At 50.0% G+C, this 141,032-nt stretch overlaps 6 protein-coding genes across 19 annotated transcripts; all 6 read right to left on the bottom strand.

Annotated features, from left to right (window-relative positions):
• Positions 1 to 68,258: 68,258 nt before the first annotated feature.
• Positions 68,259 to 81,815, bottom strand: EPN1 (epsin 1). Of its 4 annotated transcripts, none has more exons than XM_058280863.2 (11): positions 81,563 to 81,815; positions 78,331 to 78,650; positions 74,693 to 74,942; positions 72,874 to 72,998; positions 72,601 to 72,675; positions 72,004 to 72,087; positions 71,212 to 71,515; positions 70,651 to 70,761; positions 70,486 to 70,569; positions 69,109 to 69,360; positions 68,259 to 68,855 (listed from the first exon to the last, which is right to left on the bottom strand). In XM_058280863.2, the coding sequence occupies exons 2-11, from the start codon at positions 78,556 to 78,558 to the stop codon at positions 68,650 to 68,652; spliced, it is 1,719 nt and encodes a 572-aa protein (XP_058136846.1). In that variant the 5' UTR covers positions 78,559 to 78,650; positions 81,563 to 81,815; the 3' UTR covers positions 68,259 to 68,649. The 4 variants fall into 4 exon arrangements, with proteins under 4 accessions (XP_058136846.1, XP_058136847.1, XP_058136848.1 ...); XM_058280862.2 differs by having other exon boundaries at positions 68,509 to 68,855; positions 70,486 to 70,572; positions 81,563 to 81,693; XM_058280864.2 differs by lacking the exon at positions 72,601 to 72,675 and having other exon boundaries at positions 70,486 to 70,572; positions 81,563 to 81,809.
• A 423-nt stretch (positions 81,816 to 82,238) lies between these two features.
• U2AF2 (U2 small nuclear RNA auxiliary factor 2) lies at positions 82,239 to 100,923 on the bottom strand. 2 transcript variants are annotated; one of them, XM_058280866.2, is made up of 12 exons: positions 100,751 to 100,923; positions 96,742 to 96,877; positions 96,014 to 96,058; positions 95,589 to 95,692; positions 95,094 to 95,245; positions 93,588 to 93,704; positions 92,857 to 92,995; positions 88,418 to 88,497; positions 88,208 to 88,330; positions 87,814 to 87,912; positions 87,325 to 87,573; positions 82,239 to 82,984 (listed from the first exon to the last, which is right to left on the bottom strand). In XM_058280866.2, the coding sequence occupies exons 1-12, from the start codon at positions 100,797 to 100,799 to the stop codon at positions 82,850 to 82,852; spliced, it is 1,428 nt and encodes a 475-aa protein (XP_058136849.1). In that variant the 5' UTR covers positions 100,800 to 100,923; the 3' UTR covers positions 82,239 to 82,849. The 2 variants fall into 2 exon arrangements, with proteins under 2 accessions (XP_058136849.1, XP_058136850.1); XM_058280867.2 differs by having other exon boundaries at positions 87,826 to 87,912; positions 100,751 to 100,922.
• Positions 100,924 to 102,418: 1,495 nt separating this feature from the next.
• Positions 102,419 to 107,198, bottom strand: CCDC106 (coiled-coil domain containing 106). Of its 9 annotated transcripts, none has more exons than XM_071209463.1 (6): positions 107,121 to 107,198; positions 105,834 to 105,909; positions 105,613 to 105,715; positions 105,356 to 105,532; positions 104,024 to 104,212; positions 102,419 to 103,358 (listed from the first exon to the last, which is right to left on the bottom strand). In XM_071209463.1, the coding sequence occupies exons 2-6, from the start codon at positions 105,858 to 105,860 to the stop codon at positions 103,042 to 103,044; spliced, it is 813 nt and encodes a 270-aa protein (XP_071065564.1). In that variant the 5' UTR covers positions 105,861 to 105,909; positions 107,121 to 107,198; the 3' UTR covers positions 102,419 to 103,041. The 9 variants fall into 9 exon arrangements, with proteins under 9 accessions (XP_071065564.1, XP_071065560.1, XP_071065559.1 ...); XM_071209459.1 differs by having other exon boundaries at positions 105,613 to 105,720; positions 107,121 to 107,196; XM_071209458.1 differs by lacking the exon at positions 107,121 to 107,198 and adding an exon at positions 106,469 to 106,749 and having other exon boundaries at positions 105,613 to 105,720.
• Positions 107,199 to 108,247: 1,049 nt separating this feature from the next.
• ZNF581 (zinc finger protein 581) lies at positions 108,248 to 109,664 on the bottom strand. The gene is made up of 2 exons (XM_004456639.5): positions 109,543 to 109,664; positions 108,248 to 109,008 (listed from the first exon to the last, which is right to left on the bottom strand). The coding sequence occupies exon 2, from the start codon at positions 108,980 to 108,982 to the stop codon at positions 108,395 to 108,397; it is 588 nt and encodes a 195-aa protein (XP_004456696.1). The 5' UTR covers positions 108,983 to 109,008; positions 109,543 to 109,664; the 3' UTR covers positions 108,248 to 108,394.
• Positions 109,665 to 109,846: 182 nt separating this feature from the next.
• On the bottom strand, positions 109,847 to 111,939 carry LOC101430036 (zinc finger protein 580). 2 transcript variants are annotated; one of them, XM_023588284.3, is made up of 2 exons: positions 111,763 to 111,939; positions 109,847 to 110,827 (listed from the first exon to the last, which is right to left on the bottom strand). In XM_023588284.3, the coding sequence occupies exon 2, from the start codon at positions 110,813 to 110,815 to the stop codon at positions 110,297 to 110,299; it is 519 nt and encodes a 172-aa protein (XP_023444052.1). In that variant the 5' UTR covers positions 110,816 to 110,827; positions 111,763 to 111,939; the 3' UTR covers positions 109,847 to 110,296. The 2 variants fall into 2 exon arrangements, with proteins under 2 accessions (XP_023444052.1, XP_004456695.1); XM_004456638.5 differs by lacking the exon at positions 111,763 to 111,939 and adding an exon at positions 111,108 to 111,195 and having other exon boundaries at positions 110,160 to 110,827.
• Positions 111,940 to 116,094: 4,155 nt separating this feature from the next.
• LOC101429586 (zinc finger protein 580-like) lies at positions 116,095 to 117,783 on the bottom strand. The gene is made up of 2 exons (XM_004456637.4): positions 117,635 to 117,783; positions 116,095 to 117,365 (listed from the first exon to the last, which is right to left on the bottom strand). The coding sequence occupies exon 2, from the start codon at positions 117,315 to 117,317 to the stop codon at positions 116,970 to 116,972; it is 348 nt and encodes a 115-aa protein (XP_004456694.1). The 5' UTR covers positions 117,318 to 117,365; positions 117,635 to 117,783; the 3' UTR covers positions 116,095 to 116,969.
• Positions 117,784 to 141,032: the final 23,249 nt, after the last annotated feature.

Genomic DNA, 141,032 nt, shown 5'->3' with positions numbered 1-141,032 from the left:
TGGTTAGGGCGTCCGTCTACCACATGGGAGGCCCGCGGTTCAAGCCCCGGGCCTCCTTGACCTGTGTGGAGCTGGCCCATGCGCAGTGCTGATGCGCGCAAGGAGTGCCGCGCCACGCAGGGTGTCCCCCGCGTAGGGGAGCCCCACGCGCAAGGAGTGCGCCCTGTAAGGAGAGCCGCCCAGCGTGAAGGAGGGAGCAGCCTGCCCAGGAATGGCGCCGCCCACACTTCCCGTGCCGCTGACGACAACAGAAGCGGACAAAGAAACAAGAAACAAGACGCAGCAAAAAGACACAGAAAACAGACAACCGGGGGAGGGGAGGGGAATTAAATAAATAAAAATAAATCTTTAAAAAAAAAAAAAAAAAAAAAAAAAAAAAAAAAAAAAAAAAAAGATGACACAACAAAAAGAGACACAGATTCCTGGTGCCACTGAGAATGCAAGCGAACACAGAAGAACACACAGCGAATGGACACAAGAGAGCAGATGGAGGAGGGGGGAAAGGGGAGAGGAATAATTAAAAAATAAATCTTTTAAAAAATGACTACAGTTGTCATACAGGAAAAAAAAATGGTGTCGCATCTTTATATTGGAATAATAAAGGCCAAAAATGTTTAATGACAACAAAAATCTCAACTTTCATTGAGGACTCAGTAATGCAGATATTTAAAATATGTACATCTGTTGAAAGATCATTTTGATACTCTCATCTTTTAAATTTTAAAAAACGGAAAATGAATACCATGATCAGGGCCTTAATTTCAATTTTACATTTAAATGAACAATGAAACAAGATGACATTAAGGTTCCTTCTTTCAACTTATTGATTGGTTGTAAAATCAAAGTGAGCAACCTATCTCCTAGGAAGGGAATATGGATGACCAAATACCATTCCTGTACCTTAGTACAACATGTTTATGTAGCAAACACGCCGTGTCTCTATCATAGTGAAACATAATTCTAAATACAGAAAAAGGAAAAAAATACCACGTATTAATGTAAGGGGAATTATTAACAAGGCTAAAAGTTTTAGGTCTTAGAAACGTAAGACAAAAGCAAATGTATCACTCTAACTTTCCCTGCAAGTCATGGAGAAAATTGTGAATACCTGGCAGCAATAATCCTCGTGAGGTTTATAAACACTGAAATATGAAATTTCTGAAAATGCAATGCATTTTGAAATTGAATTGCGACGTAGAGTAAAAACCCTTTATGGATTTCCCTAGTCATTGGTAAAAATCCAATTTCTATCACAATTAAATCAAAACATGATTGAGTTAAAGAGGTGTGGTCTGACACAGGAAGAAGAGGGGAAGAACCTCGCTATAAAAGCCAGTTGTGGGTTGATTTCACTCAAGAACCTTGGGAAGGAGCTGGAGGCCAGAAGAGAATCTCATGGAGAAGAGGTGAGTCCAATTTGATGAAATTTCTTTTTCCTTCTCACATTTCCATGAAGGCACAGGTGAGAAAGCAAGGTCTAGGAACTGAGTACTTCAATAACTGAGCAAGTGTGATCTGAAGTCCACTCAGTGTCACACACAGTGTGTGAACTTAGGGACACTTGGATCCCCGACTCCAAAAGTAGTAGGCAGAGCCTAGATTTTCAATATTGAGGCCAAAGAAAATGTATATTCATTTTCCTTAATCGAATGATAGCTTTGGCGGCTTTCCCAGAGGTGAATTGAGCTTCTGCCACAGACTTCTTCACTCGCTGAGGTCTGTTATGGGATTTGCTGGTCAGGTCAACCAGCTGGAGGAACTGCAGGGTCTCAGAGTCTAGCCCTCCGTGGCCCAGTAGAAAATAATGAGGCCCACATATGTCATTTTAAACCTCCTTATACCCTTATGAAACAAAGTAGGAAGAAACAAGTAAAATTAATTTTAATAGCCTAGATATTATTTTATCAATATGAATCAGTTTTAAATATGTGTCAACCAAGAAATAACAAATGAAGTTGCAAGGCAATAAAGGCATTTATTTGGGGTCTTAGATTGCAATTTGGGGAGTCCAGATTCAAGTAGGAACTCAAATCGTGTCCTTTTTACAAGTGAGGGGGGTTTTTTTGTTTTTGGGTTGTTTGTTTTTGTTTTTTTTTTTAAGATTTATTTATTTATTTATTTAATTTCCCCCCCTCCCCTGGTTGTCTGTTCTTGGTGTCTATTTGCTGCATCTTGTTTCTTTGTCCGCTTCCGTTGTCGTCAGCGGCGCGGGAAGTGTGGGAGGCGCCATTCCTCGGCAGGCTGCTCTTTCTTTTCACGCTGGGTGGCTCTCCTCACGGGCGCACTCCTTGCGCGTGGGGCTCCCCCACGCGGGGGACACCCTTGCATGGCACGGCACTCCTTGCGCGCATCAGCACTGCGCATGGCCAGCTCCACACGGGTCAAGGAGGCCCGGGGTTTGAACCGCGGACCTCCCATATGGTAGACGGACGCCCTAACCACTGGGCCAAAGTCCGTTTCCCTGGGGTTTTTTTACTTATTCTTTTTTTTCAAAGATTTATTTATTTTATTTATTTCTCTCCCCTCCCCCCCCCCAGTTTTCTGCTCTCTCTGTCCATTCGCTGTGTGTTCTTCTGTGACCGCTTCTATCCTTATCAGCGGCACCAGGAATCTGTGTTTCTTTTTGTTGTGTCATCTTGTTGTGTCAGCTCTCTGTGTGTGCGCATCATTCCTGGGCAAGCTGCACTTTCTTTCGCGCTGGGCGGCTCTCCTTACAGGGCGCACTCCTTGCGTGTGGGGTTTCCCTATGCAGGGGACACCCCTGCATGGCAGGGCCCTCCTTGCGCGCATCAGCACTGCGCATGGGCCAGCTCCACACGGGTCAAGGAGGTCCGGGGTTTGAACCATGGACCTCCCATGTGGTAGGCAGACGCCCTATCCATTGGGCCAAGTCTGCTTCCTAGGTTTTTTTAAAAGAAAAGAAAATTGGACAAATTGTTTATAGTTGGTGATTATTTGGGGTACACCATTTGTCCTTCAGGTCAGATAGTTAACTCACAAGATAAAGTTATTATGTAATTTGTTTCACAGTCCTGATGTCCTTCGGGTTTTGAGAACATTGTTGCTTAAAGCTTTGCACACTTTGACAGTTTGTGATATCTGGCTAAAACCTCCCAACTCCATTTTAAATATCTTTGCCATTCTTTCATGCTGTTACCACCATTATCATTGAGATAGTTTACCTTCTTTTTCTCCTTAGGTCTTAGCACTGCATGTGAAAATTAAACACACAGTACATCTCAATTCAGACAAATTCCATTGCAGGTGATCAGTAGCTGCCTGTGGCTGGTGACTGCCATACTGGACAGTTCAACTCTAGACCCTTTCATCACTTCAGCTCAAACTTGAGTGATAAATTGTGTTCTTCATTCAACCTAGCTTTACAGAGTCAGAAGATCAGAACCATGAGTCTCTACATTCACACCCATCTTGCTTAGAATGAAGGACATACATAGTATATGCATAATAGGTCTGGGCAGATGTAGAAGAAATTGCCCCAATTCATTTGTTTTGAAGAATTTTATAAATTATCACATTTATATGATAAATGAAAGAATTATACACATTCTTTCTCCAGCAGGAGACATGGCAAAACATTTTCGAGAAGCAAGCAAATGTCCTGTCTGTCAGGCCTATTTTGAGAAACCCATGTACTTAAAATGTGGATACGTCCGCTGTCACCACTGCATCAATTCCCTGCAGAAGGACCCCCAGTGGGAGAGTTTTTTGTGTCCGTTCTGCTTGTTAGACTCTCAGAAGGATGACATTAGGACGAACTGTCAGCTGGGGAAGCTGGTTTCCAAAATCAAGGAACTGGAGCCCCACCTGAGGTCTACTCTACAGATGAACCCGAGGATGCTGAAATTCCAAGGTAAGGGATCTGCACAACGTGCTCCCTTACCCACAACGCGTCCTGGAATAAGCAAATTGGCAAATGTTCTCCATAAATATTAGCAGAATATTGGCCCCTAAAATTGTCTGTGCTCTCTGAGCACATCTGTGTATAGATTCGAATCACCTGGAGAATCTGAAGGAAATATTATATCTAAGACGTCCCATAGACCTGTGCTGTTCAATCCCATAGCCACAGATGTCCATTCAGGACTGGAAATGGGAATAGTGCCACATGGGGAAATGGTAGTATAGTGGTAGTGTTAGGTTAAATTAAAAAATAGCATTAAAATTAATTTTCCGTTTCTTATAGAAAATTGGCAATTAAACATGTGAACCGCATTGTATTTTTCTTGTGTAGCACCCGTATTCTGGCTTCTTAAATTTAAATATGCACTAAATGATCTGGAAGTCTACCTAAAGTACAGATTCACATTCTTTTTTTTTTTTCTTTTTCTTTTTTTTACGATTTATGTTTTATTTATTTCTCTCCCCTTTCCGCCCCCCACCCCAGTTATCGATTTGCTGCATGTTCTTCTTTTGTCCACTTTTGTTGTCGTCAGTGGCATGGGAATCTGTGTCTCTTTTTGTTGCGTCATCTTGTTGTGTCAGCTCTTCGTGTGTGCGGCGCCATTCCTGGGCAGGCTGCACTTTCTTTCGCGCTGGGCGGCTCTCCTTACGGGGTGCACCCCTTGCACGTGGGGCTCCCCTACACAGGGGACACCCCTGCGTGGCAGGGCACTCCTTGCGCGCATCAGCACTGCGCATGGGCCAGCTCCACATGGGTCAAGGAGGCCCGGAGTTCGAACCGCAGACCTCCCATGTGGTAGACGGACGCCCTAACCACTGGGCCAAGTCTGCTTCCCCAGATTCACATTCTTTAACTAAGCTGGCCTGAGAGTCTGGATGCAGACAGAAGCCCAGGTGCTGCTGCGGCTGCCAGTCCGTGAACCGCCCTTGAGCGGCAAGGCCCTGCCCCACATGAATTTGACCTCCTCTTTGGCTGGTCCTCCAGGAACCCGCCATGTTAAAAAGTACCCAGGTGGTTCTATCCACAGTCAGTGCAGACGCCCCCAGGGCAGGGATTCTTAACCAGGGGTCCAGGAACCCTCTGGAGGTCCATGGAAATATTTCAGGGGGTCCACGAGCTTGAATGAATTTTGAATAATCTGAAATTTTAATTTAAAGACTTGCCGAGGTTGAATGTCATTAGACTAGCTGCTGCTACATTTTGAGAAGGAGTTCATGGTTTTCACCTGATTGTCAAGGGATCCATGGGACAAAAAAGTGTAAGAGCCCCTGCCCTAGGGTGAGTGCATTTTTCGCAATGCTCAGAGCTCCCGGCGAAGGCTGGTGGAAGTGCAGGCGTGGTGGTTCCCGTGGCTTTAGGTCCATTTGCAGGCCCTGGTCCTGAGTCCCGCAGCAGCCCCCACTGACTGACCTAACGGTGGGAAATAGCTTGATTCAGTTCCAGAGCTTAACTCTGGCATATTTTTGTGATCCATGTAGAGAAAGGTACATGGTAAAGTGAGTTCCCTGAACTCATCTGCAAGGATAGCAGTGTGAACTAGGATGCCAGCGCTCACGTGCCAGGCCTGGAACTCCAGCTCGTTCCTCCTCTCTCCCTTCTGTGTTCCCATGTGGCGTATAATCCATGGTGGAATATGAGTGGGATTTGGAATGTATCTCAGTGCACGATTCCAACTATGAGAAGAAGGCATTTCTTTATTTTCTAATTGTTTGGGTTTTTTTAGTCCATACAAGCTGATATTTGGGGTGGTGAAGAAGCCCCCAGATGTTTTTGTTTGGCCTGGAAAGTTTTGATTTTGGGGGGGGAATCAAAATTAATCATGCAGGTGACTCACTTAGACCTTTGCAGTAGGAGAGAACGGTGGGTATGGCCTGTCTTGGGCTGAGCCGCTGTTTTCTTCCGCAGTGGACATGACCTTGGATCTTGACACAGCCCACCACCACCTCATCGTTTCTGACGACCGGAGGCACGTTCACTGTGGACATAGCAGCCAGCCTCCGGGAGAGCGCCCTGAGAGATTCAGCTACAGGCTTTCTGTCCTGGGCTCCTCCAGGTTCACCTCCGGCCGCCATTACTGGGAGGTGGACGTGGGAACCAGCAGAGAATGGTCCCTGGGCGTCTGCAAGGAATCCCTGCCACGAGAAGGGACTGTCTTCATGTTGTCAGAACTCGGATTCTGGACCCTGAACTTGAGGAAAGGAAAACACTTCTCTGCCAGCACTAAACCAAAGACTCGTCTTTGGGTGACCCCGAGGTTACACCGAGTGGGGGTTTTCCTGGATTTAGACATTGGAAACATTTCCTTTTGTGACATTAGTGATGGAGCCCATATCTTTACGTTCACCAAGATCTCCGCTTCTGAGCCAATGAGGCCGTTCTTTGCTCTTGCGAATCCAGGAAACGATGATCAAAGCGCTTTGAGTATCTGTTCTCCAGCGATTCCAAGTATTCCCCAGCACAACCCAAAATAGAACAATAAATACAACAAACCACATTTATCGAAGTTTAAATTGTGCTTATATCTACGCCATTTCTACATTTTCTACTTTACTCCACACATTGAACAGAGAACCAGAAAAAATGTCAAACATTTTACGAATCACAAACACCAAAATTTAAGTAGACTATAATTTGTATTCTAAACATTGTATTTTGTCATGGTCAAATACATTGGATTTTATACTTATATTTCTGTTTATATAGGATATCCTGAACTCACATAAATTTGAAATGTTTTCCTTTTTCTGTATGATTGGCCTCATGTCCCCGTCTCCTTCCCGCCCAGTATTGGCCGCCGGCGCTGCCCCTCCTTCTCCCCTTCTCCGTCTTCTGCCTAGCCGTTATCTAGACAGCCCACACTTTCCCCTTCCCCTCCCTTGCTCCTAACCCCTTAGCCAGCTTACTGTCCAGTAACCGCCTACTGTCCAGTAACCGCCTACTGTCCAGTAACCGTCTATGCAAGCAACAGCACCCGCCGGCACCAATCAAGTCCCTTTACGTATCCCTAGACCCTATAAAACCATGTCCCCTTCAACAATAAAGCAGACTTGTGCCCAGACCTTGTCTCCGTGGTGTTCTTGCTTGCACCGCGCGTCCCCCGTGCCTGAGCGGAGAGAGCGAGGGCCCAACGGCTTCCTTCGACCGCGAGGCAGCCCCCGTCCGGAGAGCCCGCCCGGCCAACCACGCCGACCCTCCCGGAGGCCCGCCGCTGCCCGCAGCCTCACAAGTTTTGTAAGTTGTAAAATAAACACTTGGATGTGACCAAGTAGATGATGTGATTTTCTAAATGAAAGGAAATAATAATGCTATTTATTCACAGTAATCACAGAGAACTGGCTTAATGCCTGGAATATATCCAGAAGAGACAAGTTTATCTAACATTTTCTTGTATTGATACATGTGTTCTTCTGTGTCAGAAGTGATGGTTCATTATGTATTTTTATTCAAACTTTATTTCAAAATCAAAAAATAACATAACAAACCAAAGGCAGCCCAACAGATTATGGAAGCATTGCTCCAAATACGTTCTGCCCAGGCACTTTTATGTTATCTAATCTCCAAAACAAACTCAACTGTTCATGCATTTTAGAGACTGAACTGTTTGGTCTCAAGTATACTTTAGTAACATCCATCATGTTACTTCTCCCATGTGAGATCCCCAGTGCTGCCTTAACATCCTTCTCCTGAAACACACCAGGTCATTTTGAAGACTGAATGCTGTATGCCAAGTATTGATGTTATCACAATGAGTTTATTCTCCTCACGGCTATATTTAATCAATGATTAGTGGGGGTTTTGTTTTTTTTAATATCTCTTTTAATTTTGTTTTTTTTAACTATTAGTTTTTGTTTTTGTTTTTTATTGATTTTGTAAAAATATTACATTAAAAAAAATATGAGGTCCCATTCGACCCCACCACCCCCACCGCACCCCTCCCCCCGCCCCCAGCAATACTCACTCCCATCATCATGACACATCCATTGCATTTGGTAAGTACATCTCTGGGTATCTCTGCACCTCATGGTCATTGGTTCACATCCTGGCCCACACTCTCCCCCATTTCATCCAGTGGGCCCTGGGAGGATTTACAGTGTCCAGTGATTGCCCCTGAAGCACCATCCAGGGCAACTCCAAGTCCCAAAGGCGCCTCCACATCTCATCTCTTCCTGCCATTCCCCATACCCATCAGCCACCATGTCCACTTTTCCCACTCCATTGCCACCTTTTCTCTGAGGTCCTTGGATTGGTTGTGTCCGTTGCACCTCTATGTCAAGAGGAGGCTCAGATTCCACATGGTTACTGGATGCAATCCTCCTGCTTTCAGTTGTAGGCACTCTAGGCTCCATGGTGTGGTGGTTGTCCTTCTTCAACTCCATCTTAGCTGAGTGAGGTGAGTCCAATAATTCAGATTGTAGGAGCTGGAGTCTGTTGAGGCTCAGGGCCTGGCTATCATATTGTCAGTAAAAAGATTCAATCCCCTAAATATATCTTAAACCCCAATACCAACTACAATTCCAGTAAAGTAGCATGATAGTCTTATGAAAAGAGATTCCCTCTGGGTCCAGTTTCATCACGCAGAAACACCAGCTCCAAAGAAGGGCCATCTGACATGGCAGTGAACCCTATCTGCCATGACCATAGAACCCGTGGGTCCCTTTAGCCCTCAAAGGAACCAATACCTGGGGATTGTATCTACTTTATCTGTCTCTTAGACTCTGCTCAGTTGTGCATAAAGGAAATCCTTCTGACAGCCTCCAGACTCTTTTTTTTTTTAGAGACTCATAGCCATATAAACTCATTTCTCCTTTCTATTTCCCCCTTACATTAGATCAAACAGCATTTTAAAGTCATATTATTCTATGTAGACAGGGATATTCTACTGATCCGCATCGAACCTTCAATTCAAGGTCATTTTCCAGTTGCATTATCAGTTGTTAGTTGATAGTGATCCCTCGGTGCCAGGGAGGCTCATCCCCGGGTGTCATGTCCCACGCTGGGGGGAAGGCATTGCATTTAGATGCTGAGTTAGGCTTCGAGACTGGTCACATTTGAGTAACATGAAGGCTGGAAATTCCCAGGCACAGTGCTGCTCTAGGCCTTGTTCTTATTTCAGGCATATAGGCTCACAAGCATAGTCATTAGTATCAGGGGCTCACTGTTGGACCTTCATTCCTTCTCGGTCCTTGCCGCTGCACTTGGGGGACTGCCGCTGCTCCCCTAGGGACCACGGCACAGCACCCCCGGCCAGGGACCCAGTACCCCCCAGCTTTAGTTTTTAATTGTTGCCACTATGAGTATATCCAAACATTACCATGCACCCTGGACATATGCCCTGTATAGCTCCCTGTCAGCCATATATCCCCTGTCAATAGTATCCTATACCAGTATTCCTCTGCTGCCATTGTTGGACCACTCTGGGATCCAGAACTTCCTGAATATTGAAGCCCCAATATCATGTCAGGATCTCTTACTAGCAAAATAGGATATAGCGATGGGTTTAAAGGTTAGATATAGAATACGTGTTGACTTGGAAAAATTCTACATCCTATCTTTTTCTTTTCCTTTTTTTTTTCCCCTAATTATTGAACTTCTCTTCACAAGAGCCCTAGACCACAGCAATTCATGTATGCAATATACAGCACTCCCACACATCCACCACAAAACCTTTTCCCTTCCACATCGATACTCTTACAACCATTCACAACATTTTTACTTAAAGTGATGTACAGAGTCTGAGACAATAGCTTTCAAACCAGGTGACATCTGTGCTTACATTGTGGTGCATACTTTAGGACACGCAGTTTTCTAACATTTTTAGTTATCCTATGTTTTACATTATGGTTTACATTATCATTCTGTCGTCCTCTATATGTTTATGATGTAATATTACATATTTTATATCCATCCTTGTGTACTCTCACAAAACTCCTCTCTTACCCCACATTTACCTTGGTTTCACACATTTAACATCCATTTTCCCATCCCCTTGGTGCCCACAGTGACAGCCAACCTCCGTTTCCTGAGGAGCCACGTCCAGAGATACTTGCAACAGTGTTCAGGTCCTAAATTGCTCAGCTGCCCCAATGCCCTGGGAGCCACCCTTTCTCTCGAGAGATACAGTTCCCTCTATTTGATGGCATTAGTCCTCCCCAGGATGTGGGTCCACCCCCACTCTCACTACTTGGTCTCTACCCAATGGTATCACCCACTCTGGCAAAATGAGCATTCAGACATTCCCCAGGAGCCCGTCCCGCATCGGACCATCCCTTCCGAGCATCCTAAACAGGTAACCCTCTTAATTATATTTTGATACGATTTTTTCAGCATTTTACTCTCAACCAACACCTGACACTCTCCTGTTTTCGTATGTTACCCCTCCCTCCCCCCACTTTTGGGCAATATTACCCATCCGCCCATCCCCAGCTCCCCTCAAACCTGCAAAGCCCCACCCAAAGGTAACCCTATGCCCCCATTTTATCCCTTCCTTGTACAAATACTTACCTCCAGCTTATCATAGATTTCACCCATGTAGGTGTCAGCTTACATCCTTCCTCTACTCCCCGATTTCCTGTAAGCCTATCATCCAGTCTCTAGCTCTCTGAGGCAGCTTGGTTTACTTATTTCATATCATTGAGGTCATGTAGTATTTATCCTTCAATGCCTGGGTTGCTTCACTCAACATAAGGTTTTCAAGATTCATCCATGTTATCACATATGTTTGTAGTGTATTTGTTCTTAAAGCTGAGTAGTATTCCATTGTATGTATATACCACATTTTATTTAGCCATTCATCTGTTGATGGTCATTTGGGTTGATTCCAACTTTTGGCAATAGTGAACAATGCTGCTATGAACACTGGTATGCATATATCGGTTTGTGTCCTTGTTTTCAGTTCTACTGGGTATATACCCAGCAGTGGAATTGCTCGGTCATATGGCAAATCTATGGTTAGTTTTTTGAGAAACCACCAAACTGTCCTCCAGAATGGTTGGATCCTCTTGTATTCCCACCTGCAGTGGATGAGTGTTCCCATTCCTCCACATCCTCTCCAGCATTTGTATTCTTCTGTTTTTTTCCATAGCTGCCAATCTTATGGGAGTAAGATGGTATCTCATTGTAGTTTTGATTTGCATTTCCCTGGTAGCTAGAGATTTGGAGCATTTTTTCATGTGCTTTTTAGCCATTTGTATTTCTTCTTTGGAGAAGTGTCTGTTTAAATCTTTTTCCCATTTTTTAAAATGGGTTGTTTATCTTTTTATTTTCAAGATATAGGAGTTCTTTATATATGCAGGTTATAAGTCTCCTATCAAATATATGATTACCAAATATTTTCTCCCATGGTGTAGGCTCTCTTTTCACTTTCTTGACAAACTCCTTTGAGGTGCAGAAGGCTTTAATTTTGAGGAGGTCCCATTTATCTATTTGTTCTTTTGCTGCTTGTGCTTTTGGTGTGAAGTTCATGAAGGCATTTCCTATTACAAGGTCCTGTAGATGCTTCCCTACACTGCTTTCCAAAGTCTTTGTGGTCTTGGCTCTTATATTTAGGTCTTTGATCCACCTTGAGTTGATCTCTGTATAAGGTGTGAGATGGTAATCCTCTTTCATTCTTCTACATATGGCTATCCAGTTCTCCAGGCACCATTTGTTGAGTAGGCCATTCTCTCCCAGTTGAGAGTGTTTGGTGGCTTTATCAAATATTATATGACTATATATATGAGGATCTATATCAGAACTCTCAATTTGGTTCCGTTGGTCTGTGTGTTTCTCCTTGTGCCAATACCATGCTGTTTTCACTACTGTAACTTTTTAGTATTTTTTGAAGTCAGGTAGTGTGATTCCTCCAATTTCATTTTTCTTTTTCAATATGTCTTTGGCTATTCAGGGCCTCTTTCCTTTCCAAATAAATTTCGTAGTTAGTGTTTCTAGTTCCTTAAAGAATGCTGTGTTGATTTTTATTGGGATTGCTTTGAATGTGTAGATCAGTTTGGAAGGATAGACATCTTAATAATATTTAGTCTTCCTATCCATGAACAGGGAATATTCTTCCATTTATTTAAGTCTTCTTTGATTTCCTTGAACAGTCTTGTGTAGTTCTCTGTGTATAAGTTTTTTACATTTTTAGTTAAATTTATTCCTAGGTATTTCATTTTTTTATTGACTATTGTAAATGGTATTTGTTTCCTTTTTCTATTTTTTTTTGTGTGTTTTTTTTAAGATTTATTTATTTATTTTATTTCTCTCCCCTTACCCCCCACCCCACCCCAGTTGTCTGTTCTCTGTGTCTATTTCCTGTGTCTTCTTCGTCCGCTTCTGTTGTTATCAGTGGCACAGGAATCTGTGTCTCTTTTCGTTGCATCATCTTGTTGTGTCAGCTATCCATGTGTGCGGCACCATTCCTGGGCAGGCTGCACTTTCTTTTGCACTGGGCGGCTCTCCTTATGGGGCGCACTCCTTGCACATGGGGCTCCCCTACACGGGGGACACCCCTGCATGGCAGGGCACTCCTTGTGTGCATCAGCACTGCGCGTGGGCCAGCTCCACACTGGTCAAGGAGGCCCAGGGTTTGAACCACAGATCTCCCACATGGTAGACGGATGCCCTAACCACTGGGCCAAGTCCGCCACCCAGGTATTTGTTTCTTGATTTCCTCCTGATCTTGCTCATTATTGGTGTACAGAAATGCTACTGATTTTTGCGCATTGATCTTATAACCTGTGACTTTACTAAACTCATTTATGAGTTCTAGAAGCTTTGTTGTAGACCTCTCAGGGTTTTCTATGTATAGGATCATGTCATCTGCAAATAATGAAATTTTTACTTCTTCCTTTCCAATTTGAATGACTTTCATGTCTGGTTCCTGCCTCAGTGCTTAAGCAAGTACTTCTAAGACAATGTTAAATAGAAGTGGAGAGAGTGGGCACCCTTGTCTTGTTCCTGGTCTTAGAGGGAAGGATTTTAGGATTTCTCTATTGTAAATGATGTTGACTGTGGGTTTTTCATATATACTCTTTATCATGTTCAAAAAATTTCCTTGTATTCCAATCTTTTGCAGTGTTTTTTATCAAGAAAGGGTGCTGTATTTTGTCAAATGCTTTTTCTGCATCTATAGATATAATCATGTGATTTTTTTCCCTTTAATCTGTTTATATGGTGTATTACATTGATTGATTTTCTTATGTTGAACCATCCTTGCATGCCCGGAATGAATCCCACTTGGTCATGGTGTATAATTCGTTTAATGTTGAATACACTTAGCAAGTATTTTGTTGAGGATTTTTGCGTCTAGGTTCATTAGAGAAATTGGTCTGTAATTTTCCTTTCTTGTGGTGTCTTTGTTTGGCTTTGGTACTAAGGTAATGTTGGCATCATAGAATGAGTTAGGTAATGTTCCCTCTGTTTTGATTTTTTGGAAGAGTTTCAGCAGGATTGGTGTTAGTTCTTTCCGGAATGTTTTTAGAATTCACCTGTGAAGCCATCTGGCCCTGGGCTCTTCTTAGTTGGGAGGTTTTTAATGACTGATTCTGTCTCTTTACTTGTGATTGGTTTGTTGAGATCATCAATTTCTTCTTTCATCAATATAGGCAGCTTATGTGTTTCTCAGAATGTGTCCATTTCCTCTGAATTGTCATTTTTGTTGGAATATAGTTTTTCAAAGTATCCTCTGATGATAGTCTTTATTTCTGTGGGGTCAATGGTGATATATCCTTTCTCATTTCTTATTTTGTGTATTTTTTCCTTTGTTAGTCTCACTAAGGGTTTGTCAATTTTATTGATCTTCTCAAAGAACCAGCTCTTGGTCTTGTTTACCTTTTCAAGTGCTTTCTTATTTTCTATTTCATTTAGTTTTGCTCTTATCTTTGTTATTTCTTTCTTTCTTCTTCCTGTGGGGTTACTTTGTTGTTTTTTTACTAGTTCCTCCAAATGTGCAGTTAGTTCTTCAATTTTTGCTCTTTCTTCTTTTTGGATGTATGAATATTATATCTATAAATTTCCCTCTCAGTACTGCTTTTGCTACATCCCATAAGTTTTGGTATGTTGTCTTATCATTTTCTTTAGTTTCAAGGTAGTTATTAATTTCTTTCGAGATTTCCTCTTTGAACCACTGTTTTCTAAGAGTGTGCTGTTTAATTTCCATATCTTGGTGTGAAATCTGGGCCTCTGGCCCTTGCAGATTTCCAACTTCACTCCACTGTGGTCAGAGATATTATTTTGTATGATTTCGATCTTTCTGAATTCATTAAGCCTTTCTTTGTGGCCTAGCATATGGTCTATCTTGGAGAATGATCCATGTGCACTTGAGAAAAATGTATATCCTGCTGTATTCAGGTGTAATGATCTGTATATGTCTATTAGATCCAGCTCCTCTAATACACTGTTCAATGATTTTGATTCTTTAGTGATTCTCTTTTGAGATGTTCTGTCCAAAGTTGATAGGGTGTATTAAAATCTCCCACTATAATTGTAGAGGCATCTATTCTTTCACTTAGTTTTCCCAGTGTTTGCCTCACGTATTTGGAGGCGCCCTTGTTAGGAGCATAAATACTTATGATTGTTCGTTTTTCTTGAGAGATTGTCCCTTTCACTAATATGTAGTATCCTTCTTTGTCTCTCACAATTGTTTCACATTTAAAGTCTATTTTGTCTGATATTAATATAGCTACTCTTGCCTTTTTTTGGTTATTGTTTGCTTGTAAGACTGTTTTCCAACCATTCACTTACAACCTCCATGAATCCCTGAGTCTAAGATGTGTTTCTTGTAGACAGCATATAGATGGTTCCTATTTCCTTATCCAATCTTCCGGTCTGAATCTTTTGATAGGTGAGTTCAATCCATTGACATTCAGTGTATTACTTTCAAGGAATTATTTATGTTAGCCATATTTTGATTGGACTTGTGTTTCTCATATTTTGTTTGTTTGTTTTCCTTCTCTTTTTGTCTTTTTTGTTGCTCTTACACTCTCCTCCAACTCTGCCTCTCCTGTTTTTTCCTTTCTTCCTGCAGAACTCCCTTTAGTATTTCCTGAAGGGCAGGGTTCTTGTTGGCATACTCTTTCAATTTCTGTTTATCCGTGAATATTTTGAACTCTCCATCATTTTTGAATGCTAGTTTAGCTGGGTAGAATATTCTTGGTTGGAAATTTTTTCTTTTAGTACCTTGACTATATCATACCACTGCCTTCTTGCCTCCATGGTTTCAGATGAGAAATCAGTACTTAATCTTATGGAGCCTCCCTTGTATGTGATGGTTTTCTTTTCTCTTGCTGCTTTTAGAATTTTCTCTTTGTCTTGAGCATTGGATAATTTGACAAGTGTATGTCTTGTCACTTGGTGGGGTGGGCCTGTTGGGGTTTATGATGTTTGCGGTGCGTTGTGTTTCCTGGACATGTACATCCGTCTCTCTCTGCAGATTTGGGAAGTTTTCAGCCATTATTTCCTGCAACACCCCTTCTGTCCCCTTTCCCTTCTCTTCTCCTTCTAGGATGCCTAGAATATGTATATTTGTGCGTTTTGCATTGTCATTCAGGTCCCTAAGTCCTAGCTAGATTTTTTTCTATCTTCTTATCGATCAGTTCTACTATCTGTTTGAATTCAGATGTACTGTCTTCCTCGTCACTAATTCTCTCCTCTGCCTCTTCTAATCTGCTGCTATTTGCTGAGAGTGTATTTTTGATTTCTTGAACTGTGGTGTTCATCCCCATCATATCTGTTATCTTTTTGTGTATGTCTGCAATTTCGTCTCCAAGTGTTTTCTTCATATTGTTAATCTCTTCCTTTACTTCATTAAGTTGGTCTCTAATATATGTTTTGAGATCTTTAATTACTTGTCCAATGTTCTGCTCCCCTTCCTGGTTTTTAGTTTGTTCATTGGATTCAGCCATGTTTTCCTGATTATTGGTTTGGTTTGTAGTTTTTTGTTGCTGTCTGGTCATCATTTTATCTTGATGGGTTATTCAGTTCCTTAGCTTCTTTGTCTAGTCTTAGGGATTAATTAGTTGTTGTTCATGCATAAGTGTTATATTTTCTCTTTGTCACTTTGTTCTTCTTACTCTAATTTCTTGTTGCTGGATAAGTTCACTTTGAAGGAAAATATTAGGGCCAGGGAAAGCAAAATGAGTAAGAAAAGAAAATGTGTAAAGTAGTATTGGTAATAAATGTTAACAAAGCAACAATGTGAGATCTGGGAGAATGGATATTAGGCTCATGTAAGTTGTGTAGAGTTATAGCAGTAGGCAGAGTACCTATAATGAGACAGTCAACTGAATATGGGGAGGAATATAGTATGAATTAAAAAGCCAGTGTTTTCATGAGAGAGGGAAAGAGAAAAGAAAGACAATAATATCAAGAGAGGATAAAAAACAGAAAACAAATCAAAGGTATTAGAAATTAAAAGTTAGACAATTTGAGGGCCAAAGAAGGGAGATGGAATGTAAGAAAGACAGTAGATAATGGAGGTAGCAAGATGTGGGGGAAAGGGGATAGTGTACGTGGCCAAAATCAATTCTCACAGAAAAGAGGAAATGGAGGATAAGGAAACACAGCAAATGTGAAGCACTCCCTGCAGCACCTATTATATAAATAAGATAAAATAAGAAGAAAAAGAAAGAAAAGAATAAAAAAGAGAGAAGAAAAAAAGGACTTCAGCTCCTACACTCTGATTTATTGGACTTACTCCACTCAGCTAATATGGAGTTGAAGAATGTCAACCACCACACCATGGAGCCTAGAGTGCCTACAACTGAAAGCAGGAGGATTGCATCCAGTACCCATGTGGAATCTAAACCCCCTCTTGACATAGATGTGGAATGGACTCAACCAAGCCAAAGTCCACAGGAAGGAGGAATACAGTAAGGATCAGAGTGGACTTAATGATTCTATTCATGAACTATTGTGGTTAATAATCGAGAAAATGTGGCATTGATTTGGAAAAAGTGACCATGGTGGCTTCTGGGTACGGGGAAGGGGAGGAAGAGAAGAGATGTGGAGGCATTCTCAGGACTTGGAGTTGTCCTGGATGGTGCCCCAGGGACAATTGCCGGATGTTGTATGTCCTCCCATGGCCCACTGGATGGAACATGGGAAAGTGTGGGCTATGGTGTGGAACACGGGACATAGGGTGCAGCGATGCCCAGAGATGTACTCACCAGACGCAATGGATGTGACATGATGATGGGGGAGAGTGTTACTGTGGGGAGAGTGGTGGGTGGGCATGGTGGGGGCAAATGGGGGACTCATATTTTTTTTAATGTAATATCTTTTTAAAAAATGAATAAATTGTGTGGCGGACTTGGCCCATTGGGTAGGGCATCCGTCTACCACATGGGAGGTCTGCGGTTCAAACCCCAGGCCTCCTTGACCCGTGGGGAGCTGGCCCATGTGCAGTGCTGATCCGTGCAAGGAGTACCCTGCCATGCAGGGGTGTCCCCCGCGTAGGAGAGCCCCATGCACAAGGAGTGCACCCCATAAGGAGAGCCGCCCAGCGTGAAAGACAGTGCTGCCCAGGAATGGTGCCACACACACAGAGAGCTGACACCACAAGATAACACAACAAAAAGAAACACAGATTCCCATGCCACTGACAACAATAGAAGCGGACAAAGATGACACAGCACATAGACACAGAGAACAGACAACTGGGGGGGGGGGAAGAAGGGGAGAGAAATAAAAAAATGAATAAATCTTTAAAAAAAGAATAAATTGAGTAGAATTTGGAAAAAAAAGAAAAAAGAAAAAAGGGGGTGGGCAAAGAAAAGGGAGGGAAACAAGCAAGAAAAAGAAAAGAAGAAAAAAAATCTAAATAAATGAAAAAGGACCTTGGGGGATAAAATGGGAGAAAAGACCAGGAAATAATGCAATATTAGCAACCAAGACAATAGAAAAAAGAAAAAAGGGGAAAAAAACAGATATGCCAAGGGCTAGGGTAATCAAGGACCTCAGATGGACTTCAGGACGTGGTGGATTCAGGGATGGGAAGTCTGTGATATTGCAAACTCAGGGTGTGTGTGTCTCTGGGGTGTGGGCCACCAGGGTTTAGGGGACACAGACCTGGGAACCACGCATCCAGTTAACAGGGAGCCTGGGAGCACCACAGCACAGCACAGCCTTCAGGGATCCCCGCAGCTGGGCGCCAGCCCTAGGGGGAGGGGTCCCGTCCACAACCTCTGACCTCCGTGTCAGAAACCCAAAATTCCACCTCTCACAAGAATCTCTTCTGTCACTGTCTCACCAACTCAACATCCAGACACCTCCCGCCCTGCGAGCCCCCAAAACAGCCTGCTGGGGGCGCTGCTGCACTACAAGCAGTTCAGGGACTGCCGTAGATGGGCCGCCAGCCCTAGGGGAAGGGGCTCCAGCCAGAATCTCTGACTTCTGTGTCAGAAACCCAAAATTCCACCTCTCACAAGAATCTCCATCACTGTCATACCAAAACGACTTCCAGACACCTCCCACCCTGCAAGCCCCCAAAGCAGCCTGCTCAGGGCTTGGGAACTCCCCAACACAGAAAGCCTCCAGGAATCACTGCCACCGGGCCACCAGCCCCAGGAAAAAGGGTCCCATGCACAGCCCTGCACGGCCCTGACCTCCATGAAAGAGACCCAAAATTCTACCACTTACAAGAATCTCCTCTGTCACCATCCCACTAAATCGGTGTCCAGACACCTACTGCCCTGCAAACACCCAAAACAGCCCGGTCCAGCAGGACTCCGACCCTACTCAGCCGCTTCTTTGCAGGAGAGATCATGAGGTGCACTCACTCAGACGCCATCTTGCCCCGCCACCTCCTCAACTGGTTTTACTGAGTCACTGGAATTCAGTCAAGGTTAGAAGACCCTGGAGACATGATAGGCTAGGGAAAGATTATAGGAGAATTCAGGATTAACTTTTTGGTTTCTTTCCTATAAATAGTTTCTTTATTCATATTTTATGTGACTTTTTATTCTGTTTGGCTTCTCCAATGTGGGCTTCAGGAGCACTCATTTACAAATATAAGAATCCATTTAATTTTTAGCAACTTGAATAGAACTCTTAAGAATTTTTCATTTATTAATTTTAATATTACCATCTGGAGGTATGAAAATATACACTGGGAGGAGGCAAGATGGTCGCTGAGTGAACTTGCCTTTACGGTCTGTCCCAGGAGGAGACGGCTGGGCACGACTGCAGGTTCTCCAGGGCGGGGCTTTTTTGGGATTTTTGCAGGGCAGAGGTGCCTGGACATCGATTGGGTGGAGGGGCGACGGAGAGGATTGGTCTGGTGGATATAATTTGGGTTCTATTGCCGCAGGTGAGACCCGCGCACGGGCTCCTCCCTGTTGGGGGTGGGGGGAACTGCGGTCCTGCCTGGCAGCTCCGCTTTTGGGTGGGTCTGAGGTGCTGAGGAGTTCGCGAGTTCTGGGCGAGCTGTTGGCGGGTTGATGCAGCGGGTCGCCTTTGCCGATCAATTTGGGAAGATAGATGGTGTTTTGTTGTGAAGCAGGAGAAACTTTGGATTGCGAATACAAACAATAGCGCTTCCGCCTGAAGCCCCGCCCCCAAAAGCCTGGCAGCCGAACTCCAACCCAAATAGGCTGTAGGCAATAAAGAGACGTAAATGGAAAATTGTTTTATGCTGCGGTAAGGGAGGGGGACACGTCTGGAAGCCGATTAGGGAATATTCTGCGAAGCTTGGGAATTCCGGTTTTGGAATCTGTTTTCGGTGTCACAGGCCAGGCTTCAGATCTGTACTAGTAAAGTGGCTGTGGTGTAGAGGCTCCCTCTAGTGGCAGTGGTTTGGAATCACAGGACAGGAGCTGTCCAAAAGCTGAAGTGAGATATACCAATACTAATGAGCCCAGCTAAGTAAGTGAATTGCAGGGTTCAGTCATAATATAGAGTTTGCGGATCTGACTTCCCCCATAGGGCTGGCACCCAGCTGTGGGGATCCCTGAGGGCTGTGTTACACTGCGGGGCTCCCAGGCTTCCTGTTGACCAGATTGGAGGTTGCCAGGTCTGAATTCCCTAAACTCTGGTGGCCCACACCACAGAGACTCACACCTCTTGAGTCCTCAATATCTCAGACTTTCCATCCCCAAATCCATCATGCACTGAGGTCCATCTGAGGTCCTTAAATGCCCTAACCTTCAACGTTGGCGTTTTTTCTTTATCGTTTCATTTTGTTTTGTTTTTATTTTCATTTTGACTTATTCTTTACTTTTTTCAATTCCCTGATTGCTAACACCACATTATCCCCTAGTCTTCTCTCACAGCGTGTCCCCCAAAGTCTTTTTTTACTCAGTTATTTAAGGTTTTTTTTTTGTGGTAGGTGCTGTGTAGTGGGTGTTTTAATTTTGGTTCGTGTATATCTGTTTTTTTTTTTCTTTCCCCTACCTGTTCCCCACCCTTTGCCCACCCTCTTTTCCTTTCTTCCTCTCGTCCCTTCCCCCCCCTTTTCCCCCCCTTTTTTTCTGTTGTCTCTCTCCCTCTTGTCCCTCATATTCTACTTAGTTTATTTTAACTCAATTATACAATAGGTGCGGCAGGAAACATGTCACATTCGCTGGGTTTTCTCATCCTCCACTGCCTCATTTCTGTGTGAACTGATTTAGGCTACCTACATTATCCTCTTTCCCCTACATCTTGATATCCGCCCCCATCTACTGTCTCTCCTATATTCCACCTCCCACCTCCCTTTCTTCGATCCACGAAGGGTCTAAGTCTTAATTCCTAATATCTTTGTTTTGTTTTCTGTCTGTTATCCACTCTTGAAACTATTACCTTTCTTTGCTCTTTCCCTCTCTCACGAAAACAATAGCTTTTTAGCTCATACCATATTCCTCCCATATTCAATCATCTACCTCATAATAAGTACTCTACCTACTGCTATAACTCTACACAATTTACATGAATCTAACCTCCATCCTCCCAGATCTCATATTCTTGCTTTGTTAACGTATATCACCAATACTACTTTACACTTTTCCCTTGCTTACACAATTGCCTTTCCCCAACACTAATACTTTGCTTTAAAGTGAACTTAACCAACAACAAGAAATTAGAATAAGAAGAAAAAAGTGACAAAGAGAAGATATAACACCTATGCAAAAATAACAGCTAATTAACCTCCAAGAGTAGACAAAGAAGCTAAGGAACTGATTAAATCTGTCAAGATAAAGAGATGACCAGAAAGCAACAAAAATCTACAAACCAAACCAGTAATCAGGAAAATGTGGCTGAATCCATTCAACAAACCAAAAATCACGAAGGGGAGCAAAACTTTGCACAAGCAATGAAAGATCTCAGAACATTTATCACCGACAAATTTGACGAAGTAATGAAAGAGGTTAACAACATGAAGACATCACTTGGAGGGGAAATTGCAGACATACGCAAAAACATAACAGATATGATGGGAATGAACACCACAGTTCAAGAAATCAAAAATACACTTGCAGCAAATATCAGCAGACTAGAAGAGACAGAGCAGAGAATTAGTGATGTGGAAGACAGTACATCAGAAATCAAACAGATAGTAGAAGGGGTCAATAAGAAGATAGAAAAAATCCAGATAGGACTTAGGGACCTGAATGACAATGCAAAACGCTCAAACATACGTATTATAGGCATTCCAGAAGGTGAAGAGAAGGGAAAGGGGTCAGAAGGAGTGTTGCAGGAAATAATGGCTGAAAACTTCCCAAATCTACTGAAAGAGACAGATGTGCATATCCAAGAAGCACAGCGCACTCCACTAGTCATAAACCCCAACAGGCCCACCCCAAGACATACTCGTCAAATTATCCAATGCTCAAGACAAAGAGAAAATCCTAAAAGCAGCAAGAGAAAAGAAAACCATCACATACAAGGGAAGCTCAATTAGATTAAGTGCTGATTTCTCATCTGAAACCATGGAGGCAAGAAGGCAGTGGTATGATATAGTCAAGGTACTAAAGGAAAAAAATTCCCAACCAAGAATACTCTATCCAGCTAAACTAGCACTCAAACATGATGGAGAGTTCAAAATATTCGCAGACAAACAGAAACTGAAAGAGTATACCAACAAGAAACCTCCCCTTCAAAAATGCTAAAGGGAGTTCTGCAGGAAGAAAGGAAAAAACAGGAAAGGCAGAGTTGGAGGAGAGTATAAGAACAACAACAAAAAAAAAAAAAAACAAAAAAAAAAAAAAACAAAATATGACAAACACAAATCCAATCAAAATATGGCTAACACAAATAATTCCTTGAAAGTAATAACACTGAATGTCAACGGATTAAACTCACCTATCAAAAGATTCAGACTGGGACATTGGATAAGGAAATATGACCCATCCGTATGCTGTCTACAAGAGACACATCTTAGACCCAGAGACGCATGGAGATTGAAAGTGAATGGCTGGAAAACAATCATACAAGCTAACAATAACCAAAAAAAGGCAGGAGTAGCTATATTAATATCAGACAAAATAGACTTTAAATGTGAAACAATTGTGAGAGACAAAGAAGGATACTACATTTTAGTGAAAGGCAAAATCTGTCAAGAAAATCAAACAATCATAAATATTTATGCCTCTAACAGGGGTGCCTCTAAATACGTGAGGCAAACTCTGGAAAAACTAAGTGAAACAATAGATACATCTACAATTATAGTGGGGGATTTTAATACACCACTATCAACTCTGGACAGAACATCTCAAAAGAGGATCACCAAAGAAACAAAACATCTGAACAGTATATTAGAGGAGCTGGATCTAATAGACATATATAGATCGCTACACCCAAACACAGCAGGATATACATTCTTCTCAAGCGCACATGGATCATTCTCCAAGATAGATCATATGCTGGGCCACAAAGAAAGGCTCAATGAATTTAGAAAGATTGAAATCATACAAAACAATATCTCTGACCACAGTGGAGTCAAGCTGGAAATTTGCAAGGGACAGAAGCCCAGATTTCACACCACGATTTGGAAATTAAACAGCACACTCTTAGAAAAACAGTGGGTCAAAGAGGAAATCTCAAAAGAAATCAATGACTACCTTGAATCAAATGATAATGATAACACAACATACCAAAATTTATGGGATGCAGCAAAAGCAGTACTGAGAGGAAAATTTATAGCCATAAATTCATATATCAAAAAAGAAGAAAGAGCAAAAATTGAAGAACTAACTGCACATTTGAAGGAATTAGAAAAACAACAACAAAGTAAACCAACAGGAAGAAGAAGGAAGGAAATAACAAAGATAAGAGCAGAACTAAATGAAATAGAAAATAAGAAAGCACTTGAAAAGATAAACAAGACCAAGAGCTGGTTTTTTGAGAAGATCAACAAAATTGACAAACCTTTAGCGAGACTAACAAAGAATAAAAGAGAGAGGATGCAAATACACAAAATAAGAAATGAGAAAGGCAATATCACCACTGACCCCACAGAAATAAAGACTATCATAAGAGGATACTTTGAAAAACTATATTCCAACAAAAATGACAATCTAGAGGAAATGGACAAATTCCTAGAAATACATAAGCAGCCCATATTGACAAAAGAAGAAATTGATGATCTTAACAAACCAATCACAAGCAGAGAGATAGAATCAGTTATTAAAAATCTCCCAACTAAGAAGAGCCCAGGGCCAGATGGCTTCACAGGTGAATTCTACAAAACATTCCAGAAAGAACTGACACCAATACTGCTGAAAGTATTCCAAAAAATCGAAACAGAAAGAACATTACCCAACTCCTTCTATGATACCAACATTACCCTAGTACCAAAGCCAAACAAAGACATCACAAGAAAGGAAAATTACAGACCAATTTCTCTAATGAACCTAGACACAAAAATACTTAACAAAATACTTGCTAATTGTATTCAACAACACATTAAATGAATTATACACCACGACCAAGTGGGATTCATCCCAGGTATGCAAGGATGGTTCAACATAAGAAAATCAATCAACGTAATACACCATATAAACAGATTGAAGGAAAAAAATCACATGATTATATCTATTGATGCAGAAAAAGCATTTGACAAAATACAGCACCCTTTCTTGATAAAAACACTCCAAATGATTGGAATACAAGGAAATTTTTTGAACATGATAAAGAGTATATATGAAAAACCTAAAGCCAGTATTGTTTACAATGGAGAAATCCTAGACTCCTTCCCTCTAAACTCAGGAACAAGACAAGGATGCCCACTGTCTCCACTCCTATTTAACATTGTCTTAGAAGTACTTGCTCGAGCACTGAGGCAAGAACCAGAAATAAAAGGCATTCAAATTGGAAAGGAAGAAGTCAAAATTTCATTATTTGCAGATGACATGATCCTATACATAGAAAACCCTGAGAGATCTACAACAAAGATTCTAGAACTCATAAATGAGTTTAGTAAAGTCGTAGGTTATAAGATCAATGCACAAAAATCAGTAGCATTTCTGTACACCAATAATGAGCAAGATCAGGAGGAAATCAAGAAACAAATACCATTCACAATAGTAAATAAAAAAATCAAATACTTGGGAATAAATTTAACTAAAGAGGTAAAGAACTTATACACCGAGAACTATACAAGATTGTTCAAGGAAATCAAAGAAGACCTAAATAAATGGAAGACTATTCCTTGTTCATGGATAGGAAGACTGAACATTATTAAGATGTCTATCCTACCAAAACTGATCTACACATTCAATGCAATCCCAATAAAAATCAACACAGCCTTCTTTAAGGAACTAGAAAAACTAACTATGAAATTTATTTGGAAAGGAAAGAGACCCCGAATAGCCAAAGACATACTGAAAAAGAAAAACGAAATCAGGGGAATCACACTACCTGACTTCAAAACATACTACAAAGCTACGGTGGTGAAAACAGCATGGTATTGGCATAAGGAGAGACACATAGACCAATGGAATCGAACTGAAAGCTCTGATATAGAACCTCACATATACAGCCACATAATATTTGATAAAGCCACCAAACCCTCTCAACTGGGAGAGAGTGGCCTATTCAACAAATGGTGTCTGGAGAACTGGATAGCCATATGTAGAAGAATGAAAGAGGATTACCATCTCACACCTTATACAAAGATCAACTCAAGATGGATCAAAGACCTAAATATAAGAGCCAAGACCATAAAAACCTTAGAAAGCAGTGTAGGGAAACATCTACAGGACCTTGTAATAGGAAATGGATTTATGAATATCTCACCAAAAGCACGAGCAGCAAAAGAACTAATAGATATGGGAAACGGACTTTGGCCCAGTGGTTAGGGCGTCCGTCTACCATATGGGAGGTCCGCGGTTCAAACCACGGGCCTCCTCGACCCGTGTGCAGCTGGCCATGCGCAGTGCTGATGCGCGCAAGGAGTGCCGTGCCACACAAGGGTGTCCCCCGCGTGGGGGAGCCCCCACGCGCAAGGAGTGCGCCCCTGAGGAAAGCCGCCCAGCGTGAAAAGAAAGTGCAGACTGCCCAGGAATGGCGCCGCCCACACTTCCTGTGCCGCTGACGACAACAGAAGCGGACAAAGAAACAAGACGCAACAAATAGACACCAAGAACAGACAACCAGGGGAGGGGGGGGAATTAAATAAATAAATAAATCTTTAAAAAAAAAAAAAAAAAGAACTAATAGATAAATGGGACTTCCTCAAAATTAAAGCCTTCTGTACCTCAAAGGAGTTTGTCAAGAAAGTAAAAAGGGAGCCCACACAGTAGGAGAAAATATTTGGCAACCATATATCTGATAAGAAACTTATAACTTGCATATATAAAGAACTCCTATATCTTGAAAATAAAAAGATAAACAACCCATTTAAAAAATGGGAAAAAGACTTAAACAGACACTTCTCCAAAGAAGAAATACAAATGGCTAAAAAGCACATGAAAAAATGTTCCAAATCTCTAGCTATCAGGGAAATGCAAATCAAAACCACAATGAGGGGAAACGGACTTTGGCCCAGTGGTTAGGGCGTCCGTCTACCACATGGGAGGCCCGCGGTTCAAGCCCCGGGCCTCCCTGACCCGTGTGGAGCTGGCCCATGAGCAGTGCTGATACGCGCAAGGAGTGCCGTGCCACACAGGGGTGTCCCCCGCGTGGGGGAGCCCCACGCGCAAGGAGTGCACCCATAAGGAGAGCCGCCCAGCGTGAAAAGAGGGAGCAGCCTGCCGAGGAATGGCGCCACCCACACTTCCCGTGCCGCTGACGACAACAGAAGCGGACAAAGAAACAAGACACAGCAAAAAAACACAGAAAACAGACAACCGGGGGAGGGGAGGGGAATTAAATAAATAAACAAAATAAATCTTAAAAAAAAAAAAAAAACCACAATGAGATACCATCTTACACCCATAAGATTGGCAGCTATGAAAAAAACAGAAGAATACAAGTGCTGGAGAGGATGTGAAGAAAGGGGAACACTCATCCACTGCTGGTGGGAATGCAGAAGGATCCAACCATTCTGAAGGACAGTATGGCGGTTTCTCAAAAAACTAGCCATAGATTTGCCATATGACCCAGCAATACCACTGCTGGGTATATACCCAGCAGAACTGAAAACAAGGACACAAACCGATATATGTACACCAATGTTCATAGCAGCATTGTTCACTATCGCCAAAAGTTGGAATCAACCCAAAAGCCCATCAACAGATGAGTGGATCAATAAAATGTGGTATATACACACAATGGAATACTACTCGGCTGTAAGAACAAACACACTACAAACACATGTGATAACATGGATGAATCTTGAGAACCTTATGTTGAGTGAAGCAACCCAGACATTGAAGGACAAATACTACATGACCTCGATGATATGAAATAACCAAGCTGCCCTAGATAGCAAGAGACTGAACGATAGGCTTACAGGAAATCGGAGGGTGGGGGAAGGATGTGAGCCGATGTCTGCAGGGGTGGAATTTAAGACAAGATGGTGGTAAGTATGAACACAAAGAGATAAAAGGGGGGCAAGGGGTTGCCTTTGGTTGGGGCTTTGCGGGTTTGAGGGTGGCTGGGGAGGGGCGGATGGGTAACATTGCCCAAAAGTGGGGTGAGGGAGGGGTAGCATACGAACACAGGAGAGGGTCAGGTGTTGGTGGAGAGTAAAAGGCCGAGAAAATCATATCAAAATATAATAAAGAGGGTTACCTGTTTAGAATGCTCGGAGGGGAGGGTCTGATGCAGGACGGGCTCCTGGGGAATGTCTAAATGCTCATTCTGCCAGAGTGGGTGACACCATGGGGTAGAAACCCAACTAGTGAGAGTGGGGGTGGACCCACATCCTGGGGAGGACTAATGCCATCAAATAGAGGGAACTGTATCCCTCGAGAGAAAGGGTGGCTCCCAGGGCATTGGGGCAGTTGAGCAAGTTAGGCCCTGAACACTATTCCATCTATCTCTGGAAGTGGCTCCTCGGGAAACAGAGGTTGGCTGTCACTGTGGGCACCAAGGTGGAAGGGGAAATGGACATTAAATGTGTGGAACCAAGGTAAATGGGGGGTAAGAGAGGAGTTTTGTGAGAGTACACAAGGATGGATATAAAACATGTAATATTACACCATAACATATAGGAGATGACAGACTGATAATGTAAACCATAATGTAAAACATAGGTTAACTAAGAATGTAAAAAACTGTGTATCCTAAAGTATGCACCACAATGTAAGCACAGATGTCACCTTGTTAGAAAGCTATTGTCTCAGACTCTGTACATCATGTTAAGTAAATATGATGTGAATAGGGTGTAAGAGTATCGATGTGGAAGGGAAAAGGTTTTGTGGTGGATGTATGGGAGTGCTGTATATTATATATATGCATTGCTGTGGTCTAGGACTCCTGTGAAGAGAAGCTCAATAATTAGGGGAAAAAAAAGAAAAGAAAAAGATAGGATGTAGAATTTTTTACAAGTCAACACGTATTCTTTATCTAACCTTTAAACCCATCGCTATATGCCATTTCCTAGTAAGGGACCCTGACATTATATTGGGCTTCAAATTTCGGGGAGTTCTGGATCACAGAGTGGTTCAACAATGGCAATGGAGGGATATCGGTATGGGATACCATTGACAGGTGATATATGGCTGACAGGGAGCTATACAGAACATATGTCCAGGGTGCATGGTAATGTTTGGATATACTCATAGTGGCAACAATTAAAAACCACAGCAGGGGGGGTACTGGGTTCCTGGCCAGTGGTGCTCTGTCGTGGTCCCTAGGGGAGCAGCGACAGTCTCCCAGGTGCAGCAGCGGGGACCAGGAGGGAGTGAGGGTTCAACAGTGAGCCCCTGATGCTAATGACTATGCTTGTGAGCTGATGGGCCTGAAATAAGAACAAGGCCTAGAGCAGTATTGTGCCTGGGAATTTCCTCCTGTCAGCCTTCATGTTACTCAAATGTGGCCAGTCTCGAAGCCAAACTCGGCATGTAAATGCAATGCCTTCCCCCCAGCATGGGACATGACACCTGGGGATGAGCCTCCCTGGCACCAAGGGATCACTATCAACTACCAACTGATGATGCAACTGGAAAATGACCTTATATGGAAGGTTCAATGCAGATCAGCAGAATATCCCTGTCTACATAAAATAACATGACTTTAAATTGCTGTTTGACCTAATGTAAGGGGGAAATGGAAAGGAGAAATGAGTTTATATGGCTACAAGTCTCTAAAAAAGAGTCTGAGAGGCTGTCAGAAGGATTGCCCTTGTGCACAACTGAGCGGGGTATGAGAGACAGATAGAGCAGATACAACCCCCAGGTATTGGTTCCTTTGAGGGCTAAAGAGACCCGTGGGAGTTATGGTCAGGGCCGATGGGGTTAACTACCAGCTCAGATGGCCCCTCTTTGGAAATGGTGTTTATGTGTGATGAATCTGGACTCAGATGGGATCTCTCTTCATGGGACTTTCATGCTAATGTGCTGGAGGTGCAGTTGGTGTTGGGGTTTGGGATATATTTGGGGGATTTGAATCTCTGGACTGACAGTGTGATAGCCAGGTCCTGAGCCTCAGCAGACTCCAGCACCTACAGTCTGATTCATTGGACTCACCACACTCAGCTAAGATGGAGTTGAAGAGGGACAACCACCACATCATGGAGCCTAGAGTGATTACAACTGAAAGTGGGAGGATTACATCCAGCATCCATGTGGAATCTGAGCCTCCTCTTGACATAGAGGTGCAATGGACACAACCAATCCAGTGTCCACATAGAAAAGGTGGCATTGGATTGGGAAAAGTGGACATGGTGGCTGATGGGTATGGGGAAAGGCGGGAGGAGATGAGAAGTGGAGGCGTCTTTGGGACATGGAGCTGCCCTGGATGGTGCTTCAGGGGCAGTCACCGGACATTGTAAATCCTCACAGGGCCCACTGGATGGAATGGGGGAGAGTATGGGCCATGATGTGGACCATTGACCATGAGGTGCAGAGGTGCCCAAAGATGTACTTACCAAATGCAATGGATGTGTCATGATGATGGGAATGAGTGTTGCTGGGGGGGGAGAGGTGGGGTGGGGGTGGTGGGGTTGAATGGGACTTCATATATATATATTTTTTTAATGTAATATTATTACAAAGTCAATAAAAAAATAAAAAAATTAAATTAAATTTTTTAAAAAAAGATGACCAGTGCTAACCATGTTGAAATGATAATATTTTGAATATATTGGGTTAAATAAAATATATTATTAAAATTAAAAAAAAAAAAGAAAATATACACTGAACAAACAGACAAACACAAAGAGACTTAAGACACGCAAACAGAATCATTAAAACTCACTAATTTGACTCATAATTCTCACTCCTTTGTTAGGTCTGTGTCCAAGCTCTCCATCAGAGTGAACCCAACTAATAGATAGGGAATCCACAGATGGGTCAGCAACCTGGCAAAGAGTCCATGTGGACATCAATAACCCCCAAGATAGATGCTGGAAGACCCCACACACACACAAGATCCTGCATCCAGAACAGAGACTTCCTCCAGAAGCCAGGAGAAGCCCCGGGCATTCCCCAAGGGCTCTACCATTGGCCCTCCTGGGGGATCGATGGGTGGGTCATCAATCCAAACAGCAAACAGGGAAGCAGATTTGCTCAACTGATAGGGCGTCCGCCCACCACATGGGAGCTCCAGGGTTCAAACCCCAGGCCTCCTTGACCCGTGTGGAGCTGGCCCACACGCAGTGCTGATGCATGCAAGGAGTGCCCTGCCACACAGGGGTGTCCCCCACGCAGGGGAGCCCCACGCACAAGGAGTGCACCCCGTAAGGAGAGCCGCCCCATGCAAAAAGAAGCACAGCCTGCCCAGGAATGGCACCGCACACACAGAGAGCTGATGCTGCAAGATGACGCAACAAAAAGAGACACAGATTCTGGGTACTGCTGACAAGAATAAAAGCAGACACAGAAGAACACACAGCGAATGGACACAGAGAGCAAACAACTGGGGTAGGGGGAAGAGAAATAAATTTTAAAAAATAAGTTTTAAAAAAAAAACAGCAAACAGCTGGAACTCCTCCCCTGCCATTAGCAAAGGGGTGGAATAGTTAACAGTTCAAAAAGCAGGCAGGAGGCCTGAACGAGCTTTCACGCTCTCTTGCCTGTGGACCTCTCTTCCTGCCCTCTGCACACCACTCCTGTGATTTTTCCTCTGCCACGTGGCCATGCAAGTAAAACCCGGGCATTTATAACCTATAATGGGGAATTGTAGTCTGTAAATCTGCCCGCTTTATCATTTTCCATCCCCTTCCTCTCTACCTGGAATCCCTGATGTGTTATTTTCTCCCATCTCTCTTCCCTCCCTGCCTGAATAAATTATTGGCCTAACTCACCTGACATGCTCTTGAAATTCATTTCTGCAGCATGGGCGGGAACCTAGACAAAATCTGGTAACAATAGCACAGCTCTGATTGTTCCTGTTTTTAAGATCTCCTCTGGAGACAGAGTTGCCTGTCATATTCAAGTTCGTTCTTGGAAACATTCTGTATTTTAGTAACCAGCAACCAGTTGGGAATACTTGAGTGGTAGAAAGGCAGCTAAGCACTAATTCAGTGGTTTAGACACACAGACATTCAACACTTACATATTCTGGATCACTCTTCAGGAGCACACTAAGAAATTCCTGAGGTTCCGGAGTAAGCTATTGATTGAAATCGGAAAGCCCTTTTTCCTAAACACATTGATAAAAATTCTGATCAAGATAAAATGTGAATAAAACTTAAAACATTGTCAGAATAACACTCCATTACACTCTTCCAGTTCACACACTTTTACGACATCATCAGCTCGGCACAGGCTGTGGGTTAAGGAATCTTTCGTCCCTGCCTGTTTTCGGTGCACATCCCGTTCTCAGGCCAGCTTTCCTTCTAAGGGCGCACAGAGGCCTTTGCCTCTTGCTCAGCCCCAGCAGCCACCCACAAGGCTGCTACCGGGCCAGGCTACAGCCACCACCCTCGGGCAGTCTCCCGTCTACTTAGCTGAGTGCGACTGCTCTGCTCCCTGCTGTAGCACAGCCAGCATCCCTGCCAGAGTTTTTAGGGCGTCCCCACACTCTCTCAGCCACCCCTGCTCGTCCAGGAGGGAGCCAGCCCTCCCCACATGTGCATATGGGCCCACCCTGCATTTCCCCAGGGACTCCCCTTTCCCTGCCATGCCCCCTGCTGCCGGTGGTCCTTCGTCCCCTGGCTGTGGCTCGCCAAGGTTCCAGCCCAGCTCCTGAAGGGCATGAGCTGGTGCGGCCACAAGACCAAGGAATGCACCTGGTACTTAGTGGGGCATAAGCCTTCTTGGGACTTAGGGACAGGAGTGGCTCTCAGACGGCAGCGGTTCCGAGAAGGAGGCAGGCGCTGCACGAGGAGACAGGGACACGAGGGGCGATAAGAGGGGCTTCAGAGCAAGGCCCTTCCACAGGGGTGAGCGCAGTTTCTGCTGGGGTCAGGCGAACCAGTCCCGTGGATTCTCAGGTCTTCACGGGGCTCGTGGGAGGACGCCACCAACGGCGTTCCCTGCTCTGAGAAGATGCCCGTTTGGGACGCTTCTGCGCAGGCTTTCCCTTGGGGGGGCTGTTAGCCCTCGGCTTAGGTCTCGGTCACACGGGCCGCCACGTGCTGAGGACTCAGGCTCACAGCCTGCTGCACCTAGAATCACCGGCCGACTTTTTTCTTCCCCTCCCTGCTGTTTTTGCTGTCTGTGTCCACCCACTGTGTGATCTTCTGTATCCGTCTCTCTTTTTGTCTTCCCTTCTCGTCTTTCTCCTCTAGGATTCACCGGGATTCGATCCTGGGGACCTCTGATGGAGAGACGTTCCTTGTCACCTGCGCCACCTCACTGGTCTCTGCTGTGCTCCGTCTTGACTCTCCCCTTTGTCTCTTTTGTTGCGTCATCACCTTTCTGCATGACTCACTTGCACCGGCACTAGCTCACCACACAGGCACACGGCTCACCGCACGGGCAATGAGTTGCCGTGCAGGCACGCTTTCTCCTCTTCTTTTTCACCAGGAGCCCCAGCGATCAAACCGGGTCCTCCCATATGGTAGGCAGAGGCCCTATGACCTAAGCCACTTCTGCTTCCCACCTGCTGATTTTTAATAAAAATACTAATGTAGCTGTGGTGGCCTAGACGAAGGACTCTCAAACTTAAAGTATGGTGGGAATCCCCAGGGACCTTGGTGCAATGCAAGTTCTGAACTGGGAGATTTCAGAGGAATCTTCCAGTTTAGAATTTGACCGTGCTCCCAGACCGTGGAACTACGTTGCGTTGCAACTACATACAGCCGTTGAGTCTGTCTCTTTCTCTGCGTGAGAGACAAGCAAACATGATATTAAAAACTGCCCAGGTAAAATTCTTCTGTAATCCTGTATTATGCTAATAATATTAATTGAATAAATAATTTTTTATCACTGAGGTAAATCTAATATACAGTGTGTTATCACCCTTTACCTTAAGTGATTTTACCCCAGTGCTGTAAGAGGCTGATATAAAGCACATGTGGCGGTTGCTCCTCTGGGTGTTTGACCATGAATATGTCTCTTTTTAATTCCAGAAACTATTCTTTAATCATCCATCTAAACTTTGACTTGAAGATATTATATTCTGAGATAATTTTTTTTATCTTTTTCTGAATGACCCAGATATAATTTTCTCTATGCCAGATCACTGTACTTGCTTACCAAAATTCCTCCTTTAAAATAGTGACTCAACTTTCCAGGAAAATATCTAACACCTTAAAATGCTCATTTAGTTTAAATATGCTGCCCTCATTCCCTACACTGAACTGATTATGAAAATGCCACTCGTCAGTGCACAAATTTCAGAGCAGCTCTGTCCAATAGAGATATGATGTGAGTCCCTTAAATAATCCTCAATTTTGCAGAACATACATTAAAACAAGGAAAATGCATAAGGTGAAATAAAATATGCACATACATACGTTATGTAACCCATCTATCCAACATGTTATCATTTCCACAGGTGCCACCAGCCACATTGCTGTGCTCACAGGCCACGTGTGACTAGCGGCCACCGTATGGAACAGCAGAGATATGGATCATTTGTGCCCCAGAAGTTTCTACTGGACGGTGCTGTTCAGGATGCCCCTGGCTAGATTGGATTTATGGAAATAACAAAATAACCCATGTCTTCAGCCTTGGTATTAGAAGTCAAAGCTCAGCCTACAACTCCTAAAGGACAGTATGGTACACTGAGAAAATATCTTCTAGTTCGCTAGAACGCATTTCATTCTGTTGCAGTGGTTCTAGGGCGATTTGACACACGGGGGACATGTGGTTTTGTGGCACACATTTTTATGAGCCACCTTAGGGGAGGGTGTGCTACTGGCATCTGGTGGGCATGGAGCTGCTAAAATCCCGCAAAACACAAGCCAGCCCCCACGATAAAGAACCATCTACCCCAAGACGTAAATGTCAGTAGAGCCAAGGCTGAGAAACCCAGGCTTAGGCCACGCCAGGCAGGTGGATTTGCGAGACTGGGGATGCCTCCTCCTCTCTTTAACCACATACTAGGGGGTCGACATCTCTCCCGACGGCGTGTTGTATCCCCTGGCTGAAAAAGGAATGCAAATCTTCTATTTACATCAAGAAATGTAATAAGCCTACCAGAAGTGTTCCCTAAAAATCCACACTGGAATGCAATCATCTCTTCTAAATATGTTTCCCCGTGATTGCAAATGGGTATTTCCTGAAGGTTATTTTTAAAAAGAGAGAAAAACTCTCTTAGGACCACATAAAGCTGGAAAATCACCTTCCTTTTTAAAAAAATTTTGCTAGAAATTTTAATAGCAATAGAGGACATCTTATGTTCAAATAAAACATGTCCTCTCTAATTTATCCAAGCTCTGCCACATATCCACATAAGAATTATGACTCATCACCTTACTTCAAACATTCTTTATCCCTCATCAATCCTAATAGATTGTATTTCTGCATTTTCATGCTGTTGAACGCTTCCCAAAACTATGAAGCCCAAGCATTTGCAGTCTAATGGAATTATGTACATCAAATCAATCCCATTCTCTTTATTGATCTACTATGTTTCATATTTCTTAAATTTGCTTTTCTCAAGTTTGAAGACATTTGAAAATGCAGGAAATACAATCTATATAATGACATTTGTGACTTTTGTTCTCAGAGGGACAGTCTTGAAGAATTTGTAAACAATCATATTTCCCCCTCTCCATGTGGAATCACAACTCAGGTGGCTCTCTTTTGTTTTCTTCTTTATATTATGTGATCCATTTTACTCATTTCAATCTTGGTATATTATTGTTTTAGATGACTCAAGAGTATAAGGAATTCTGAAGAGAGGGTGAAAAAATCAGAAGACACGAATGAACCCAGATTGACTTCAACTTTTGAAATTAAGGGTTTTGTTTTTGTTCTTGTTTTTTGTTTTTTGTTTTTGCTTGATACACACTGTACTCATCTCCAAAATCAACCCATAGTCTCAGTTCTCAGCACAGTTGTCTCATTGCCACAAAGAAAACACACAAAGCCAAGTAAAAACAGTACCTGGTCCTATCAGAAGAATTTACACATTGTCTTGGGAGAACAAGATGGAGAAATGATTTGTGTTGGGACATCAGGAAAGGTTTCTGTAGGGATAAACAATTGAGGAGGACCTTGAATTTAGTGGTGCTTCTGCAGGCCAATCCTTCTGGTTTAAAGATTTCCAGGAAAAACTCAGATGTGACCTCTCTACACATGCCTCTTCTGTCACCTTTACTGAACCTGTGGTTGGCACTGGGGTTGGTGTATGCCCAGGAGACTTGAATCTCTAGACTGTCCTGTGCGAGCTGGATCCTGAGCTTTAGCAGAGTTGCAGCTCCTACTCTCCAGTTCTTTGGACTTACCCAGGTCAGCTAACAGGGAGGTGAAGATGGTCAACTACCATGCCAGGGGGACGAGAGTGCCTACAGCTGCAAGCAGGAGAATCGCATCCATCAGCCACGTGGGATAAGCCCCTCTCGATAGAGAGGTGGAGTGGACATCGCCAAGCCAGGGCCCACAGGATGGAGGAATACAATACGGATTATAGTGAATTTACTGGTATTCTACTATAAAACTATTATGACTAGTAATGGAAGAAACTGTAGTATTGATGTGGAGACAGTGGCCACAGTAGCTGCTGAGGGCAGGGAGAGGGAAGAAGAGATGTGATGTGGAGGCATTTTCTGGACTTGGAGTTGTCCTAAGTGATATTTCAGGGACAGATGCTGGACATTCTATAACCTTCCATAACCCAATGAATGGACTGGGGGAGAGTGTAAACTACAATGTAAACCACTATCCATGTGGTGCAGCAGTGCTCCAAAATGTACTCACCAAATGCAATGAATGTGCCACAATGATGAAAGAGGTTATTGATGTGGGAGGAGTGGGGGGGGGGGGTATGTGGGACCCTCATGTTTTTAAATGTAACTTTTTTTGTGATCTATGTATCTTCCAAAAAATACAATAAAATAAATAAATGCTCATTTTAAAATGAACAGTATAGTAATGGGGAAAAAAATAGTGTAATAGAAATGTGTGCATTTTTAAAAATAAGTAAATAAAGTACATTGTAGAATTTAATCCGTTTTGTTGTTTTTTTAATTTTTCCAGGAAGAGAAGAAGTCCTAAACATAAAACTGCTGTAATTACAAATAATCTTGGGAGGATCCGGTAGTCACGCGGTCATAGCTATCAAGAGACGTCAGTGTCTCCACCGCGGAGCAGTGCCGGGATCTGAGGGGCCCTGGGCGCTCTGGGGGGCCTTTCAGAAAGCGGAATGAGGCAAGATCTCGTGTCTGAGCAGGGACCAGAAAGCCTCTCTGTGAACGTCGACATGGCGCCACCTAGCGGCTCGCTGCGAGATGACTGGCGGCGCATTTATTATTTAATTCATCAAGTGTTATTAAATTGTTTAAAACTGTCACTCTCAAAATAAGGCCCATTCATGATTTTTACATCTTGAGAATAAAGGCCAAAATAAGCAGAAAAACAACAACCAATAAAAACCTGAAATTTCACTGGGGCTTTAGTAACATGAAAGGATGGAAGGATAGATATTTAAAATAAGTACAGTTTAAGAACTATCTAAACTCTTTAGCTAAAGTGAGAAAATGTTATATTATAAACGAGTAGGGGGAAGCAGACTTGGCCCAGTGGTTAGGGCATCTGTCTACCACATGGGAGGTCCGCGGTTCAAACCCAGGGCCTCCTTGACCGGTGTGGAGCTGGCCCATGCGCAGTGCTGATGCATGCAAGGAGTGCCCTGCCATGCAGGGGTGTCTCCCGCGTAGGGGAGCCCCTCGCCCCATAAGGAGAGCCGCCCAGCGCGAAAGAAAGTGCAGCCTGCCCAGGAATGGCGCCGCACACACGGAGAGCTGACACAACAAGATGACGCAACAAAAAGAAACACAGATTCCCATGCCACTGACAACAGAAGAAGCGGACAAAGAAGAACACGCAGCAAATAGACACAGAGAAAAGACAACTGGGGCGGGGGGTGGGGAAAGGGGAGAGAAATAAATAACATAAATCTTTAAATAATAATAATAATAATTAATGAGTAGAAGGTGAATATTAACAAAACTGAACATTTTACATTTTAAAGACTCTATCAGTTAATGAATATGAGATTTTTAAAACTCCATCAGATTGTTGAAGGTTAAGTTTGATGGCACTCATATATACATAAATTAATATCGATGAAATAGAATTTCTAGATTTAATTTTTTGAAGATTTATTTTATTTATTTCTCCTCCCAGCACCGCTTCTTGTTTGCGCCTGCTGTCTGCTCATCTTCCTTGGTTTTTTTTTTTGGAGGCAGGGGAGCCCAGCCTGGACCCCTGGCGTGGGAGGGAGGTGCCTAATCGCTTGAGCCACCTCTGGCTTTGTTGTTTCTGATTGTTTTTCCTTCCGCATCTCTTGTTGGGTCAGCTTGTTGGACCTCCGGCACAAGAGCCCACTCTCTTCTTCAGGAGGCACTGGGATTCAAACCAGCAACCTCCCATGTGGTAGGCGGGAGACCAGTCTCCTGAGCCACATCCGCTTCACTCTAGATTAAATTTTAGTGTACAGAATAAATTTCCTCCCAAAACAGTGTTAACAAGCATTGGCTGCAACAACGCTTTGTAAGATTAGCAAACAATCAAATAAAAAATTCCTGAAAAATCGGGTTATTTTTATTTGATGTCAGATGTATAAAATATAGCAGATTGGGGATTATTATTTTAAAATAAATTATTAAACTACTATATACAATGTTAATAGTTGGTGGATCTGGGTATCCAGCAAGAGGGGCTTAGGTTGGCGCTCTCTAGATGGGCTTGTATTATTTTTGTAACTATCCTGTAAGTTTGAAATTTCATCAAAACAACTTTTTTTTTAAAAAGAAAATGAAGTGCACATAATGAAAGACTACAAAAGGCCAGTTTTGAGCTTTAGTGATTCTTATATGATGATGTCATCAATATTTGCCTAATTCTAAAGTTAGTGACGGAAATTAAAAACAAAACCCCATAAGGCAGGCACAACTGGCCCCTGCTCCCGTCCCCCTTGCCCACACCCCCACCACTGCTGGGGCAGCTGGCTCTGTGCCTGGGGCACGGGCAACCCCACCCTGAATGACTGCACCCCAAGGGTTGGAAGAGAAGGGTGTGATACATCCTGGGATAAAGTCGAGGGGCAGACTCGGGCCATTTGTGCATGGAGTGTGAAATTTCCCCAGTCCCCCGCAGCCACAGAGGACAGGGCCTGCCACTGAAACGTTGTTGCCAAGTTGGTCACAGTTTTTAAATTGTGCGCTTTTCAGCCTCTCTCAGTAACACAGGAGCACTTGGCGTGGGCCTCTGTTCTGGATTGAAATGATGAGACTACCCACCAAAACCAGCAAACAATGCACGTGGAAACAAAGGCACTTTATTCAACCACCCACGAGTGACCGAAGCCCCCGCCTCGGTGCCCCCATGCCCAATCGCCCCTCTGTTAATTTTTCATTCCCCTCCACAAGCCCTGATCACCTACCAGTCACCTGAAACCATAGAGAATTCTGTTTGAAGAGAACAAAAATCTTCAAATGAAGTAAACATATCATTTTTATAACATTCACACAAAGGATACTGTAGCATTAAGAAATACCTTTAATTTTCATTCTTTAACTGACTACCAAAAGCAGGTCCCTGACAGCTGACTGATTTTCGGGGGAAACACTCGAGGGCTGACTTGCCAAACTTCTAAACCTGTGCCTTGGCAATTGAGAGAAAGAGCCCTTTTGTAGAATTGACTGTGGAATACTGAGTATGATTTTAGGAAAGACTTCTGAGCAGGCTTAATTAATTTCCTTGGTCTAAATATGAGGTTTTAGTTTTGCAAATGAAAAGTATTTTGGGAAACGGACTTGGCCCAGTGGTTAGGGCATCCATCTACCACATGGGAGGTCCGCAGTTCAAACCCAGGGTCTCCTTGACCCGTGTGGAGCTGGCCCATGCGCAGTGCTGATGCACGCAAGGAGTGCCGTGCCACGCAGGGGTGTCCCCTATGTAGGGGAGCCCCACGTGTGCCCCGTAAGGAGAGCTGCCCAGTGTGAAAGAAAGTGCAGCCTGCCCAGGAATGGTGCTGCACACGTGGAGAGCTGACACAACAAGATGATGCAACAAAAAGAAGCACAGATTCCCGTGCTGTTGACAACAACAGAAGCAGACAAAGAAGATGCAGAAAATAGACACAGAGAGCAGACAACCGGGGGGGGGGGGGGGGCGGGGAAGGGAGAGAAATAAATAAATAAATAAATCTTTAAAAAAAAAAAAGAAAAAAGAAAGAGGTGACAGGGAGAACCAGCAAGCTGGAAGTGGAATAAGGAGCTCCTAGAGTCAGCTCCTGCTGCAGGGCAGTTAGTGGGCACCCAGAGCTCTCTGGAGCTGCTGAAGCATCTGATTGGGGGCTCCAGGAGGCCAGAAGAGCATCCTGCACCATCCTCGAAGGAACGGAAAGAGAAGGCTGCCCATCTGCAGAGAAGACTCATAAGGAGAGCCCTCCACGCCTCGGAGGCCGGCTAACTGGAGGCACAAGCCACCTCGGGAGCTGTTCCGTGGCTGGAGCTGAAAGCTCAATTTCCCAAAACAGGGCAGGAAGAGACGGTTGGGCACCAACTTCAGCTACTGATGAGGAAATTCAGTGGGCTAAAGTATAATCCTGAGAACAGCTAAAGTTTGAGCTTGTCCAAGTCAGAGAGGCCGGGGGCTGCCATCTTAACTCAACACCTGGCACAAGGGAAGCGGGGCAGACTGAGAATCCCAGTGCTGGTGGGGACCGGCTTCTTTCCATCCAGATCATATTGCAGGTCTAGCTTAGGCCCAGGTGCCACCTCCAGCAGAGAGGAAGCTGCAGGACCTGCACCAGCCTCTCTGGGAAATTACTGGCCAAGCCATGGAGGCTGGTGATCATCCTACTCTGGCAGCACAAGCCGCCCCAGGAACTATTCTGTGGCTGGAATTGGAAGCTCCATTTCCCAAAAAATAGGGGAGGAGGAGACGGTTGGCTGCCAATTTCAGCTACTGATTGGTAGACTCGGCTGACTAAGGTATAACCCTGGGAATAGCTGGGGTGTGAATCTGCTCAAGGCAGAAAGAGGCTGGTGGCCGCCATTTTGACTCTACCCCCAGCCTGAGGGGCAGCTGGGCTGACTGAAAATCAGTGATGGTAGGAACTGGTTTCTTTCACCCAGATCATCCTGCAGCCCCAAGCTAGGCTCCAGCCCCACCTCTCGCAGAGAGGAGGCTGGTGAGCTCTGCACCAGCCTCTCCAGGTAACTGCAGGTACCTTTGACTGGCACGGACTGAAAATTGGAAGTCTACTGGGGCAACTGTGGTCATCTTGGACCCACACTGCATAGACTGCTGCCCACAGCTGCAGCTCCATCCCACCCCAGTCAGGGGAGAAAGGGACATGAAGCTTCATCAGTCTCTCTGGACAACTACAGTCTAGACATGCATGACTTGGATTATTCCACACAGCTGTGACTCTATCCCTACTCCTGGCAAAGGAAAAAGTTGAAAGAAGCTTCATCGGTCCCTGGCACCACGAGGGCAGCTTGAGCCCCCACAGCTTACAGCACCAACTACATACTTGGCTCCTAATGCACAACCAGCAAGGGAGAAAGGGCAGGAAGCCCTAAACTAAAGAGAAAGTGGAACCCAGAATAAATACTCTAGTAAGCCAAATGCCAAGACACCAAAAAAATATTACAAATCCACACCAAGAAACAGGACACTATGGCCCAGTTAAAGGAACAAGATAAGCCTCCAGATGACATAAAGGAGTTGAGACAACTAATCATAGATGTTCAAACAAATCTTAATAAATTCAATGAGATGGCTAAAGAGATTAAGGATATTAAGAAGACACAGGATGAGCATAAAGAAGAATTTGAAAGCATACTGTATTAGTCAGCCAAAGGGGTGCTGATGCAAAATACCAGAAATCTGCTGGGTGTTATAAAGGGTATTTATTTGGGGTAGGAGCTTACAGTTACCAGGCCATAAAGCGTAAGTTACTTCTCTCACCAAAGTCTATTTCCACATATTGGAGCAAGATGGCTGCCGATGTCTGTGAGGGTTCAGGCTTCCTGGGTTCCTCTGGGCTCAGCTCCTCTGTTTCCTCCACAAGATCAGCTGTAGACCATCAGGAGAACGGCTCTGTCTCTCTCCCCAGAGCTCCAGCTTAAGACTTCAGCATCAAATTCCAACACCAAAACTCCACCTTCAGAAAACCTGCAACTCTGTTCTTGCCATGCCTTTATCTGTGAATCCCCACCCACCAAAGGGTGGGGACTCAATGCCCTAATGATGTGGCCCAATTAAAGCCCTAATAATAACTCAATCAGGCCCAGGTATGGATCAGATTACAAATATAATCCAATATCGATTTTTGGAACTCATAACCATATCAAACTGCAACATATACATAGAAAAATAGCAGAACTTATGGGAATGAAAGGTGCAATAAATGAAATTTTAAAAACATTGGACTCATATAATAGCAGATTTGAGGAGGCAGAAGAAAGGATTGGAGAGCTTGAAGAAATGGCCTCTGAAAGTGAACAAACAGAAGAACAGATGAAGAAAAGAATAGAAAAAATTGACGAGGTCTCAGGGAACTAAATGACAGCAAAAGGCATTCAAACATACATGTCATGGGTGTCCCAGAAGGAGAAGAGAAGGGAAAAGGGGCAGAAGGAATATTTAAAGAAATAATGGTATAAAATTTCCCAACCCGATTGAAGGACATAGATATCCCTGTCCAAGAAGCACAACCTACTCCCATCCGAAATAATCCAAATAGACCAACTCCAAGACACATATTAATCAGAATGTCAAATGCCAAAGAGAGAATTCTGAGAACAGCAAAAGAAAAGCAATGCATAACATATAAGAGATACCCACTAAGATTAAGTGCTGATTTCTCACCAGAAACCATGGAGGCAAGAAGACAATGGTCTGATATATTTAAGATACTACAAGAGAAAAACTTCCAGCCAAGAATCTTATATCCAGCAAGACTGTCTTTCAAAAATCAGGGCAAGGTTAGAATATTCACAAATAAACAGAAACTGAGAGAATTTCTAAGCAAGAGACCAGATCTTCAGGAAACACTAAAGGGTGTGCTAGAGCCTGAAAAGAAAAGACAGGAGAAAGGGGCCTAGAAGAGAGAATAGAAATGAAAATTATATCAATAAAAGTAACTAAAAGTGTCAAAAGAGTGGAGCAAATAAAACTCAAATAATCAGGAATAAACTTAACCAACAATGTAAAGCACTTGTATTCAGAAAACTGCAACTCAATGTTAAAAGAAATCAAAAAAGTTCTAAATAACTGGATGAACATTCCATGCTAATGGATTGGAAGACTAAATATCATTAAGATGTCAATTCTACTCAAATTGATATACAGACTCAATGCAACCCCAATAAAAATTCCACCAGCATGAAAAAACAATTGAAAATATGATCATCAAACTTTTTTGGAAGGGTAAGAGGTCCTGAATAGCCAGAAACATCATAAAAAGGAAAAGCAAACCCTCATCTCCAGACTTTGAATCATATTACCAAGCTATAGAGGTAAAAACAGCATGGTCCTGGCATAAAGACAGACATTTAGACCAATGGAACTAAGCTGATGGTTCAGAAACAGACCCTCACATGTATGGTCAAGTGATTTTTGACTAGCCTGTCAAACACACAGCTTGAGCAGAACAGTCCATTCAACAAATGGTGCTGAAAAATTGGACATCCATAGCAGAAAGAAGGAAAGAGGACCCCTATCCCACACCTTATCCAAAAATTAACTCAAAATGGATCAAAAACATAAAATAAAAGCAAGAACCATAAAACTTCTAGAAGAAATTGTAAGAAAATATCTTCAAGGCCTGGTGATAGGTGGTGGATTCTTAAAGGAGATACGAGGAGGATTGAGTGGACTACTGATGTTTAATGCATGTAGAAGTTTTAATTAGCTTTACTGTAAAAGTGTGGAAATGTATAGAGTGGATGGTAACACACAGTAACAGCTAGTTTATAAATGGGGATGTGGCTGAAAATGGTAGTCTAGGTATGTAAATGTCAATTGACAAAATGCTAGGGAATAATCTAGGAATTGAACAGCACAGTAAACCAAGAGGTGGATGAGAATTGTGGTTGACAGTACAGATGCAAAAGGGTCCTTTGTGAGCTAGAGCAAATGTACATCACTACTGCAGGGTGTTGGGAATGTGGAGAAGCATGGGAAAAATCCAGCTGGAGTGACCTATGGACTGTAGTTAGTAGTAATAATATAATATTCTTACATCTATGCAAAAGATGTACTGTGCTGATAATGAGGCAGTATGGAAAATGTGAGCCAAATATACACTATGGACATGGTAACAATCAGGTGATATTATCTTATCTGTAGCAAAAATGTGGTGTGTTGATGGAGGGGTGTTGTTTGGGAATTCTGCACATGTGCATGATTGTTTTATAAGTTTACAACTTCTGCCATAAAAAATATATTTTAAAAATAATAATAGGGTGGGTTGGGGGGAAAAACACACCAAATGAAAGATAAGGACTATGACTAGTAGTAAGATTTTGACAATATTCTTTCATAATTTGTAACAAACATCTCACAACAATGTAAGGTGTTGGTGGAGGTTTGATGTATGGGACCCCTGTATGATGTTATGCGTGTTTGCTTTGTAAGTTCACAACTTTTACTATACACTTAATTGTTTATGTATGTTCATAGGTAAATGATATAAAGATAATTATAATAGGGTTGTTTGAGGGAAAAATACTTTGGCTAGTAGTAATATTTCGACAATGTTCTTTAATCATTAGTTAAAATGTTTAACAACAATGCAAGTTATTGGTGGTAGGGTGAGTTATGAGAGTCCTGCACGATGTTATATATGTTTGTTTTGTAAGTTCACAACTATTATTATCACTTATTGTTTGTGTATGTTTATATATGAGTGATATACTTCAATAAGTTAATTTTTTAAAAAGAGGACATTAATTTTGATATACAATATGACAACATATGACCAATTTTTCAAGTTTTTAATGAAATAGTTTGCATTCATTTCTTATTACATCTTCAAAATCCTGGTCAATTTTACCCTTTCAGCACATATTAATTCAGAAAAGCATCATCTCAGCTGTTCGAAGTCCTCATGTGTCTGAGGACATCCCTGTTGGTCATCCCAGGCTAGACTCTCCCTTCACCGCAGCTTAAAGTCGAATGATGAACCCTGCTCATCATCCCAAATAGCATGTCAACATTCAGTAGTGCAGGGTCCTGAATCCTTCCCGTTTGTGCTCGTTTTTTATAATTTATCTTCATTACTGTAGCAGTTTGATATTACTGATGAATTCCAAAAAAATATATTGGATTATGTTTGTAAACCGATATTTCCCTCTGGGCATATGAGATTATGTTGGGTTCATAGTTTTACTTGATTAATTACATAGCCTCTGGTGCCAGTAGGGCGTTCAGTCCCCACCCTTTGGTGGGTGGGAGCTCACAGATAAAAGGCATGGCAAAGGACAGAGTAGGGGGTTCTTAATGTTGGAGTTTTGATGTTGGAGCTTGATGCTGAAGCTGGAGCCCTGGGAAGAGAGGAATCCGGAGCCCAGAGAGAAGCAAGTCCTGGGAAGGGAGGACCCCAGGAAGCCTGAGCCCTCGCAGACGTCGGCAGCCATCTTGCTCCAACACGTGGAAATAGACTTTGGTGAGGGAAGTAGCTTGTGCTTTATGGCCTATGACTAATACAACTACCCAGAAGAAGGGATGGTGGTTCGTCTAGGCATGGAAAGAGGAAAGAGCCCCAAACACTCCTGCCATTGAACTCATGGGAACTCTCTCCTCACGCACATTTTCCCCCAGACAGTGGCTGCATTCATCAGCCAAACGGGGTGCTGATGCAAAATACCAGAAATTGGTTGGTTTTATAAAGGGTATTTATTTGGGGTAGGAGCTTACAGATACCAGGCTACTGCCACGTGTGGAAGTAATATTTTTGATACCTTAAGTTACATAATAGGTTATTAAAACAATTTTACATGTTCCTTATTACTTTTTCTAACTGTGGCCACTAGAAAATTCAGTCACGCATGTGGCTCTCATGAGTCCATTGGACAGCCCTGCCTAGACCATGGCTTCTCAAAACTGGAAAACACACTCAATTACCAGGCATTCCAAAAGTCCCCAGTTGATTCTGAGGCCCAGGGATTTATCACAGTGCACAGACCCCCTAGCAAGAGCTGGAGAAAGGTGCAAGGTGGTGGGTCCTGGAGAATGAGGTCGGCGTGCCGAGGCAGGGCCTCAGTGCGCACCACGTGCCCCCACACTGCCCCCCACATGAAAATACTGCCTGACTCCATGTCACAGCGTAACTCCGAATTATTTTATGATCCAATCTGGAAACAAGTTGATTATTAAAATGAATTACTTGTGGTACTGTGTATGCATAATGTGCTAAAGTCAGGAGGCCAGGGCAGACCTAGCAGAGTCCAGAACTCGGCTGGTGGTAAGGGGCCGGCTCCAGGCTGGCTCTCTCCAGCCCAAGGTCTGTTTTCACGTGGCTGTAATCAGGAGCGGCTGTGTTGGGTGGGGATACAGTGAGAGTGCTTTGGTATGTAGCAAATGGGAGAAAAGTGAATTGCTTTGTTTTCTACAAGAGCATGCTTTTTGCTCCATGCAAACTCACATTTGGGAGGTGAAAGTAGTCCCTGGCGCTTTTGAAACACCTCTCCAAGGACCCCATGCTTTCAGGCATCTTCCACTGGACCAAGCCCGAGCGAATGGAGTGAAGGAATTGGTCACTGGACGTTGGTCACAGGTTCATATTGGACACCCCCGGTGGCTCTGTCCACATGGCTGTGTTAGGACAACCAGCTCTGGGCTCCATTCCTGATCTTTAGGAAGCATTGGAGATGTTGGCAGTCCACAGAAACATTCATGCAGGAGTTCCCCACTCCACTAGCTCATGCAAGTTCCGGGACTAAAGTGATTCCAGAACAAAGAGACACACCTGCTCATGCCCAAAGGAATCCCTTCTTCTATCTTGAATTCCACAGAGGTTGCTCATTTCATCCCAGGAATGCTAGCATTATCCCTTCATTTTGTTACAACTCTTGGAAAACAAAACGCCGAAATGTTTGCACCAGCCTACTCAGTAAGACTAAATAGGTAGTGTTCATTCAAAGTAAAAATGAACTTTAACATGTCAGTATTATTCTGCAAAATGTAAAATTATATATCCATTCTTCCAACTACCTATTAAGTATCTCCTTTTTACAGGATCAGCACTTATTATGTAATGGTTTTGAGACAATAAACTGTCATGGTCCCTGCTTCATGAATCTCACCCTTAAGGGAAAAAACATATTTCATCAAATAATCACATAACAATATAAAAAGAATTCCCACAATAAGTGGAATTGTTACAATAATATTCATTCAATGTCTACACAAAACTTAACCTAATCAGGGAGGCCAGGGAATTTTCCCCATAAAAATGACAATTAGGGAAGAAGAAGAGAATTCCAGTAGTGACAATGAATGAGACCTTCAGTAGAAATGAAGAGCTGCCAGCATTTGCTGAACTACTTTTCCTTCCACAGTGGATATGACCTTGAATGTTAACACAGATGACCTGAGGAGAGTGCAAAGTGAGTATTTCATTTTTGTTTTTTTAAGATTTATTTTTTTTTTATTTCTATCCCCTTTCCCCCCCTCCTCCCCCAGTTGTCTGTTCTCTGTGTCCATTTGCTGCATATTCTTCTTTGCCCACTTCTGTTGTTGTCAGCAGCACAGGAATTTGGTCTCTTTTTGTTGCGTCATCTTGTTGTGTCAGCTCTCCGTGTGTGCGGCGCCATTCCCGGGCAGGCTGCGCTTTCTCTCGCGCTGGGCGGCTCTCCTTACGGGGCACACCCCTGCGTGGCAGGGCACTCCTTGTGCGCATCAGCACTGCGCATGGGCCAGCTGCACACAGGTCAAGGAGGCCCAGGGTTTGAACCACAGACCTCCCATGTGGTAGACGGACACCCTAACCACTGGCCCAAGTCCACTTCTCCAACATGGGTATTTCAAACAGAATCATGAAGAACGTGTTGAAAGATTCCAAGTAATTTGTGATGTTGGCACCCCTTGGGTCACCTGTGGCTGCTATTACAGAGGTTGATGTGGGGACAAGAAAAAATGGGACCTGGGCGTTTGCAAGGAATCTGTTCCTCGACAACAGGAAATTGCCTTGTCTTCAGAACTTGGCTTCTGGACTGTGGGTCTACTAAATGGAGAGCTCTACTCGGCCAGCACTACACCTTTGACTCCACTCCAGGTGAACCCTCGGCTGCACCGAGTAGGGATTTCCTGGATGCGGGTATAGGAAACTTTTCCTTTTGTGACATTTGCAATAGATCCCATATCTTTACATTCACCCACATTTCTGCTGCACTGCCACTGCACCCATTTTTTGCTCCTACAAATCCATTTAGAGATGGTGACATTTTCCTGAGACCTACCCTGTGATGAATCTGGGTACTACCACGGCTCCATTTATGCTGAGCAAGGTAAATAAAACTTGGAATACAACACACTTATAATAACTTTTTGCTAACAGCTAAATACTTTTCTGCTTGTTTCATAGCTGGTACACATTTACAGCAGAAAAATATGGAATATTTCATGAATCACAAAGATAAAGTAAGTAGATTAATTAGAATAATTACACCTCAGATAGTAAGGATTGCCCTGGTTGTCTTCTTTGGGTCTTAGGTTTACCTTCTCATTCCAATAAATGTCATGAAGTTTCAGAACAATTTTCAAATGTTTTCCTTTTCTTTTTCTGTAATATAAAAAAATGTGCCCTAGGGCTGATAAACTAAATAAACATTTGGGATGTGACCCACTGTATTATATCATTTTCTAAATTATAAGGAAAAAAGAGTAATAAAAACAGTAAAAATACAAAGGAGTATGATCCAAATGGATGAATGCCACTCTATTATCCAGGATTGTCAAGACAGATTTTCACCATCACAACAAAGTTTCTCAAACATTTTCTTGGGCTTGGGCTCATCTAGGCCTATATTTTAGGAGCTATCAAAACTGAACTATTTAATCTCCATTTTAAGCTACACTCATGGTAACATATGATGTGCTCCCTCATTCCTTCCTTCTTCAATGCCATTTACTTTAATGTGGATACAGGACATGGATACCTGCTCTCATTACTGCTCATTTCAAAATTGATGAACCTCTTACCAAACTGACCAAGAAAATTACAGAAGACACAAATCACCAACATCCAGAATGAATAAGGGAACTTTATACCATATCTACAGACACCGAAGCATTCTATGAGAATATTATGAACATTATACCCATACATTCAACAGCCTTAACACCAGAAACATACAAAGACTATGGGGAAGCAGATGTGGCTCAGGTGACTGGGCTCCCACCTACCACGTGGGAGGTCGTTGGTTCAGATCCTGGTGCCTCCTAAAGAAGACAGCGAGCTGGTCCAACAGGCAGGTGCAACAAGCTGACACAGTAAGAGACACAAGAACAGGGAAACTGATGTGGCTCAGCCAATTGGGCTCCCGTCTACCATATAGGAGGTCCGGGTTCGATGCCCAGGGCCTCCTGGTGAGGGTGAGCTGGCCCAAGCAGCAAGCTGGCCCATGCAGACTGCCAGCCCATGCAGGAATGCAGCCCCATGCACGAGTGCCACCCCGCATGGGAATGCCACCACGGTGGGAAAGCTGTCCTGCACAGGAGCACCTGCCAATGTGGAGAACCGGTGCAGCAAGATGACGCAACAAGAGACACAGAGGAGAAAAAACAAGAAGACACAGCGGAGCAGGGAGCTGAGGTGGCACAAGAGAGTAATCGCCTCTCTCCCACTCTGGAAGGTCCCAGGATTGGTTCTGAAAGCCACCTAATGAGAATACAAGCAGGCACAGAAGAACACACAGTGAATGTACACAGAGAGCAGACAACAGGGGAAACGGGGGGGGGGGGCACAGAAATAAATTTTAAAAATAAATAAGTAAATCAAAAAGAAAAGGAAGAGGGGACATAATGAGAGACACAATAAATCAGGGGGAGGCAGACTTGGCCCAATGGATGGGGCATCCGCCTGCCACATGGGAGGTCCACGGTTCAAACCCGGGCCTCCTTGACCCGTGTGGAGCTGGCCCATGCGCAGTGCTGATGTGCGCAGGGAGTGCCCTGCCACGCAGGGGTGTCCCCCGCATAGGGGAGCCCCACGCACAAGGAGTGCGCCCCGTAAGGAGAGCCGCCCTGTAAAAAGGAGGGTGCAGCCTGCCCAGGAATGGTGCTGCACACACGGAGAGCTGACACAGCAAGATGACGCAACAAAAAGAAACACAGATTCCCAGTGCCACTGATAAGGATAGAGGCAGTCACAGAAGAGCACACAGTGGATGGAAACAGAACAGACAGCTCGGGGAGAGGGGAGAGAAATTAATTAATTAATTAATCTTTAAAAGAAAGAAAAAACACAACAAAGCAGGGAGCAGAGGTGGCTCGATCAATTAGGCATCTCCCTTCCACATCAGAGGTCCAGGGTTCAGTTCCCAACGCCTCCTAAAAAGAAGCAAGGAAGATGAACAGACTCAGCAAGTACAGACAACAAGGAAAGTGGGGAGAAATAAATAAATCTTAAAAAAAGAAAAAGACTATGATGATTCATGAATAAACAGACCAACATCCTTCATGAATACAGATGCACAATTTCTCAACAAAGTATATAGCAAATTAATTTAGCCGTATATATATATATATAAAGGTAACACATTCTGACAAGATGGGGTTTATCCTGTGACTAGAAAGCTGGCTCAACATTAAAAAATCATTCACTGTAATTAACTAGGTCAGAAGACTAAAAAAGAAAGAACTATACAATGATAACAAAAGATGGAGAAAATGTGGCAAAGATGACCATCCGTTCATGATAAAAACTGACAAATTTGAACATTCATTCATGATTTAAAACAGTGGCGGAGACTTCCGGCAAGATGGTGGCTGAGTGAGCTTGCCTTGCCGTCTCTCCTGGGAAGAGGCAGCTGGGCACCGCTGGAGGTTCTCCGGGACCAGGCTTTTTCAGGATTTTTTCAGGGCAGGAAGTGTCTGGACATCGATTTGGTGGGAAGGCAACGGAAAGGACTGGTCTATAAGATATAAATTGGGACTTTTCAGGAGGGGGAGGCAAGATGGTGGCTGAGTGAACTTCCCGGTTACTAGCTCCTGGGGGGAATTGGCTGGGAGGCGTCGGAGACTCTTTGGGACCGGCTGTTTCGGGATTTTTCCTGGTCCGGAGGTGTCTGGACATCGATTTGGAGGGAAGGTAACAGAGAGGATCCATCTGTGAAATATACACGGAGATCCCAGATACGTGTGGAGGATTCCCTCCTTGGGTAGGTGGAGCCGAGGCAGCTAGCACCGCGCGGAGCCCCGGAGGGCGGCGGCCAGGGTAGCCGAGTCCGGCCAAGCCCGGCTGAGCCGCGGCGGGTGGAGGGGCGGAGCCCAGCTGAGCTCGGCCGAGCCCAGCCGCGCCGCGTTGGGCGGCGAGCGGGAGAGCCGAGCCGCGCTGCACCGCGCCGGGCAGCAGGTGGGAAAGCCGAGCCCAGCCGAGCCCAGCCGAGCCCAGCCGAGCCGCGGCGGGCGGCGGGCGGGGGACCGGAGCCCAGCTGAGCCCAGCCGAGCCTGGCGGCGGGGTTTCTGTTCTTTGGTTTTGTTTTTTTTTTTATTTTTTTTTTATTTTTATTTTGTTGTTGTTGTTGTTGTTCTTGTTGTTCTTTTTTTTTTTTTTCAATCCTCTCTTTCTTGTCCCCAATATTCTTCTTATACTATTTTACCTTAACAATACAATAGGTCCTACAGGAAATACCTCACATTTGCTGGGTTTCCTCACCCTCCACTGCCTCATTTCTCTGTGAATAGATTTAGCCTATCTACACTATCCCCTTTCCCCTACAACTTGATATCCTCCACCATCTGCTATCTCTCCTATATTCCATCTCCCTTTCTTTGATCCACAAAATGTCTAACTCTTAATTTCTAATACCTTTGTTTAGTTTTCCATCTGGTATTCGTCCCTGAAACTATTACCTTTCTTTTCTCTTTCCCTCTCTCACGAAAACAATAGCCTCTTAGTACGTACCACATTCCTCCCATATTCAGTCGTCTACCTCATTATAGGTACTTTCCTACTACTATAACTCTACACAATTCACATGATCTAACCTCCATCCTCCCAGAACTCATATTGTTGCTTTGTAAACATATATCACCAATACTACTTCACACTTTTTCCTCCCTTACACAATTGCCTTTCCCCAGCACTAATACTTTCCTTTAAAGTAAGCTTAACTAGCAATAAGAAATTGGAATAAGAAGAACAAAGTGACAAAGAGAAGATATAACACTTACACAAAAACAACAGCTAATTAATCTCCAAGACTAGACAAAGAAGCTAAGGAACTGATTAAACCCATCAAGAAAAAATGTTGACAAGACAGCAACAAAAATCTACAAACCAAACCAGTAATCAGGAAAACATGGCTGAATCCAATCAACAAACTGAAAATCAGGAAGGGGGGCAGGACTTCGCACAAGCAATGAAAGATCTCAGAACATTTATCACTGACAAATTTGATGAAGTAATGAAAGAGGTTAACAGCATGAAGACAACACTTGGAGGGGAAATTGCAGACATGCGCAAAAAAATAACAGATATGATGGAAATGAACACCACAATTCAAGAAATCAAAAATACACTTACAGCAAATATCAGCAGACTAGAAGAGGCAGAGCAGAGAATTAGTGATGTGGAAGACAGTGCACTGGAAATCAAACAGATAGTAGAAGTGGTCAATAAAAAGGTAGAAAAAATCCAGATAGGACTTAGGGACCTGAATGATAACGCAAAACGCTCAAACATACGTATTATAGGCATTCCAGAAGGAGAAGAGAAGGGAAAGGGGTCAGAAGGAGTGTTGCAGGAAATAATGAATGAAAACTTCCCAAATCTACTGAAAGAGACAGATGTACATATCCAAGAAGCACAGCGCACTCCACTGGTCATAAACCCCAACAGGCCCACCCCAAGACATATACTTGTCAAATTATCCAATGCTCAAGACAAAGAAAAAATTCTAAAAGCAGCAAGAGAAAAGAAAACCATCACATACAAGGGAAACTCCTTAAGATTAAGTGCTGATTTCTCATCTGAAACGATGGAGGCAAGAAGGCAGTGGTATGATATAGTCAAGGTACTAAAGGAAAAAAATTTCCAACCAAGAATACTCTATCCAGCTAAACTAGCATTCAAAAATGATGGAGAGTTCAAAATATTCACAGATAAACAGAAACTGAAAGAGTATATCAACAAGAAACCTCCCCTTCAAGAAATTCTTAAGGGAATTCTGCAGGAAGAAAGGAAAAAACAGGACAGTCAGAGATGGAGGAGAGTGTAAAAGCAACAAGAAAGACAAAAATAGAAGGGGAAAATAAAATAATACAAACAAAATATAACAAACACAAATCCAACCAAAATATGGCTACCATAAATAACTCTCTAAACGTAATAACACTGAATGTCAATGGATTAAACTCACCTATCAAAAGATTCAGACTGGGACACTGGATAAGGAAATACGACCCATCTATATGCTGCCTACAAGAGACACATCTTAGACCCAGAGACTCATGGAGGTTGAAAGTGAATGGCTGGAAAACAATCATACAAGCAAACAACAACCAAAAAAAGGCAGGAGTAGCTATATTAATATCAGACAAAATAGACTTTAAATGCGAAACAATTGTGAGAGACAAAGAAGGATACTATATTATAGTGAAAGGGACAATTTGTCAAGAAGATCGAACAATCATAAATATTTATGCTCCTAACAAGGGCGCCTCTAAATATGTGAGGCAAACGCTGGAAAAACTAAGTGAAAGAATAGATGCATCTACAATTATAGTGGGGGATTTTAATACACCACTATCAACTCTGGACAGAACATCTCAAAAGAGAATCACTAAAGAAACAAAACATTTGAACAGTATATTAGAAGAGCTGGATCTAATAGACATATATAGATCATTACACCCAAACACAGCAGGATATACATTTTTCTCAAACGCACATGGAACATTCTCCAAGATTGACCATATGCTAGGCCACAAAGAAAGGCTTAATGAATTCAGAAAGATCGAAATCATACAAAACAATATCTCTGACCACAGTGGAGTCAAGCTGGAAATTTGCAAGGGACAGAGACCCAGACTTCACACGACAATTTGGAAATTAAACAGCACACTCTTAGAAAAACAGTGGGTCAAAGAGGAAATCTCAAAAGAAATCAATGACTACCTTGAAACAAATGATAATGATAACACAACATACCAAAATTTATGGGATGCAGCAAAAGTGGTACTGAGAGGGAAATTTATAGCCATAAATTCATATATCAAAAAAGAAGAAAGAGCAGAAATTGAAGAATTAACTGCACATTTGAAGGAATTAGAAAAACAACAACAAAGTAACCCAACAGGAAGAAGAAGGAAGGAAATAACAAAGATAAGAGCAGAACTAAATGAAATAGAAAATAAGAAAGCACTTGAAAAAATAAACAAGACCAAGAGCTGGTTTTTTGAGAAGATCAACAAAATTGACAAACCTTTAGCGAGACTAACAAAGAAAAAAAGAGAAAAGATGCAAATACACAAAATAAGAAATGAGAAAGGTGATATCACCACTGACCCCACAGAAATAAAGACTATCATAAGAGGATACTTTGAAAAACTATATTCCAACAAAAATGACAATTTAGAGGAAATGGACAAATTCCTAGAAATACATAAGCAGCCCATACTGACGAAAGAAGAAATTGATGATCTTAACAAACCAATCACAAGCAAAGAGATAGAATCAGTCATTAAAAATCTCCCAACTAAGAAGAGCCCAGGGCCAGACGGCTTCACAGGTGAATTCTACAAAACATTCCAGAAAGAACTAACACCAATCCTGTTGAAACTATTCCAAAAAATCGAAACAGAAGGAACACTGCCTAATTCCTTCTATGATGCCAACATTACCCTAGTACCAAAGGCAAACAAAGACACCACAAGAAAGGAAAATTACAGACCAATTTCTCTAATGAACCTAGACGCAAAAATACTTAACAAAATACTTGCTAATCGTATTCAACAACACATTAAACGAATTATACACCATGACCAAGTGGGATTTATTCCAGGTATGCAAGGATGGTTCAACATAAGAAAATCAATCAATGTAATACACCATATAAACAGATTGAGAGAAAAAAACCACATGATTATATCTATAGATGCAGAAAAGGCATTTGACAAAATACAGCACCCCTTCCTGATAAAAACACTCCAAAAGATCGGAATACAAGGAAACTTTTTGAACATGATAAAGAGTATATATGAAAAACCTAAAGCCAATATTGTTTACAATGGCGAAATCCTGAAATCCTTCCCTCTAAAATCAGGAACAAGACAAGGATGCCCATTGTCTCCGCTCCTATTTAACATTGTCTTGGAAGTACTGGCTCAAGCACTGAGACAAGAACCAGATATAAAAGGCATTCAAATTGGAAGGGAAGAAGTCAAAATTTCATTATTTGCAGATGACATGATCCTATATATAGAAAACCCTGAGAGATCTACATCAAAGCTCCTAGAACTCATAAATGAATTTAGCAAAGTCGCAGGTTATAAGATCAATGCGCAAAAATCAGTAGCATTTCTATACACCAATAATGAGCAAGATCAGGAGGAAATCAAGAAACAAATACCATTCACAATAGTAAATAAAAAAATCAAATACTTAGGAATAAATTTAACTAAAGAGGTAAAAAACTTATACATCGAGAACTATACAAGATTGTTCAAGGAAATCAAAGAAGACCTAAATAAATGGAAGAATATTCCCTGTTCATGGATAGGAAGACTGAATATTATTAAGATGTCTATCCTACCAAAACTGATCTACACATTCAATGCAATCCCAATAAAAATCAACACAGCCTTCTTTAAGGAACTAGAAAAACTAACTATGAAATTTATTTGGAATAAAAAGAGGCCCCGAATAGCCAAAGACATATTGAAAAAGAAAAACGAAATAGGAGGAATCACACTTCCTGACTTCAAAACATACTACAAAGCTACAGTAGTGAAAACAGCATGGTATTGGCATAAGGAGAGACACACAGACCAATGGAATCGAATTGAAAGTTCAGATATAGAACCTCATGTATACAGCCATATAATATTCGATAAAGCCACCAAACCCTCACAACTGGGAGAGAATGGCCTATTCAACAAATGGTGCCTGGAGAACTGGATAGCTATATGTAGAAGAATGAAAGAGGATTACCATCTCACACCTTATACAAAGATCAACTCAAGATGGATCAAAGACCTAAATATAAGAGCTAAGACCATAAAGACCTTAGAAAGCAGTGTAGGGAAACATCTACAGGACCTTGTAATAGGAAATGGCTTCATGAATATCACACCAAAAGTACGAGCAGCAAAAGAACAAATAGATAAATGGGACTACCTCAAAATTAAAGCCTTCTGCACCTCAAAGGAGTTTGTCAAGAAAGTAAAAAGGGAACCCACACAATGGGAGAAAATATTTGGCAACCATATATCTGATAAGAGACTTATAACTTGCATATATAAAGAACTCATAGATCTTGAAAACAAAAAGATAAACAACCCATTTAAAAAATGGGAAAAAGATTTAAACAGACACTTCTCCAAAGAAGAAATACAAATGGCTAAAAAGCACATGAAAAAATGCTCCAAATCCCTAGCTATCAGGGAAATGCAAATCAAAACTACAATGAGATACCATCTTACTCCCATAAGATTGGCAGCCATGAAAAAAACAGTAGAATACAAATGCTGGAGAGGATGTGAAGAAAGGGGAACACTCATCCATTGCTGGTGGGAATGCAGAAGGATCCAACCATTCTGGAGGACAGTTTGGCAGTTTCTCAAAAAATTATCCATAGATTTGCCATATGACCCAGCAATACCACTGCTGGGTATATACCCATCAGATCTGAAAACAAGGACACAAACCGATATATGTACACCAATGTTCATAGCAGCATTGTTCACCATCGCCAAAAGTTGGAATCAATCCAAAAGTCCATCAACAGATGAGTGGATCAATAAAATGTGGTATATACACACAATGGAATACTACTCAGCTGTAAGAACCAATACACTACAATCGCACGTGATAACATGGATGAACCTTGAGAATCTTAATGTTATGAGTGAAGCAACCCAGGCATTGAAGGACAAATACTATATGACCTCAATGATATGAAATAAGTTAACTGCCTCAGAGAGCTAGAGTCTGGAAAAGTGGCTTACTGGAAATCGGGGGGTGGAGGAAGGCTGTGAGTTAATGTCTGTAGGGGTGGAATCTGTGATGAGCTGGGGGTAAGTATGAGCACAAAGAAGGGACAAAATGGGGGCAAGGGGTTACCTTCGGGTGGGGTTTTCTGGGTTTGAGGGGGGCTGGGGATGGGAAGAGGGGTAATATGGTCCAAGAAATAGGTGGGAGGGAGGGGCAACATACAAACATGGGAGAGTGCCAGAAGTTCATTGAGAACTAAATGTTGAGTAAAATGTATCAAAGTATAAGTAGGAGGGTTACCTGGTTAGGACGCTCAGGGGGTATGGTCTGATGCGGGACGGACTCCGGAGGGAATAGCTGAAGGCTCATTTTGCCAAGGTGGGTTCTACCATTGGGTGGGGTGGACCCATATCCTGGGGAAGACTAATGCCGTCGAACAGAGAGAACTGTATCTCCCGTGAGAAAGGACGGCTCCCAGGGCATTAGATTGGCAGGCGTTGTGGGCCCTAAGGGGAGGGGAAAATGGACGTGCAATGGATGGAACAAAGGTAAATAAGGGGGCAAAAGAGGAGTTATGTGAGAGTACACGAGGATGAATATAAAACAGCTAATATTACACCAAAAACATATAGAGGACGACAGACTAATAATGAAAACCATAAGACAAAACATAGGATAACTAAAAAATTTAGAAAACTGTACAACCTAAAGTATGGACCACATAGTAAGCACAAATGTTACCTTGTTTGAAAACTATAGTTTCGGAATCTGTACATCAGTTTCAGGAAATATGATATGAATAAGTTAAAAGATTATTGCTGTGGAAGGGAAAAGGTTTTATGGTGGATCTGGGGAAATACTGTATATTGTATATATGAATTTTGGTGATCTAAGACTCTTGTGAAGCTGACATTATGTTGGGATTCACTTTACGGGAAGTTTTGGATCACAGAGTGGTTCAACAATGACAGCGGAGGAATACTGATATGGGATGTTATTGACAGGATATATATGGTTGACAGGGAGTTATACAGGGCATATGCCCAGGGTATATGGTAATGTCTATATATACTCATAGTGGAAACAATTAAAAACAACAGCTGGGGGGGTACTGGGCTCCTGGCCGGGGGGTCACTGTTGTGGGCCCTGGGAGAGCAGCGGCAATCCTCCAGGTGCAACGGCAAGAACCAGGAAGGAAGGAGGGCCCAACAGTGGGCTCTTGATACTAATGGCTACACTTTTGAGCCTATGCACCTGCAATAAGAACAAGGCCTAGAGTAGCATTGTGCCTGGGGGTTTCCTCCTGACAGCCTTCATGTTACTCAAATGTGGCCACTCTCACAGCCAAACTCAGCGTGTAGATGTGATGCATTCCCCCCAGCGTGGGACACAACACCCGGGGATGAGCCTCCCTGGCACCAAGGGATCACTACCACATACCAGCTGAAGAAGCAACTAGAAAATGACCTTGAATTAAAGATTCAATGCGGAACAGCAGAATATACCTGTCTACATATAATAACATGACTTCGGGAAGCGGTTTGACCTAATGTAAGGGGGAAATGGAAAGGAGAAATGAGATTATAAGGCTGTGAGTCTCTAAAAAAGAGTCTGGAGGTTGTCAGAAGGAATGCCCCTATGTACAGCTGAACAGAGTCTAAGAGACAGATAAGGTAGATACAACCCCAGGTATTGGTTCTTTTGAGGGATAAAGAGACCCACGGGTTCTATGGTCATGGCAGAAGGGGTTCACTGCCATGACAGATGGCCCTTCTTTGGAGCTGGTGTTTCTGCGTGATGGAAATGGACTCAGAGGGGATCTCTTTTCACAAGACTTGCATGCTACTTTATTGGAATTGTAGTTGGTGCTGGGTTTAAGATATATGTAGGGGATTTGAATCTCTGGACTGATAATATGACACCCAGGCCCAGAGCCTCAACAGACTTCAGCTCCTACACTTTGACTTATTGGACTTACTCCACTCAGCTAACATGGAGTTGAAGAAGGTCAACCACCACAACATGGAGCCTAGAGTGTCTACAACTAGAAGCGGGAAGAGTGCATCCAGTACCCATGTGCAATCTAAGCCCTCACTTGACATAGGTGTGCAATGGACACAACCAATCCAATGTCCACAGAGAAAATGTGGAATGGGTGTGGGAACGGTAGCCATGGGGGCTGCTGGGTGTGGGGAACGGGAGGAAGAGATGAGATGTGGAGGCGTTTTCGGGACGTGGAGTTGTCCTGGATAGTGCTTCACGGATAATTACGGGACACTGTAGATCCCCCCAGGGCCCACTGGATGGAACGTGAGAGAGTCTGGGCTATGATGTGGACCATTGACTATGGGTGCAGTGATGCTCAGAGATGAACTTACCAGGTGCAATGGATGTATCACGATGATGGGAGAGAGTGTTGCTGTGGGGGGAGTGGGGGGCGGGGGTGGTGGGGTTGAATGGGACCTCATATATTTTTTTTAATGTAATTAAAAATAATAATAATAAATAAATATTAAAAAAAAACAAAAAAACAGTGGCAAAGTTGAGCATCCATTCATGATGAAAACTATCAACAAACATGAAAGCAAGGGACCATCTTCAGTTTGACCAGGGGTATCTACAAAGACACTATATATCTGTAATTATGTTTAAACCTGAGAGACTAAATGATTTCTCTCTAAGACCTGGAACAAGACAAGGATATCTGCTCTTATTTGACATCTTACTAACAAAATTAGCCAGTGCAATAAAGCAAGGGAAAAAAAATAAAGGATAGGAATTGGAAAGAAAAAATAAAACTCAATTTTCAGATGACATATTTGAAAATCCCATAAAATCAATTTTAAAAGCTCCTCGAACTACTGAGTTAAGCAGGGCCACAGGAACAGGATCAATATGTACAAATCAATTCCGTGTTTTCGTACTGACAATGAACAAAGCCAGTAACACACATCCAGCGCCTAGCTCAGTGATTAACACACACCATGTGTCCTAAAAACGTCTGCAGACTGACGGAGTCCGAGAGAGGGAGAGGAGGACCAGGACAGAGATGCCTTGTGTTTGATGGTGAGTTTTGGCTTCACCCTGAGAGTAATGAGATGGAATGATTGTTTATAAACTGAGTAGAGTGGTGTCCCTTGCTGCACTATTGAATATTTTCTAAATATTGCAAACACTGGCGTGTGGGATAAATAAATGAGGAGCGAGTTTCAGTATTATTTCATTTAACATTCACACAGAGCTCCTTATGAGCCAGACTTTGTTCTAAAAGCTTTACAAGTGTCAGTTTCCAGAGCACGCCTGGAGACTGGCTCTGTTATTAGCTGCACTTACATAGAGGAAGCCGAGGCTCAGAGAGGCTGCCTTGAACAGGCCATGCAGTGAGACAACCAGGTGAGGGGAGGAGGCGCCTGGATGGAGGAAGCAAGATCCAGAGATCCAACGGACCAGCTCAGACTTTGCCAAGCTACAAGAGTGAACTACAAAGTTTCTCTGTGGTTAATGTCCACCCAACTGAAACCGTAGTTTATAACTGATGTTTCTGTCACTGTAGTTTTTGCCTTCTCTAGAATTTCATAAAAATGGGAAATCATAAGAGTATGTAATATTTTCTGACTGTCCACTCTCAGTTTCTATATTTTTAAGATTCCTTTTTGTTGATACTGGTATCCATAGTTAATTCCATTTTATTGCCAAGTATGATTCCATTATATGTATATATCACTTTTTATTTTCCATTTACAAGTTGATGGACATTTAGGTGTTGTTTTTTATTTTACTTTGGGGCCATTTTGAGAATTACTATGAAGATTCATGGACAAAGCTTCATGTATAAGTATGTTTTTATATCTTCTGGGTAAATAAGCAGAAATGGAATTGCTGGGTCATAGAGCAAATGTATATTTAACTTTTTAAGTAAACGCTTTTCAAAACTGGCTGAAAAGGGCCTGCATGCCTTCAATTTGAAATAAAGGGACACAGGACAGAAATTAAAAATTCAGGTAATAATAACCACATAGGTAAATATGAAATCCAGTATTATTGTATTTTTGGTTTGGAACTCCTCTTTTTGCTTCCTGTATGATTTAAAAGACAAATTCATAAAATTAAAAATTATAGGTGGCAGACTTGGCCCAGTGGTTAGGGCGTCAGTCTACCACATGGGAGGTACACGGTTCAAACCCCAGGGCCTCCTTGACCCGTGTGGAGCTGGCCCACGCACAGTGCTGATGTGCACAAGGAGTGCCCTGCCATGCAGGGGTGTCCCCCATGTAGGGGAGCCCCACGCGCAAGGAGTGCACCCCGTAAGGAGAGCCCCCCAGCGCGAAAGAAAGTGCAGCCTGCCCAGGAATGGCGCCGCACACATGGAGAGCTGATACAACAAGATGACACAACAAAAAGAGACACAGATTCCCGTGCTGCTGACAACAACAGAAGTGGACAAAGAAGAAGATGCAGCAAATACACAGAGAACACCCGGGCAGGTGGGGGGGGGTGCGGCGGGGAAGGGGAGGGGGGGTGTGGGGGGGAGGGGAGAGGAGGGGAGGGGGGAGGGAAATCTTTAAAAAAGAAAAGCCCTTAAAAAAAAAAAAGAAAGAATTAAAATTTTAAAGTAGGAAAAAACCAAACCGCTGTAACGTGGGACAGGACGAACACGAAGGTGTGCTGCATGTGAGGAAACGTGGCCTCTGTACAGAGGTCCTCGTGGTGTCCCCTTCGTCACAGCAGCCGCCTTTCAGAAAAACCTGCAGGGGCCACACTCAAATTCCTACATATCAATTGGCTTTAAAAATAGCCCCGGACTTTGGCCCAGTGGTTAGGGCGTCCGTCTACCACATGGGAGGTCCGCGGTTCAAGCCCCGGGCCTCCTTGACCCGTGTGGAGCTGGCCATGCGCAGTGCTGATGCGCGCAAGGAGTGCCGTGCCACGCAGGGTGTCCCCCGCGTGGGGGAGCCCCACGCGCAAGGAGTGCGCCCGTGAGGAAAGCCGCCCAGCGTGAAAAGAAAGTGCAGCCTGCCCAGGAATGGCGCCGCCCACACTTCCCATGCCGCTGACGACAACAGAAGCGGACAAAGAAACAAGACGCAGCAAATAGACACCAAGAACAGACAACCAGGGGAGGGGGGGAAATTAAATAAATAAATAAATCTTTAAAAAAAAAAAAAAAATAGCCCCGACAAGCCCGTTTTAGCCCCTCAGCTAACGTGCTTTGCTTTTGCGTACTGCCCAGCGGGTGCACCTGCTCAGGGAGGGCAGGTACAGTCCTCGGCGTCAGGGAGGGCAGGTCCAGGCCCCTGCAGGCCTTGGGCCTCGCATCAAGGAGGGCAGGCCCCAGGCCTCTGCAGCCTCGGGCCTCGCGTCAGGGAGGGCAGGCCCAGGCCCCTGCAGGCCTCGGGCCTTGCGTCAGGGAGGGCAGGCCCAGGCCCCTGCAGGCCTCGGGCCTCGGCGACAGGGAGGGCAGGTCCAGGCCCCTGCAGGCCTCGGGCCTCGCATCAAGGAGGGCAGGCCCAGGCCCCTGCAGCCTCGGGCCTCGCGTCAGGGAGGGCAGGCCCAGGCCCCTGCAGGCCTCGGGCCTTGCGTCAGGGAGGGCAGGCCCAGGCCCCTGCAGGCCTCGGGCCTCGGCGACAGGGAGGGCAGGCAGGTCCAGGCCCCTGCAGGCCTCGGGCCTCGCATCAAGGAGGGCAGGCCCAGGCCCCTGCAGCCTCGGGCCTCGGCGTCAGGGAGGGCAGGTCCAGGCCCCTGCAGGCCTCGGGCCTCGGCCCAGGGCGCTTGCCGCTGACTCCCTGGCACCACCTAGACACGCAGGCACCCTCCTTTCTTCTCTCCCATAAACCCAGTGTCTTATGAGAACCCATACACACGCACAGAAACTAGACGCCAATGTTCAAAGCTTTCAGTGCAGTCACCAAAAATTAGATACAATCTAAACATCCTTTACCTGGTGAATGAATGACAGGTAAATACATCCGTACACACAGAGGGATACTTGGCATTAGAAAAGAACGAAACTCTTCATGTGTGCAACAACGTGGAAGACTCTCGAACATACTGTGCTGAGTAAGAGTCTCGGGCCCCAGCGTGACTGTACTAGTCAGCCAAAGGGGAGCTGGGGCAAAAGCCCAGACATTGGTTGGTTTTCACACAGGGTGTTTATTTGGGGTAGGAGCTTACAGATGCCAGGCCATAAAGTATAAGTTACTTCCGTCACCAGAGCCTACGTCCACGTGTTGGAGCAAGAGGCTGCCGACGTCTGGCAGGGTCCAGGCTTCCTGGCTCCTCTCTTCCTGGGGCTCCAGCTTAAGGCCTCAGCATCAAACTCCAACATCAAAACTCCAACTCAAAAACCCTCAATTCTGTCCTATGCCATGCCTTTTATCTGTGTGTCCCCACCCACCAAAGGGTGGGGACTCAACGCCCTATGGGCACAAGAGGCTTACGTAAGGCCCAGAGGAAAAGATCACTTTACAAACATGAGCCAATATTTCTTTTTGGAATTCATCAGTAATATCAAACTGCTATGCTCCACCCTCTGAATTCCAAAAAGACCTTACAATGTTTAAAAAAAAAAAAAAAAAAAAAAACCTTAAATCAGTAACAATGCAAATACTAAATCATATCACAATCAATTTAAAGAAATACAGTTTGTGCTGGGGCAAAGTCCTGTCTGCTTTAGACCTCTGAAACTCACAAAACAATTCATCTACTTCCAATATACAAATGGACAGAAAAAGATAAACATTTTCATTACAATAAGGAGAAATTGAGAGGGAAACATGAGTTATGGTTTCTCTACAGTTCAGCAGAACTGCAGGGCATCCTCTATTTTATTTCAAAGTCTGGGAGTCATTCTTAAGATGATGGTTTCTTCTCCTTGGGGCCATAAGGGGACCCACCCTTTCCATATGCTTGCCCAATGGCCATTTTCTTGGTTCCACCCTCATCAAGCATCTGACTATAAACCAAGCTCCAGCCCTAACCCTCTAAGAGTGTTGAGGTGATTAACACATCTTACCCAATCTTTGGGTAAGACTCAATCTCCCAAGTACAGTGACGTGAAGACAGCATTCCCCCTAACCTTAGGCAAACAGGCTCAACCCACTCAGAGCAACAAGTTGACCACCTGGCCTTCCCTAACCTTTGGGGGACAGGTCCACCCCTCTCAGATCTGTGGGGTGCTGACCTTAACTGCCCTAAACCTTGAGGAATGTGCCCCACCCTCTCTCTACCTTGGGGCAGCAAAACTCTTCCAGAATATTGAGCAAGAGAATCTGTCCTCTTCAACTGCTGGTGTAAACTCACCCTCTCTGTACACATGGGTGGGGTTCCTCTCTTGGCCCAAGGTGATGTCTTAATTCCAGATCTCAGCTTCCATGGTTTTCCTCTTAAAGCTGTTTCTCCTTCAGTCTCTCCTCTCCATGTCCCTTTTAGTCCAGGCTGACAGTGGTTTTGTTCATACAGCTCTCTCAAAAACCTTTTTGGTTTTGCAAGAAGCAGGGGTCCAAGCCATCTGGCAGTAAGACTTTCCACAAGTCTTTCCGAGATACCTGCATCTTCAATCTTGATTTACAAGTTCCAAGTTTAGTTAAGTCCTCCAATGGGGCACTTTCACCTAGGAGCTTGATCTCCAGAGGCTTGGAATTTCCAGAATCAGTTTGTTTTCCTTGTACCCAACAGTTCATTTCTCAGCATCTCTCTCTCATCTAGCATTTTGCTATAAGCTGCAAGCAGAAGCCAAGCTGCATTCTCCAGGTTTACTTTGGAAATCTCTTCAGCTAAATGCCCTGGCTCACCATTTTCAAATTCTGTCTTCCATAAAACACTAGGAGTTAATCTTGGTAAGTTCTCTGTAAATTTAAAACACGGATCATCTTTCCTCCAGTTCCCAATAATAGTTTCATTTACCTCTAAGGCATCATAAAAAGTCTCTTTAACATCTATATTGTTATCAATAGTCTACTCAAAGCAATCTAAGTCTTTTCCATCAAGCATTTCACAATTTCTCCAAAAAGTACCCCTTACCCATTTATAAAACCATTCCAGCATTTCGGTAATTGCAAAAGCACTTTGCCACTCCTTGGCACCAAATTCTGTATTAGTCAGGGTTCTCTAAGGAAACAGAATCAACAAGAGATATCTGTCAATAGCATGTGATTTTATAAGAGTCTGTCACGTGCCTGTGGGGATGCAGAAGTCCAGGTTCCACAGGCAGGCTGCAGGCAGGGGCCCAAGGAAAGTCCAATGAAGGTTCTTGATGAGTTCTGGGAGACACTGGCTGTCCAAAGACAAGCTGGGAAATCCTCTCTCAATGCTGGAATCACTTCCTCTTTTAAGGCATTCAGCTGAGTTAAACTTGACTCACTGCTGATGATAATCTCCCTGATTGATGTAATTACAACCAGCTATCTATGATTTACCACTGCAGTAAAGTCAATGGTGACTAAAGTCCATAAATGTCCTCGCATTACAGTTAGCCCAGTGCTTGCTTGATCAAACAACTGGGCACAGTTACCTGGCCGAGTTGACAAAATAGCCTAACCATCACAGTGACCAAATAGATGTCAGTTTGAGTGATGTTTTCTGGAAGAGGAAAAACTCTGGGGACAGAAAATACATCAGTGATAGCCAGAGGTTCGGTGAGAGGGGAGAGTTTGACCCCAAAACGGCACAGGGCAATTTGGGAAGGAAATGGAACAATTCTATACGTTGATTATGTCGGTGGTTACACAGCAGTGTTTGTCAAAACTGTACACCAAAGAGTGAATTTTAGCATATGTAAATTGTACCTGAATACCGCTGATTAAAGGCTGTTTAAAATTGAAATTTTCATTTAATGAAAAAAAGGGGAGACTATGAGGAGCTATAGACAGGTGCACTTGGCCCTGCGCTTGATGATGGCTTCGGCGAGGCGAGGCCTTCGGGGATCGAGCAGAGGCCAATTACGAACCATACTGTTGTCCACAGTTTTGTGTGTCTGAAAATGTCCGTTAAAACTTGAGTGTAAGGAACACACACAAATGCCTATGAAGTAAGTGAAAAGATGTTCCTATTTATTGACTAAGGAAATGCAAATCAAAACCACAGTAATAGTCCGCTTCACGCCCACAAGGTCGGTTAGTAATTTTTTAAACATGCCAGCGAGGACGAGACCTTGGAGGCCTCATACATTGTTGTTGAGAATGAAAAGTGTGGCAGCTGCCATGGAAAACAGCTCCACAGCTCCTCTGAAAGCAGAATATAAGGCTACCACAGCACCCAGCAGGCCACTCTGAGGTTTACCTCCAGAACTGAAAGCAGGGGCTCGAGCGTGTATTTTGTACTCCAGTGCCCACTGCAGCTTTACTCACAAGAGCCAAAAGCAGCAGCCCCAGTGTCCACCCACAGAGGAACAGGTCAACAAGACGCAACGTATGCATCCAACACAGTCGTATTCAGCTGCAGAAGGTAACGAAGTCGTGCTCTGTGCAATGACATGGCAAACGCTGAAGACATCAAGGGGAGTGAACTAAGCCAGGTACCAGAGGACAAATACTGTGGGATTTCATGTACATGAAATACCCAGAATAAGCAAATACTCTAAGCGTTCGAGGAGTTTTTGCCTAAAGGGTGGGGTTTCCGTTTGGGGCGATAGAAGAGGTTTGTTAGTGTGTGCTGGTGTGTTAGCACCTTGTGCAAATGCAATTAAGAACACTAATTGAACACTCAGTGCTTAAGATGGGAAATGTTTAGTTGTATATGTGTTACCACAATAAAATATTCTTTAAAATTGTATTTAAGGAACAATCGTTAAATACTGCTTTTGGAATTGTAAATATGTAAACTAAAATAAATACAAGAGAATTAAATAACATGGTGAAAGACAAAGTTAAAATGAAAACAGAGCTGGTCATCAGGGAAGGACAGCAGAGCAGTTCCTCGGCAGGGAGCCCTTCGGGAACACGGGGAGTATGCAGTTGTCATAGGGAGTGGGGTCACAGTGGCCGTTAGATGGCCTGGGGGCAGGCACCAGCAGTCCTGCCAGCACAGGAAGGGCAGGGTGCAGAAACCTCTTAAGGAGCCAGAGAGGAAATGTTTTTGGCTTGTGAACCACATGGTCTCCATTCCCAGGTGCCTTTGTAGCGCTCAAGAGCCATAAACAAGAAAACCTTAGTTACAGAGTCAGACCGCTGGCCCGCAGGCCTGCAGGTTGTCCAGGCCTGAGTCAGGGCCCTACGCGATGTGTGCGCGGGCTGAACGCACTTCAGCAAGGGGAAGGCGCCTGAAATGGGGAAGGACTAGGCCAGGAAAACCGGGAGGGAAAGGGTAAGGCTGAGCACAAGCAGAGAGGGAGTCAACTCCAGTGTGCACGCCTAGGTGAGAATACATGTCTACAGGTGTGTGCTGCCGGGAACTTCCAGAGCAGCGGTCTGAGAGAGGAGGTCTGCGTGAGAGAGCGTGGATGAGAGGAGAGGCGAGTCTGGACGAGCGTGTCCCGGAAGAGGGAGGTCCACGGCTGGGAACGTGCGTCCAGGTCCGCGTGAGTCCCCAGCAGTAGCCTGAGTCGCCCGGAACCGGCTCTCCAACCCGGCCCAGGCCCTGGACCTCCGGTGCCCTCAGCAGCCCCCCAAGCCTGAGAAGGGCCCCTCTCCTTCCCTCATGGCCCAGCTCCCTAAACCCCAAACTGAATGAACCCCACCAACTGCAGTGGAAAAGGCTTTTGAGCCCCCTTCAGCTGCCGTGGACTAGGCCACCCTGGTAAGAAGACCCCACAACCCTCGCCCCCACCCAGACGCCCCAGTGGGACAGGCACTCCGCCCCCCGGGCACGGTTGCTGCTCCTCAGTGAAGGGAAATGACGGACTCCGAGGGGGGGTGAGGACACAGTCATCACTGACTCCTTAACGTTCCTACGGGGGCGGGGCCGTGACCAGCCAGCCTGACGTCAGGGCCGGGCCCTTCCCGGCGCTCACAGGTCAGCTCCGAGGGGGCGGCCGAGGCTGCCCACTCTGGAGAGGGGTGGCAGGAGACACGCGGTCTTTCTACCGTGAGGAATCAGAGACAGGAAGGCGCCTGGGTGGTGCGGCGGCGCGCTCCTGGTGCAGCCCGCGAGCCACGGGGGGGTGGGGGGGGCGGCGGACCATGCCCGCCTCCACGTGCAGCCGCGCCCCAGCACCTCGTCCCCCGCGCGGGCGCGCCTGCGGGCACCCTCCCGGCTCCCCTGCCGCCCGCCGACGCCGCCGGGCCCGCGGGCAGCAGGGCCGGCTCCCGGCGCAGGGCGCCCCGCAGCTGTGTCACAGTCTGGGAACCACACCCCCCGGGTGTGCGAAGCCACTGATCACCAGCGGTGGGGGCGCCTGGGGGCGACCACCGGCCCGGGGCCGTCGTGGGGGTCACGGGGGCCGGTGACCGCCGGCACCACGAGCGCACCTGTGGCCGGCCGCGCCCCGGCGCGCTGAGCCGCTGAGGCTGGAGCAAGGACCCCGCAGGGGGCAGCGCGGGCGAGCCCCCGGCTGCAGGGCCCAGAGCCCGTCCCCGGCCACCTCGCTTCGAGCGCCCGCACCTCGGTGGCGGGCTGAGGGGGATCCCTGGATCACACTGGTCGTATGCGCCCCCGAGAGCGGCAAACCAGGGACGCGCGGCGCCAGCGCGGCTCAGCCGGGGAGGCTGCCTCGAGCGGCCCCTACAGGCCGTGGCGGAGACTGGCGGCTAGCTGCCACCCCAGGCAAGGCCACCCACGCCTCGCCCGACCCGAGTGGCCCGCGCACCTCAGCGAGGCCTGTGCTGCCCCCGAGCGCCAGGCGACCAGGGCTGCCACCGCCGCCCACACAGCCTGCCTGACCTCGGGCCCAGGAAGCAAACGAGGAGCAGCGCCCTGGGGGCCGGCGGGGGCTCCTGGAGACACACGAGCCACGGGGGAGTCCGGGCGAGCCATGCCCGCGAGAATTGTCCTTTATTCCCAAAGTTGCCAAAATCATCACCAAGGATCCACCAAGGGGTGCAGGAGGGGAAAGACGAGGCTCAACACTGATTCGAGGGGGCCAGGAGTTCGGAGGGAAGGAGGTGGGGGTGGGGGACCCCCAGCTGTCCCTCCCCCTTCTAATGCCACGGGAAAGGGGTGCTCCTCTCGCCAGCACCCCCCATCCCCCATGTCCAGTTTCACTGCGGAGCTGCGGTGGGGAGGCGGGAAGAGGGCGTAGTGTGAGCGGCCCGCGGGCTGGGAGGGGAGGTCCCCGATTCACATGCACTCACAACACTGAGCTCCAGGGAGGGGGCGGGCAGCTGGGCCCCGCCCCCGCCCCGCCCCCATTACAGGAGGAAGGGGTTAGTGTTGGGGGCCGGAGGGCCGGGGGGCATCATGGGGGGCAGGCCAGGGCCCCCTCCCAGAGGAGAGGTGTAGGGCGGCGGCGCGCCCGGGCCCGGGGGCCCGGGGCTGAGACGCAGCTGGTTCAGCGTGAGCGTCGCCGGGGGCGCGGGCTGGAACGGGTTGGTGACGGAAGGGCCTGCGGGGGCGCCTGCAGGGAGGAGAGGCAGACAGACACACAGCCCCGTCAGTGGCGCCGGCACCCGCCCCCGCCCGCGCCCGGGCCCCGGGGGTGCGCTGTGGGTGCTCCCTACACCCGCGTTGCCCCCGGGGAGCTCACACTCTACTGTGCGCAGAGAAGGGTCTGCAGGGACCCGGAGGGGCACAACGACGCAGGGGCGGGGGGCAGTTAGGGAGGGGGCTGAAGGCGGAGGGAAGCGGAGGGGGCAGGTGAGGGCGCTCACCGCTCGGCAGGAAGGGGTTGGAGGCCTTGGCCGCCGGCGCCGGGGGGCCCGGCCGGCTCACCAGCGAGTCCAGGTCGACGAGGGCTGCGTTGGGCCCCAGGAAGGACTCCGGCGTCTTCCGAGTGGGGGGTGTGGGGGTGGCGGCAGGCGGGGGGCTCCCGACAGCCTCGGCTAGGGACCCGCCGACCCCACTCATGTCAAATGCCCCAGGGCTGCGGGCAGGCACCTCTCCAGCGAGCAGCTCCAGCTCCCCTGGAAGGGCGGGGAGGGTACTGGGGGGCAGTGGGGCGCCCATCGCAGGAGCAGGGGAAGCCAGGGACAGCTCAGGCCCCTGCGGCCCAGGACGCAGAGCCCGGGCGGGGCCCCGCGAGGGCACCCCCGCGCAAGGCACAGGGGGGCGGAGCCCACCGGCGCCCGGCCCTGGGCCATCCCCAAGGCCAGAGGTTCCTCGGCTGGAGCTTTTTTTTTTTTTTAAGGAAATTTAAGAATTCTATCTAATGCTGAAAAAAACACAAATCTGTGTGGAAAAAAAGCCTGAAAAAATGAAAACTAGATTGGATAGTAATCTAAACAGGTAGGGGATGTTTATGGTGCCATAATTTCTTTTCTCCCTGCATGAGACTTAATCAACTGAACTGTAATTTGTGCTTCGGTAGGTCCGCCTAATTAAAATGTGCACACACAAGGAGTGAAGCCCAATGTGGTGAAAGACTTTAGTTACTAGAAACGTGTCATCCGAGGCTTGTCAAGTGTGACAAACTTGATATACTAGAGTAAGTGCCAAGGAGAGAGGAGCCTGGGGGAGCTACTCAGAACTTTCTCTGCAATTTTTCTGTAAACCTGAAACAGCTCAAAAGATACATTTTATTATTAAAAACGTGCTCAAAAATAAAGTCCCATAAAAGACAAGTGGTGCGTGCCTCCTGATAAGATGTTCCCTGCCCAAAAACACAAGACCCCAGACCCACCCAGGTGGAGGGCCCCTGGACAGGCCACCGGCTGAACCTCGCACTCGCCCCTCGAGGGGCGACAGAGCCAGCGGTGCAGGCTGAGAGGCTCAGGCGAAGCTCAAGCACAAGGCAGAGGCTGCCCTGTTCTAGAAACACGCGCGGAAGCACTGAGGGCCTCTGAGGGGCAAGAGGGTTTGGGCAAGCGTCACAGGGCGAACACTGTGCTATTTTCTGTCTTTAACTCTAAAGTCATTTCAAAACAAAGTTAATTTTTAAGACAGTGAGGGTCTCTGGCCAGAGACGGCATTCTCTCCACTTAGCCCTGAACCCACAGCACCAGCTCCCACCCCTGCCTGGAAAGAGACTTGGACGAGGCAGTGAAGGGGCAGGCCTGCGGCCGTGGCCCCAGGGGAGGGCAGCTGCTCACCTGTGCTGCTTCCCGAGGTCGGCAGTGCTGTCCGGAGCCGGTCGAAGTCGGAAAACTCGTCGGGCTCTGGGTCGAACCCCCCGGCTGCTGGGACAGTGGAAGGCTCCCCTGAGCGGCCCTCCCAGGTGGCCCGGCCAGGCCCTGCCCGCCCGCCCGCCCCAGTACCTGCGGTGCCGTTGGTGCTGGCCTTGGCAGGAGAGCCCCCCCAGGGGTCCGAGAACGCCGGGGCTGGTGCCCAGGGATCAGAGGCCGGCGGCCTGCCGAGGGACCCCCCTCCTGCGCGAGACAGGGCGCGTCAGGGGCTGGCAGCCCGCGCCTCATCCTCCCAGGCTCCCCCACCCGGGCCACCACCGTGGGCACGGGGTGCGGGGGCTTCGCGCCTCTGCTTACCTGTGGCCACCCTGTGGGCACCGGTGTGTTCCTCTGGTGCTGGAGGCACACAGCTCCCCCTCCTGCCCCTGCCACCCCAGGCCTCGGCCTCTCGGAGGAGCCTCCACCAGCTCCTCTCCAAGCCTCCGCGGCCTACAGGCCGCACCTCGCCGGAGCCCAGGACCCGGGCAGGGCCAGCGCCTCCCACCCCAGCGGCCCCTCTGCGCCCGCCACCTGCCCTCACGGCTGCACCCAGCTCCCTGCACACCCCGCAGGCTCCAGCCCACCCCGCCCCAGCTCCCCCTCGCGGAGTGCTCCCCGTTGCCCCGAGGGCACGCGCAGCTCCTCAGCACTCACCGTCAGTGCCGCCCCACGGGTCCGGCGCAGGCCCTTCTCCAGCCGCAGGTGCAGGTGTCCCGCCCCAAGGATCAGCCGAGGGCCCGACTGGGGTGGCAGCCCTCCAGGGGTCCCCAGAGGCCGGAGTGGGGGCTGGACCCCCCCAGGGGTCAGCAGCAGGAGGGACGGGGGGCCCCCCCCAAGGGTCCGAGGCAGGGGCTGCCGTGGGGATGGCGGCAGCCATGGGGGCTGGGCCCCCCCAGGGGTCTGAGGCCGGCGGAGGGGCAGGGGCCGTGAAGACGTCAGCAAGGTCCATGAGAGACGACTGCAGGGAGAAGAGAGCGTGAGGAAGGCCGAGGGACAGGCGCCGCGGCGGAGCCCAGGGCAGGCAGCACCGGGGGCAGGGGCAGTGCCCAGGGCAGGGGTACCACCCGGGGCAGGGGTAGCGCCCGGGGCAGGGCGACACCCGGGCAGGGGTAGCACCCGGGGCAGGGGTAGCACCCGGGGCAGGGGTAGCACCCAGGGCAGGGTGGCGCCCAGGGCAGTGGCAGCACCCGGGGCAGGGCAGGGCAGCGCCCGGGGCAGTGGCAGCACCCGGGGCAGGGCAGGGCAGCGCCCGGGACAGGGGCAGCACCCAGGGCAGAGCCCAGGGCTGCACCTGCCTTCTAGTCGGCCCCTCCAGCTCCGGCCCAGGGCCTGGCCAGAGCCAGGCGAGGGGCCGAGCAGACCACAGGGACCAGCAGCAGGCAGGAGGCGAGTGGACGCACCACGGCCCCACCGCCCCTCCCCCCTGCCTCTCCTTGCCCCCCTCACCTCTTCCTTGCCCCCCGTCTCCCTCTTGCTCTCTTCAATTGCCATCTGCAGCCTCAGGTCATCGCCTCGGCGAATGCGCTCCTCCTGTGGGGTTGAGCGGGTGGTTGAGGGGAGGGAGAGGGGGCAGGTGGGGCCTGGGTTCCCCAAGCTGCCCCCTAGACTGGAAGGACCCAAGAACCCTCTCCCATCCGGACAAAGGTGAGTGAAAAATCAAAATGGGATGTGGACAACATACGGAATGGGGGGTGGGGCGCCTGGGTCAAGGGCTGGGTGGGAGGCCAGGGGGACGGAGTGAAGACACGGGGGCCGTACTGGGGGCTCCGCGCCGGAGACCCAAGTGTGTGCCGGAGCCGGACGGGGAGGGGAGATGGCGCTGCCCTTCTCGTCCTGGCTCGGCTGGGGACGCCGCCTGGGGTGGGGTTCCCTGGCCTGGGCTGGAGGCAGTGAGGCCTGGGGGCTGCCGGGGCAGGGGGCAGGGGGCAGGGCCTGCCGCCCAGAGAGCTCTCACATCTGCTCCAGGTCCTACGTTAGACCCGGGAGCATCAGGCACGAGGAGGCAGGAGCCTGAGCGGGGCCTGGGGCAGGGAGGTGGCTGACCTTATCATGCTCCTCACGGCTCAAACTAAGGGCCAGCTGAAGCTGGACGTCGTCCTCGGGGCCGCAGGACGGGGGCTGGGGGAGAGAGAGTGTGAGGGAGGGCTGGGGAGGCGGGAGAGCGGGAGACGCCGGGCGGAGCGCAGAGTCGGGAGACAGAGAGACCCGTGGTCGAGGCAGGTGCAGCCTGGGGCGGGGGAGAACAGCGGAGGGCGGCCTGAGGGTGGGAGGCGAGGGTGGCGATGGGATGGCGAGGCGGCACGCCGCGGCCCGCACCTGGTCGGCCTCCTCCTTGCTCATGGCCAGGGCCAGCTGCAGCTGCAGCTCCTCCTCCCCGCTGCTCTGCGGCCACGCCTGCTCCGCCTCGGGTGGGGGCCCTGGGCCCACGGCTGCGGAGGAGGCTGGGGCGGGAGAGAAGTGGGTAAGAGTGGGGGGTCTCCGGCGATGCCCGCAGCAAGGCATCAGACAAGCGGCTTCACAGCCAGCAGGGGCTCCGCGCTCGACGGTGGACTCGATGGCGGGCGGGCGCCCCACGGAACCCCCACCTGAAGGGGCTGCGGCAGACCTCGCACCGCCTGTTCCCGCAGGTAGAGGAGTTAATCCCCCACCACCACCTGAAAGCCAGGAGCCGCCGGGAGCCCTCTCCCCCTCCCACTCCGAGAAGCGCGGCCCAGCAGTGCCCGGCCCCCAGCGCTCCCCAGCAAGCCGCCTGGACCACTGCCGGTTTGGGGAGCCGCCAAGGGGGAAAGGATGAGACAAGCAGCAGAGCGGCTGAGGACAAGGCACACAGGACTGTCTGGAATGACAGATGGACGGGTGGACAGATGAGGAGCCAGCTGTGCCCCCATGAGGCCCCTGAAGGCGCCAGCCTGGCCTGTCAGGCCAGGGCGTGCCGGACCCACGCCGTTGCCACAGCCCCTGCCTTGCCCACGTCCCTCCCGGCAAGCCCTGAGGACAGAGGCAGAGACGGCTAGGAAATCCAAAGAACACCTCAGATCCCGCCCGCAAGCAAAGCTTGCGGGGCAACAGCGAGGCATCCACGCAGCGTCTCTGGCTAAGGCAGGCCCCAGGCGGAAACACCTGCTGTCCGGCCGGGGCGGGGAGCGGACGCCCAGCTGTCACAGCGCCTCCCCGAGGCCGCCACCCCACTTCTCGGCTCCTCTCCTGGGCAAGGCCTGGGTTGGCTGAGAGCGCCCCCCCGGAGGCCCCTCCCCACAGCGCTCCTGCCAGGCTTCTCTCAACTCCCCCAGGGCTCTGGGCCTGGGCTACCAGCCGCAGCCCCCCACCCTCGCCTCCTGCGGCAGCCTGGGCCGACGACGCCCCTCCTGCAGCCCAGGCCCACCTGCCTCCCCGACACTGCTGCGCAGACCCTGGACAGCGCAGCGACAGGGCAGCCCCACTGCCCAGCAGCCTGGGGCAGCCGGGGAGCAAGGTCCCCCGGACCTGGGCGGAGCCTCTCGCTGGCCTCGCCTGCCCCTGCTCTGCCCTGCCGCCCTCCCACAGCACCAGCCGGCCAGGGCCTCGCTGCTGCAGACCTCGACAGCCTGGGAGCCAATGGCGCCTTCTTCCGTTTCTCGCCAAGACCCCCTGCAGAAAACGCATCTCACACCGCAGCCCAGCTCCCACAGGCCACACCCTCGGCTGGCTGCGCTGCCTGTCCCCCCTCCCTCTCCACGTTCCCTCCTGCCCTGCTCGGAAGCACCAGGCCGCCCAGGGGCCTCCCACCACTGACCCCCACGCGGGTACGCAGGTACGGCTTCCTCCTCCTGCGGATGGGGGGAGAACAGCCCCTCAGGCACCGACGCACCCTGGTCACCGCGCACGCGCGCTGCGGAGCCCTCGCCTCGGCGCCCCTCTCTGCCACAACCCCATCTCTCTGCCGCAGCCCCGTCTCGTTCTCAGGGCACCCGGCTGCTGGCGCCCGAAGCAGGGCCTCTGCTCGCTCAGGCGCCCGAGGCGGCGCAAGCGGAGCCAAGCGCCCAAGCCGGGGTCCGGCTGGGGAGGAGGGGCAGGGGGCGCCGGGGAGCGCGAGGGCACAGAGCGGGAGGCAGGAGGACCGGCCTAAGGCGGGACGCCAGGGGCGCAGCGGGCTCACCGGTGGCGGTCTGCGCCAGCTTCTCCTTGGTCTTGAGGGCGTGGGCGCGCTCCTCCCGGAGGCGGTCCTCGTCGCGCAGCAGGGCCACCAGCTGCTTGGCCTTCTCCCGCACATTCACACCCTGGTCCTTGCCGTCGCGGTCCACGTACTGGAAGTCCTTGAGCGTCTGCACGGCGTACATGTTCTCCTTGCACTGCTGCGACACGCGCTCCGAGCCGGTCTTGATCAGGTACTCCATCAGCGTCATGGCCTGCGGGGACGGCGGGCAGCGCTCAGCCCCCGGGCCCTCCCGGGGCCCCCAGCCGCGCAGGCGCCTGGGCAGGGGCGAGGCGCGCCAGCCCGCGTGTCCACTGGCAGTGAGTGGAGGAATAAAGTGCGGCCCCTCCCGACAACAGGACATTAGCCGTAAAAAGGAAGGCAGTTCTGACAGACGCCGCAACACAAATGACTAGAAAACATGCTGCTCAGTGAACACTCCAGGCATAGAAAGACATGTACCATGGGACTCCACTTCTAAGAAATGTCCAGACAGCAAATCCAGGGACAGGAAGTGGCTGCAGAGATGGGGCGAGGACTGAGCATAGGCTTTGCTTTGGGGGACGTGAACATGTTCTAGATCCAGCACCGATACTTGCTGAAAACCACTGAATCGAACACTTTAAAGGGTGACTTGTGTGGTCTGTGCATTTGAAAATTGGGGAAATGGCAGCTATGGCCACTCCTGTGATACTCAGTGACACAGAAGCCTGCCCCGTTTCTTTTGAATGAAATTCTAAAGTAACAGAGAAAAAAGGGCATTTCTTAAATCCCCCTCGTGGGTAACCAGGTACACTGATGGCTTTTATGTCATTCTGTAAATCTGAAATGTATCTTTGTTTCTCCACTGTTGAACAAAACCACATGGCCCCCACAGCCCCTCCTGGCAAGAGGGTCTCTGTGGCTCGGCCCTGGAGCACAGAACAAGAAGAGGGGCCGTAGCTTGGGTGCGCGAAGCAGTCTGCAGGTGATCTGGGGTTCATGGAGCCCCAGAACCCCACCCAGGCGCCCAGCTCCAGAGCAGAGTCTGCCGTGGGGTCAGCAGCAGCCCAGGCTCTTGGTTATCTACATTGGTAAATGGACACCAGTCCTTAACTCGCCCTCCAAGCGGTTTCAGATTAGAGGAGAAAGGAGAGCAGCACACGTTTCTCCACCTTCTTAGGCCCAAGGTTGGGGACACGCAATGTCAGGCCAGGTGTGCTCCAGAGCTCAAGCCCACCACTAGCACGTCCTGCAGCGCCCAGCGGGGCCGAGTGGGACCATCAGAGACCACCCAAGTAACCGCACTGCAGGATTGTGCCGCCAAAAGAATCAGGAAAACCTCCAGGTTTCCAGAGCTTTCTGGACTTTGGAACCGCAGTCAAGATAGTGGACTGGAAATGCCCACACGTCCTCAGCAGAAGACTGCTGAAGGAAAAGGCAGCAAATTCCTGCACTGGGAAGATCACACGCAGGGCCTTAAAAAAGAAAACAGCGAGCCTCCACTACTGCGACAATACAGGCCAGCGCAGACACCACCGAGACCACGAGCCGCACGAGCCCCTCGTGTGACACTTGGACAGTGACAAGGGGACACACAGGAGAAACTGATCACACTGCATGCTTGAGATTTGTGCAGCATTTAGCCTTGATAGAAGATCAAGAACTAAAGAGCAGGCGTGCAGCTGCGAAGCCGATGTCTGCGGTCAAGGCAGCTTTTAAAGCAGCTTTTTCAGGGTGCCCTGGCACGCAGGATAAAAGAGCGCCATTTAAAACAGGGTCGGCAAACTCGCCCAGCAACGGCCCAGGCAGTAAACGCTTCCTACTCTGAGACCATCCGTCCCCACTCATGGCCCGACTCCGCCACCACAGGGAGAAAGCAGCCACTGACAGAAGGTAACGGGTGGGCGTGGCTGTGCTCCAAGAAAACCTTATTTTCCCAAATAGGCAGCAGAGCAGCATTTGTCCCACGGGGGCCTACTGTGCTGACCAGCAACACCGGCCCCCGCCTCAGCCCTTCCTTGCTGGTGCCTGCCGCCAAGGTCCTCCCACAGCCCAGAGGGGTACAGCGACCTGCCTGAGGGCACACACCAGCCCCCCCGCCCCCCGGCCCAGCCAGAGGGAGTCACCGACCGGAAACCCACTCAGAGTGCGCACCCGTTCTCTCTGGTTCTGTTTGGCACAAGGCATTTCTTCGACTGGGACGTGCATGTGGGCACACTCGTGCATGAGCAAATGAGTACAGGCTTGCCCTGCTGTACTGTGCATCAGAGAGACTGCGTTTTCTACAAACTGAAGGGTTGTGGCAACCCTGCATTGAGTCTGCCAGACCATTTTTCCACTAGTAACAGGGACTGAACCCAGGACCCTGTACATGGGAAGCAGGCACTCAACCACTGAGCTACACCGGCTCCCATCTGCAACACGTTTTAATTAGGCTATACACGTTGTTTCTTTAGACATGCTGCTACCATATGCTTAACTAGAGGACGGGGAGGTGTGCAGTGACTGCTTACTGCGAAACCCCCTTCCTCGCAGGTCTGGGACGGAACCATAGCATCTCCGAGGTGTGCCTGGACGAATTCCATGGAGGGTAACTGGACCACTTTTATCAAAGCTGCAAACGCACAAGCCCTTTCACTCCACAACCTCACTTCTAGAAAACGGCAAGTTAACGAAGGTATTTACGGCAACCTTAACTATAAGGCGAAACACTGCAAACCACTCAAAAATATTGAGAGGGAACAAGTTAAATTATAATTAACTCATACTGTAGAATACCATGCAGTTTTTAAAAAATTGTGAATTCTCTACAACTGATGGGGAACAAGGTCTAAGATTAGTCTCCTTTTCCTTTTAGTTAGACCTGAGGAAATACTTCGCATATGGTAAAACTCACTGATTTTCAAGTACATTCTGAGTTCTAACAGACACAAACAGCCCTGTAACCAATGCGACAATCATGATGCAAACGGCTGCATCGTGTGCTGCCACTCTGGGACCAAGCCTGGCCTGCACCCCTGTGGTGTCCCCCGTCCCCACCACGCCGCCCTTCCCTGCGTGTCATATAAGTGGAGGCGGCTGGCACGCAGCCTTGAGAGGCAGCCTTCTCTCCCCTGATCACACATCCTTCTAACGTGCTTTTTTAAGTGGAACGAGTGTGAAAACCAAGGTACAGAGGGCAACCTCACCTGTGCAAAGGGGAGTAGAGCACAAGGAGGCACGTGACTACTATCTGCTTGTACGCCCACGCACAGACTGTCCCCAGGGGTAGAGCAGACACTGGGGACATGGGGTGCCTCTGAAGAAAGGAGCTGGGTGGCTGGGGACACTGGTGGGTGGACACTTCCCTCTTAAACCTTCTAAATGTATGAATCTTATGAATGTTCCACTTATTCCAGAATAAGTTCAAACGAAGAAAGAAGGGAGCTTTTCTACAGAAACACGGAACACCAGCTCTTGTCAACTGGGAGGCCAGGCCCACGGGCAGCGAGTGACACAGGCACCGATGGGCAGGCCAAGCAGGCGGCCCCTGGACGGGGCAGTCCTGCCCACGGAGGAGACTGCCTGAGGCCTGACTCCAGGGGCAGGGCGGAGGCCGGGCCCCCAGGGGGGCCACTGACCTTGTAGACGTGCCTCCAGTTCTTGCCATGGTCGTTGAGCCGCTTCCAGATCATGCTCATGATCTCCGAGAAGGCGACGACGTTGTAGGTGAGGTCAGCGATCTCAGACATGAGGGAGCTGGACGGGCCCCAGGGGTCGTTGCTCGTGGCCTCGCGGACCTTGATCTCCGCCTCCGAGTAGTTGTGCACAATGTTCTTCATCTGGCGCCGCAGCGAGGAGGTCGACATGGTGGCGGGCAGCGAGCGGGGCAGGCCCCCTGGGGCGTGCCAGGCGGGGCAACTCCAGGAGGGGCAGAGGCAGGCAGGGCGGGTCACCGCATCTGAGGAGAGAGGGGGCCTCTGGAGATACAGCTGGGTGGGGAGGGGGCCGCCCGGCCTCGACCCCGCTGCCTGGGGATCAAGGACGAGGTTCTAGCTGCAGCCTATGAGGCTCTGCCTTAAAGTCAACCCCTCCATTTTCAGTTCCTCAAAACTGCCCAGCTCCTTCCTGCTTAGGGGCCTCTGCTCGGAGAGACAGAGCCTGCAGGGGCAGACTGCCGCCCACGGGGGTTTCGCACCTCAGCTTTCTCCTCTGTAGAATGGGAACCGCGTGCTAGCCGGGGCCCTGGAAGGACCTGGCAAGTGGGAGGGCTCTAGGACGCCAGCCGGGGCCACCAGACAGTTCCTCCTGCCCTGCATGCGCCTCCCTGCTTCCTCACCTGGGTAATCCCCGCTCACCCCGAGGGAGCCTCGCAAGCGTCCCCTCCCAGGTCCCACCCAGACCCCACCGCCATCACTGCCTGGGAGTCTGCCAGGAGACTGCTGCCCTCGTGACTTTATGTTTACTCGTCTGAGTCCCTGACTGAGCTGACCCATGAGTCCCACAGGGGCAGAGACCACATGCATCTGGACGCGGCTCTTCCCAACACAGAAGCCGGCCCAGAGGAGCCGTTCCCAAATGCGGAAGGAAGGGGGGGAAGGCGGGAGGCAGGAAAGCCCTCAGGAGAAGGGGGTGAAGGGCAGCAGGAAACCAAGGCAGGAGCAAGGACACCCGGGAGCAGGAGGCCAAGGAAGAGATTAGAAAGAGGGGCGGAGAGCAGGGGAGTGGCCCCAGTGGGGGTGGCTGGAGGCTCCGGAGGAGAGAGGGAAGGAACAGCACAGGCCCCAGTGCTGAGCGGGAGACCGCGCCGCCTCGGTCACTGCTGCCCGCGGGAGGACAGGGCTCTTCAGCGGCGAGCAGTCTGGGGCGCACAGAGGCTCAAGCAAGTCACACACCAGGACTCAAGACCAAGCACACTGCAGCACCAAAACTTACCCGTTTAACTTTTAAATTAACCTAAATTAAACCAACCTGCCCTGAAACGAGGGCAATGAGAGAGAACAAAGACAGGAATCAAGCAGTGAGACGAGCAAGCACTCATGCGGGGCTTCCCTTGTGCCGGGCATCTTTCTAAGTGCTCTACACACGAGCTCAACTAATCCCTGCTAGGGCTCCGTGATTCACAGCCGCCTCACAGGAAAGGAAACTGAGTCACAGAGAGGTCAACGCCCTTGCCCAGGGACACCCAACTCGCCGCCCCTCCCCAGCCAGCAGCCTGCTTCCACAGCAGGCACTGCCCAGCACAGTCCACGGCCTCTCCAACAAGCACAGGCGCACAGTGCCTGCACCCTACCACGACCTGGGTCAATATGGGGCAAAGAGAGACCAGCCGACCCCTGCCGTGAACTCGGGCCAGAGAGCCAGGTACTCAGAGATACAAACAGCTGGAGAGAGACCACCAGGGCCCAGAATAGGCCAGCCAGACACACTAAGCCTGGGAGATGAAAGGACAGACAAAGGGAATGGCAGAAAAGGGAATGAGAGGAACAAGGCGAGAAAGAGGCCGAGAGAAAGCTGGACAGAGACATGATGAAAGAGACGAAGACACAACAGGATACAAATGCTGAAACAAGGAAAGATAGGGGAAAAGGAGGCCCTGAAAAAGAAAGCCTGAGGAACCTGGACAGAGAAATAAGAGACAAGAAAAGGATATGATGGAAAGCATATGGAAAACTGGGCCCAAATCCTAGCCACACCAGCAACCAACAGAGCAACCTCCTTGAGATTCACTTTGCTCAACGAGGAAATGAAGGAAAGAAATTCCTACCGTAGGCAGGCTTGTTGATTAAATAAGATGGGTACATAAAGTGCTTGGCTCCAAGCCCCACAGAGAGTAGGCACTCAATAACATTGGTTCCTATTGTTATCAAAGAAAAGACAAAAATGTTTCCAAAAGGGCGGCATCAGAAGATGTGTTATCTCAATAGTGCATTTAAGTGTGATAGAAATTAAACACAACAAGCACATCAAAGCTGGGGTTTTATAGACGCTGCTTTGGAGGAGGTGACATTTTTCAACTTAAGTGGACTCAAAAAAAATATTAACTCAAATGCAGTACAAATGATATGGCAAAACTCACCAAGGAGCGCTCAAATGATGGGTATCAAACACTTAAGGGGCAGAATTGAAAATTCACCAGCAGTAACAGAAAACAAATCTTCTGGTAGCTACACACTTTCTAGGTACTATTCCCTTTGCTGGTGCTTTATAAAACATGCCTTGATCACTACACACAGTGACCCTATGATACAGGAACTATTAATGCCTCCATTTTAGAGACCAGAAAACTAAAAGAAGTCACCTCCCAAATATCACACAAGCACTAGGGCTTGACTGCAGAGCCGGTGGCTTTTCACTACCACACCACAGACTCTAGGGTCCCGGGGGAAGGGTAAAAGGGCAAATTCTAGACCAAACAGAGTAGTGGTGAAGGACTTTCGGGCTGGCGAACAGGGACAAAAATGAAATGTGAAGGCAGGGGAAGAGAGAGATTTACTGGAGGCAGAGAAATCTGGAGGGGAGGCCTGGAGACAGAAACCGAGAAAGAGGCACGCCAAAAGAAATGCTGATGATCAGACACCGGGATAGCACAGACAGGCAGAGGCCTGGATCAGACAGACGGGGACAGAGACACCCAGAGAAGCACAGAAGACACCAACGCCGGGGCAAGCCACTCGGAAGACGGTCACCCGCGGGAGGGTCAGGGGCGGCAAGAGGCCCCCAGGGCAGAGACAAAGACAGCCAGAGGCGGTCGGGAGCCGAGGGCAGAAACTCCCCGACCCGGGGGCTCCGGGGCCCGGCCGGATCCCGCGCGCGCCAAGGCCCAGCCCCGAGCGCCGGGCCGCCCCCGCCGGCGCCCCCCGCCGCGCTCACCTCGGCGCCCTCACGCCGGGCTCCGGGGGGTCATGGCGGTCAGCCCCCTGCCCCCGCTCAGCCTCGGAGTCGCGGGGTGCGCGCCGGGCGGCAGAGGGGCGCACGCACGCGCGGACACACGGAGGCACGGAGCGCCGCACGCCGACGGCCCCGGCGCCCCGGCGCCCGGGAAGGGCCGCGGAGAGCCGGGCGGGGGAGGGGAGCCGCCGAACCGACGGGAAGCCCCCGAAGGAGACGGGCCGGAAGCGGAAGTAACTGCACGCCCCGCCCACACGTGCGCGAGCATGCGCAGGCTGTGCTTTCTGCGCCAGGCCCGGCTGGATAGCGTCACTTCCGCCGCGCCGGACTCCCACGCCCCCGCCACCAGGTGCGGCTTATCTTACTTCAGCCCGCTCCGCCCCTCGGCCACTAGGGCCTCGCCCCGCCAGCCCACGGTACCGCTAGAAATGACCCTTTCTACTGGCCAGGACGGCCGCATGCCCGCTGCTCTGCGGGGCCTCACGGCAAGCTGGCAGGGTCTGCCCCTCGGGGAGCACAAGGGTACCCTCGGCCAGTTCCAGGGCCTGGAGGCCTGACCCCAACAGGAGCCTGGGCCAGGCACCCCGCAGTTTGCCAAAGGGAGCCTCTCTGAGACCTGAAACGGGGGGTTAGACACACTGGACACAAAACAGCTCCATAAAGTAAAATACAACAAAATGTTTAATGAGCAAATTCGTCTTAGCAAATATGAAACTGCCACAGAGAGGAGAGGGACGGGGCCACGGGGTTGGGGAGCAGGTCCAGGGAGAGACTACTAAGAGGAAAGAATCAACTACATAAGAAACCAGGGAGGGGACCAGAGGTCAAGAGGGCGGGAGCTGTGGTCCTGGAAAAGGAGACGGCAGGGCACTGAGGGGCCGGACAACAAAATTCAAAATAGTTTGGCCATAAAATATAAACACGCTATGTTCCTGGGGAGGGAGGTTGGTTAAGGGGGAAGGAGAGGCTGTTTGGGGAGGGGCTGTGGGGTCCTACCCCACCTTGCTGTGTGCCCCATTCCCATCCCGACCCGTCCCTCTGTGTCTGTGTGGGTGCATGTGTCTGTGCGGGCCTGTGTGCATTCCCCAGCCCCCTCCCAGCCCCACCCCCACCCCACCCCCACCCCCACCCTGAATCGCTGCCATTCCAGTTGCTGCCGGCTCTTGTTCGGCTGTCACTCCTCTGCCCATCCTCTTCAGAGGGGGAAAAGGGGGGGCGGGAGGAGGGAGAAACCCCCCAGAGCCCTGCCCCCACCCTCCCTAGCCGCCTCTACCAGAAGTCCCGGCGGTGGTAAGAGTCGGGGTCACAGTACTTTGTGACAACCACTCTGTTGGCGAACTTGCGGCCCGTCAGGCCCTGCATGGCTTTCTGGCAGTCAAACACAGAGGTGAACTCCACAAAGATCTGTAGGGACAAGAAAAAGGTTGTGAAGGCCAGAGGGACAGACAGAAAACAGGCCTAGGAAGGTAAGCAGGCTCGCTCCCAATAAACAACCGGCAATCAGTACTCAGCACGTAAGTGGCAGAGAGGGGTAGCCTCACTGCAGGACTTGGATAGGAATCCCTGGTGCAGGTTTGGGGGTGTTTTTTCAAACTTACTCCTTTAAAAAACCTAGGATCAAAGAATAAGAGAGCAAAGAGCAGCAACTGGCTACGAAGAGGAAAGAGATAACACAGGCATCAAGAGGAGAAAAAAAAGAGGCCCATCTGCCAGTCCCCAGCACCATACAGGGTGGTGGGCAGAAGCAGCTCCCTAGAGGGAGTCTTGTCGGCTCTGCATCAGCCACCGTGGTCCAACCCCTAAGGGCCATTATCTTCCCTGGACAGCAGGTGAAATCAGGGAAGTTCAGAAATTAGTGATAACCGGCACTGCCAGAAAGTTAGAGCTGAGATTCAAACTCAAGTAGGATAAAAAGAAGAAAGAAACTGAACTCTAATCTATTCAAGCTTCCAATCTTGCTTGAACCACCAGTTAACATGAATAAGGAATGGAGGGGAAAGGATACAACAAGCCTAATCCAAGACAAGAGAAATTCTATAGGACAAATGAACTGTTTCCTCAACTAATAAAATGGCTTGACCAAAAAAACAAAGGGGGTTGGTGAGTGGTATACACTGACGTAAATTAGGAGAAACTGAACACACAGCTAATGGACACAGAGAGCAGACAATAGAGGGAAGGGGGAGAAATAAATAAATCCTTAAAAGAAAAAGAAACCACATGCGACATGGGGCCTTGTGTGGATCCCTACTGAAACAAACCAAAGACCTTTTAAGATAGTCCCTTACTGTCTTACAGGAAGACAGAATGGACGCACACTAAGGAATTAAGTTGTCGTTTCCTGAAGGTAAATGTTAAAATGAGTGGTTCTCAAGTGGGATGACTATATCCTGAAGGGGAAACTCTGCAATGCCTGGAGACATCTTTGGTTGTCAGAGAGGGATGGTGGGAGGTAGTAGACTGGAATCTAGTGGACAGAGTTGCTGCTAAATACCCTAAAATGCACAGGACAGGCCGCCACAACAAAATGTGGACCAAAATGTCAGTAGCTGAAAGAAATACAAGTATTTCAGGTAAAAAATACAATATACCTTAGACATAAATTTAGAATATTCCGGGGTGGGGGGAGGCAGAGAGAGGTGTGCGTATATAGAAATGAGAAATACAACAAATGGTAACTTGAATCTGGGTCACAGGTACAGAAGGACTCAAAATACTCTTTTATATATCCTTCAAGAGGGCAGTAAGTTTACAATTAAGACATGATCTTTCCCAAAAGGGGGAAATGGTAAATACGAATGAGTTTTTATGGCTAAAAGATTTCAGAATGAGTCGGGAGGTCATTCCAGAGGTCACGCTTATCAAGTTTCAGCAGGATCTCATTGACTGCCACAGTAAGAAGTGCCTCAAACAGCCGGGCTCCTGAGGGTCTAAGACATCCAGACACTCTAGGCAGGACAGACAGCTCAGGAATTAGACGCCCTGTCAGACAGCCTTACTTTGGAATTTATGCTCCCCAGCGCTCCACAAGGCTCTTCTGTCACTTTTATTTGATCCTATAATTACCACTATATTTGATAAATGCATGTCTCAGAAACTTAAATCTTTGGTCCATCATGTGCCAGTTGAGCCCAGAATCTCAGCAGTTGCAACACCTACCCTCCAGGACACTGGAATCACCCAGGACAACTAACATGATGATGATGATGATCAATGCCCGTCCCAAGGAACAGAGAGCGTCCACCCATCTGAACCACAGGATCTAAGCCCCCTCTCAGTTAGAAACAGAGTAGGCACCACCTTCCCAAAATTGTCCAGAGGATTCTGAGGCCACCAGAGGTTCTGAGGGACGGGGGCAGAGAATGGATGTAATAAGGGGGCATTTTCAGGACACCGGAATTGTCCTGCATGACATTGCAGTGACAGATACAGGTCATTGTATATTTTGTCATAACTATATATATATATATATAAACTATAATGTAACCTGTAGTCCATGATTAGTATAAACTATAATGTAACCTGTAGTCCATGATTAGTAGCAATATTTCTATGTGTCTTCATCAATTGTAACAAATGTACGACACTAATGAAGGCTGCTATTAATGTGGGAAGAGGAGAAAGAGGGATATATAGGAATGCCCTATATTTTTTAAGTAAATTTTATGTAACCAAAAACTTCTTTAAAAAGAAAGTAATTTTTAAAAATTAAAATATAATCTCAAAAATAGTAATAATAATAACAGGGTCTTTCCCCTCATTTTTCCCATACTCAGTCAGCCCTACTTGAAGCCACCCTACTCTAGGTGCCAGGTGTCAGGACAGAACAAAATGGACAAAAAGCCTTAGGACTCACACCATTCCCACCGCACCAATGGGGAGCACTGGGCCAGCGAGCAAGAGGCAGCCCTGCCCACCCCTCCTCCTCTCCTCTGCCAGCCTCCACCTCCTCTGCCCAGGCACCTTCTCCACCTGAGCCTCCTCTGGGCCCGGCCCAGCCCACTCCTGCTCTCCTTGGGCGACCTCATCTGGTCCCAACCCTCCAACAGGAGCCACTTTTTTCATGATGTCCAATTCCTATCAGACCAGCTCCAAGATGTCTCTACCGGGGTGCCCCCTAGCAACCATGAAACAGTCCCACCCAACACTGAACAAGGCCCCAGCAAACTGCTCATCTCCCTCCCTCGTGCCCTGTCATCCCCTCCCAGTCACCAGAGCCCAAAGTCTGAGCATCTCCCTCAACTTCTCCCACCCTTTTCCACGTACCCAGGTCAACCGCCAAGGTCTAGCTGTCCCACTCCTCTCCGCCCTCCTTGCTGCTGCTCTAAACCAGGCGTTTAGATCCATCAAGACTCTTTTCTCGTCCTTGCACCCTCCCCAATCCATTCTCCTAACAGCAGCCAAAATCATCTACAAATGTGACCTCAGCTCCACTCCCTCCTTAAAAGCCTGCAGTGCCCTCCTCCCCAACTCTAGGGAAGGCCAGCTTCCTTAGAAAAATTAGCACGGCCTCCAAGTCTAGGTCTGCAGCGTGTGCCGGCCTGGTCTCTGATCAGCCACACCCCTTGGAACCCGTCACAGCACCTGCAAGCGCCACATGACTGGCAGCCATTAGCCCCTCTGCTGCCTCCGCTGCACATTGCCACACTCCCATCCCATAGACCCCGGGTTTGCAGGGCTAGAAATCCCACTCCACCCTCCCTTGCCCACCTCCCAATGCATCATAACATGGTGCTGTTCCCATGTACTGTCCACGACCACACCTAAGTGACTTTGAAAACAAGACTCCTCTGCTAAAAACCTTTCAACAACTTCCTTTCCACCTCACTCAAGAGAATGTCCAACCTTCTTACGAACACCCCCGCAGCCTGACCAGATACCCCCTCCAATCTCACCAAGTGCTCTCTGTTTCGCTTGTTCTGCTCCAGCTACGTGGCCTCCTTGCTGTACCAGGACACAGCAGCCCGGGACGCCGTCTACCTCCCACCTCACCCAGATTCTTCCTTGACCACCCTATCAAAAACCGTTCCCTCTCCATGTCTACCGAAAGTAGCATGTGTATTTTCTTTAACAATTACACCTCAAGATTTGACCTCATCAAGAGAGAGCTGCTCTTCACTGAATCCTCAGCACCAGAACTGAGTCTGGCACAGAACGGACACTGAGTAAACATGCTGCACGAGGCGGCGAATGACTGTGAGCTGCAGGCCCTCGCAGCCGCCTCCTGCCACACACTGGGAAGGCGTTCACACCTGGAGCTGTGGGGAAGCAACGGGACTCAGTGGGCTCTGAGGCTGGACCACAGGCCGCTCTCCATGCCTCCCTCTGCTGGTTAGCGGCAATTAGTTATTCCTCCCTAACTCAGGAGAATGCCGTCAGACGTCGACGGTAACGCACGTAAAGCTTTAACAGACCACCTGGCACACAGCACACACGGTTTTTGTTGTTGTTGGAATTGTTTTGGATACTTTTGTCCCTACTTCAGACACAAGGCACCCAGAGCTCAGAAAGCAAAACCACTGGCACCAGGTGATGTGACAGGGATGAGGCAGAGCCCAGTCCTGAACCAAGGTCTGCCCTGCTCGACCAGGGCCTTGGCGCGATGGCACTGCAGCCCCAGAGGACCAGGGCCTCTCGGCTCACCGAGGCCTGTGGGTGCCCGGCCCAGGGGGTGGTGAGCATGCTCACACGTGCACGGGGCACCACACACACACATGCACACACACGGGCCCGGGGCACCTGACCTTTCCACAGCCGGGCACTTCCACGCCATCCACTGGCCGGGGGATCTCAATGGACTTGACGAGCCCGTACTTGCTACACTCATCGCGCACGTCCTCCACGATCTCCTCGTACTCCTCATCATCCAGCAGCTCCTCAGGCAGCACCATGTTCATGAGGCACAGCACCTCCGTGGGGTGGCCACCCATCTGCACCTGGGAGCTCATCAGACCCGGCACCTGGAGGGTCACGGGCGTCTGGTTGATGGTGCTCTGTGGGGCGAGGGCATGAGGGCGTCACTGAAGGCCCCAGCCACCCGCCCCCGCAAGGACTCCATCTCCCCACGTCCTGGGCCTCCTCACCTCGGGAGGCCACCTCACCTGCCAGTTCCCCCCTTCCCCCCCCATCCCATCTCCATGAAAGCTGGGCTTACAGCTTAAGGAGACCCCAGCCCCCAGCCCAGCCCCTCCCCGACCACCCCCCGACCCTCTAGCCAATGGAAGGTGACGTGCCGGGGGGCTCACCAGCGTGGCATTCTTGGCTCCCACACTTGCCCTCTGGACTAGCAGTTTCTTATCCCCCAGCTGCATCCCATTCAGCCCCGCAATGGCCTGGTTTGGAGGAAGGGCAGGAGGGGGTGCAGGGGAGAGATGCAGGTCAGAGTGATCCCAAGGCCTCCCCCAAGCCCCAGTACCCCAGAGCCAGGGGCACTGGTGGAGGAAAAGGGCAAGGCAAAGGGGTTCGAAAGCTTGGAAAGAGCTGGAACCAAGAGAAAGAGGGTAAGCCCCCCCGCCAGGGCACCGTCCAGCCTGCCACCCCATCCCGAGGCAGGGAGCCTGCCACTTGGGCTGCAGTGCAGGGAGGGCAAGGGCAGAGCGGCGGGCAGCCAGGTACCCGGGGCCTCACCTGGTCTGTGACGTTGATGTCCACGTACTCACAGAAGGCGTAGCCCTTGGAGAGGCCTGTGGCGCTGTCCTTGACCAGGTTGAAGGCCTTCAGGGGCCCGAACGATGTCAGCAGCTCTTTTACCTGCAGCAAGCCACAAACACCCTTCCGTCAGGATTTGGGTGAAGGCTGGGGGACAGAAGGGGACAGGGGTAGAGAAAAGAGCTTTACCTGGTCATCATTCAGGTAGTTGGGTAAGCCCCCGATGAAGAGCTTGTGGGCTGAGTCAGGAACCACGGTGGACACAACTCCTAGGAGAGAAGGGAGGACCAGGACTTCACTTACCAGCGCTAGGCCATTGCCCGAGACCTGGGAGGGAATGTCCACGGCTGGGGGAGTGCCTGCCCTTTTCCTCAAGGAAGCCTGGGCTCTGACCACTCGGCCCAGACTAGGACAGTAGCCACCTAATACTAACGGCATGCTTTCCCGTCTAACGACGGTGTGCTGAGGAGGTGGGGCCTGACGCTGCCAGGAAGCATGCTGTGACCCTCCACTGGCAGAGCACGCTGTCCCCCAGAGCTGCCCAGCCTTGGAACCTGGTGCAAAGCCAGTGCCATGCCCGCCCGCCCTGTTCTGCAGCCACGGCTGTCAAGCAGGAAGGCGCTGTCTCCCTCCACCCACATCTTGATGGAGGGAGCTCACTGAGCCCAAGAGAGGGGGAGTGCAGGCACCGCTGGCCTCGGGCTCGCACCACCCATGCCACTGCCCAGGCCCACAGCCTATCACTCCTACAGAACTGCCTACACCAAGAACTGAGGCCTGGGGGCTGTGCGCAGCCCAGGAGAGGCAATGAGAAGCGCAGGGCCGGCACTGCCAGGCTCCTCCCATCGATCGCCTCGATCCTCACCAAGGCCCCTCCCCTGCACAGAGAGGAGCAGCGGGGGTGCAGACACTGAGCACTAGCCTGCGGTCAGAGGTGGCAAGGAACCACGACTCTACAGACAACTCCTGACGGCTGGAGCTCGGCTTAAGCTGTCACTTCACCAGGGTGGCAGACAAGGAACCTGAGGCTCGGAGATGAGGCTGCTGAGGCGCCCGCTCAGGAAGCCGCAGATCCAGGTCCAGCCACAGGTGCTGCCATGCCCACGCTAGGAAGCTTCATGGCAGCTGGGAGCACTCCCTGGGTTCATCTTGGTTGTACCATGTGAAACTTCCCTGGGTCTGTTTCCCCATCTACAAAGCAGGAAGAACACTAGTGCCTGCAGTTGAGGGCTGCGCGGATGAGAGGTTCATGTCAAGGATTGGTCCGTGCAAGGCCTGAGGACTGGCACAGAAGCCTCAAGAACTCGCCAGGCAGGGTGTGTCTGACTCACTGCCCAGACATGCCTAAGGGCACAGCAAGGGGGTCACGCCAGCCGCCGTTACGGGGTGGTGCTCCAGACGTGCCCTTCTCTGAGCCTCAGATTTCTCACTCATCGATGAGAATAAACCCAAGAGTTGTCTAAGAAAATGGACACACCGAGGTGACTCTGCAAGATGCTAAACCTTCAAGAGCATCGCGAGCTGTGTGCATGCAACATGGCATCCTGGACTGAGGGAAGAGAGGTTCGCTAGAGAGGCGGGACGGCCCTGTCCCTGTCCTGTCCAAAGCACCCATGGCAGCGTCTTCAGGGAGTTCGAGGATCGCTGCCTTGCTATTCCGTGTCCGTGTGTCATTCATGCTCAGCTCTTCCAGGGCACCTACTGCCCTCTAGAGCCGGAGTCCCTCAGCCTGGCTAGGGAACAGTCACAGCACTGCCTGCCACCACATCCCAGGCCCAGTGCCAGCATTGCTGAACCTCCCAAACACCAGCGGGGAGCAGCAGGCACTCCCCGTTCTGCAAACGAGGAAGAAGAAGCATGGAGGTCAACCACCTTGCCAAAGTGATAACACGATCCCAGTGGTAGTGAGGCTAAGCCAGGCCTGCCCGACCCCGGGGGGGGGGGGGGGGGAGCCTGAGATATCTAAGATGCTCCTGCAGCGGAAGCAAGCCTACAGGGAATCCACGGTGACCCTCTCCTTCAGCCACGCACTTGGAATCAGTGGGTAACAAAGACCTGTTCAGCCAGGAAAAGACAGATGCAAACTTTGACCCCAGGTCTGTCTCAGGCCCCAAAAACCTAGCCCCTGACCGCCTCCCCTCCTGACATAACAGGCAGACCCCCAAGTGTGCTAAGCTACCCGGTTCCTCGCTGCCCACACCTCTGTCCTCCCTTACAACACTCTTCCTCACACTGACTACCTGGTGTGCACCTCTCACCCTTCAGAAGTCAGCTCTAAAGCCTCCCCTCCCCTGCCCTCTGAAGCTAGACCAGAACTGCCATGTATACTGCGCTGTCCCCAGCACTGACCACTGGGCCTGGAAGAATGAGTCTTACAGAAGATCCTGCAGGGCAACACCTGGCCCACCACCTGTGTCCACCCAGCCTGCGAGCAGTCCACTCACCGCCCCCCAGGGTCGGGCAGGCCTGGCTTAGCCTCGCTACCACCAGCAGCGTGTTACCCCCCTTGGCAAGGCGGTTGACCTCCATGCCTCCTCTTCCTCGTTTGCGGAACGTTTGCTCCTCAGCAGGGAGCACGCTGGCTCAAGGCAGGTGCCCAGAGCGAAAGCGATGCAGGCAAAGACCAGCGCCTTCTCACATACAAATGAAGGCCTGGTTCTTTCTGCTCCTTCCTGTATCTCATTTCTTCTTTCCTTAAAACTAACTAGGACCCCGTGTTGCTGCAAACCGTGGCTGGCCTTCGTCCCCTGCTCCTGGGGAGGTAAGCCTGTGTTCACGGTAGGCCGCAGGGCCCACACCTGGCAGTCCATACACGAACAAGATACTGGCCCACCAAATCTCAGCCCCATCTGCCACTTCCTGCCCTCTGGGGAGAGTCAGGGGCCAGAGACTGAGCTCAGCCACAGGGGCACCGGTTCCATCCATCATGCCCGTGTAATGAGACCCAGAAACCCCGGACACTCAAGACAAGGGGTTGTTTCCACAGCTGGCCACGCCCTCCCACCCATCACCCCGTGCTGCCTCTTCCTTTGGCTGCTTTAGATCATTTTGCTATAATAAAACTCTACGTGAGCCCTGTGGGTCATTCCAACCAATTCACTGAACCTGAAGAGCAGGCCCAAATTTGTAGCCAGTCCGTCAGAGCTCAGGTCTGTGCCTGGTTTTGGGGGCAGCTGTGCAGAGGAAGGCCTGAGCCGGTGGAACCTGGCCTGCTGGCTTCTACAGCTAGCAGTGAGCTCTACAGCTGGCAGAGGAGCTACTGCAGCATTTGCAGGAGCCACAGACCTTTTTGCAACTTTTATACACATCAGCCATGAAGCTGGGTTTGCCTCATTCATGACATCAGAGAGGAAGCACTTCTGGTTCACCACTACACAGGACAGTCTAAAGGGACGGGTCAATACTTTTTCACCAAGAAAAAAGGTTTTCCTTCCAGATTCCTGAGTTCGCTTTTGTTCTCAATTATGAGTATCTGTTGAATTTTAGCAAATGTTTTTTCCCTCCATTAGTCTTTTTTTTTGGGGGGGGGGGCAGGAGTCAAAACAACAGCTTTATTACCAGTAAACCTGGACCTGAGGGTGCTTAACCTACAGCCAGAACCACAGCGCCTGCTACTTTTCCCAGAACCCTGTAAAGTGAAGGGCTGCCCCAACTTCTAAAGGCACCTCCAGTGCTAAGCTTCAACCAGCACAAGAGGGTCCTGGTGCTCCTCCTGCCTCCAGACGACTCCAGGGACCCGGAGGCTGAGCCCCACGGCAGAGCCACAGCAGCACGGGCCACCTCCAACCCAAAAGCGCCCGGAACAAGTGAAGTCCTCACTGACCCCATGGGTCTCCTTCAGGGTTGGCAAACTACAGCCTGCGGGGCACATGTGTCCACAGAGCCGCAAGCAAAGAATAGTTTTTACGTTTTCCAAGATTATTTCATGACTCGGAAAGCTCCAAATTCAAATGTGTCCGTAAATGTCAAGGTATAACTGGAACACAGCCGCTCATTCGTTTACACGTTGCCTTTAAGTGCTTTTGTGCTACAAAGACAGAGCAATTTCAACAGATATCATACAGCCCACAGAACTGAATATTTGCTACGAAAGCATTTGCTGACCCCCGGTCTACCATATTCTGCCACTTAGGGACGATACAAAGCCAGTTGGGGACTCAAGGGAAACGCTGGAAACGAAAATGGACAGCCACATGCCAGACTGCAGCAGGCAGCTTACGGACATTCTGCTAACGCACCAGTGCACCAACCAGAGTGCTGACCCACCTGAGGGAGACGGAGGCTCACAGACACCCAGTTCCTCACCCATGACCCAGAGCCAGGAGGCAGCAGGCAGGAACGACACCCGAACCCCGAGTCCCCCTGTTCCCAGCAACACCTTTGACCGGTCCTAGAACTGCCGCTAACAACCTGACAAGCTCTGGGTCCCCAAGCAAACCACACTTCATCCTCTCTGGTCCCCAGGTGCTACACCCAACTCAAAGGCTTGGGGAAATGAAACCAGGTGTCATGAAAATTCCAAGGCACTTCAATAACACTGTTTTCCAGGCAGTTTCAACTTAGTGAAAGAAAGAAAAGGGACAGAAAAAGGGTTGGGTGAGGAGGCCCACGAGTCACATCCCACTCACCAGGCACGTAGACGGAAGGGTTCTCCGACATGCCAGGCAAGGGCTGATAGTCGTGAGGTCTGCGGATCTTCAGAGACTGGCCCTGGAAGATGATGCCATCGAAGGCCATGGCCTGGGTAGTCTCGTCCACTGAGCGGAACTGAAGGAAAAAGAAGGTGGTGGAAGGCATAGAGTCAGGTACCATCGAGGCACTCCCAACCTCAGAACTTCCTCTTTCCTGTCACTCATGGAGCCACTAACTGAACCAACATCATGGGCCAGGCCTTGTACTAGCACCGGGAAAAACCCTGGGAGAGCAAGAGCAGCGCGATCCCTGCCTTCCGAAAGCTCTGGTGCTAATGACTCAACCCAGCGACTCTGAGCAGAAGTGCAGAATTACAAGCTGAGATGAGTGCCAAAAGAAAGAATGCAAAGTGCCGGCGAGTTTAACAGGCAGCTGCATTTCAATGGGGAGGAGACAGCGGTCAGAAGAGCTGAAGTCGAGAGCAGGGCCACTCTAAGTATGGTCCACCCACCAGTGCTGGGCCACAAAGAATGACAGCAATTGTTTAGAAACTTCTACAACAACTTAGCTAACATTACTGCAGTGCACTTACTACATTTTACAAAAGTACTGGTGGCCCACAAAGAATTGAAAATTCAACATGTAAAGACCCTTAAGTCAGCTAACCAAGAAGGTGCGAGGTCCTCAAACTGCACAGGCTTCCCTGAGACTACACATGCCAGCTCACCTCCAGGAAGGCAAAATTCTTGTCCTGGTTAATCTGCACAGCCAAGACTGGGTTGCCAGGGGCCTGGGTCAGTCCCCCCAGGCGCATCTGGGCGTTGAAGAAATCCATCATGGCCTCCTGCAGAGGGAAGAGGAGACAGGGGGGGGCAGGGGAGGGAGATGGAGAGAGGAGGGGGAAGGGTGAGAGAGGGAGACACAGAGGGGTTTGGGGCAGGGGAGAGGGATGAGGGAAGGGAAGAGGGTGGGAAAAGGGAAAGGAACAAGTGGAATATGGTGGAGGAAGAGTGCAGAGGTCAAGAGTAGAAACAAGAGCAAAAAGAAATGAGAGAAAATGGGGGGGGGGACAGGGGAGGAGACAGCATGGGGCCAGGAGATGAAAGCAAATGGGGGAGACAGGATAGAAGGCACAAGTGAAGAGTCAAAGGGGCCCCGGACAATCAGGGAAAAGGAGTGCTCCCCCCAAATCGCAACAAGTGACAACAGAGAGAAGAAGAAAAAAGCATAATAAAACATGTTAATAATAAAAACAACATGTAGGAATAGAAAAACATTCAATGGAGACCCAAACAAAACAAAACAAAAACAGTAGAAAAGCGAAAAAGAATAAGCAGGCAGGAACAGAGACCCAGAGTCAGAAGAGGAAACAAGCGAAGGGACAGAAAGGGAGACCGAGGTAGAGAAGGAGCAAAGAAAAGAGAAGGTTGAGAGTGCAAGAGGGGCGAGAGGGGGGACAGGGGAGGGGGAGGGAGGGTGGGGGATGGGGAGGGAGGAAAAAAGAGTGATGTGGAGGGACCTGGCCCTGGAGTCCGGGGGCTGGTTTATCAAATGTAGCAAAGTGCAGGTTGAGAAAGTCAGAATGGACCTTACTTGCCTTCGACGATGGTAGCAAACTTTTTGTTGCTACGAGGGATCTCAGCCCCACAATATTTCACTTTAAAGAGAAATGGAAACAACTCTTTGATCTCGGGATTCTCAGGGGGTGCCAAGGGAAGGGGTGGGGGAGAGGGGGAGGGGGAGAGGAGAGGTAGGGAAGGTGGGGGCGGGGAGGAGGTCAGGGCGATCAAAAATAAAAGAGCAGCAACCATGGAGGGATGTGGGGGAGAGGAAGGGGGACAGGTGGCAGAGAACGAGAGGCGTGTCAGAGAACAACTGGAGGGGAAGCGTGCGTCTGTGTGTGTGTGAGACTGTGCCTGAGCCTCCCTCTCTGTCTCTCCGGTAGGTAGGCGTGTTACATGTGCTTGATCCCTGGGCTGCTGGAGGAGGGGGGAGGGGAGACGGGAGGGGGAAGAGAGGGAGGGGGAGGGCCACCCCCAGCCCGGCCCCTGGCTGGCTCAACTCCATCGGTCCGTCTGGGAGGGGGCCGGGGGGTCTTGCAGGAACAGAGTCTGACCCGTGCAGGTTCGGGGTGGGGGGGGTCGGGAAGGAATCCAAGGAAGGAGTGGGGGCGGGGAGAGGGAGAGGGAGGGGGGGGCAGGGGAGGGGCTGGGGTGCAGGAGGAGGGCAGTACCTCAGTGATGCCGAAGGGGATGTTCCCCACGTAGAGGCGCCGGGCCTGCCTGGTCATCTGGCTCCCGACCACGGGCACTGGAGTCGGGGTCACGGCCAGACCGTCTGGGGTCATGGTGGGGAGAAGGGCGGTGGCCGGAATCTGGCCCGCGGCTTGAAGAGGGAGACACCAGTAACCACACCGCTCACAGCGCGCTGCCTGAGGCGCCCCCTCCTCAGCCAAGCTCCTCCAGACCCTCCCCAGCAGCCACTGCGGCAGCTGCGGGGGCCTCCCGCTGCCAGGCGGAGGGGCTGCACCTGCCACTTCCAGAGCCGCTTCTCCCCGAGTGGAGTCTGGGTGGGGGCATCATCCCCACTCAGATCATCTCCTCTTCTGGGGGAACTTCCGAAGGGTAGAGGCCAGAACACCAAGGCCCCAAACAGAGACCTGTCCCCGACCAGCCGCGAGCCCCCCGTGCTTCTCCCACCCTGGAGCAGCGGCCCCCCGCAGGCCTACCTTGCATGGCCTTGTACTGCATGGGGGTGATGTGCTCGAAGCCCGGGGGGGGCACATCCCAGTATTTACGGACCTTCTTCTTCTTCTCATGGCGGGGGGAGCGGCTGCGGGAGCAGGAGGGGAGGAGAGCAGGCAGGGCGACCTCAGTCTGACCACCTGGGGCTGCCGCCTCCCTCCCAGGCTCCTCTGGCACCCCCACCAGAGTGAGCTCCCCTCTCTCCAGGAGGGGAGGCCACGGGTCAGGACGGGACTGGGCCCAGGCCGGGAGGGGGATGCTGTGCTGGTTTCAGGCAGGTGAAATCTCTTCCCCAGCGTTTTGGGCCAGGGCCAGGGCGGGACCAGGGCAGGGCAGGGCAGAGCAAGGCCAGGCAGGGAGGTGAGAGGGGCGGATATCAGGGTGGGAGGGGCAGGCAAGAGACTCTCACATCAATCCACCGTGCTCCTCTTTAGCGCCTCTGGTCAAAGGTTTGCTGGCGACAGGAGGGAAAGGTGTGGGGAGGGGTGACTGGGGACCCTCGGCGTCCCCACACACCACATCCCACCAAGGGCACCGAGCCCCCAGGGCTGGGGGCAGGGCTGAGGTGAACAAGCAGCAAGCAGGCACCCCTCAGCCCTGCTATCCCCCACCCTCCAAAACACTCCCTCCCCTAGGAAAGAGAACGTGAGGAGAGGAGGAAAGGGAGCCAGGGCAGACCACTCTCTAGTTGGAGAAACTGAGACAGGCGGGAGGAGGAGGACTTCCAACTAGCCCTCCCTTCCTCACCTAAGAGGAGCAGAGGACAGAGGGGAGCGCCTAGGAAGGCAAGAGGCATTACAGTATCAGAAAACGAAAACACCTCAGCAACAGAGGAACCCCAGGCCGTGGACACTACCCCACCCGAGGACTCCCTTTCCTCAGAAGCCAGCCCCTGGAAGGTAGGTACACACAGGGAGCCACGGAAAGAAGCCCTCGAAGAGAGAGAAGAGCCCCTCAGGAAGGAGGAGACAGTCAACTCCCTGTTTCCAGATGACTCTCTAAAGACAAAGATCCGAACGCCCCCAACGAGCCCCAGCACCACTGGCAGAGAAAGCCAGGAACGCTGAACTCAAGACAAAGCAGGCCGCAGGGGCCGCTCCGGGGAGTGGGCGGCGCAGCCCCACCCCCACCCGGTACCTGCGCCGCCGTCTGTCCCGGGAGGCGCTCCGCTGGTCCCGGTTGCGCCGGTCTCTGCTCCGGCTCCGGCGCTTGCGGTCCCGGCTCCGGGAACGGCTGTGGCTGCGCTTCCGGTGCCGGTTCTCCTTGTCCCGTTCTGGGCAGAGTGGAGGGGGTGAGCTGAGGAGGGACACGGGGCCCAGCCCGCCCTGCCACACCAATGGCCGCACCCCAAGTCCCAGGAAGGCCACGCCTAAAGGCAAGCGTTTCCACGGAGAAGGGAAAGGGACGGCCTTCCTGGGCCCACAAATAAGTGCAGGCACCCTGAGGGGACAGGGCCTAGAACTGCCCTGGGTGTGAGACACCTGAGGATGCTCACAGGAGCTGTGAGCTAGAGAAGACGGGGACTGGCTCCTGGGCCCCTTGAGGGGCAGGGCTGGAGGTGGGGGAATCAAGAGACCCGACCCCGCGTCCAGAAGGGCCCAGCACCCCACAGGGAACACCTGCAGCCAGCTGGCACCCACAGCCCCAGCGCAGGCACAGGGATCAGGTGCCAGGCAGGACCTGACACCCCAGGAGGCAGGGAAACTCGACCCCATCCCTTCCGTCCAGGTGAGCAATACCGCTGTCCCATACCCCAGGGAGCAGCTCCTCTTTCTGACTGCACAGACTGAAGGGGAGAGGCAGGCCCGGCCGACCTCGGGACTGGGGGGAATCCCAAACCACCCACGCCCCCAGCCTCGGCCTCCCAAGGACAGGACGGTCTTAGGCAGGGCCTGTGTCTGTGACTGCTCGGGAGGGGGCTCAGAAGGTCAGCTGTCACAAAAACGACCCCCCACCACCATCCACAGGAGGACCAGAAGAGGGCCTAGAAAGGAGCACAGCCTTGCCAGCAAAAACCCCAAGGCCTCCACTCCCAAACCCTCCAAGAAAGGGAGATGAGGACTTGACAGTGGAAGCGAAGCACCCTCACCCTTCACTTCACAAGAGGGAACGCAAAAGCCAGGGTGGATGAGAACTGCCTGAGTCAGAGGCAGCACCAGCAGAGTCCCACCTGCCAGCTCACTGCACGCCTTCACCCAGGTGCCCTGAAGCTCTCACAGAGCAGGCACGTGCACAACGTACACGAAGTTTAACAGGCACCTCTTAAGAGCAGACTTCTGGGGATGTGAGGCGAGACCGGCAATGAGGAGAGGATGTCCTGTGGGCCTCTGCCGCTTTGGCAATGTTTTTGCCCTTACGTGTTGTTCTGATGCCATTAAATATGGGTTTTTGTAAATGTACCTCAGTTTTAGAATTACCACATCTCCAGAAACACAAGCACCTTAGAAAAGCATATATATATATATATATATATATCAGTAACCATTATTGGGACGCTCCCTAAAACCAGACTCAGCTAAACCACTTTACATGTACTACCGCTTAGGGAAAGATACTGTTAGACTCATGTAGCTGACAAGGAAACTAAGGCTCAAGAAAATCATTTGCCAAAACAGTTTAGCACCAGGCCATCATCATTCTGAAACACTCCAAAGTCTGGCCAGAACCACAGGATTAAGGGGGGGTGGAGGGTGCAGCGCCAGGAAATCAAAGACTGGAATGAGGAGGGGAGAAGGGAAGACCAGCAGTGTGGAGAAGCACTAGGAGTTCTGGCTGGGGGCTTTGGGAATCTGGTCTCCCTCCTTGTAAGTGGGTGGGCTGTGAGCCCCAGAGCCTTTCCTGCTGCTAAGACCCAGAGACAGACAAGTACGCAAGGCAGGGGCCTAAGCCTCAAGATGTGGGGAGAGCAGCCACAGAGACAAAGACCCACGGGCAGGGAACCTCGAAGGTCAATCACTCTCCCTCGCACATGCTGATCCTGGACACGTGGGTGAGGAAGAGAGCTTAGTTGATTCAAAAAGCTCAGGGCAGGCGAGCGCATGCAGCTCAGTGGTTGAGCGCCTGCTTCCCATGTATGAGGTCCTGGGTTCGATCCCCTATACCTCCTTAAAAAAAAAACTCTGTGCAGACACTGAGTGGGAACAGCTCCACCAACCCAGGGGACGAGCCAGCCTCCCCAACCACGGGGGACACACCACCCCAAGAGAATCCAAGATGCTCATTCCAAGAACCCCAAGAAAATGACTCCAGCAGCTCCACTTGGTGGTCCGGCATTGTGAAATGGACACAGGCCTACAACCAGCCAGGGCTCAGCATCAGTACTGGCTCTTCTGCCTACCAACCATAAAGAACCACGCAGTGGCAACTTAACCATTAAGGCCAGGTTTTCTCTTCAGGATCTGACAGGATGATGTTTGAAAGCCCCTTTCCCTGTGCTTCTCCAGCTCCAACGCAATCTGAGTAGGACACCTGCCCCGCTAAGTACGCAAATCCATTGAACATTACTTCAAACTGACAAACGTCACTTAGCATAGGCCAAGGCACGTACCAAACTCTTCACCTGTGTTAGCCCATTTAATCTCACCTCTGCCTCTAACCAGCAGAGAACTGAGAAAGTCTAAGCCTCAGTCTCCTCCTCTGCAGAGGGAAGGAAATCTCTGCCTCACAGGGCTGTTACAGGGATCCACTTAGAAGAATCATGCAAAGAGCTCAGCACCTGATAAGCACCGATTTTTACTAGTTACCATTACTACACCCTTATTAATCCTATCAAAATCCCTGTAACAGAAAATAACAATTGCCAGTCTAGTACACAGGTATTAAGCAGGTGTGTAAACCCAGTCACATGCTTAACTCTGTGCTCTTGAGCAGTACATTACATGAGTACCATGAGCACTCAGTAAATGTTACTCACTTTCCAGGCACTGGGTCCTAACCCTGCCAACCGCTTCCCAAGTCTACCCTGGGCTCTATAAACAATTCCTGAGTCCCTGATTCAATCCTCTGAAAAACAGCAGAAAAGGACTCCAGCTAGGTACACGGGAAACTCAGGCCTCAAGCACGGAGAGACCCAAGTTCCCTGTCTTTCCGAAGCCTCGGATTTCTTCACTCTCAAGCAGAAAGAGGGTAAGTACAAAAGGACAACCTACCGACTCTCCCAACCCTACTATTCTTCACGTGCCTAGGCTGAGCAGCACCAGCAAAGCGCCGCGCTTGGATCGGACGTCACAACCCTAGGCACCCCGAGAGGCACGTTCGTCCCACCCTTCCCAACAGCACCCAAATGGTAATCACTCGGAACCTCAGTTTTCCTATCTCTAGGGAAATATTTACGAGACCAAGACGGGGTGTTCTCGGTTTGGGAGGAACAGGACTTAGGGTTTCTCAAGGAGGAAAAGTGGAGGTGGGGACTAAATACCCTATACTGCTCCTGCCGGGAGTGCCAAAAGCCCCCACACGTATGTAGGACGTACATGTAAGAGAAATATTTATAAATTTAAAACGCCTTTATCTTTACTCTTAGAAACAAGAGAGAACGAACGAAGCGCCCCACGACCAGTGGGGGGGGGAACACCCCAGCGTGCAAGTTCACAGGATATGATGCAAAATGAGGGTGCAAGAAGGGGCCCGCGGCCTCCAGGAGCTCCTCGTGGCGGCTAACACGCAGGCCCCGCAACACCCACGTGAAAGAGAAAAGGGGGGGCAGCGCGCACAACCGCCATTTTGGAAACAAAGGGGGCGTGGAGACCCGGACAGGGGCCCAGCCGGAAGCGGAAGTGCCAGGGCAGCGGGAGAAAAGAAGAGGTTATGGGCCCTAGTAAAATTTCCTTCCCAGGAAAAAGGACTCGCGTCGAGACATTTCGCGAGCTCGCGCCCCAGTCTCGCGCACCATCTCCTCCCGGGGCCACGTGGGGCGCGGGTAAAGGCGCCGCGGCGCGCATGCGTCACGGGCCCGCGCCCCACCGCCCCCTTCCCCCGCCGCGCGCGCGGCAGAGCGCCGGGAGAGGTCACGTGAACGAGGCGCGCGCCGCCGAAGGGGGGGGAACCGCGCGGCCCGAGGAGGGGGGGAAGGGGGGAAAATGGCGGGGACCAAGGAGGGAAGTGGAGAGCCGCCCCCACCGCCTCCTCACGACCTCAGCGCCCTCACCTTGCTTATTCTCGTTGAGCTGCCGCTCGAACTCGTCGAAGTCCGACATGCTGAGGCGGCCGCGTAGGGCCCTGTGCAGCTCTCGCCTCGCCTTGCTGCCCGCCCGCTCCGGCCGCTTCGGCTACTTCCGCCGCTTGCTTCGGCTACTTCCGGCCGCCGCCGGCGCTTCGCCGCCTCCTACCTAATCAAGCCCCCCCGCACCCCGCCCCGCCCCGGCTCCGCCCCTGTCCCCGCCCGCCAACCCGCGAGCTGCCCCGCCCCCCGAGCCTCGCTCGGAAACACGTCGGCTGTTTCCGGACGGCAGAGGAAGGGGTTGGGTGGCGGCGGCTTCGGCTGCTTCCAAAAACAACCGAAGCGAGGGTTTTGCCGGCTTCCCAGGCTCCCCTAACTTTTGAGAGCAGTTCCTCAGGGTTCGGATATCTCCGTAGGTCCTCACGTTCCTCCGCTACCAGCCCTAAGGGCTCGGCTTCTTCCGACAATTTCAACTGTCCCAATCTTTGGCTCTTTCCGCAGATTCTCCCCGCTCTTCTCTGCCTGCTCTCTCCAAGCAATCGCCTACTTCCGACAATCTTAACCGTCCCAGACTTCGGCACTTTCCGAAGGTTTCCGGCGCTTGTCCTCGGGCACCAGCAGAGATTAAGCTCAATTCCAAAATTCGGTTCCTTCCGGAGATTCCACTCGCTCGCTCCTCCCTTCTCGGAGAACTTCGGCTCCTTCCGCCACCACTTCGGGAAGGTTTCACGCGGGGTAAACAGCTTCGGCTTTTTCCGTCGGCGCTTCGGCTTCTTCCGGCTTCGGGAACGGAACAGGGAGGGAGGACGGAGGAGAGGTGGGTCAGGGGAAGGGACACGATAAGGGGCGGAGTCCCGGCTCCCCGCACCTGACTCTCCGGTTAGGGAGAGTAAAAGAAAAGAAGGGCCGATCTCGCGGAGGGGCTAAGAAGGTTGCGCGAGACAAAAGCAGGCAGCGAAATGAAGGGTGCGCGCGGCCGCTGCGGAGGTTGCCAGTGCAGCTCTATGCGCCTGCGCAGGGTGGAAGAGGCGGGGCGCGAGGTGAGTCTTTGCGCCTGCGTAGAGGTCGATCTGAGGCGAGTTTTTCACTGCGGGTGTAGGCAGAAGGGCGCCCAAATCCCTACGCGCGTGCGCGAGATTTTCCCTTCCTGGAGCGAAGGTAGCTGATTCCCGACGGTTAAGCAAGGCCGGCCCCCGGTTGCCCCAGAAACCACGTAACCGTGCGCTCTCCTGGCGCGCAGGCGCAGGATGCGGCGCAGCGCCCCTCTCCAACAAGACGGCTAACCTGGCGTTGCCGCCCCCTGGCGGGCCGACGGAAGCGTCCGCCAGAGTCCCCGGTCCTCCCGCGGCCCCCTGGGCTGGAGGTCTTCAAGTCCCGCCTCCTGCCGCCGCGCCTCTATTTCCGAATAGCGCCGAGGGTCGTGTTCACGCCCCTTCTTCATAGCTCTGCCCCCCCCTAGTCTGTGGGGGCACAGCTGCTGCTTCGCCTCCCGCCTCTGCCGCCGGCGGGCTAATTACACCCTGTCTTCCCCCAATCTCCCCGCTTCTCGCCTGACCGCCTGCTCTCTGGAACCCCCCTGAGCCCCGTCATCATCTCCGTGGCAACAGCCACCCCCTCCCAACCACCTCCCCCTCCTAGGAAGAGGCCGGGGCCTAGTTTATTCCAAATTTTCTCGTCTCTCTTTAATTTAAATTCTCTGAATAATTCTCTGTCTCAAATGGAATCAGGGCGGTCCCGAAAGGCAGGTGGGGAGCTCCCGGTAGGGGAGGGGAGTCTGGTCCGCCTCTCCCCGTGACTGTGGGTGGAGATGGATAGCCACAGCCCCTCTGGCCCCGAGGAGAGAGGTGGCACCCCCAGAGAGTCTCCCAGTTTTCCCAGCAGGAAAGGTGCCCAGGGAGGGCTGGACAGATTATCGTTTTGGAGAGGGATGCCAGTGTGGGGAAGGGCAGAAACGGCCCCCTGGGCAGTAGCTCTTCAGGTCTGACCGAGACCTCCCCCCAGCCCAGGGAATGAGGAGGAAGAGGGGAGACCTATGTACAAGGGGTCTGAGGGCGGGAGCAGGGCCTGCAGAGGTGGGGGAGAGAGGCACACGCGGAAACATCCGTGCCCATCCCGAGGCCTGGGGAGGAGCACCCACTCAAGCACACACGCTCCCGGGTGGAGGGCAGGCCAGGGAGGGAAGGAAACCGGGTGAGGGGGCTGGAAGAGTACCCGTGTGGGGCCTCAGCCGGGTGGGCCGTGGGCATGTGGGCAGGCGCCGGCGCGGGGCCGGGCGAGGATCACCGCTTGAAGCGGTAGGTGATGGGGAGCAGCAGCTTGCTCTTCTTCAGCGCCTGCACCTTCTTGAGTGTCTCGTCATCCAGGGCCAGGAAGCAGCGGCGGGAGTACTCGAGCAGGCGCTCCTTGGAGGGGTCGAACTCGCCCACCTCGGCCAGCTTCTCCGGGGCCACAATGAGCAGCTCGGCGATGGGCGTGGTCAGCGCCACCGTGTTGCGGTCCACACGGTGGTGTTCAAAGGCCCGCGACATGCTCTTCAGCTTCTGGAAGGTGCCCAGGATCTTCTTGTAGCGGCAGAGCACCCCATCCGCATCCTTTACTGCAGGGAGCATGGGCCAGCGCCCGGCGGGGGGGGGTAGAGGGACAGAGACGTTGGGGGGAGCAGGGTAGAGAGGGCAGGCGTGGGGAGACCAGGCAGGTGGGATGAAGGCCATGTGTGGAGGAAAGGAATGGAGTCAGAGGAAAGGTCAAGGTGGAGAGGCAGAGGCGAGCCCAGTGCAGGAGGAAAGTGGGGGACAGAAGGTGCCAGGGTTAGGGGAAATGGGAGAGACAGAGCACACGGAGGTAAGACCAGAGGGAGTTGAAGGAAGGCCCTGGAGGAGGAGGAGGGCGGGGAACAGGGTCCGGAGACTTCCCGGAACCCTCAACCCAGGCCTCGACTGCCGTGACAGGCACTGGGTGCAGTTTCCAGGGCTCTCTGTGAATTCCCTCATTCCACCATCACTCCACTCTCTGAGGTAGGCCCTACCTGACCCCCTTTTCATGGAAGAGGAACTTGAGGCTCAGCTCAGAGTGAGGACAGGGCCCACGGTCCCCCTGCAGGTGAGGACAAGGGCGAGCCCAGGAGCAAGCCCATCAAGCCTGGCAGAGGCGGCCCCGGGGCTGGTCTCCGTACAACGGGGCCACCAAGCCGGCTCCTCCGCCAGCCCCAGCTCCCCTGGACCACGCGCCTCCCCTAACCTGGCCCAGCACACACCCACTTACCCCGCTGTCTCTCCCGAGCCTTGGGCTTCCCCAGCCGCCTCCGAGCCGCACCTCCCTTCTGCTTCTGCCTCTTCCTCTCGTTGGAGCTGCCTTCCTCAGAGCCTCCGCTCAGCGAGGACGCTGCTGACTCGGGGTCCGAGGCCTCGCCCTCAGCCCGCCGTGGCCCAGGCTTCACCCTGCAGTGGTCCTCTGGGAGCATGGGAGGAAGGAGAGCTGCGTGAACCACAGGAAGGGGTGGCGAGAGGTCCCACCCGGTTCCCACAGGAATAGTGTGCAGCGTCTGGGTCCCTGGAAGGAGAGAGGCTGGACTTCCCAAAATGGTCTCCAGCAAGGACTGGCTTCCCGCCGTGAGTGTTTCCGGGGAGCCTGAACTCTGAACGCAGCAAGATCTGGGGCGGGAAGTTCAGGCCCCAGAGCTCCAAGATAAGGGCTGACCGGGCCAGGGCGGGCCTGGGACCTCGGCAGTGGAAGAGAGGCTTTCAGATGCCTGCGGGACCTCTGGAAACCCACAGGCAGGCTTTGGCAGATGACAGGCAGCTGGGAAAGGCAGCCAGGATCCTCCAGGGGGCAAGCTTAGGGAGGGAGGGCTGGTGCTGGGGTGCCCTGAGGGTGTCCCTGGGGGAAGGAGCTAAGGGTCCTGGGTGGACAAGCCCCTGGAGAGTCTCATCAGCAAGGAGCGGTGGCGGCAGGAGCTGGCGGCCCGAGGACAGCCAGGGCCGCAGATCAGTAGTGACACTGCAGCAGGGCTTGGCCTTAGGGCAGGGGACACTGCTGTGGACAGAGCCTATAGGCCAGCTCTGGGAGCTCACAGGACCCGGGAGAGCGTCCTGGCTGTGAATATAACGCAGCACGAGGACGGGGTATGCCGGAAGCCCTGGGCTGACAGATGAGATCCCCACCAAATCAGGCCTTGAGCCCTGCTACGGAAGGAGCTGACTCCGCCAGGGAGGGATTGAGGATCTGATAGGAAAGGAGCTTTAGCCAAGGTGGGGGACAGTTCCCCTGGCCCTCAAACTGGGTATGGGAGGAAGGGCGCTAAGATTCTTGCAAAGACAAGGCTGGGGTGAAGGGGCAGGGGCCCCTTGAGGACCCCAAAGGGCCAGGGAGGGCCTCCTGGCCAAGAAGGTCAAGGCAGGCAGGACCAGGGAACTCCATAAGGGAGTCCGGGGGGAGGGGGGTGTCTGGTGCTGGGAGCAGACGGGACAAGAGCCCGGGGGAAGCAGGAAGGGCCCTGGGACGGGCAGCGAGCTAGGGAGGTCAGATGCCAAGCAGCTCAGGAGTGGGTGCGCAGGGCATGGTGCCCGCAGCTGCCCCGGCCTGGGCCGCGCTCACCTGCGTCGGCGCGGGCCGAGGAGATGAACTTGTCCAGCTGGCACCGCAGGAAGTCCCGTTCTTCCTCCAGGTCCTCGATGCGCTTCTGCAGCCACGAGTTCCTCTCCAGGGCCATGTGCAGCTGAGCCTTGACACCGTTCATGAGGGCCAGGGCAGGGGAGGCGGCCTCCGCGGGCTCTAGAGAGGCGGGAGTGGGCTGGCATCACACCTGGGACTCCTGTGCCGGCAGCCCACCCCGGCGCCCCGCCCCAGCTCACCCTCGAAGTTTCCCCGAGAGGGGCTCAGACTGTAAAAGATCTGTGGGTCTAGGTGGGGTGCCTCGTCGAAGGGGATGGAGATCTCGAAGGCCTCATCATCCTTCTTCACTGGAGAGGAGAGGCCAGGGTCACCCCAGAGAAATCCCCGGGCCCCTCGGATCGGCCCCCCACCGCAGCGGCCCTGGGGCGACCCAGGGTGGGGAGGGGTCCCGGTTCCTCACTTGTCCTCCTCCTGCTGTGGCGGTCATTCATGGCGCGGCTTCGGGCAGGCCGGGGCAGCTGAGCGCCTCAGGGGCCCTGAACGGAAACAGCAGCACAGATGGAGGGGCATGGGCTGGGTCCTGGGGGCCGCCCCGCGGGAGGTGGGGCCCGGGCTCTGCACTGAGGGGAGGCAGGCTGAGCTTGGGGACTCGGGAGTCTAGGAGCTCAGGGCTGGGACCTGGGATTTCTGGGTGGAAAGCAGGGCCACCCTGACCTGAACAGGAAGGACTCTCGCCACAGGCCACCTCTGGACCAAGAGTGGGAAGCGGGAAGCGAGACCCCCAACTTCCAAGCAAAGGGGGTCCAGCCCACGCGCGGCACCTCCACCCGCGCCGAGTGGGCATCCCACGTCCGTCCCCTGCGCTCGCGTGGGCGAGCAGGACTCCCATTCCCGTAGTGGGGAGGCTGGGCGCGTGCGCAGTGCGGGGGAAGGTCACGCGTGGGGTGCGCCCCCGCCCTTTGTCCCGCAGGTGGAAGGGGGATGGCAGTGGAAGGGGCCCCCACGGGGTTGTGCACCGCGGTGGGGGGGGGGGGTGGCCGAAGACGGCCCTCCCCAGCCGCAGGCGCCCAGGGTCCGAGGAGTCCCAGCGCTCACCCACCCGCGCGCGGAATCCAGCCCGGGGACCAGCTGCGGTGGCGGCGCCCATGCCCGGCTCCGGGGAGCGTCTGCAAAGTGTCTCGGGGAACGAGGGAAGCGCCTGCCCTCCCGCAGCGGGCGGGGCGGCTGTGGGGGCGAGCCTGGGCGCGGAGGGAGAGGCGGTGGGTAAGGGGCGCGCGGAGTCTGCTAATCCAGTCGCGCGCTGCCGCCTCCAGGAGTCCCGGGGCCCGGCGAGGTTTCCCGTTGGCGGCCGAAACCGGGGGCCGCACTTGCGCGATGGCCCCTTGCAGCTCTCCCCCGCCCGCTGCCGGGCCGAGCAGGGAGCGTCTCGAAATTCGCGTTTCGGGGCCCGGGTGGGAGGCGATGCGCCCAGCCTGGAAAATTAGGATAAAGGGGAAAACCCCCTTTAACCATGCCCCAGGGGTTGGCCGGTGCGGACCCCCACAAACTGCTCCACCTCCCACAGGCAATCCGAGCAGAGCGGGCCCCGACGCTCTCGGCATTTTCCCTGAAAAGAGGGGCCAGGAACCCCCTGGCCACCCCTGCACTAGCGATCGGCGGCTGTCTTTGGAATGTACAGACCTGGATTCCAGGCCTGGCCGCTCCTTTCCCTCCAAGCCTCGGCGTGAAGGTCTTAACCGACCCCTACCTGTTAGGTCCCTTATGAGGACGCAGTGGCCGGACACACGCAAAACGCACCCCCGCGCCTGGCCATTGGGCTCAAGATGAGAGCGCTGTTGGTTTTATTGAAGGTCAGGCGGAGACTTTTCCTTTCTGGGAAGTGGGCAGGTTTATTCTTCCAGAAGGAGGTGGAAAGATGAAATGAGGCTCAGCACAATGTCTTGCACAAAATAGCCACAGAGCATGCTCATGTTGAAGGCAGCTGCAGGAACTCAAGCTCAAATCCTGCCTCTCCTATTCTCCACCAGCACCCGTGATCGGCGATTTTGCCACCCCCTCTGACAACCTGACTCCACCACTGCAGGGGGAGAAACTTAGGGTTCGTGCCCCTTAGAAAGCTGCCACCACTTTTTCCCCTGCCCCCCTCCACTTTACAGATAAATTGCGGCCTGGATCAAAAAGTCCAGGGGGAGCCACCTGCCCTAGATCAGTGCTTTCCAAACCACAGGTTCATGGGGAACTCAGTATAGTAGATGGGACCAACAGTTAAAAATAGCAAGGATAGATTTTTAAATAGAGTGCCTGCATGTAGTGAAGATAATGGTTAAAAAAACGTGTTTTACAGTCTGTATCTGTATGCTGGGCTGCCATATAAAAAGTGTTTCTTACTGTGAATGGTGGTTGAGAAACACTGCCTAGATGACACAGGCTATCAGAAGCAGAACCAGGACTTACTACCCGGCACCAGAAGACCGGCCTTCCCATGCCCCACCAGAGCAGGCTGAGACCCAGAGCCAGGAGTGGCCTGGGGAAGAGGGCAACGACAGTCCAAAACACCCTCTCTAAAAACAAACGGGTCTACTGCACAAAGTGGAAATTGTGTTTATTGGTTATCTACTCTCAGGCCCTGGCTGGGAGGTGGGAGGCAGGTCTGGGGCCCCTTCCCCAGAGAAGAGGATGGGGATGTCCAGAAGATGGCACTGATTCCTGATGGCCCCCCAGGCATGCTTTCGAGGCCAGAGAACCGCCCACCCAGCACTCCCTGCCCCCTTCTGTCAGGCCTACCCTCCAGGTGTCTTTGAGGCTAGGGCACTGCAGCCTGTGCTCTGAGGCCTTGTTCCCTTCCCATCCCCAAACCCCTGGACACTGGAATATCGCTCGTGGGCCCCTCCTTCAAGCAGGGCTCTGCCACCCCAGTGAAGTTGGTCTGTCTGTGTCCAGCTCTTTCCAGGAACCTAAGAGCTCTGAGTCCAGTCTCCACCCCAGAGGTCCCAGGTTCCGGGGGGTCCCCACCAGGACGGCTCACAGGTGCTTCCACCGAGCGTGCTTCTGCAGCGTGTTCTGCTCCATGAAGCGGCGTGGGCAGTGCGGGCACTGGTAGGGACGCTCCCCGGAGTGGACGCGGCTGTGCTGGGCCAGATCACCCGCATCGCGGAAACGGCGAGGGCAGAGCGGGCAGCTGTGGGGCCTTCCACCACCCGCCCGGTGGATAGAGTGGTGCCGTGCCAAGTGGCTGGCCCGCTTGAAAGCCTTCCCGCAGGTGTCGCACTGGAAGGGCTTCACCTCGGAGTGTGTGATGCTGTGTCGCTGAAGGTAAGACATGTACTCGAAGACCCGGGAGCACACGGGGCAGCTGTAGCACTTTTTCTGGGCTGAAGCCCCATCGCTTCCAGGCTCCCTCTGCACCTGCTCATCTACCAGCACGGTGTACGGGACGCCCTGGGTGTCAATGAGCAAGTAGTGGGTGGGCCGCAGAGGGGACGAAGTCTGAGGAGAGCTTGAGGACGGTCCTGGTTCTGGGGACCGACCTGTCCGAGGGGGAGGGGCCTCCATGGCCTCAACGGAGGGAAGCGCTGGGGGCTGGAGACAGGGGGGTGGCAGCACCAGCATCGGAGGGGTACCTGAGGCCTGGTGGACTGGAGAAAGGATGCAGTTACGCAGAAGAGGGAGGCTTCCCCGTGTACTATGCCCAGAACTTCTGCCTCTGCCTCCCTCGCTCAGCAGCGCCCAGCGCCTCTCTGCTTCGCAGGCCCCTGTTCTCCGTCTGCTGGACTCACAGGCTCACTTGCCCCCTCTCGCAGAGCACGACCTCGATCCTGCCCCGCCCCACAGGCCTGAAGGTCTCTCCCTGCTCTGAGCTCCCCATCCCAGTTCTGGTGCCCATCCTACATCCTCCACCCAGCAGCCTTTACTGCCGCTTTTAGGGCGCCCACGCCCCGCCCCCCAGCCGCGCTGCAGCGACCCCCCGTCCCGCCAGCCCCAGAGCCTCTCCGTTCTCCCTCCCCACCTGCCCCCAGCTCTCCCTAGGCCCTAGCGCTCGGTAGAGACCCACTCCACCCGAAGCGTGCCTCCCCGGTCCTCGCCAGCGCCCCCTCCAAGACCCCCGAGGGGCGCCCCCTAGACGCCGGCCCCACCCGGCGCAGCCCCCTGCCCCGCCCCTCCGCCCGTACCCGGTGCAGCAGTCTCTTAGGTCCGGGCGACTCTGGGACAGCCCCGGGCTACCCTCGTGGTGGCAAGTGGCGGCGGGACGGGGACCTCTGAGGGGCCCCCAGGGGCTGGGGCGGCGGGAAGGGGAGCGAGGACCCGGGAAGGGAGAGCAGAGGGTCCAGGGGAGGAAGGTGGGGGCGGGGCGCCGGGGCGTGCAGGAAACGGCTCCGGCCGGAAACACAGGCGGAGACAGAGGTTCCCAGGTGCTTTAGGTCCGCCAGCCCAACCCTAACCCCCAAGCACAAAATAAACCAAAGAGCCCGAAAATGGGAGTAAGGAATGTTTATTGAGCAAAGGGTGTCGGGGCAGTGGGCGAAAGGGGGGAGCTACAGAAATGAACCAGGCCGTGCCCGTGCTCTTCTCGTCTCTTCCACCTGGATAAGGTGCTCACCACTTTGGAGAGCAGGAAACTAAGGCTCAGAGAGATGGTGGCACTCGCAGAGGCTCACACAGCACTGCCGGCCGGGAAGCCAGGCCCGTGTTCTCTCATCTGCTTCTCCAATCCACCCATTTCACAGGCCCAGGGAGGGACAACGACTTGGTCTACATCACACAGCTGGGAGGAAGAGGAGGGGAGGAATGATGCTTCTCCCTTTGGATGGATGGGGAAACTGAGGGCCAGGGCAAGGCAGTAGCTCAGCAGAGCCAGGGAGTGTGTGTGGGAGTGCCGCTGTGTGGGACTGACGTGGTGGCCCAGAGAGCCTCGGAGACTCGACCCTAGTGGAGGCGCACGTGCTGCGCCAGCTCTGCGGCGTCCTGGAAGCGGCGTGGGCAGAGTGGGCAGGTGTGCGGCGGGCCCGCACGAGCGCGGTGCGTGGCGCGGTGCCGCGACAGGTGGCTGGAGCGCTTGAAGGCCTTGCCGCAGGCGCCACACGTGAAGGGCTTGAGGTCCGAGTGCGATACACGGTGGCTCTGCAGCCGCAGAGGGCTTGCAAAGACACGGGCGCACTCCGGGCAGCTGTAGCCCTTGCGAGGGCCGGGCTCTCCCGCGGGCGCCTCGCGCTGGGGCGGGCCCCTGGGCTCCTCCTCCAGCTGCACCGTGTATGTGTAGGGAACCCCGTTGGCGTCGATGAGCAGGTGGCGACCCAGCCGCGGGGGTCGGGGCCCGGCCGCCGAGGAAGGGGTGGAAGAGGGACCTTCCGCCTTGGGGAAGGGGGGAGCCTTGGGGGGCGGAGGGTCCATGGCCTCCGGAGAGGAGGACCGAGGGTGGGGTGGCCGCGGCGGCAGCAGCAGCATCTGGAGCGGCAGCTGGGAGCGGCGAAGGGGAGAGAAGTTACAATCGCCACTTCCTTTTCCCGAACGTCCCCGTGCTTGCTGCTCGCTACTCCTCCGTTCCACGTAAAAACCCTGACTCCAGCCCAGATCCCTGCGAGTTCCACCACGCGCCTCCCGGACGTCTGGAGCTAGCCCAGCGCACCCCAGCCCGGCCAGCGCCTCCTCCCGGGCCCTCCTCGCAGCTCCCCGGGCGGCCCGTCCCTTTCCCGCCTCCCTCCTCGTCCGTCTCCCAGTCCCTCGCCGCCCTTCTCACCTGCGGCCCGTTATCTCACAGCCCAGGCTTCTGGGCCTCCGGGATTCCTCTAACCAGCACCTCCTCCCGTTCCCCACCGTCCGCGCCCAGCGCGGGGGGCTTCCGCTCCCCGGCCCCGGCCCCGGCGTCCGCCTCCGGGCGCTCTGCGCTCCGCGGCCCCTCGCCCTCGCCAGGCTCGCCCCCAGAGCCCCACTGACCCAGTTCCCCGCTTCTCACTCGGAGCCCACGCCCCGCCCCTCCGCCGGCACCCCAGGGCCTCGCCCCTCTCCCCCGGCTGCGCCCGCCGCCGGTGTCCGCGCTGCCGGCCCAGGGCGCCCCGGCCGCCTTCCCGATCTCCCAGGGCCCCCGCCTCCGGCCCTTTCACAGCCCCGCACCCCCGGGCTGGACCCCTCTCCCCTCCTTTCCAGACGCCGCCCAGCACCTTTATTTCTCCTCTGCACCCCGGGGCCCCCTTCGCTCCCCCTCTCTTCCCACTCCGCTCCCACGGGGGTCCCTCTGCGCCCCTCCCCGCACCCCCGGGGCCCCTCCCGCTCCCCCACTTCCACAAAGAGCGACGGCACCCCAGTCCCCGCGGCGCGCCCGCCCCCGCCGCGCCGGCCGTCGCCGCCGGGACGCCCCACCCCCACCCCGCCCCGCGCCGTCCCGGCCCCCGTACCCGGTGCAGCGGCCTCTCGGGTCCGGTGGAGCGGGCCGAGGTCCCGGGCGGCCCCGCTTCCCCTCGCGAGCGCCGGCGGCGGGGGGGCCGAGACTTCGGGGAGCTCCGGGCCGGCGGCGCCGGGGACGCGGGCTCGGGGGGCGCGGGCGCGGGGCGCGGGGGGCGGCGGCGTCCCTGGGAAAGGGCGCCGGCCGGAAACACGCGCGTCCGGAACCAAGGTTCCGCGCCCGCCTAGACTGGCTGCCCTCGGGGGCCGCGGGGAGGGAGCGAGACCCCCCCGTGGAAGCCGGGCCCCGGCGCAGCCCTGCCGCGGGACGAGACAGACGGCTGAGCGGCCGCTGGGCGAGGTTAAGCAGGTGGCCCAGCGCCCCGCGTCAGGGAACGGGTGCGCCCGGGCTGGCCCCCTTCCGCGGGCCGTCTCCGCCTGCTCCAAGCCCCCTGGCAGCGCAGAGGGCGGGCGAGGGGGTTTCTGCAGCTGAGCCTGGGGAAGCCGAGGCCCGGAGGCCGGCGCAGCCGTGATTCTCCCCACCGGCCAGGGGGCAGACAGACCCAGAGGCCAGACGTCGCCAGGTGCAGAGAGGGGTAAGGTGTGGCCACTCCCAGCGCGCAGATGGGGAAACTGAGGTCCAGCCCAGGCCAGCCACCGTGGGAATCGGAGGAAGGAGGTGGGATACTTCCCAACCGGCAGACAGACGGGGAAAGCGAGGCCCAGCCCAGGCCGGGGGTCGCCTGATAGAGGGGAGGAGGTGTGGCACGCCCCCCTGGGCAGACGGGGAAACCGAGGCCCGCGCGGGCGCCCCGGAGGCCGGGGGCAGGGGCAGCCGGACGCCACGCGCGGGCGCCGCTGCACGCCGCGGGGGCGGCGGAAGGCGGGGGCTGGAGCGTCGGGGGGAGGCGCACGCGGGGCAGCCGCAGCCGCAGCCCGGGCGAGCCCGCGCCCGCGCCGCGCGCAGGGCCGAGCAGGGCGCGGCGCGGCGGCAGCAGCATCTGGCGGGCAGCGCGGCCAGCAGAGGGGAGAGAAGGGGTCGCCCTGCCAGGGCCGGGGATGACCCGGGCTGTGTCCTGGAGAGCTCTCCGACTTCCTGCGTGGTGGACGTGTTCAGTGATCTGCGCGCGTCCAGTGCGACCGCCACGTGTGACTTCTGCGCGCTTGAGAGGTGGCTGGATAGGCAGAGGAAACGCAGGCTTAATTTTGTTTGAGTTGTACTAATTAATGCAACTCGCCTCACGTTGCTCTTGCGCACTTGGAATGTGACTGGGAACTCCACTTTCCCATTTTATTTAATTTTCCTAACGGACACAAGTTTCCACCGCTGCAAGCTGGAGGCCCGCGGCCCAAAGAGGGCACACCGTTATTTTACTTTTGCCTACAAGGTGTTTTGGTGGTTTTGGTTTTCTTTATGTTTATAAATTATTGGGCAGTATTTTAAAAGCCATGAAATGCACATAAGAATTCTAATTTCTAGATATTCTTGAAAGAAAACATGGCAACAATCTGCTGGAATTGCGATAGCATCTGCCTTCTTCAGAAAACACGAGTGATCCAACAACTGTGAATTAAGCTAAAATTAAAGATCCCAAGAGCCAGGCTCCCCAGCACAGTCACCATGGCCACACATTACTAGCAAGCACACCACAGGTGGCTGGTGTGAATGAGATGTGCTGCGAATATAAAATTCCTGACAGATTTCGAGGACTTAGTACCCCAAAAAAATTTTAGAAATGATACTTTGCATGTACTGGGTTAAGTAAGGCATATTATTGAAATTAATCTCAACTGCCTTCGTTTTTTTAAAGCACCCCACAGCTTAGTGCAGCAGCCCCCCCACTGGGGCCCACCTACCCCTCGACCTCATCCAATCCCTCTGGCAATATGAGTGGTTTTTTCTTAAAATCCGTAGAATCATATCATTCTCCAGCTTCAAGCCCTCCGCCCAGGGGAACGCAACCATGGACCAGAGTAGACTTATTACTCTAGCAGTGGAAAATTTGTAACATTGATATAAAGGCAGTGGTCACCAGGGCTTCTGAGGGGAGGGAGAGGGAAGAGTAGGCGTACATGGGGCATGTGGGGATGTTGGAATTGTTCTGCATGACCTTACAAGGACAGATATAAACCATTATACTTTTTGCTCTAACCTGTAAAACATTGCAGGACAGAGTGTAAACTATCACGTAAACTATAGCCCACGGCAGCGCTTCAGTGTTTGTTCGTCAGTTATAACACTCGTACCACGTTACTGAAAGACATTGAGGAGAAAAGTGGGGGAGGGGGAGGGGTGGCGTGTATGGGGATCCCCTGTGTTCTCACTCTAACTTTTCTGTATTCTAACACTTCTTTAAAAATAAAGTTAAGGAGCTGATGTGGCTGAGTGACTGAGAGCCGACTTCCCACATACGAGGGCCTGGATTCAATCCCTGGCTTCCGTAACGCAAAAAAACAATACAAAGCCCTCCGCACTGCTCCAAGAATAAAATCCCAGAGCCTTGCAAAGCCCCGTGACCTGGCCCCTGGCCTCCAGCCTCTCCTCCCTCAGAGGCCTTTGCACCTGCTCTTCGCCGCTCCACACTATTCCTCTTCAGCCCTTCACAAAGATGGGTTCTTTCTGGCCACTCAGATCTTAGCTTAAATAAATAACATTTCCTCAGAGCAGCCTTTGCTGACGGCATTACTCAAGCTGGTGCTCCTTCTGTCTCACCAGTCTGTCTGTCTCCACATCTCCCGTCAAGATCCAGGATGGCCTTGTTTGTTTCTTGATTTGCTGTTTTGTCTGTCCTGGTCACCACTGTATCCTCAGACTCCAGCAAATGTTTTGGGTGAGGGTAAGGGCTCAGCTCAATAGTGGTGGAATGAATAAATGAATGAATTCAGCCACCCTGTCCTACCCCGCTCACCCTCCAGGGCATGAGCACGATGGAGACTCACCATCGACACGGGTCTAGAGCCAAGAAGGCCCTCATTTCCTCATTCCCCAAAGCCAGACACCCACTTCTACCACTCCTGACCCCTGAAATGCTCTCAGAGCCATGTGCTCCCCTCCATTCTCCAAGCCCGGCTTTGGCTCCTTCCTCTCCCATCTCAAACCCTGAACCAGCCTCTCCCTGGAACAGTGGCCTCTGGTTCCCTTCCCACACTGGCCCCAGAAAGAGCCTTCTGACATCTGGGCCAGGTGCAACAGCTATCTTCCCACGGCCCTGTCACCCTCAGAACAAAGTTCAGGTCCTCAGCCTGGAACCTGAGGCCCTTCGTGATGTGGGCCAGCCCCCCTCTCCATTCCTGGGTTCCAACCACATGCCGCATCTCACAGCCTCTGACCAGACCTTGCACTTGAACTGTAGGCACAAAGGCATAAGTGTTTTCCTCCGCCTGGGAACTTCCCCACTGCCTCACCTGGCCATCTCCTTAGCCTTCTGGAATCCTACCTACCCTAACCCCTAAGCTGGCCAGACATTTCCTGTCCTACTTACAGGTCCACCAGCCCCCAAAGCATCTTTCTAATACCTGCTCTACTCAAAATCCTCCCGTGGCTCTGTCTACAGTACACACCCCTTAGCCTGACATTCAGGGCCTCCCACAACCTGGCCCCAATCCCTCTCCAGGCACCCTTCCCACCCCTCCACTCCCCCATCCTGATAGTTCAGCTACAGTGGACAAACTATTCTGACTACTCAAATTTGGGGACACAGCCTGTACACCCTACCAGCCCCCCATCGGCTAAACAGCTTGGCCTTCGCCATTCTCTCTCCCCAGCCTGCAACGGATCACCCGTGTCCCCCAAACTTCCTCACGCGAGCTCCTCAGTTCATACAGCATGTTGGTGTACGAGGGCTCACTTAATTGTCTCAGAGCAGGGACGTGCGCGTCGGGGCACTCTGTGGAGCCTGAGAGGGCCCGCGGGGGCCTCGGATCTCCAGCCGCAGAGTGGCAGACTCTACTCAAACCCGGTGCCCAGTCCAGCACTCTCGCTTGCCCCTGGCCTTCCAAACCCCGCTTCTGGGTCAGTTTGGGTCCAAGTAATCCTTTCGTCTGAACAACCCCCCTCCCCCGGTCTCTGCAGCCCTTCCCCAGATCTCGGTCGAGGGCTTTCAGTAGCCAGCGCTCGCTGCCCTCCCCTGGACCTACCACCCCCACAAGCTCCAGGCGGGCGCTCTACCCGGGGAAGCAGCCTTTCAGGTCCAGAAATGGCTGCAGAGATGAGTTCCGACGACAGCTCTAACTCCCCATGGGCTTGCCTCTTCCGGACTCAGGCAGGCCAGAGGTGGCCCTGGGAAAGCACTCATACCCACCAAGAAAGGTTCTCAGGTCGTTGGGGTTGCCACAATACCCAACAATAAGAACCAAAACTAACATTTATTTGAGTCTGTCACAGCAGGCACAGTGAGCTGCTACAGAGAAGTAATGGAGCAATATGTGCAACTTTATACTTTGTCCGACAGTTGTACAGTACCTACAACACTGGGCATTCTGAAGCCTGACTCATCTTGTAGTCAAGAATGGGAACTGCATCCCGTTTTACAGATGGGGAAACTGAGTTCCAGAATGGGTCCGGGACTTATTCCAGGTTATAAAGAGGAGCAACGGCAGTCAAGGATCCAAAAGGAGATCCCTGCCTCTCAGAGTGGCTGGGGGAACAGTTCAGAGACCGTAAGCCGCTCCCTCTCTCCGGATTAAGGAAATTTGAGCCCAGAGAGACGTCACGTGCCTCCAGCCGCAGAGCAAGTAAGCAGTGAGGCCAGGCACAGGCCCACCATCTGTGCGAGAAACAAGAGCCCATCGCCTCCAGGATCCAGAGAAGTCCTTCCAGCCTAGTGGATTCGGACATGCTGGGCCAGCTGCTGGGCATCCTGGCAATATCAGGGGTAGAGCAGGCAGGTGTGCTGACAAAACCCGGTTTGCCAAACCACACACACTGGAATGAACATGGTGACATGGGTGCTTCAGAGAGGGAAAGGGCTTTAATGCAAGGTCAGTGCCAGTCATATCTGTCTTAATGCAAGGTCAACCGGCATTGGAGGCGGAGCCCCTCCAACCAAATCAGTCTCCTGGATTTATGGACTCAAAGGAGAAGTGGAGTTGTTACCATTACAATAACAAGTAACTAAGTCAAAATGGGCATTACAATAACAAGTAAAAACAAGCACAGTATCATGTAAAGGAACGGAAAATCATCATCACAGTAACGAGCAGAAGCCACTGCAGTCAGGGGTTACAGGTGTATGAAGCGATGCATCGCGAGGTTGCCCGAGTTCTTGAAGGTCTTGCCGCAGATGGCGCAGATGTAGGGCCGGAGCTCCGAGTGGGAGATGCTGTGGTTCTTCAGGTTCAGGGCGCTCTTGAACACCTGCAAGCACTGGGGACAGGTGAAGCCCTTGGCCGGCTCGGGCTCGGGCACGGGCTCGGGCGGGGGGGCCTCGTCCACTGTGTACATGTAGGGGACGCCATTCACGTCGATGAGCAGGTGACGGTCCTTCTGAGGGGCGGCCGGGGCCGCCGGGGAGGGGGAGGAGGAGGCCAGTGCGGAGACAGAGGTCACCCTGGGAGGGAAGGGGTCCATGTCCTCCACAGGGAGAACGGGGGCAAAGTGTACTTCGGGATCGTGAGCCTGAGGGGAGAAGGGGTCGAATGAAGTTCTTTCTCCAAAACTCACCGGCTCAAAGCCTCTACACCCCACAGCCCAAGACACGCGCGTCCCCCAAAACTAACCGAGTCCCCCGGCTAATGCCCCTCTCGAGGCCTCTCTAGCCAGGGGGCGTCGGTGCCTCCGCGGCGCGGGCCCCTCTAGCCCCGAGTTCCCAGCGTCTCTATGGTCCACGCACAGCCCTCGCGGCGTCGCCCGCCGCGCTCCACGCCGGGCCCTGAGCGCTAACCTACCGGCGTCCGTTTGGTGGAGGCGGCCGCTGGGGTTCGATCTCGGTGGGAACAAGCTCCAGGGATAGCCCCGGGCTCCCGGCCGCGCGGTGCGAACGGCCCAGAGAGCCAGGAGCCCGGCTTCCGCTTCCGCCGCGTGTGTGCGAGTCGGGTCCATAGAAAGCGCCCCGGCGGGCAGCAAGCACCCCAATCAACGATTCCGGGAACCTGCACCTCTCACCTCCCCGCATCACACACAAAAAAGTCAACATAAGGTCATTATTTGGCGACATGCTTGATGCAGAGGAAGGGAAGACAAAAGTAATGGCTCATGTCCAAAAAGTCATCACTTAAATAATCACTTTATCCTTCCAGACTCCAAGAAAAGTTTTGGAGAGTGGGAATTGTTCGCCACCTTGTACAGATAGGAATGGAAACCAGAAAGGGACAGTGATTTGTAAGGACTGGAACTACTGAACCCACTGGGTTGTTGAGGAAACTGAGGCCCTATGAATTAATGTTGTACTGAAAATAAAATAGACTGAAAAAAGGGTTGCCCAGCCAGTTTATTCAGGTAAAGTCGCATTAATTCAGGAGCAACACCAAAAGAGCTTTCTGCTCAAAGGGTTGAGCTGGGTGAGCGGCTTATATGGCTAGTTGAGACAAAGGGAAGGTGCTGGGAGTGGGGAGGCATGAGGGGTGCCTGAGTTCCCATGGGTACTTGAGCTGTGTGAGCTATAAAGGTATTGTGGGCTGTAGGGGAAGGTGGACTGGCAGGGCAGGGCGTCCCTGAGGCCCAGCAACCAGGATGTTGGTGCACGATTGTAGCCACCTGGTGAAGATCAGCAGATTTTGCTAGTGTCAGCCTGATTTCTTTCTTACAGCTCCTTTCTCTGGGCAGGGGCAGAGGTCTTCATCAGCACCACAGAAGATTGTTGGTATGCCAGCCTGCTTCAGTTACCCTGTTTCTTCTGTGTAATCCCCTGCATAAAATGGAAGCTCAGGCAAATCAAGAAGGTTAGTTAAATCATTTATCATCCAATTTCACATTAACACATTCAACAGAAAAAAAAAAAAAAAGGAGTCAGTACTGTTTCTCCGTCGGGTAGGTGGTAAACCAAGGACAGAGAAGGGATGGTGGTGGTCATGGGCCTTGAGTGACTCAGCGAGTTAGAGTATTACACCACACCCCTCCACAGGACCAAAGCAGTGAAGGAAAACGATATCCAGGTCTAGAGTACACCTGAACCCAAAACCCACAGCCATCCAGGAAGGCCATCCACGGCTAACGCAGCGGGATGTCCTGGGCAGCGGCTGGGCATCCTGGAAATGTTGGAGGCAGAGGTGGCAAGCATGGCAGCAGTCATCCCTTCCAGGTGGTCAACCAGTGCTGGCAGAGGTTGCTGGAGCGCTTGAAGGCCTTTGCACAGATGCACACAAATAAGGCCAGAGTTCTGAATGGGAGGCATGCTGTTACATGAAGTAGAACAGGCCCTTAAAGATTTGCAGGCACTCCGAGCAGGAGAAGCTCTGAGTGGGAGACACCATCTCGCTTTGCCTCCTCCTGAGCTGCCTCCTCCAGCCACATACTGTGTCAGTAGGTAAGTGTCAGCTTGATCTTGGGGGATCCAGGTGAGGGCCCAGTAGATGACCAACCCATCCCAGTTTGCCCAGGATGTTCCAGTTTTAAAACTGAAAATCCATGGTCCCTGGAAACCCGTCAACCCCAAACAAATGGGGATGTTTTTTCCAAGACTGTGGCAATTTTAAAACAAAGAAGAAACAAAGAAGAACAAGACAGGAAGCTAGTGCTGTCCTTGTCTATGAGTGAAGCCAGAATCGACCTCGCCCAGGCCCAGGCTTTGTAGACCTGGAGAAGAAGTCCCAGAACATTGCTTGCTGAAGGCATCAGTTCTGTGCCTGCATCAGTTATACAGACTCAGTCTCCCCTAATGCACCACGACGTGCTGAGCAGATCCATGGCACTCGAACCACCAGGGGCAAAAGGAACAGATGCAGAAAGTTTGGTGGGTGAACGAGTGGTGGCAAAGACTGCTGGATCGCTTGAAGGCCTTGCTACAGGCCTCACAGACAATGCAGCGGCCATCCCAGGAGAAGACACCACGGGCCTTACAGCCGAAAGCATTCTGGAAGACCTGCAGGCACGAGGGCCATCTTAAACCAGGCAGCGGCCAGCTCCATTCACTTCCTGGTTGTCACTGGGCACTTCCGCTTGCACTGTGTATGTGTAACTGTACAATATACCTTTCTACTCAGTGAGCGAGTATCAGCCTTGAACTGGGCAGGAGATGAGCCTGGGGCCACGCAGGAAGAGGATGAGGAGGGCCCAACTCAGGGGAGGGTACATGTGAGGGGGCTAGTAAGATAGGGAATCAGTAGATCTGGAACCTGGCAGAGAGTCCACGTGGACGTCAGTAACCCCCACGTGGCTGCTGGGAGACCCTCCCCAAGATTCTGCCGTTCAGAACAAAGACTTCCCCTGGAAGCCAGAAGAAGCCCCGGATATTCCCCAAGGACTTTATCACTGGGCCCTCATCGGGCATTGATGGGTGGGGTAACCAATCAAAACAGCAAACAGCTGGGACTCCTCCACTGCCATTAGCAAAGGGGTGGAACAATTAATGGTTCAAAAAGCAGGTGCAAGGCCTGAATTCACACTCTCCTCTCCTTTAAACCCCTGTTCCTGACCTCTGTGCCCTGCTCTCGCTGTTTTTCCTCTGCCACATGGCCATGCAAGTAAAACCTGGGCATTTATAATCTATAATGGGGAATTGTAGTCTGCAAATCAGCCAGCCTTATCACTTTTCAGCCCCTTCTTCTCTACCTGGGACCCATAATCTCATCCCTCCCTGCCTGAATAAATTACTGGCCTAACTCATCCAATGTGCTCTTGAAATTCATTTATGCAGCATAGTCAAGAACCTAGACAAAATCTGGTAACGGTTGGGGGCAGGAGAATCAATGGTTGTTGATGAGCTCAGGGTCTTCCTCAAATGCAGTGAAGTGGCTAAAGAAAGAGGGAAAGGGAAGCAGACTTGGCCCAGTGGTTAGGGTGTCCGTCTACCACATGGGAGGTCCACGGTTCAAACCCCGGGCCTCCTTGACGCATGTGGAGCTGGCCCATGCACAGTGCTGATGCATGCAAGGAGTGCTATGCCATGCAGGGGCGTATCGTGTAGGGGAGCCCCAAGCACAAGGAGTGTACCCCATAAGGAGAGCCGCCCACCACGAAAGAAAGCACAGCCTGCCCAAGAATGGTGCCGCACACACGGAGAGCTGACACAACAAGATGATGCAACAAAAAGAAACAGATTCTTGGTGCCATTGATAAGGATAGAAGCAGTCACAGAAGAGCATACAGTGAATGGACACAGAGAGCAGACAACGCGGGGTGTGTGTGTGTGTGTGTGTGTGTGTGTTAATAAATAAATAAATAAATCTTGGGGAAAAAAAAAAGGGAAAAATCTTTACCCAAACGTGGACAAGGTAAGCTAAGGGTCAGGGCTGCCTGAGAACCTCTCTGTATCTCCCAGTCTCTGCTTACCTATTTCATCCTTCTCCACCACATGAAACAAACACCTCCTCTCTCAAAAGGGCTGGGACATTTCCCATGACCATCTCTCAGTGTGTCCAATCCCTAGACTTTCTAACTTTACCGCTTTTCCCCATTCCCAGCATCTGCACCAGCCTCCAGTGTCTTTAAGCCCAATTCCTGTGGTGCGCCCTGAGGGTCTCCTTGTACTCTCCTGGATCTCCGTGACCCATCCTTTTCTTAGTAATTCCCGGGGTTATCTATCCTTGCTTTCAAACTACTCCTAGGGGGGTTTCTTTTCACAGCTTCCCTATTCCTCCATCAGAGTGACCTTCTCTTCTACCATCTCTCGCCACACTTCCAGCCTTTTCTTTTCTCTCCAACTCAAAGATACCTTCCTTTCCTGCTCCTCCTACATCGGTTGGCGTTCCCGTGCCCCGGAAGTTTCTCACCAGAGGGCTTGCGTCCGACTCACTCCATCAGCTCCCCAGCATCACTCTCCAAGGCCCCCAAGGCCCCCTACTTGCTGCCCCTTCTATGTCCAGAGGGCTTCTGTGACCCAAACTCCCTTGATTCTCCCCAAATGTTCCCACCCCGGGCCAGCAGGTCCCGGCCATTCCGCACCTCTAGATGCCCACCGCAGCGCCCAGCGGGGCTCTCTAGAGGACCCTCCACCCTCTCAGCACCCCTCCCGCGTGCTTCAGGAACTCCTGCTAAGTCCCCCAGAGGCCGTTGAGCTCCCTCCACCCATGGGGACGGGGTTCCCGCCAAAGCCATCCCCCCAGAAACACGCCCTCCCAGGGAGTGTACCGCGAACCTTTTGTTCTGCTGAAGTAAGTCATTGGTCAGTTTCTCCACGCTTCCTTTTATTTCATTAGGGCTTCATTCAACATGTATTCATTAAGTGCCTGCTATAATGAGATAAAAGAGTGAGCAAACCAGGCCACGGCAGTCCTGGCTTTCCTCCAGCGAAGAGGCCACCCGTCCGATTGATTACCTGCTGCAGTCACCGGCCTCTCCTCCCCCCTGTGAGGGCGACAAAGACCAAAACATCGAAAGCCTCTTCCGGTCTCAGCACCTGAGCCTTAGTTCCCTCCAGTTTACAGACCAGGAGACTGGAATTCAAAACAGGCAGGGACACATTCGGGATGACTTGGGAGCTTTCTGTAGGCCAAGACTAGAAATTCAAGCTAGAAGGTCCTTTAGTCTCTCAAATTCAGCCCCAGCCTTTCACAGATGAGGATTAGGTGAGGTGTTGATGGTCACACAAGAAGAGATGGCAGTCAGGATCAGAACCCAAAGTTAGAAAGGTCTTTACACATTCCTTCGTTTTAGGTGTTGACCCTGAGAGCTACAAGGAGTGAAGCTCTGAAGAAAGTTCATGAGAGTGAAAGAGAGCTGCCTTAGGGAGAGAGCCAAGAGCGTGTGAAGCGGTCTCCAGGAGGGGTGGCTTTCCCAGCCTCCGAGGGCGGGCAGAGCTGGCCAGCCATGAGCTGGGTGTGGGCAGGCAAGGAAGAGCCGGAAGGCTGGGCCTTCGAGTGCCTGTTCTTTCCCAACTTTAAGAATACAGCATGAGGGGGTGGGGGGTATATGGGGACCTCATAGTCTTTGAATGTAACATTAAAAAAAGAAAGAAAGAAAGTGAAGGCAAAAAAAAAAAAATGAATACAGAATGGGGACCGGGTGTGGCCCGATTCCCACGTAAGAGGTCCTGGGGTCAATCCCTGGTACTTCCTTTAAAAAATATCATGACAAGGTTACCTTCTTGCCAAATGCAGCCTGCCTGCAAGTAATAGGTGGTCCATCAGAATAGAATGCAGACATCAGACTTTAATGAGGCTGTTTAGAAATGGCAGAATCGGGAGCAGATGTGGTCGGTCAGTTGGGTGCCCACCTCCCACATGGGAAGTCCTGGGTTGGGTTCACAGCGTCTAAAGAAAAAACAGACACGGAACAACAAAACAACAAAACAAACAAAACCGCAAGCAAACAGACAAGAGAGCCATTTCAGGAAAGGGGGGGATTTAAAAAATGACAGAATCCCCATTCTGGTCTCGAAACAATCTGACCTCTTGGACACATCTGAGAAACATTGCCTGACTTCACCCCCGATGTGTTGACTCAGTTTCCCCACCCATCATGTAGAAGCCTTCACTTCATTTATTTTTATCTTATGTGTTGAGATGTAGCTTACACATGAGGGCTTTGGATCAGTGAATTTTTGCATGTGCCCATAACCGATCACCACTGAGACTGGCTTGGAGAGCACATCCAGCAACCCCAAAGGCTCCCTTGTGTCGCCTACCGGTCATTAGCCTCCATCGAGCGGAACCACTATTCTGACCTCTATTCCCACAGATTTTGGCCTGTTTTGAAACTCCACATAAATGGAAATGTACTATAGATAACTCTTTTTTTCATTTGTCTTTTTGTGTTATATTTTTCAATAGGTACTCTTTTGTGTCTGACTACTCTCACTGAACATTGTGAGAGCTTCCGAGTTGCTGTGTATATCAATAGGTTTTTATGTTGTGCAGATTTTTTTGTATGACTGTGGAACAATTTAATTCTCATTTTACTGTGGATGGACATTTTGACATTTGTTTTGAGTTTTGGTCTATTACAAATGAAGCTGCTACAAATATTCTTGTACATGTCATTGGTGGACATCAGCACCCAATTCCTTTGGGTATATTTCTGGGGGGGCTGAGTCATAGAGCATACATATGACTAGAGCTGGTACCAACAATGTTTTTTTTGTTTTGTTTTTTAAGATTTATTTATTTATTTCTCTCCCCTCCCCGCCCCCCCCCCCCAGTTGTCTGCTCTTTGTGTCCATTCGCTGTGTGTTCTTCTGTGACCCCTTCTGTCCTTATCAGCGGCACGGGAATCTGTGTCTCTTTTTGTTGTGTCATCTTGTTGTTTCAGCTCTCCATGTGTGCGGCGCCATCTTGGGCAGGCTGCACTTTCGCGCTAGGCACCTCTCCTTACGGGGCGCATTCCTTGCGCGTGGGGCTCCCTTATGCGGGGACACCCCTGCGTGGCAGGGCACTCCTTGCGTGCATCAGCACTGCGCATGGGCCAGCTCCACACGGGTCAAGGAGGCCCGGGGTTTGAACCGCAGACCTCCCATGTGGTAGATGGGCGCCCTAACCACTGGGCCAAGTCTGCTTCCCTTTCCCTCTTTCTTTAGCCACTTCACTGCATTTGAGGAAGACCCTGAGCTCATCAACAACCATTGATTCTCCTGCCCCCAACCGTTACCAGATTTTGTCTAGGTTCTTGACTATGCTGCAGAAATGAATTTCAAGAGCACGTTGGGTGAGTTAGGCCAGTAATTTATTCAGGCAGGGAGGGATGAGATTATGGGTTCCAGGTAGAGAGGAAGGGGCTGAAAAGTGATAAGGCTGGCTGATTTACAGACTACAATTCCCCATTAATGATTATAAATGCCCAGGTTTTACTTGTGTGGCCATGTGGCAGAGGAAAAACAGCGAGAGCAGGGCACAGAGGTCAGGAACAGGGGTTTAAAGGAGAGGAGAGTGTGAATTCAGGCCTTGCACCTGCTTTTTGAACCATTAATTGTTCCACCCCTTTGCTAATGGCAGGGGAGGAGTTCCAGCTGTTTGCTGTTTTGATTGATTACCCCACCCATCAATTCCTCATGAGGGTCCAGTGATATAGTCAAGGAGGCATGGGGTTTGAACCCTGGACCTCCCGTGGTGGTAGGCAGACGCTCTATCGCTTGAGCCAAATCTGCTTCCGCAACAATGTTTTTAAGGGGCTGTACCAATTTACACTTCCATCAGCAGCGTATGAGTGGTCACTCTCCAACACTTGATATTGAATGTCCTTTTAATTTCAGCCCTTCTGCTGAGTGTAAAGTTGTATCTCATTGTGGCTTTAATTGCATTTCCCTAATGACTAATGATGATGGACCCTTTTGCATATGATAACTGGCTATTTTAGTATCTTCTTTTGTGCAATGTTTACTTAAACATTTTGCCCATTTTTAAATCAAGAGATTGCTAATTATTAATGGCCAGGTAAGAGGCTGGGAGGGTTATGATCTCAGGTGCTCAAGTCAGACTAACTATATTTTGAGTCCTGGGTCTACAAACTGTTATGTGTCCTAAGTCAGGGCCCTGAACTTCTCAGAGCCTGAGTTGCTTCAGCAGAGGAAGAAAACGTTCCCAAGTGGACTGCTGAGAAAATTTAATGAGACGGGGTTCTTTGCTACAAGCCTCAGACGCCAACACTGGCTTACCTCAAGAGAAAAGAGGTGGATTAAAAGATACTAGGCAGCCCAGGAACTCACCGGGAGGACTGGAGAAGTAAGCTCAAGGGTAAGTAACAAGGAACAATAGCCCAAATCCTGCCACAGGACTAGCCTGGCAGGTCAACCACTGTCGCCATGGCCACCCCAAAGCATGAGACACCACGGTTTCGGCCAAGACCTCTCTGCACTGGGAACTCAATCATCACTGTCCCCCGTAGAAGCACCGCCTCCATGCTGTCGGCTTCTCTAGTTCTTTTTCTTTCCCAGGAGGTACTAGGGATTGAAACCAGGTCCTTGAACATGCAAAGCAGGTGCTCAACCACTGAGCCACATGTGCTTCCCTTCCCTTGCTCTTTTTTTTTTAAGATTTATTTATTTATTTCTCTCCCTTCCCACCCTCTTTTGTCTGCTCTCTATGTTCATTCACTGTGTGCTCTTCTGCATCCGCTTGTATTATCAGGCGACCCTGGGAAACTGTGTCTCTTTTTTGTTGCGTCATCTTGCTGCGTCAGCTCTCCGTGTGTGCAGCGCTCCTGGGCAGGCTACGCTTTTTTTTCATGGGAGGCAGCTCTCCTTGTGGGGTGCACTCCTTGCACATGGGGCTCTCTTATGCAGGGGACACCACTGCGTGGCATGGCACTCCTTGCACGTGGCAGCACTGCACATGGCCCAGCTCACCATATAGGCCAGGGGGCCCTGGATATTGAACCGTGGACCTCCTGTATGGTAGGCAGGTGCTCTATCAGTTGAGCCACGTCCGTTTCCCCCTTCCCTAGCTCTTGAACTGATGTTTGATGTGTATGTGTGTGTCTTTGGCTGAGCCTGAGTCATGTGCCCATGCCGTAGCTGCAAAGGAGGTTGGGAAAGTTGTGAAAGGTAGCTGACCTTTTTCAAAAATTATTTGTATTTTTCTTTCTTGGTAGCTTTTCAAATGAATTACTATTCTTCTTTGGTTCATGACACAATACCATTGTTGTCCCTACAAGAATTTCTCTCAGCTATTTGTTTATTCTTTTATTCTCTTTCATCCCCATACCTCCATTCCCATCTGTCACTGGTCGTGTTGTCAGATTTTGCAAATAAAAATTAGAGGGAATCCAGTTAAACTTGAATTTCAGATTTCAAATGAAAAAAATTTAGTATAAGTAATTTTAATTACAGATTAAAAAATGAATACTTTTTAAAATATAAGTATGACCTACGCAATATTTGGGACATATTTATACTAAAAATTGTTCATTCGAAACCTGGAATTAAAATTGAACCAGGTAATCTTACATATAGGCAATCATTATAATGTGTTTCACATGTACCCTTTCATTTGCATTTGTGTTTGTAAAGTGTATTTGTTTTCTTGTAACAAAATACATATATGTAAAATTTACCATTAGTTGCATTTAGTACATTTTAAATGTGCAACCATTACCATCTTCCATTATAAAAACACTTTCATCACCCTGAACTCTACCTATTAAGCAGTCATTCCCTATTTCATCCCCCTAGTCCTGGCAACCACCAATCTTCCTTCTGTCTCTATGAATTTGCCTATTCTGGAGATTTTATATATAAATTTTACATAATATGTGACCTCTTGTATGTGGCTTCTTCCAGGTCATAACATTTTTACGGTTCATCCATGTTGTATAATGTCTTAGTACTTCATCTCTTCAAACAGCTGAATAATATTCCATTATATGGACATACCACATTTTACTTATCCATTCCTCAGTTGGTGGATGTTTGGGTTGTTTCCACCTGAGTGCAATCGTTTCTTAAATTTATTTGTAGAACAGTTGTAGGTTTATATTACCCATGGTTTAGCTCAGGATTTACTGTGTCGTGCAGTTCCAGTGATTTTTTTCAGGTGTTTATTCTCCTAGTTCACGCTGATGTCTCCAGCTCTAATCCATCGCCCCTGGACCATCCTAGCTTCTTCCTGTTGCTGATCTGTAAACTCCCTGCTCCTCCAGCGAGCAGTCTGACTCCCAGCATCCACATCCATTTATTTAGTTTTTCACTTCCGGCATACATGTATAGCAGAACCCGAATTATTAACCGATACGCCCATAGGAAACAACTTCATTAACGTCAGTACACTGCTTATGTACCAGTTTATTTTGCCTTTTGGCCTCTAGACTCTGTTCCTTTCTAAAGTTTTCTAAAGTTATCCCACTCCTTTCAGGGCAGTTGTTTCATAGATCTGTAATACAATTAGATAGTTTTGTCTTATTCTGCATTCCATCCTGGGATGCCCCAGCCTCCTAAATTATTTTTTAATTTGAAGACATTAAGGTTCCTTCTTTGTGCTGTAAAGTTCTATGGGTTTTGACAAAGGCATGGTGTTATATATCCATTACAATAGAATCCAGAATAGTTTCATCACCCTAAAAAAATCCCTGTGCATCACCTCAACTTCCCAAACCCCTGGCAACCATTGATAGTTTACTGTCTTGATAGTTTTCCCTTTTCCAGAATGTCATATATTTGGAATCATCAGTATAGAGCCTTTTCAGACTGGCTTCTTTCACTTAGCAATTTGCATTTAAGATTCATTCATGGGAAGCGATGTGGCTCAAGCTATTGGGCTCCCGTCTACCATGTAGGAGGTCCAGGGTTTGATTCCTAGAGCCTCCTGGTGAAGGCAAGCTGGCCCACGCAGGAGTGCTGGCCCACACAGAGAGCTGGCAAAATAAGATAACAAAAAGAGACACAGAGGAGAGACAATAAGAGCTGCCGTAGAACAGGGAGCTGAGGTGGTACAAGAGATTGAGTGCCTCTTTCCCACTCCAGAAGGTCCCAGGATCGCATAAGAGAAAGACAAGCAGACACAGAAGAACACACAGGGACTGGACAAAGAAAGCAGACAGCATATGCAAAAAACAATGGACGGGGGAGGGGATAAATAAATCTTTAAGAAAAAAGATTCACTCATGTCTTTTAGAGGCTTGGTAGTTCGTTTCCTTTTATTACTGAATAATATTCCATTTTACAACTGTACCACAGTTTATTTTCACCTATTGAAGGACATCTTGGTTGCTTCCAATTTTGGGCGATTATGAATAAGGCTACTACAAATATTAGCTTGCAGGTTTTGGGATGAAGCATTTTAATTTATCTAAATGATATGCTGTAGCTCTGTTTTGCTTTTTGTGTGTGTGTTTCCACTTAGCATTATGTTTGCATATGATCTTTTCTACTTTTATAATGAGGGGTGGCTCTTTTTGCCACCAAGATACATGAAATAGAGGACTCCCCAAACATAGGAAGGACAGTCAGATGCCAACCAACCAAAAAGAAGAAAAATGCCCACTCCAGAATATAAAGTGCACCATACATGCCTGGCACAAAGTAAGCACTTAACATAAGGTAGCATTGATCTTATAATAAATAATAGATGCTATGAGTCAGACCATGTCCTACAAGAAAGACTCATACTGTAGGAGAAGGCAGACAGTCAAATTACAGGTGACATGCTACAACGGAAAAAGCAAAAGGCATTTTGCGTCCAGGAATTGACTCATTTTTTTGTTCAACATACATCTCCTGGCTGCCATTACCACTCCATGGGCTGGGTGATGCCAGGGGCACAGAAATGAATCAGATCCCATCTCTGATCTCCGTGAAATCATTCAACATGAAGAGGGATGTGCCATAACAGAGGCAGCAAGCACAGGGCATTATAAGAGCAAAGAGGGATTTGACACAGCTTGGGTGAAGTCCTATTTAATAATCGCCTGCTATATATCTAGGCATTGAGAATATAATTGTGAAAAGGAAGTATTTACAATCTTTTCCCATAGATATTAATGTTAATCAGCCTTCAGCATGGCTACCCCATAGAACTTCCTATGATGACGGAAATGTCTACAGTCTGTGTTGGCTGATATGGTAGCCACCAGCCACAGGTGCCTGGTAAGCATTTGAAATGCAGCTAGTTCAACTGAGGAAGTGAATTTTTTCATTTTATTTAATTTTAACGAATTTAAATGTAAACAGCCGCATGAGGTGAGTGGCTACGGTAATGAGAGGTGCAGGTCCAAAGCAGCACTATCTGATGGTGGCCACATTTTCAAAGAGTACAGAGAAGCAAGGGAAGTACATATTAATAACATATTTTATTGTATCCAACATATCTAAGATATTATTTCAATGTGCAGTCAATATAAAAATTACTGAGATATTTGATCACATTTTTTTGGTCATAATCCTAATAATCTGGTGCATATTTTACACTTATAGGACATCTCAATTTGAACCACATTTCAATTGCTCAGGAGCACATGTCAAGAAGCCGACTTGGCCCAATGGATAGGGCGTCTGCCTACCACATGGGAGGTCCGTGGTTCAAACCCTGGGCCTCCTTGACCCGTGTGGAGCTGGCCCATGCGCAGTGCTGATGCACACAAGGAGTGCCGTGCCACACAGGGATGTCTCCCGTGTAGGGGAGCCCCATGCACAAGGTGTGCGCCCGGTAAGGAGAGCCACCCAGTGCAAAAGAAAGTGCAGCCTGCCCAGAAATGGTGCTGCACACATGGAGAGCTGACACAATAAGACGACACAACAACAAAAAAAGAAACACAGATTCGTGGTGCCGCTGATAAGGATAGAAGCAGTCACAGAAGAACACACAGCGAATGGACAGAGAGAGCAGACAACTGGGGGGGGGGAGAAATTTAAAAAAATAAAATAAAAGAGCACATGTGGCCAGCAGCTTCTGGAGTGGATAGACAGGTCTAGAAGAGACAAATAGGCAATTACAATGTGGGTCATAAATGCAATGACATGGAACTCCAGACTAGAAGGGACACATGGTTTTCTGGTAACTTCTCAGTTAAGTGTTAAAGGGCAAAAGAGAGTCAGGGGCAGATTTGGGGAACAGTGAACATAATTCCAAGCAGAATGAACAGTATGTTCTGGGTTGAACTGTGTCCCCCCAAAAGGCATGTTCAAGTCCTCACCCCTGGTCCTGTGAAGGTGACTTTATTTGGAAATAGGGTCTTTCAAGATGTTATTAAGATGAGGCCAGTCTGGTTTAGACTGGGCCCTAACCCATCATGACTGGTGTCCTCATAAGGAGAGAAATGGACATAGACCCAAAGGAGAACACCATGGAGTGCCAACAAGCCACCGCCAGAAGCCAGGAGAAAGGCAAGGGGCCAAGTCTTCCCTAAGGACTTCAGAGGAAACATGGCCCTGCTGACACCTTGGTTTTGGACTTCTAGCTCCCAGAATTGAGAGACAGTAAATTTCTGTTGTTCAAAGCCGCCCAATTTGAGATACTTGGTAACAGCTACCTGGGAAGTCTAAAATAGACTGCAACAGCCTAGAAAACTGCACTTCTTTCAGAGGGACTGAGGATAATGTGCCCAGCAAGGACTGAGGCTGGCTGGAGGCATTGGGAAATGTCAGACTGAGAAGCTTGATCTTGTCCTGAGGGAACTAGGACATTAGAGGGCTCTGAAATGGCAAAGGGCACTGTTAAGTGAGGCAGGTGGAAGGATTCCTCCGAAGTAGTGGGCAAAAGGCAGCACAGGAGAGAGGCCCAGGGGCTGCCTTTGTCAGTTTGGGAGATGGAGGTGGGCAGGAATCCGAGGTTGCTTTATGAAGGAAATAAATCCTGAAAAACCAAAGAGGGAGAAAGAATGACCCAAAACTTAGCATCTGGAGGTGTAAAAGTGTGAGGGTTTTCAGTGAGGTGGGAGATGTTGGGTTTGGGTGAAGCATGATCAAAGGGGTAAGAGAAGAGTTTGGAAAGTTTGGCTGGCACTACCTCACCAAAGGCTGCAAATGCCAGGCTCAGGAGTTTGGGATTTTTGTCTTTGATCAACAGGGAGCATGGAAGGGTTTTGAGCTGGGAAGTGACGGGACGACTGATTTTGGAAAGACCTCTCTACCTCTGACAGAGAGCAAGAGGGTGTTAGCAGAAAGACTAAGGGGGTGACTGGCGCTGTAACCCAGCTGAGAAAGAATGAGGGCTGAGCTAAAGGAGCTGCGGAGACGGGGAGATCTCAGGAGCAATTACGTGGAGAGCCCTGACAGCTCCTTTCTATATCCTACTGCCTGATTTCAATGGCGTAGAGAATTCCAGAGCCACAGACAGGAGGTGAGAGAGCTGTGATAACAGCCGAGTTTCCACAGGCGGCGCGGTCTCTGTAAAGGCATGATGCTCAGTGCTTCCTCACGCGATGCCTTCCTAACTACCACGACCACCGTGCGAGGCGCCGGACTGCCTTCCCCCAGGGAGAACACTGAGGACTGAGGCCACCACCCCAACGCCCAAGCCACACTCCCCTTCTTCGCGTCTCCCCTCCCCGCCTTCGGGGAGCCCCACAGCCCCCTCCACACCCATCGACGCTCACGCCTCCTCTCGTTTCCGCCGCCCGGGCCCCTCTACCCGCCGCCCGCCTCTCTATGGTGAGCCTGCTCCCCGGGCGCGTCCCTCGGCTCCTTCTCCAAGCGCCTCCATGTCCGCCTTCCGCGCCTGTCGGCCCGGCCTCGGCGCTGCCCCTCCGGTCCGAGCAGGCAGACGGGCGGCCGGGGAGCCAGTTCTAGAAAGGGCCCCGGGGAAGGCGGGGCCGTGACCTCCAGCGCGAGAGCCTGGGAAGAAGGGGCGCGGCCGGGCCCTTCGCGAAAACGCTCCGGCCGGGAACGGCAGGCCCAGAGAGGAAGGGCCCGCGGCACGCTCGGGCTCCCCTCCAGTCCGGGGTACAAAAGGCCCCTCCGCGGAGGAGGTGCCGGTCTCTTGCTTCATTTTTGTTCCCACAGGGGATAGATCAGGAGATCGGGACCAGCTACCTCATTACACAGACTGGGGGAAATGAGGCCTGGAATGGGGAGGGACCAAATGGAACTCCAGCGGGAGCCTCCTGTCTCCCAGTTTTCGGAACCCCAGTTTTTTCCCTCTGAAAATATGTGGGAAATAAAATAGTTGGGAACCGTCAGAGAAAGGCTCCTAAAAGCGGCATTCACGGCTCTCACCATCTGATTCCCAGCCTCACTTATCAAGATTCCCCTTCACACTTAGCAAAATGGATATTCTTCTCACTAAAAGTAGTTAAGCACAGCGACCAAGGTGGATTTACTATTGTTAGAGGCTTGCAATAATTAACAAGCTGTAGCTGTTTCCCCTGATACGCATTGGGGAAAAGCTAACCCCCTCCCCACAAGCCTACAGGCACAGCAGTTCCCCACAGGTTAAACAAAGAAACCACATAGAGATGGGAGTGAAGGGAGATGGAGACCTTCCCTACCTGCATATCAGAGGGAGAAGGAAACCTTCGCTGTCTGCATATCAGAGGGAGAGAAAGAAACCCTAAACTCCCTACCTTTCAAAGAAACATCTGCTCCTGCGGCATTCCAAGAAACCATAACCCCCTAACCCACTACCCTCTAGCCACATCAGGGAAAATGCTCACCTCTAGGGCTTCCTATTGGTCCCTGCACCTCACTCAGCCCTTCAACCCCCTCCCACTGACTATCATTTCCCCACCTGTATAAAATCAAATCCCCTCCCCCCAGGAGTGGGCTGAAGTCTCTCTTCAGACCCCCACCATGCTGGTTGGGGGGAGCTGAAGTCTGTTCTTCATACCCCCTCTGTTGGGAGAGCTTCTCAATAAATTCTCTGCCTCTGCCTCTGCCGCAGTCTCTGTGTCCCAGTGAATGCCGTTTTTTCTCCAACATTTGGTGCCGAAACCTGGGACAGGGGTCCTGTTGAGCCTGACTAGTGAGGAATCTCCCCTCTGCCATGGCTGAATGCCCATCTGACAGCGGACATCGAATCTCAGCTGGAGGAGTTAAGGATTTCTCTGCTGGAGAATCCTGCTGTCCCTCTCTCTCCTCTTCCCTAGTCCAGGACAACCCACTGGGAAAACCTAGTGCTAGGTCAGGATCCTCACCATTCCCCGAGGGCCATGGCGGGCAGTATGCCTGCATCCTCATGGGAAGAAACCCCTTGGCTCCAGAGACGTCTGATTCCAAGTGCAGTTTCCCATTTCCTTGGAGATATTTGACTGATTCAGGGACGCTTGTCTCACCAGAATCTCCCCCATCCTAGAGATCCTTAGTCTTACCCAGGCCACCTAAAATGGGGAATTCAAGTTCGCCCCCCCCACCCCCACCCAAACCATGCCTCTGGACCGTCTCCTTCACAACCTTAAACTCTGTACCTGAAAGGAGACACCAGACCCAAGAAAACTCATTTTCTATTTAACCGCTGTGTGGCTGCAATACCAATTGGACAAAGAAAATCGGTGGTGAAAAAATGCACTTTTAATTTCCAAGTTCTCCAAGACATAAAGAACTTTATCCAGAGCAGTGGTAAACATGCAAGATTCCTTACACTCAGTCCTTCTCTCATCTTTGTATCTACCCTTCCCTCTGTCAATCCTATCTTCTTTACACCAAAAACCTCTCCAAAAGCTTCTTCCACCTTCTGCCCCCATATCGCCCCAAAAATCTTCAACTTTGATCAAGCTAATCAGACTCCCCCTGCACTTCTTCCATATAATCCTCAGACATCACATCCACCCCCACCCTCCTTGTTCTCTAACTCTCCTTCTTTCCCCCTCTGGTCCTCATATCCTTCCACCCCAGCTTTTCCCCTTCCTTATATAGGCGCCGGAGCTGGAGCTCGCCTCCTCTCCCCACCCCTCCTCGCCTTCTGTACATGAAAAACCCTTCTTCCAACTCAGGTCTCTCCAATCACGTCCCTTCTCCACTGCTGTATCAGCACCCCAACTTACTCCATCCTCCTCCAGTGCCCGCACATCTCCCTGTGAACCTGCTCCCTTCTCCCCACCCACTCTCAAGCCCAGCTCCCCGCTCTCCAGGCTCCTTCCCCAGCTCCTGTCCTCCCCCTCCAGGAAGTGGCTGAGGCAGAAAGCACATCCCCTTCTCAATCTGATCTCTACACAATCGAACACCTTCTCAGATCCTATTCCTCTGATCCCTTGCAATTTACCAATACCCAGCTGTCCCTACTAACCTTCCTTAACCTACAATTGCTCGCCTCTTACAAGTAAGCTTTCTGCTGACTCCTAAGTCTAAGTATATTCCCAAAAGGCAATAATCCAAAATATATGTGCTGAATATCTGTCTATCTAAACTGTTAAAGTTTAACTGCATTTATCATGCTCAAATCTTCCTAACTGTTGCTGATTACTAGTAAATGTGTTTCCAAAAACAAGGTTGCATATTACAAGCAACACTAATTCCAAAAAAAAATATCTTGAAGGCAGTAAAAATAGCCATACCAAAGGAATATGAATTATGAGTCAAATTAATACCCATTGTGTTTCTGTTTGTGTGTCGTAACTCTCTTTGCATTTGTCTGCTTTGTTCAGTATCAGTGTATATTTTAACACCCTCCAGATGGTAATATTAATTCCTACAAGAGCTCTATTCAAATGGCCAAAAATTTAACACTTATATTAATAAATAGGTATGAGTGATGAAAATTATGTCTTGACTGATAAAATTTCTATAAACCTCTTCATGAAAAATGGCTCTTGCCTAAATTGAAATGTTTATTTTCCTTCACAGAGTGAAATGTAAGGCATTGAAAGAAGTGAAGAGTTTGTAGGAGTGCTGACTGAAATTTGATAAGTTTGTTCAAGAAGTTTTGTCCTAAGATAAGGTGGCTGGTTTTCATAAAATCAGAATGGTAGTATGTAAAGCAAAACTTGAATGCATCTTGCAAGTTGTAAAAGGTATTGTGGTAGCACTGAGTAAGAGAATGTGTTCTGAGAAGGCAGAGGTTGTCTTGAAATGAAGTAACTGTACTCAATGAGGTTGTGAATAGTTATAAAAAGTTTGTAGAAGCATTGTTTAAACTGAAATATTCAAATGGCTAATTACAAAAAATTATTATTAAACAGAAACTGAATTCATGATTAGAAATCACCTCAATCTGCATATTACAGTGATAATAGGGAAAAAATAATCTTAATTCCATTGGAAATCTTAAGTTTTCATAAAATAATGTGGAAAGTAGTTTTTCCTGCACTGCTAAAATAAAATACCTGCTAATTAATGTAATCATGACAATTGTTTGTTCTAAAAAACTTACTTTAAAACAGTTGCCAAAATCATTTTAGTAACTTATGTATGCAGGGTGTATAAAATGTGTTTTACTGTTAAGGAAAAAAGATTATAATTTTGTCCTAAAATAAATCAACTAGTTTATCTTAAGAGCCTGTGATGGGAAAACAATTAGGAGTCCAGACTGTCTATCACATTGTTTTTTTGTAAAAAAAGATTTATTTCTCTCCCTTTGTCCCCTCCATTGTCTGTTCTCTGTGTCTATTTGCTGTGTGTTCTTCTTTGTCTGTTCTGTTGTCATCAGCGGCACAGGAATCTGTGTTTCTTTTTGTTCTGTCCTCTTGTTGTCAGCTCTCCGTGTGTGCGGTGCCATTCCTAGGCAGGCTGCGTTTTCTTTCGTGCTGGGCGGCTCTCCTTATGGGGTGCACTCCTTGCACATGTGCCTCCCCTACGCGGGGGACACCCCTGCATGGCATGGCACTCCTTGCGCGCATCAGCACTGCGCGTGGGCCAGCTCCACACGGGTCAAGGAGGCCTGGGGTTTGAACCGCGGACCTCCCATGTGGTAGGTGGACGCCCTAACTGCTGGGCCAAGTCCACTTCCCTTAAATGGTGTTTAGTTGAGTAAAACAAAACTGTACCCTCTGTTGTAACATAAAATATAATGTTTTCTCATATTATTGGAATACTGAAAACCCTTCATCCCTCATTTAGCTCAGATATTAAAACCATTATATGTATTAATCAGAAAAAGTTGTTCATGAAAATGAGAGCCCCCCCTCCCCTAAGCAGGCAGCTTTTAAAACAATAACACAGGCTCAAGCAGTAAGCATCTTAATTTACCCTATGAATTGAATGTAGCCAGTCCCAAATTTGGCTTTGGGTGGGGTTTTATGGCAAAGGCAACTTTCTAAACAAATACCACTTGAGTTTCAGTCACAACTGGGAGAAGAAAACAAAGTGCAAAACAAGAACAATGGACTGTTGTAAGCTGCCCTCTGTGGAGAAATCTGTGGAAGAACATCTGGAACGCCTGCCAGCAGGGACAGGTAACTGTCCATCATGTCCCTGCCCCCTCCTCTAACATCGCTCTTGGGATTTTCTCACGAAAATCCAGAGCCACACTGTTGACATCGAAAAAGCAGCAGAGTGGCTCCACCGAAAAGGCAAACACGGATACCAACCTTGTGGTGCCTAGGCCAGCAGTTCCAACTGCTGTCACTCACCAGCAGCTCAGGAGCATCACCCACGAGTTCCATCGTGCTCACTCCAGCTACCTCAACTGGATGTGACAACTGCCTCACTGGATGAAACATACTGGCCGAGCGCAGACTCCAGCAGCACTACGGCAAGTGGGTTACATTGGTCCCCTCCCTCTCTCAGAAGGGGCCAGGTACGCTTTCAGTGCAGCAGACACTGCACGGGGACTCTCGTAACCTTGTAACTGAATCCCTACACAACGGACTCAATCTAAACTACAAGTTAAAGTGCCAGCTGCCCCAAGCCCAGAAGGGGACAGAATAACAAACCGTTGTTGCCTGTGCTTCAAACTATATAAACTGGGGGAAATGTGGTCATTTTGATCACCGTAATTGGTCTATGCAGCTCTGCTGGTTGAGAATCTTAAATCCATAAAAAATCACCCCAAAACACTGTTATGAAACCACAGTTAATGATCTAAAGTCTCCTATTCCAGCTAAAACTCTATGTGTACAAGCCCATCAAATCATGTAATTTCATTGTCAACCATTAATGCCATTGTTTAATGCTGAATGTATAATCTTATTATTCCTTCTCCTCAGGCTCCTGGAAGCAATAACCTCACAGTCAACCCTAAATTTCCTGATTAATTCCTACCCTTACCACAATTACAACTCTCTTTCTCCTCCTATCAGCACGTCCACACATCTTCATGTAATATCTCAGTTTATCCAGACAGCCGTCCAAGATGTCACCCATGATCATGTACATCATCTTCTCCTGCTGCAAAAATATAGTGCAGCCGCTGTGCCAGAAGCCAAAATATCTCAACATCGAAAGAGAAACCATAACCGAATCCCACAACACCTTCCTGCTCTCCCTTTCCACCCAACCATATCAAAAAGGGTTGGGAATTTTAGGTCTCCGCCACCCCAATAACAGACAACAGATGACCCCAACCCCCACTCCTGTCCCTAATCCAACAGGATGTACTAAGCATCCATGCAATTATAAATTTAACTTGTTGTTTTTACATTAATAGAACTGGTCAGGTAGAAAAAAATCTTAAATTCTTAAAAAACATAGAATCTTTCAGAGGGCCCAAGACAACAGCTACAGAAATCAATTATGGTTATCCTCATTTCTCTCTTTTTTCTCCTCACCCCTAAAATCAATCCTTTTACCCATTACAACACCATTACTAATAGTATTGCTTTTTGGTCCTTGTTTCTTACAGCTTCTTGTCCAATTCATACACCGAATCATACAGTCAACAACCCAGAAATATGTAAATGGTGTCTTCCTGCTGCATGAGCAATACAAATCTGTACGGGACCCAAAACCACAGCCCACTGTAGAGGATGGAAGGGAACTTCTTTTCTCCACTCCTTGACAGCAGGAAGTAGCCAGATCAAGCCAATGTCCCAAATCCCCTCACCCTCCCATCCTGCTCAGTATCATATACCCCAATACCCAGGTACCCCAATATATATATATATATATATAAACAAAGAATTAGGAATGTTAGAGGCTTGCAATAATTAACAAGCTGTAGCTCAGTTTCCCCTGATATGCACTGGGGAAAAGGTAACCCCCTCCCCACAAGCCTACAGGCAGGGCACTTCCCCACAGGTTAAACAAAGAAACCACATAGAGATGGGAGTAAAGGGAGATGGAGACCTTCCCTACCTGCATATCAGAGGGAGAAGGAAACCTTCGCTATCTGCATATCAGAGGGAGAGAAAGAAACCCTTTACTCCCTACAGATCAAAGAAACATTTGCTCCTGCGGCATTCCAAGACAGCATAACTCCCTAACCCACTACCCTCTAGCCATATCGGGAAAAATTTTCACTTCCAGGGCTTCCTGTTGGTCCCTGCACCTCACTCGGACCTTCAACCCCCTCCCACCGACTATCATTTCCCTGCCTAAGAAAGTTCTGTATAAATTCAAATCCCCCCTTCCAGGAGTGGGCTGAAGTCCATTCTTCAGACCCCCTCCGTTGGGAAAGCTTCTCAATAAATTCTCTGCCTGTGATCATATCAGTCTCCCTGGCCCAGTGAACACCGTTTTTCTCCAGCAACTAGGACGGGAAGGAAGCTAAGATTCAGAGGCCCCTCTTTTGCACAAGTCCCTTCCAAGGCCTTATGAGTGTGGACAATTCAGAGTATTTAAGATTAGTGACTGCTCAAAAATACAGACAGTAACGAACAACAGATGACCCCATGAAACAGACTCATAGCAAAGAGAAACTTGAGGACTTTCCCAAACTTGATAATAGTAAAACTACAATGGTTGTGAATCTGAAATGACATTCTTAAATGATCAACAATTAATTTTTAACAAGTATATTAGAGGAAAGGTTGAATTATCTTTCTATTCTCTCTATAGAAAATGTTATAAAATTGCTGTCATATGAAGAGTCAATCAAAGAAGGAATGGGGGAAGGTATTATAGACCTGTGTCAGGCAGTATATTAATAAAACATATTGTGTATGCTTTTTTAAACTATTCTGTATATTTAATAATTGAAAATATAAACAAAAATAAAAAGGAAATACAGTTGAATACAAACATACATTTCCCAATTAAATGTACTGGATAAATAAAAAAAATTTTTTAAATCATATGTTACACAATATATTAGGTTCATAGTAACACATCATACATGTGCATGATTTTTAATTTTGGGGTTTCATATGGTAATTGTCACCTTTTAAATTGTGTAGTTGGTTGGGGTTTGTTTCCTCACAGTAAATATTCACTTGTATACCTTATTTTGTATTTTACATTTTGTATTATTTTTATTAATTGTATATGCTCCGTGCCCTACAAAACGTGAACCTCCCCTGCTTTGCACTCAATAACCTCACAATAAATGTTAGTTACTGGGCAGTGGTTGTGGCTCAAGCAGTTGAGGCCCGTTGACCATATGGGGGACCCAGGTTCCATTCCTGGGACCCCCTGGTAAAAAAAATAAAAAAGGCATCCCAGACATAGAAGACACAGTGTCTAAGGCCACAAGATTTTAGGGGTCCATGAAAATGTTTTAATTTCTTTTAAAATCATAAGAAAAAAAGAAGAGGGAAGCGGACTTGGCCCAGTGGTTAGGGCGTCCACCTACCACATGGGAGGTCCGTGGTTCAAACCCCGGGCCTCCTTGACCCGTGTGGAGCTGGCCCATGCGCAGTGCTAATGCGCGCAATGAGTCCCATGCCTCGCCGGGGTGTCCCCCACGTAGGGGAGCCCCACGCACAAGGAGTGCGTCCAGTAGGGAGAGCCACCCAGAGGGAAAGAAAGTGCAGCCTGCCCAGGAATGGCGCCGCACACACTTCCCGTGCCGCTGACGACAACAGAAGCAGACAAAGAAACAAGACGCAGCAAATAGGCACAGAGAACAGACAACCGGGGGAGGGGGGGATTAAATAAATAAATAAATCTCTAAAAAAAAAAAGAAGAAGAATATCATCCTGCCTGGATTATATTTGTCTTTATACCAACACGGTCATTAAAATGTAATTTTTCATGTGTCTTAATGGGTGATGGTACCCATGAAGGCACAGAAGCCCAGGGTCCCCAAAAGTCATAATACAGCCCTTGAGACAGAGAGGTTAAATAACTTACCCAGGATTCCCAGTTAGTACGTGGTGGAATTATTATGAAGCGCATTTGGGTAACATCCACTAAATTGAAGATAGAAGTCGAAGATGTTCCTGTTTTTTGACACAGCAAGTCAATTTCCAGTATGTAATCTAAAGAAAACTCTTTTTTTGGGTTGAAGAGACATAAGCAAGAATATTCATGGCAGTATTTTTTTAAATAATAATTTGTAAAAAGTGGAAAGAACCTAGTGTCCATCACTGGGAGAATGAATACATATAATGTGGCATAATCATTGATGGAATATCACACCAGCACTGCTAATGAGTGACTAGAGCTATCTATATCAACATAGACAAAATCTTAAAAATCCAAGCAATCAAAACAAAAACAAGCATGAGGAGATTACAACTAAATGATTTATTTTTAACTTTTAGAACATGCAAAAAAATACCTTCTAATTCCATATATGTTACAAAAATTAAAGTGAAACACGGGAGAATGATAAATCACAAGTGCAAAAGCTAATAACCTTGGTAAGGGAGGGAGGAGAATGGTATGGGTGGGATACACGGAGGACTTAGAATTGTATTTATATATCTCTAAAATTGTATTTATAAAGTTTATTGATGCATACAGGGACTTCTTTGCATGCACCAATAAACTTTGGATGCAGAAATATTTCTTAATAAAATAAATACAAATCAAAGATTCCCTATTGTATATCAGTCCAGATAGAATAGGTAATGCTG

Source organism: Dasypus novemcinctus, chromosome 18, assembly GCF_030445035.2.
Source record: "Dasypus novemcinctus isolate mDasNov1 chromosome 18, mDasNov1.1.hap2, whole genome shotgun sequence".
Lineage (NCBI taxonomy): Eukaryota > Metazoa > Chordata > Mammalia > Cingulata > Dasypodidae > Dasypus > Dasypus novemcinctus.
The sequence above is the reverse complement of the archived record's forward strand: the minus strand, read 5'-3'. Positions and strand labels throughout refer to the sequence as shown.

Bases quoted from the DNA above. Each gene is read 5' to 3' on its own strand.
- EPN1 (XM_058280862.2), bottom strand. From the start codon at position 78,558: ATGTCGACCTCCTCGCTGCGGCGCCAGATGAAGAACATTGTGCACAAC. The intron at 74,943-78,330 runs GTCAGTGGCCCC...CCGTCCCCGCAG, and splicing joins ACTGGAGGCACGTCTACAAG to GCCATGACGCTGATGGAGTA. The intron at 68,856-69,108 runs GTGAGCGCCCTC...TCCTCCCTGCAG, and splicing joins CAACCCCTTCCTGCCGAGCG to GCGCCCCCGCAGGCCCTTCC.
- U2AF2 (XM_058280866.2), bottom strand. From the start codon at position 100,799: ATGTCGGACTTCGACGAGTTCGAGCGGCAGCTCAACGAGAATAAGCAA. The intron at 95,693-96,013 runs GTGAGAGTCTCT...CTGCTCCCGCAG, and splicing joins GAGGAGCACGGTGGATTGAT to CCGCTCCCCCCGCCATGAGA. The intron at 82,985-87,324 runs GTCAGGTGCCCC...TTGTCCCTACAG, and splicing joins AAGTGCCCGGCTGTGGAAAG to ATCTTTGTGGAGTTCACCTC.
- CCDC106 (XM_071209459.1), bottom strand. From the start codon at position 105,864: ATGAATGACCGCCACAGCAGGAGGAGGACAA. The intron at 105,721-105,833 runs GTGAGGAACCGG...TCTCCTCTCCAG, and splicing joins CCACAGCAGGAGGAGGACAA to TGAAGAAGGATGATGAGGCC. The intron at 104,213-105,355 runs GTGAGCGCGGCC...CCATGCTCCCAG, and splicing joins CTCGGCCCGCGCCGACGCAG to AGGACCACTGCAGGGTGAAG.
- ZNF581 (XM_004456639.5), bottom strand. From the start codon at position 108,982: ATGCTGGTGCTGCCACCCCCCTGTCTCCAGCCCCCAGCGCTTCCCTCC.
- LOC101430036 (XM_023588284.3), bottom strand. From the start codon at position 110,815: ATGCTGCTGCTGCCGCCGCGGCCACCCCACCCTCGGTCCTCCTCTCCG.
- LOC101429586 (XM_004456637.4), bottom strand. From the start codon at position 117,317: ATGGACCCCTTCCCTCCCAGGGTGACCTCTGTCTCCGCACTGGCCTCC.